This window comes from Manis javanica, chromosome 10, assembly GCF_040802235.1.
Source record: "Manis javanica isolate MJ-LG chromosome 10, MJ_LKY, whole genome shotgun sequence".
Classification (NCBI taxonomy): Eukaryota; Metazoa; Chordata; class Mammalia; order Pholidota; family Manidae; genus Manis; species Manis javanica.
Genome location: NC_133165.1, coordinates 92328429 through 92472607, shown reverse-complemented (window position 1 = coordinate 92472607; position 144179 = coordinate 92328429).

Below are 144179 nucleotides of genomic sequence, written 5' to 3'. Positions count from 1 at the left end.
CCAGTATTAACTAGACATTTAAAAATTACCTATTGAATTAACTGAAAGTCAGTACTCTCTGGAAGCATGAGAAAATAAAACAAAACAAAACGCACTTTATTTTTTTAGTTACAAAGTTTAACTGAATTTTAGAAAATCAGTAACTCTAGCTTTTCTTCACTTTTCAGTATTATAAAATCCCTGAACCCAATCAATGATTAAAATATTAACAGTACTACCATTTCATTGTAAGTTAGGTAGCATACTTTTGGCAGAAAATGGCTGTAAAACATAATATATGTTAACATATGTAGAGTGGATGGTGACTGATTTTCAAAACATTATTCATACATGTGTGACTTTAATTAGAAAGCTATAATAGATACATTATGAATTTTCATGAAGGAAAAAAACAGCATCTGGACTTGAAAATCCTACACAAAGAAAAAGCTGGATTCTTCCTCCTTTTCCAGAGTCCATGAAACCTGAATTTCCTTCAGGTAGAATTTCCTTAGAAATAGTACAATAAAACCCTAAACTGTAAAGTTAATAAGCCCTCACTACCAATTTTCACATGGGTAATTCAAAGATTATAAAGAAGGGTCACAATCCCATTTTTCTATTTTCTCATATAACTATAACTTAGAAATATTTCAATAAGTCTTATTTTGTACATGTATGCTTTTAAAGATAAACATTTGTTACAAGTATATTTATCTAAGATATTCATCTTTTTATTTTCTCTTTTAAAGTATTATCAGCTTTAAACCTTCCTAGATTTGAGTTCTTTAACATTGTCAAAAAAAAAAAAAAAAACTACTTCAAGAAAAATTTTTCTCCAAAATTCATTAAACTATTTGGAGAGATCACAATTCTATACTAAACCTTCATATAGAATTTTCTTGCACATGTAAATAAATTTTGCCATCTTGGAGATACATTTGAAAGCAGTAACTGTTTTTATTTGGCTAAAATATCCACTGAGCACCTAGAGCATTTATACTCTATCTTCTATAATGTTATCATTACTTAATGTCTTGTAGTTGTTTCTTTTATTTATCATCTCTCTAAGAATGTTGAAATCTCCTGGAAGACAATAAAGTACTGAAATAATTTATTCTTATTCCTGTCTATTATTAAACATAAAATGGACATTAAAATGTATTTGACTGATTTAACAATTGGAAATTAATTTGACTACTACCTATTCAATGCAAATAACTACACATCCAAATATAAAATATGAAACATTTTTTAATCCAAGTAAATAAATAATTGCTCAAAGAAGTCTAAAGCTTAATGTTTTCCCCTTTTGGTAAATATTAAATTATTTGATCTTGCTTCTTTCTGAAATTACTGAATACTTGTGACTTTGATCATTCATGATCATATGTACATACACATACATGTATCCAACTATTTCTTGCACTGTGTTAGATAATTTAGCAAATTTTTTTATTCCTTAAAACATCTTTTAAAAGCATCACTGTCTTCACATTGCAGATGAGAAAGCTGAGACTTAGGTATAACTAATTGTCTTAATTAATTAAAACCAAAATTGATATTTAAATGCAAATCTTTTGAATACAAATTCAATTATCTTTCCAAATTACCTCGGCTGACTCGTTACATACATATTCTCCATTCAAACAAACAGGTGTGACCAGTGTATATTAAGTATGTATGTAACATACTAATGCACATTGTAAAATAAGGTAGTCTCTCAAACAATATGGCTTCTCTCTCACTTACCAACTTTACATCTCCCTGTATGGCCCCGGAAGATGACTGGTTAGCCAGAGACGGGTAAGATTCCTCAAGGGAGGAACAACCTAAGACAGGCACAGTCGCAGGGGGGCCATCAGGTGAGAAATTGGGGATCAACAGTGGTGAAGTTTAGAACCTCACCCCCCCTGTTTTGAGAGAAATTTTCTACATCCGTGGATGTTTTAATGCCCTTGTCTAGCTCGGATTAACACACAGTCTACAGGCACACACCTAATCATCTACAATTGCTCTCTTACAACACTAAACTATGTTTTCTACCTTTATCTTGCATCTACCTACCACTTCAGCATTTTATTAAAAATAAAAATAATAATAATAATAAAGGGAGAAATGTGGGATCCACATATAAATCAAGTATAAAAATCAAACAAATATTCATATTTGACCTGATTGTTTATAGTTCATAATGCGTGATCAAAACCGAAAGTTTCTGTGAATGCCCTTGTACTGTTCACCATGTAAGAACTTATTCACTATGTAAGAATTTGTTCACCATGTAAGAACTTGTTCGTTATGCTTCAGAAGATTGGAGACTGATGAGAATTAGGCTTGAGATGGATTAATGATTGTGCATTGAGCATTGACTCCCCTATACAGAATTTTATTGTTGTTAACAACCATTTGATCAATAAATATGAGAGATACCCTCTCAAAAAAAAATTGCATCAAATGTATACATCAATGGGAAGAATTACTATTTTTCCAATACCAAGTCTTTCCACCAATAAACATTGTATTCTCTCCAGTTAAAAAAAAAATAAAATAAAGATAAGGTAGTCTCTAACCACAGGTAAGCACCTTTAAATGGATATATATAATGCCCACATAAGTGAAGGCTTTCTTGATTTCTTGATCTCCTGATCTTATGTGCAGGCACTGAGTAAAGGCGAGTAGCATTTTGGCCTTTTGAAAAGTGGCTTCTATTAGGGACAGAAAAATGGTGATTGTTTTTAGGACAGTAAGTAATTCATCATCTACGTCTTTGCATTCACTTTTAACAGTTTCCCTCTTACGAAATACAAATTAGTAATACACGTAATGTTTAGCAATACAAAAAATTATCTCGCAGTCTAAGTTCAACTCTCTACTATTTAAGTATTCGCTATCTGTTGAATGTTAAGCATGTGATAGTTATTCAAATATTTACTGAGTCAAGACTGTGATGATTTCCTCTGAAACCAAGACTGCTCAGTCGGCTGATGGGTTCATCCAAACACTGTGAAATTATATTGCTGATTTCAAATGAGTTTTCTTTCAGGCTGTTCAAGTACATGTTTCCTTTGGCTCTTTGGAATCTCCCGATTTTTATCCTATCTTCAGGAATTAGAAATACCAAGCTGAATGCTCAGTTTAATATATTCATTCTGTCAGTAGTCTCCACAATAATGTCAAAGCTTAAAGATTCATAAGCCCTTCCATAGAAAATAGGATTTATGACAGGAAACTGTAGAATTTTTGTTAATTATTACAAAGTACAATGGAAAATTCCCTCTGCTGGGTCTGCTGTTTTTATGATTATAAAGCCCACCAATTGCAGGCATGTATCTATTTCATTAGACTCAGAATCTTTGATTCATCATCTTCAATTCGGAGAAAGCAAGCCCTGATCAGAGTCTGGTTTACATCCCTGGAATAAAACAATGGGTCTCATCTGCAATCTTCGGTTTTTGTTACAACTGTTTCACGATCAATTTCAATTTTAACTTCCCTGTTTTCCCTTCTCTCTCAGTACAAAGCTGTTTTGATTACAAGATGGGTGGAGGTGATGAAGGTGAGGGAGGTGGTGGAGGTGGTGGTGGTGGAGGAGGAGATGGTGTATATGCACATAAACGAGGTAGGGTCGCTGAGGGGATGGGAGGCAGCATACAGGGACTGTATTTGTTAATCTGTTTATAAACCTAACAGAGTTTTAGCTGAAATTTCGCCAGTGTTAATTGTACATGCAGAATTCACACTGGGAAAATCTCCTTGGGAAAAAAAGACGAAGTGCACAGCCGGCCTATTATGTAAGATGTTTATTTTCATCCAATTCAACCCACCATAGGCAGAACAGAAAATAGGCCAGTGCTTCTGACCAGTGACATCACCCCATTGTCAGGAGAAGCAGGAGAGGCTGATCACCATATTGTTAGCAAAGAGGATAATTTTTCTTCCATGATTGTTTCTCTTATAGAAACCTTTATTTCTGGTGATAGTGATGTCGTCTCCCTTGGATGTTTATATCTTCAGATTCTGTAATAACAGTGAAGCTGCCTGATTTCAGTTCTTGTACAATGCACATTACACTTTTTTCAGTTATTTTTCTCCAGGTCTGGAAACTTTAAAGGATTGGGTAATTTTAGCAGGACATTGACTGTTCCAAGAAAATAATTGGGGGAGGAGGGCTAATCATCTTGATATGTGAGTTCATGCAGTGTTTATATACATTGGGTAATTCGCTTTGCAGGATACTCCTCTTTTTAGACTGCTTTGCTTACATATTTAAGAAGATGGGCAATGTATTTATTTCATAAATGCTAAAACATAAATGCATAGTTTTAAAAGTGTTTTAAGCAGCTAATCATCTCTTCTATGTACAGATATTGTAATTCATAAAGAGTGAAGCGGATGAAATACGTGTGCACAGTTTTTTTCTATTCAAAATTAAAAGAAAACTAAAAGCGTGAATCTTTTTCTTGTAGAGGTTGATGCAGCTATCCTTAGAAAATCTATCACCGTACAACCAAGCGCCCTGCCTTTGCTTACAACAGCTTTGGCAAAATGTCCTCTCTCTGTTAAGGGTCAGCCTTCAGTATCTCTCCACTTGATCGACTTCTTCAGTCTGTTTGCCTCTTCTTGTTTCATTCTCCCTCTAGAGGAAACTAGTGGGTATTACAATTCGAACTTTAAATTAATTTAATAACCAGCTGGTCTAATTGAAATACAATCAGGAGAACAATGCTTTGACTTCATTTATACTCAATTTAACTCAGTCCTAGAAGCCGCTGTTAAGTAGTTATGGCATGATTTTGTCTTCAAAATGTCCCTAACGTACTCTTGCAGAAATGCCAGTCATTAGAAGGCAGTCTGGAAAGGCAGAAGTCTGTGATGTCTGTGCAGTGCAGTTTGGGGCTCTGTTTGTGGTGGGTCACGGAAGGAGAAGGAGGAGCAGGTAGCTCTCTATGTTTTCACCTATGAAGTTAAAGCACAAAGTTTAAAAAAGCAAGATACAGTAGAGTATCATCATTATATTATATTTGCATTTTAAAAGCCTGGAAAATTATTTATGAGTCCATCTGCAGGAAGGTGGGACTTTGCAGAACTTTGAGAAACTTTTCCTTTCTCTGTAATGTTTGCATGGTAATCTTTCAATAGGTAGTACACATGGTACAATTTCATAAGGAGAAAAGTGTTCTTCCCACTTCTGAACTCCAGTTATTTCAGTTTTCCTTCTTCAATCACTATATATAGTTTATTTAATCATCCTTTTGAGATTTTTCTACATATGAGATATAAGTAAGCATATACATGCACATGTATATGTATATAATTGATTCCTGTTATACACTGTAGTTGTATTCAACAGCGTGTCTGAGAACAATGAATTATCCACTACTTTATTCTTACTTCTAAGGGAAATAAAGTTAGGTTCCTACAAGCCTCTAGTCACACTGTCATCAATTGATGGATATATAACTTTGTTCTATGTGTGTTTTTGTTTAAAGACATCTCATTTACGGTTCATTAACACCAATCTCACCACCAATAGTAGTATAGATCATGCCTGACAAAGCTTATCTAACACACATATTGTCTCTGTAAGGCACGTCACAGCTTTCTTAGGAACACTAACTTGATAGCACTTCAGTTCTGTGCTTGGGCCATTTGAAGAGTGAAGTCACCAAAAAAAGCAGAAAAATTAGAAAAAATAGGCGCTAAATAGACTGTAGAAAGGACACTTGTTTACAGTATGGGATCAGAATCAAGAAGGCAGAGTGCCACCTTGTCTGACCAAGGAAGTTCTGCGAGTATTGATTTTGGGGTTACAAATAAATTTTAGCAAGGAGGCAAATCTGTGAATAATGAGGATTGACTATGTTATGTGTGTGTGTTGTGTGTGTGTGTGTGTGTATATATATATATATATATACACACCGTTTATTGCACACTAGCAACACATTATGTACACTATTCTGAACATTGCTTTATAGTGTTACTAGTGTTTTTTATAGTGTAAACACTAAAGTTAGACTCTCTGTGATCAAATGCTGACATTATCCTTTCCTAGCTATGTGACCTTGAGCAAGTTACCTAATATTTCTGTGACACTCATCTCATATACAATATGGAAATTAAAAGAGTACCTTCTTAAAGGGGATTGTTGTGAGGATCAAATAGTATTCAACAAACACTTAGGATACTACATCTATTTTCCTTTTTTTTTCTTTTTTTCTTTTGGTATCATTAATGTACAATTACATGAACAACATTATGGTTACCAGACTCCCTCCATTATTAAGTCCCCACCACATACCCCATTACAGTCACTGTCCATCAGCGTGGTAGATGGTATAGAATCACTACTTGTCTTCTCTGTGTTATACTGCCTTCCCCGTGGCCCCCCCCCACATTATGTGTGCTAATCATAATGCCCCTTTTCCTCCCTTATCCCTCCCTTCCCACCCAACCTCCCCAGTCCCTTTCCCTTTGGTAACTATTTTCTATATTATTATTTAAGAGTATATTTGGGCGATTATTCTTTATTGGCCCATATAGTGTGTCTCATTCTTTTAAAAAACAAAATAGCATTACATTGTATACTACATCATCATTTTTAACCTCCTACCCACAGCCATATATTTATATAATTTCCTACCTTTTGCTTCAACAAGACTCTTGGAGCCCATACATTTCCGTTTGCACATGTGGAAATCTATCACTAGGCAAGAGAGTTGTGCATTTTTAATTTTGCATACATTTCTCTCTGGGATTTGTTATAATAATCATGTATAATCAGAAAAAAAACTATTTCCTTTCAATAAAGAGAGGGAAAAGAATGACTCTTAGTTCTTACCTTTTGCTCACAGGCAGAAATTGTTTTTTCCCCTACACTGAATAAATGATCCCTTCACTGTTTACCATGTCAATGTAAATGATTAGAATGACATTTTATGTCAACCAGTGTTTCAGGTTTACAAAGCACCAAAGAGTCTGAAAACATTTGCATATTTCATAGGAGTTTTCTCTAAGCCCACCACTGCAGAATATTGTATCAGCCCAATAAGATTTTACTCTTTCAGTGAAGTAGGAGTAAAACAGTCTTTTCCCTACTTGATGCTCCTCTTTACATTAATTAGCCTCCAATAAATCACTTCATTATCACATTATTTAGGAAATTAAATAGGAAGAACAGAATAATTGATACACATTGTGCTTTATAGGCCCTAGTACTGGCAGTAGAGAAAAGAATCTTATTTATAAGGACTTTTTTTGTAAAGGAGAAAATATTAAGAGTTGCCACAAAAATAATTCTAACAATCTTCTGGCTTCTTCAATGTTTCCATCTTACTGCTGCCTGCCTACCTCCCAAATCATTGTAGGAAAGACATGATTCCATTTTTGCTTCCTTTTACAACTTCTTTAGAGCAGATTATATTTCACTTCTTTAATTTTATCATTTTTTTTTAATTCAGGAACATTCATTCATCTCTTTACAAGCAATCACAAAGATATGTGGAATTTTGATTATGGGCTGTGGAGACAATAACCACACAGAACTAAATGGAGATACATTTTCAACAAAGGGAACATGTCATTGGAAGCTCTCTATGGGACTGGGAAAAGGTCCTAGAAAATAGTCTGAGTCACTCTTATTAGGAGAGTCAGAGAAGAGAGCAGCTGTGCAAAATTAGTACCAGTATCTTCCTGCCATCCATTTTAAACTTTTCAAAAGATTTTTTTTTCCTAGTCAATTCTTCCTAAGAAGGGCAACCTAATCAGACATAATCTTTGCTTGTAGAGGTTGCCATGGCGACTAGCCAGGACAGACTATCTTCTTTCAGCATCATAAACACATTTTGTATGGTGCTAAGTAAGCCTTGTATACCATCAGTTTTTCTTTGAGCAATAAAACAAATAGGGAGCATTGACAGTGTTCACAGCAATCAGAAATGATATTTCCCCATATTGATTTTTGTCCTTTCTTTTTGCCCTCTCTTATCTGTGCCATATCTCTTTGAAGTATACATCAAGGCTCAAGACTTATTATTGGGAGCAAAAATATAGTGAATCTTTTTTTAAAAAAATAATAATAATATGGACCAGGACAGTGAAAGATTTACTTACCATTTATGTTCTGTTAAAATGAAAGACAGTTTCACTAGCCAAGGCCGACAGACCACAGAGACTAGTATAGATGATCAGAAGGCCCTAGAGTGGCCAAATGAATATAAGAGCAGTTCCTACTTGGTTGAAGGAGTGGAGAGAGATAACAATACATACTAATTTTTTTAGTTTTTTTGAAAGTAGACTTTATATTTTAGAGTAGTTTGAGGTTCACAGCAAAATTGAATAGCAAGTACAGAGATTTTCTATATACCTTCTTCCCCCCCACACAGAGACTCCTCTACTATCAACATCCCCCACCAGAGTGGGACCTCTGTTACCGTTAATGAACATGCATTGACACGTCATTGTCACCCAAAGTCCATAGTTTACATTATGGCTGACCCTTGGTGGTGTACATTTTCTGGGTTTGGACAAATGTATAATGACATAAGTCCATCATTACAGTATCATACAGAGTCGTTTCACTGCCCTAAAAATGCTCTGCAGTCTTCTTACTCATCCTTCGTCACTGCCTCCTAGCCCCTAGCAACCGCTGATCTTTCTGCTGTCTCCATAGTTTTGCCTTTTCCAGAATGTCAGATTGTTGGAATCATACAGTATGCAGCCTTCCCAGGTTGGCTTCTTTCACTTAGTAATATGCTTCTAACGTTTTAGTATTTTTTCTAAGAAAAGGAAATCCTGTTTTCCTCTTCCACAATATTGACCATTTCATTTTCCTAATTCTTCCTGATTCTTCAAGGCTTATGAACAGCGTTCAGCTAATAAGAAAATGCATAAAGTGGTTTAGAATTTGAAATCGTCTCTTGAGTGGGAAAAAAAAAGCTAAAAGAAAAATAAAACAAGACAGAAAGAAACAAACACCACCCACCACCATCACCACCACGCCCCGCACGCACCAGCGTAATTCAGGTAGGCAAAAGATGACTGACCTGGGATGTATAAGCTTTAGAAAAGTAGATAATGGCACACAGGGGGGCTCTCACAGTGAGCAAGAATGTATGTGAAGGTCTCAAAAAAAAAAACAAACAAGAAAAAACTACCCTTCAATTCTGGACCTTCCAAGGCACAAAACGCTCTTGTCCAGGGGCTGAAGAAGCAGTGAGTAATCTGCACCCCTACCCCCCAAAGTCGCGCAGAGAGTGAAGGAAATGCCCAGAGAGGCAATGACATTCTGTTTGCTGGTAGGCTGTGAGTCAGTGCTGTATCTGAAGTTTTCTCCAATCCCTTGATTCAAATTAATCGCCTCTGGGCGCTCCTAAAGCTCTTTGTTTATGACTCATGTAGGCAGATTCATCATTTTAGATTTTGCATTACTGTTACTTATGTTCTAGTTTCCTTCTTCACTACACTGCAAATTCCCCTAGGACAAGAATCTTGTTCTTCTTCAACTTTGTGTTACGCAAAGTACCTTACAAACAGTAAATGGCTCAGTAAACATTGATTCAAGTTTGAGTCTATAGGTGTATAATACGATTTTTTTTCCTCCCCTAACCAAGGATATTTATGGATGACAAGGTCCAACTTTGTTGCCTAACAGAAAGGATGGCTACGATATATAAAAAACATGACAGGGAAACATTTTGATATATTATCTTTTTTTTCCCCTATAACTCCCCACAAATCTTTCTGAGTTTTTGTTTACAAAGTGTCTAAACACTTGAATGAAGGAATTCGAAAGGATAGACAGATCATTGCAAAATAAACTAGCAGACAAAAAATCACCCCTCACCAAATATACTTAGAAAAAAACCTCTTATAAAAAGACCAAAGGTTGGAATGGGGGAGAAATAGCAAGCTAAATAGAGAAGTCTATGTGTCCCAAAAGCAGAGGAAAACTCTACCACAGAGCTCCTGGGAAGGCCACAAGACCCAAGAAAGAAATAGCTGTGGGGCACATAAGGCAGATGGCCCCAAACGCAGTCTGGTTAAAAAAAAAGAAATACCATGCCAGAATCATAGCCCAGAATAGCAGAGAATCCCTGCATCTGAAGGGAACCAGACAGATGGAGATAATGGATGTCCCAGGGAAAATCAGAATGCACAAATGGGGGAAAAGCAGCTTGCTCTCAAATAACTTAAAATTTTATTTGGGTGAATAAAGATGTAATAGCTAGAAAATTAGGCAAGAGTTCTAATGAGGAAAAACTTCTATCAGCTGTTAAAATATTTTAGGGAGTGACAAGAATTAAAACAATGTGGTATTACTGAGAGGGAACCCAGTCAATTGACTAGAGGGTCAGCACAGAAGCAGAGTCAGGTAGGTGGAGAATTTTGTGTATGACAAAAGTAGCTTTTATATTAGTTGGGGAAACACCTGGTAACTGATATTGGGGTTGGGAATACAATGGTGTGTGTCCTGAGCTTGCTGTGTGTTCCCAGGCAATCTTCAAATGGATCAAATATTTAAATGTTAAATATGAATAAGTCATAAATACACATTTTAAAAGAGCAGCTTGCTTTCCCCCACATTCCTCACTCTTTCAACTGCCTTGCCTGTGTAATATCATGGAACTATTGCTATAGTAGAGCCCAGGGAAGAAATCCTGTTTATGAAGTTAATGTTCCTGTCAGTGGTGTCATGAGGGTCTGCCTTACAGATGCAAGAAATTAAGTTGCATAATAGAAAATAAACCAAACTGTGTTACTTAGACAATTGTATTTATGGACTGAGATTCATACTTGGTTCAGAAACTTGTGGGCAGGAAAGAGCTCCTGCTCTTGAATCTCAATACCTCTAAACAAGGAATGAGAAGGTAGTTAAGTCAATAGTTCACTTTGAATGAAAGGAGAGACATAATTCAACAAGTATTCCTAATGTCCTCATTTCTCAACCTGAAGCTCTAAAGTCAATAACATTTAGCTCTAAATTATTAACTTAGATTATCAGTCTCAAAGTATGTGACCGTTTGGAATTAGGGGAAATTTTATAAGATAAATGAAAATGAATGTAAATACTACAATTTGCATATTCTGTTTTCTCATGAGAGTCAGTATTTCATAGGAAACAGTTTCCAGTTCAGTGAAAGGGTTAAGCTGTTTGACATAAAAGCCTGAAGCTCAGAAAGGCAACCGTGACATTGTTTCGTCAGGCAGTTGCTGTGTTACCCCCTTCAACAGTTGCATTTGAGTTTGAGTTTTTGGTACCACCTCCTGAAGGCTCAAGAGACTGACAAAATGAATATAACAATTATAAATCCTATTCATTCTTTTTGAGCTATCTACACATTAATTAATTGGTAGAGGACCCTTCTATCTCCCATTTCACTATTTCATAGGGAAAGAGTGTGGCCAACAATCACATTTTTTTCCCCTTAATAACAGAGAATTGTCTTTTGCCTCCTAGAGCCTCCTCCTGTGTTCTCTCTGGCCTCCTTAATTCCAGTATAAATGCTTTACCATGGCAAATGAGGCTCTTGCTTATCCCCTTTCCTGCTTTATTTCCAAACCCATTTCTTTTTTGCTATGTGCAGTCTTTGTGTTGAGTAACTTCCATTCCCTAACCATGCCATGTGATTCCCATCTTGTCATATGCATCTTGCTGTGTACACACTTCACTACAAAGAAGCCAAGTTAGGTAGGTGGAGAATTTTTACTTAGCAGTCATGATGGACATGACTTACCAGTCATGCTCGTCACCTCCCTTAGAAAGGCTAAAGTATCTCCTGTATGTATCCCTTACTCTCTCTTCTCTCACTCCTTGGGTAGAATTGTATACTCTGTGTTCCCTCATGTACCACACACATCAGTCATTCATTTGTTTATCAAACACTTATTCCTTGTCAACTGTGTGCCAGCCACTGTGCTAGGTACTGTCGTCCTGAGGGGGGAGATTCATGCTTTCAGTGACCATGCATGCTTGTAACTGTAGGTGACACATGAATTTAATTCCTTATTGTCTTTCTCATTCTAGTACATTAAGGATCATTGAGACTAATACTGTGTTTTATGTATTCATTTTTGTTCACCCCAGTACCATACTTGGGAGCTGGAACCTAGTAGGCATTAAATAAATAGGCTCAATTCAAAATGATAAGGCAGAATCTCTTGAGAATTTCTTTTTAAAAAAATTATACTTTTTTAATTTAAGAAGCTAATGTATACTTGTAAAATTTAAGCTATACAGAGATGAAAATCTCAATGATTTCTTTGCCACCCTTAATGTGACCAAGTTCAGTAAGCTCTCCTCTATCCCTCATATAAAGCGATACAAACATACATAGGGATTTTATTTGCAAATTTCATTAAAATGCAACATTTATTTTTAGATACCTATCTATAGTTTTCTTATAATGTCTTTGGGAAAGTTTTTAACTACAAATTCAACTTCTTTAATGGGCATAGGGTTACCCAGGTTTTCTATTTTTTCTTGAATGAATTTTGGTAGTTTGTATCTCTTAAAAACTTGGACCATTTTACTTCAGTGTTGAATTTACTGGCATAAAATTGTTCACATTTTCAAATAGCCCCATATCCTATGTAAAATTTGATTATTATATTCTTCAAAAAATTCAAAATAGATTTGCCGTATGATATAGCAATTCCGCCTCTAGGTATTGAATTGAAAATAGGGTTTTGAAGAGATATTTGTATACCCATGCTCACAGCCTTGTTCATAATAGTTAAACATGGAAGCAACCCAAGTGTCCATCAGCAGATGAATAGATTAGCAAAAGGTGGTATATCCATACATTGAAATATTACTCAGCCTTGAAAAGGAAGGAAAGTCTGCAATAAGCTACAACACAGCTGAACCTTGAGGACATTATGTTAAGTGAAATAAGTCAGCCTCAAAAAAGACAAATGCTATATGATTCCACTCACATGAGGTACTTGGAATGGTCAAAATCATACAGACAGAAAGTTGAATGGGTTGTTACCCAGGGACAAAGGGAGGAGAGAATGGAGAGTCATTGTTTAATACGTATGGCATTTCAATTTTACCAAATGTAAAATGTTACAGAGATGGATGGTGGTAATGGTTGCACAACAATACGAGTGTGTTTAATGCTCCTAACAATGGTTAATATGGTAAATTTCATATTATGTGCATTTTACCACCATAAAACCATTAAAAAAATTTTGATTGTCAATACCTGGGAGCCAGGAACTGTTTCTAAAGCTTTGTATCCACAAACCTAGAAAAATGTCTAAAACCATATAGTATCTTGAAAAGCATCACTGGAAGCAATAATCAACAACCCTCAAGATACCAATAGACATTTTCTTTATCAAAAGCCAAATTAAAGTCCTAAATCAGAAAAGGTGGGGGTGGAGAGACAGCAGTAGAAATGAGCTAAAAAGAAGATGCTCATGGCAATGGTGATTCATACTCTTCCAGGTGACAGGTTTAAAATCTGCATTTACTCTTCCTGATCTGAGAGATCATATATATTAACCAGGGAAAAAATCTATTCCTAGTAAGACTATCAGTGAGACCAGAAGAACTTCTTTCAAGCCAACACATATATGCTGCAGCAAAGACTGAAATACCAGCAAGTCTCTGGGGCCTGGAGACATTAAATAGCATCCGAGTTATGACAGAGGAGCATTCTTAGCAGGTGGCTTAGGAGGGCAACCATGGAGAATCCGCCCACTGTGTTTATGCACAAATATCAGAGTTGGATAGGCTTCTTTGAGGAGGAATACAGAAAAAAAAATGAAAACAAATCTGCAACATAGAGAAGATCGAAAATGTAACAGTAGTGCAAAGGAGGAACTATATAAGTTTGTGCACATGTATACATACACATATAAATATGTGTATATAAATGTCTATGCAAATAGAGATATCTACTATGAGGAAAAGAGCCCATTTAAAAACTGATAGTTAATTATTGAGAGCTATTATTCAACAGAGTTATAAATATTTAATGTATATTACATCTTATAATCCACATAAGATATGAAGTTATTCCCATTTCACAGATAAAGAAATTGAGACAGGAAGTTAGTAACATACTGACAGCCATGTGGCTTTGTACATGGCGAAGCTGGAGTTCAAACCCAGGTAGTCTGCTCCAGAGTCGGAGCTCTTAGCAGAATTGAAAACATTTGCCATATGTTCTCAATAAAATTTTAAGATGATGAATTATGATAGCATAGCTAAAAAATGAGATAATGTAAAAGGAGTCAGTTGAAAAATAGTTGAAAAATTTGCAGACTCTAATAAAAAAATTAAAGATTTATGATGTGAGGAGATGCAATGAGAACTTTTTGAAGTTAAAAATCAGCATTAGAAACAATAAACAATAGAACTAAGTTCTGAGAAGCATCAAATCGCTGATACAAAGGACAAACAAAACGAAAGGAAAAAAGTTCTCTCTGAGTCTGGAAAGAAAAGAAAAGATGAAAACTCTAAGAGCAAATGTGTTCACTGTGAAGACTGGACAAGGGAGAGTGTGGATAGCAACACACGGATACGTATCAACCAGAGCTTGCAACGGGCCCAGTTTAATTTCAATTCTCAGGTATAAAATTTGGGGGATTCTCTGAGTGTTTGCAAAGAGTTTGTTTGTAAATACTGATTTTGCAGCAAAGGAATTTAAATTTATGGACAGTTTAAAATGGTAATCTAAACATGCATACATTTTATGTCTTCATATTTGCAGGAATCATTTTTATATAGTTTGTATAATAAGAAATTTCTAAAAATGAACTATGAGGCCAGTGACTGTTCTAATAACTTTAGATGTATTTTCTCACTACATTTACACTAACACCTCCACTTACGATGAGGGAACTGACAGGAGGGAGGATAAATACTGTGTCAGATATTACAGTTAGTATATGGTAGAGTGAGATTCAGGAAGATGAGTGAGACCCTAAAGTCTGCCTTCTAAACTTCTAAATCAAAATCAGTATCTTTATTGACCCTGTTTGACTAACAATACCAACACTTCATACAGCCAAAGAGTCTTGGGGCTTTCATAGCACTTTTATTTTATCTCATTTAATACTCATTTTATTTTTGGAGGAACTATTGTTATTGCTATTTTACAAATAAATAGGCTGAAGCTCAGAGAAGTTTAAAGAACTTTTCCAAGGTTTGGTATCTAGTGAAAGTAGAGGAATCAAGCCTAGGTCTTCTGATATCCTAAATATCACCCTATCCTTTATGCTTCCAGTGTCTTTTGTCATAATTCACCTAGAGCTTCCTTGGCAGCCTGAACAAGATCAGCAGACCTTGTTAGAAACAACATTCAAATTGATGCCAAGAGAGTATTGGGTTGATGACGCATTGATGGGTACAATTTCCCTGCCACAATTTCAGTCATTATATACCACGAAACACTTCTAGAAATTCAATCTTGGTACCATGATTAGGAAATTCAACTTTGGGAACTTTAAGAGTAGTCCTTTCTGCAAACCCCTTTCATTTAAACCACCCGGGGAGAATTCAGTTGGCATCGTGATTCAGACAGACACCAATGCATAAGTCATCCCTGTCCACTTATGGACTTAAGAATTGATGTCGACTATATCCAATAGTACTGGGAGATACACTGCTTTTTAATGTGATGTCACTAGTCAGAGGAGTTATTTGTAAGCCTCAAGGCTGGGAAGGAAAGAAAGAAGGAAGGAAGAGAGGGAGGGAAATGGTCAAAGGAGGAGAACCAACTTCCTCCTCTGGTGTGACCGCTGGGGAACTGGAGGTCACACATTTCTCCATGCCCTTCTTCTGGAGAGGAAAGCATACACAAAAGCAAGATTTTAAAAAGAAGCCGTAGGCTTCTTTTAGTCCATCCCTATAGGAAATCCTCTTTTATTCCAAAAGAATTCTTGTATTTTTCAGCTCATGGGGTTTATTTTTTGGTTCTATTTGAGAATTGAAATGATAAGCTGTTTTTCAGTAAACTGTTTTATACCCATAATAACCACTCTGAGGTCTGTGTTGGTCAGCCAACATTTGCACACCTTCAGTTTACTGAGGATTCCTTGTGTACTTCATTCCTCAGTTTGCTTAAGAAAGCCTGCTTTGTGTCGGCTGTGGAACATAAAGAGTTGTATGTTATTAATTCCACAGCTTATTTTGAAACTTGCCCCTGAGACTGTCTCTTCAATTGCCCTTCAGTCTGAGACACAAAGCTTTTAGACTCTGATATTTCTCCATCAAACTGGTTTATATTCTAATTATTTTTCTACTTAACTTCCAGAACAATATCATCTAGTTGAGTTTTTATTAGACTTGCATGGCCAAGTATTCTGGCCCAGAGCAATTAAATGAAGCAAATGGAACATGTATTGATGGCAATATGTTATTGAGTGAAGGGGAGCATTTTCAAAGTAAAGATTTTTTTTCTACAAGTAACACACTGCCATCTGTTCCCATTTCACACAAATCAGTACTGAGGGAGCAACATGAAAGAGAAAACGGGGTCAACATTTACATTTCAAGTCAGGTTAGATTTTGCTTTGTTAGTTTCTTTGGACTGGAAATTTAAAGGTTAAAAGATTATTGCAAGTGTGGGGTAATCAAGCCAGGTAATGGATCTTTCTAAGTAGACCCATGAAACTGGGAGACCCAAGTGGAGGCAAAAATAAAATTATAGGGAAAGAGTAATATTTTGTGTGGTCTAAGTCTGCCATTAAATTTGGGAGACCAAAAGGATAAGAAAACACACTTGAACTTGTCATTGTTAAATCTCTGTATTTAGCCCTTGTTTTCTTACTGTTCATGTTTTAAACATGTGCCTCTAGGTTATCTAGTGGCCTATGAGGGTATCAACATAGTTGGTGGCCTGGAATATCTAGTAGTAGAAGGATAAAACCCAAATCATATCTAATATGTCAAATACACTACTACATTTCCATGTGATATGAATGATTGAAGTTTTTCAAAATCATAGACTGAATTGTGGAGTTTGTGGTCAAGGGAGACAGACTGAATTAGGAAATTTCATTCATCTTACAGACTATCTTGGAAGACTGAGCCAAGACAAGTTCTTCCTACTGACTCAGTGTATATGTGTGTGTTTTGGGATTGGCATTAAGGTGAATCTCTTACTGCTCAGTCATAGTTGGGCCTAATGGAGACCTAAGCGTTATCAAAAATCTCCTTCATTCTATAAACTTTATTTTTACATATTAAAAATGACTTGGTATTGGTTACCTACTTTTTGCTTTATTTTGTTTTTAGAACCTTCTTTATAACCCAATATGCTTAAATATTTTCCTTAGTATAACACTCACTTGATGATATTTGTGGTGGATTTTGGTAAATAGGCGATGTATAATTAATTCATAGCATTCACAGCCCTGCTAAATTCTTCAGTGTCTTCTCATTGCCCTTCAGATTAAATACAAATTCTTTATATTGATGTAAAAGATCTACCTGGTCAGTCTCTTAAGACTTTCCCCATTTTAGGACTTTCTTCCAATTGACTACCTGCAATCATATATTCTTCAGCTGTTGAGGGTGGTTAAAGTATCAATTAGGTCAGTTTTTAAATAGATTATATTTTTACCAGTATTCTTGTCTTCTTTTTCTAAAAATTACTTATGGAGGATTATTAAAATCTCTAACTATGACTGTGGATTTTTCTACTCTTCTGTTGCTTCTGTCAATTTTTACTCCATATATTTTGAAGCTCTTTTATTAGGTACCTACACACTTAGCATTTTTGTGACTTTTTGACTAATTTACCCTTTTATCATTATGAAATATCTCTTTTTATCTCTGGTAGTATTCCTTGTCATTTTTTTTGTCTCTTATGATTTAGGTATACTACTAGTTCTCTTATGCTTGTGGTTAAATCGTTTTAATGTTAATTTACCTGTATGCTATATTTAAAATGTGTTTTGGGTAAGCAGCATATGTTGACAAGTAGATTACATCAGACCCCTTCTACCATAAAAATCCCATTCCTATTCCTGTGCCAAATTACCAAAATTCTAGGGCCTTGAAATAGCATACATTTGTTTTCTCACAGTTTGGAGATCAGAAGTTGGAAATGGATTTTACTCAAGAAAAATCACATAAGATGACATTGGGCTATGTTCTAAAGACTCTAAAGGAGAATCCATTTTCTTGTCTTTTCTTGCTTCTAGAGACTGCCTACATTTCCTTGCCTCCTGGTTGCTTCACCTTCAAAACGAGCAATCACTCTGATACCTGTTTCCATCACCACATCACCTTATCTGATTCTCACACTTTTGCTTTCCTCTTTCATCTTTCAAGGATCCTCGTACTACATGGTGCCCATCTTGATAATCCAGGATAATCTCTCTATTTTAAGATCATTGACTTAATCACATTAATAAACTCTTTTGCTATGTAGGTTAGTATTCATCAATGTATTAGGATTCTCCAGAGAAACAAACCAGTAGGATATAATAATAACAAAAATTTTTACATACACAATTACATAGATATATAGATATTAAAAATGAGAAACTAGCTCACAGTTTTATGGAGATTGAGAAGTCTCACAATCACCATCTCCAAGCTAGAGACCCAGGAAAGCCAGTGGTATAATTTAGTCCAAGTCTGAAGGCTAAGAATGAGGGGAGCTCATGATGTAATCCCAGTCTGAGAGCAGGAGAAGATGAGGTAACATGTCCTAGCTCAAGCAATGAGGCAGGAATAAAATGGGTGAATTCTTTCATTGCTCTTTGTTTTATTCAAGCCTTCAACAGGCTAGATGATGCCTATCAACACTGGAAAGGACAATCAACTTTACTGAGTCCACCAATTCAAATCCTAATTTTATGCAGAAACACCCTACAGACACCCACAAATGTTTAGTCTGGACAACCCAAAGATAGGCAAGTTGATAAATAAAATTAACCACCACATGCTCACCTTTTGTCAACTGGGCACCCATACACACCTTAAACAGTACTTAATTTCTAAGTAAAGACAATAACAAGGTCATAATTCCACTAACATGATACAAGCATGCTGCATAAAACTGATATCAAACCTCTTCTCCAGACAGGAGATAAAATTTTTGAATGAGGTTTCTCCTTGATATTGTAGCTCTTAAAAACTATGATATAAAGTCAATACATCTTATGCTGCATATTAAGAAAATAAGAAAGAAAAAAATTACATGCATACATGTATATGTACACATGCAAACATTCATAGCAATATAGGATGAAATATGCATGACAATTACAGCCCTCATTTCTATAACTGGTCCTGTGCTCATATTTATAACGACCTCTTTTTGCTACCCATTCTGTTTTCCCTTTACCCTCAGTAAGTAATTCGGCTAATCACACTTCTTTACCGAGTAAAGTGACCCAGACTTTCATTCCTGAATTGTCTGAGCTGTTATTAGTCCTGTCTGGATTGGGTTATTACAGTTTTCCATTGATCTTAATCAAACAGTAATACAAGGAGATACTCTAAAGGATCTACTGTATTCCAGACATATTCTTCCTTACTTCCGTTGTGAGGAGTAGCCCAATTTCCACTTATCAGTCAGGGTCAATTACCTCAATAACACTGTAGCGTCCTTCTTTGCCTATTGATTCAGAGACATGAGGAGCCCGAAGTGGTGAGGGGGCAGTTTTAATTTCTGGGTGAATTGAATCATTTCTGTGTTTTCTGGTGGAAGCATTCTCCATCTAGAACTCTGACCTCCACCCTAGTAGAGCATATTTTTTTGAGGAACAAAATTTTTGCTAGTGAGTCATTATGGGAGGTAGTAATTAATGGTGCCACTTCCAAATCCACCCTTTGGATTGGTGGCTCCTGGACCTGTGACTCCTGGCTATCAGAGGAACATATATTGAACACTGACTCCGAGCATATACACCCCTGCAAGGCATTGCCATTTAGCTGCAACTGACTCTGCAGAAGACCATTCTACTGATCTAACAAGCCTGCTGCTTCAGGATGCTGGAGAATATAGTAAAGACAGTGAATTCCAGGAGCATGGGATCATTGCTATTCTTCTTTTTCTGTGAAGTGAGTTCTTTGATCAGAAGCAATGCTGAGTAGAATATCATGATGGTGGATCAAGCATTCTGTAAGTCTGGGCAGAAGCATTGCATGCAGGGATCCAGAGTATCTTTTCCAGTAGGAACAAAATGCTCTCATTTCCATGATGGAAGTGGTCCAGTTTAATCAAAACTGCACTAGGTAGCTGGCTGATCATCCCAGGCAGTGGTACCATAGTGGTGGCTCAGTATTGGTCTCTGTTGCTGACAGATTGGGAATTCAATGATGGCCATAGCCAGATCAGCCTTGATGAGTAAATGTCTATGGTGCTGAACCCATGCATAAGCTCCATCCATGATAAAGTGGTCACTTTGTTCATGAGTCCATTAGGCAATGACAGTAGTAACTAGGGAAAGAAGCTGGCTGGTATCCACAGAGTGGATCATCCTGTCTACTTGGTCATTAAAATAATCCTCTGCTAAGGTCACCCTTTGGTGAGCATTCACATGGGACACAAATATCTTCATGTTCTTTGAGGTCTATCTATATACTTCCAAAAATTTCTTTGTCACCAATTTTCCAATCATATTCCTTCCAAGTTCTTAATCATTCAGCCAATCCATTGGCCACAACTCAAGAATCATTATGTAATTGCATGAATGGCCATTTCTCCCTCTGAACAAAGTGAGTAACCAGATGTACTGTCCAAAGCTCTGCCCACTGGGAGGATTTCCTTTCACTGCTGTTCCCCAGGGAGGTCCAGGAGAAGGGCTGTAGGTTGCAGCTGTTCATTTTTGGATGGTACCTGCATATTTTGCTGAACCATCTTGAAACTGAGCCTGAGACTTCTCTTCTTCTATCACCCAATTATAGGGAACACCTTAGGCCATTGGTGTATGCTGGGAGATAGAAGGTAGTGTATCAGGAGTGGGAACCATAGGCATTGGGCTACATCTTCATATAACTCACTTGTACCTTCAAGGCCTTTTCAGAGCCAATATCATATATACCACTTCCATTTGATGATGGAGTGTTGCTGTGCATACTCAACTTTACGGCTTGGTGGGTCAGCTAATACCCAGATCATGAAGGGCATCTTGGGTTGTGTGCTAACTTGGTGGCATTCAGTTTCTACTAAGGCACAACAGCAGGCCAAGAGCTGTTTCTCAAAAAGAAAGTAGCTCTCTACAGATGATGCTAGAGCCTTGCTCTAAAATCCAAAAGGCCTGTGCTGTCATTCACCTCTAGGGAACTTTCAAAAGCCCCAAACAGCATCCCTATCTGCTGCTGGCACTTCAAGCACCATTGTCTCTGATGGATCATGTGGTCCAAGCAGCAAAGCAGCATGCAGAGCAATATGGACCTGTTGCAGAGCTTTCTCTTATCTGGGCTCCACTCAAAATTCATAGCTTCTTGGGTTAATGGTAAATGTGCCAAAGTAGCACACATAAATGGGAAATATGTTGCCTCCAAAATCCAAAGAGGCCCACTAGGCATTGTGCCCCTTTCTTGGTTGTAGGGGGAGCCAGATCAAGCTTATCCTTCACCTTAGAAGGGATATCTCAATGCTCCATATCATGGACCCTAGTAATTTTACTGAGATGGAAACCTCATTAATTTTAGTCAGATTTATTTCCCCTGACACACCAATATCCTACCAATAAATCTAGAACAGTTGCTACTTTTTTGCTCACTAGGTCCAGTCAGCGTAATATTATCAATGTAATAGACCAGTGTGGTATCTTGTGGAAGGGAAAGGTAATAAAGATCCTGGAAAACTAAATTCTCACATTGGGCTGGACAGTTGATGCCCCTGAGTTAGGTCAGTGAAGGTGTTATTATTGGCCTTGTTAGCTGAAATCAAACTGATCCTGGTGGACTTTATGAACAGGGTATATATCTCTTCCAGAACAACCTTACAGACCCTCTCAAAAATAATGTTTAACCCAGGGACCCCATGGCCAATCAAGTTGACACATAAAATTAACCATCACAATAAGTGCTGAAGATGAGGACATGGACACCTTTGTGGGTTGGTTAGCTTCCACAATGGGGTTGATATATAATCCATATATAACTTTGTTTCACTTGCTTGCAACACATCACATAGCGCCACCAGCCAAGGGCACAGAGTATCTCTTCCATTGATATGGGATTCTTCATTGTTTCAGATCAAGGTATCCACCCTATAGCCAAACTGTGGCAGTGGATATGTAAACATGGCATACATTCACCTTCTGCATATTGCACTATCCAGCAATAGGAGCTTCTGACCTGATAGAATAATGAAATATTCTCTGAAAGAGCAGCTGAAACTTCAATTTATGGATGACGTAGTGCAAAGATGAGGCTCTATCCTTCATGGAGCAGTATACAACTTAACCAACAACTAACTACTCTATAGTGTTTTTCACCAATAGATAGAATATATGGATTTGGAAAGTAAGGGGGTACCAGCATTTGCTGTCACTATCTGTAAATTTAAACTCTGTGGGTCTAGAATTTCTGGTTTCTAAAGAAAAGTAGATTTCAACCAAGTGACACAGTAAGAGTCACAGTAAATCAACACTTTTCATTATTACCTAATTACTTTGAGATCTTTGTGCTGTAGACCAGGAAGCAAAGAAAGAATTTGCTGTATTGGCATGGGTAATTGACCATGATCATCATGGGGAAATCAAAGTACTATTTCATAAAGTTAAGAATCTATAACACTTCGGTGTTCCACTGGTGGGCTCATGGTATTCCCTGGACCAGTTATAATGCTAAATGTAAAAACACATCAACCATGGTGCTTTGGGGGCACAGTAGATTAGATAGAAGTTCAGGTATCTTAGGGTTGAGAAACTAAGTAAACCCAACAGGCAAGGTATCCAGACAAACAAAAGTGCTAGTTGAAAAGAGTAATCTAAAATGGGTGATGGATGAGTGACATAATGAGTAGTTATGGCCTAAGGGCCAACAGTAGCATTTCCGTTTGGAGTTTGTGTCAGTAAGTCCCCTCTTGAAAGCTTCCCCAGAAACTCATCAACGAATAGCTCAAAGAAGCTGTGCCTAGATAGAGTGAACTTAATGTGAGAAGAAAATGAATCTGAGTGGTAGAAATAGTGAACTTTAACTGATACTTTTGATGCCCCACCCTGACCGCACCTCCGCCCCCAACCTTAACAGCCAGTGCACCCATTTCCTACTGTTGTGTTGACTGATGACAACCCACAGCTGACCCCTTTGTTAGAGATTTGTCTTAAGCCAAATGGGAGTTGCCTTGTCCAGAAGGCACTGCTGCCCAGCCCAACATCCTTGAAGGCAGAGCTTGGCCCGTGACTGACTGGCATGGGATACAAAAGTTCTCTCAATTCTGCAGTGCAATCTTTTTCTAAAACTTGCCCCTGTGATCAGGCTGAAACTAATCTCTGACATTACATCCTTGCTGTCTTTGCCCCCTGCTCTGTCCTGTTTCCAACACCTCCTTTCTTCTGAAAGAGGCCCCCAATAAATTACTTGAATAAAAATCCATATATAAACTTGTTTCTAGAGAATCTGAACTAAGATATTCACAGCCAGATTATCCATTCAATAAGATGCATGCATTTATATTTAACATACATTTATGCTACATAAGATAGGTTTATATACCTTGTATTCTTCTTACCAATCCTTGCAGGCAAGGTATTCTTCCTTATCTTTTTAGTCTTTTTATAGCCCATTACATAGTATTATGACCAGAGGAGGCCTTCAGCCCTCCTGGATGTACAGGCAGGAACAAGTTAATCATGTGATGACGTTTTCTCTGCAAAGTACCCCCTTTGTAACGATTCTGAGGTGTATTCTCCATAAGCGAATTGATGTATTTTTTAGTGGAAAGTTGGCTAATAAAAGACAAGCTTTAAGATATAATACTAAACCCTCACGGTCTCATTTCATTATTGAATAGCATCATTTTTATTGTTTTTCCCCAAATGAGATCATTTTTCTCCTTGGCTTTTGCAGTAACTAGATTTGTTCAAAGATCTGACACTAATGTCATCAGTTTGGGCTACTGCATGAGTTCCACTAACTGAGTTTTAAAATATAGCCAATAGCATGCCATGGAGGAAGGTTTCATCTCATCATGCTATAAATTACTTGTTTTTCTGAGATTGGAAATATGACAGGCAGATGTGCTTTATCAGTGTTTTCATTTATACATGTATCTTTCCCAGTTCAAAGTTTGCAGGCGAGTAATGAGATAATGTGAGTAGGTATCGAGTATATTCAGTGTTCTGAAAACTAGGTCATTGTTGAGATTAACTGATGGATTAAAGGAATTTAGAAAGGTGGTAAATTTTTGGTTTGCGTATTTCTGCAGAGCCTTGACTCTTGTCAAATCCCCCTCCTACCTCTTACAGAGTGGCAAGCCAGAGCACTACATCTAGCAATTTAGTAGTTGCAAATTACTCTTGCCTGTTTTTTTTTCTGACCTTGAACAAATTATCAGTATTTCCACACTAGATTTATTTTCCATAGTCCATCAACTGCATTGCTTTGGGGGCACTGAAAATGAGCCAGGAGAGTGCTAATGTGACAGATGAGGACTGAAATAATTAAATAGTGCTCAGCATAAGGCTACTATACATCTCTTTGACCAAGCAGCTTTTGAAAATGTCTTAAATGCCAATTAAATAAAGACTGCTTAATGGTGAGCATTGTTCAATGCCACACTTCCTTTTAGCAATTTTGGCCTCATCAGTGGCACTTTCAAAAAGAAAAATTAATAGCCTCCTGCTGGATGGGTGAACGTAATTGATTCTATTTGGTTCCTTAGTTCACCAGCCAGCACTTCATTATATGAACAGTATATATTATATACAGAAAAAGATTTGAGAAATTATCCATTTTAAGAATTTGAAGTATACAAAAAGTTAAGGTAAATATTCCCCTACTCTCTTATTCACCCATCCATTCATTTATTTAGTAACCAGCTCATATTTAGAGAGAAGAGGACCCAGTATATAAATGATCACAATAGAGTGAAGATGTGTCGTAAGAGATGTACGTCCATGACGTACTTATGGAAGTACAAAGACACCTAACCCAAGAAAATTATGCCAACAGCTCTATCTTGGTGAATGAATTAGAGTTACCCAAGTGAGGGCAAAATGAGAATAGCCTGGGTAGGGTGAGATATGGTGAGAGGGATTGAGGAGATGGATTTCAAGAAGAGAGAACAACACATGTGAAATCAGTGGGGCAGCACTAGATGAAAACTTTTAGAAGGAAATTTAAAAAAAAGTCTGGATATATTCATCCAAACTAATCTTTGTGGGATGGGTGTAGGTTTGATTTTTTTCTGGTACCTTATTACTTAGGGAAATAATCCAGCAATACACCACGTAGAAGGCAGCTAGCATGGCATGGGTGTGAAGTGGGCTTAAGAGTTTGGCAGGGCCACATCATGAATCTACTCTGATTTGTATGCCAAGGATTCTCACCATGATGGATGACGATGGGAAGTCACTGAAAATATAAGAAATATAGGCAAAAAAGAGACATAAGGCACTGATGAGATAAAGTCCTGGTCTGCTACTTATGCAATGTTTATTGAGTTCAAAGTCATAGTTATGAGAGATATGGTCAGGTGGGGACACTCTAAGTCATTATTTTCATGATCCTATATCTACAGGCAGAGGTTTCTATTTTGAGGATTTTGAACATTATGCTTTTTTCTTTCTCTAATGAAGTAGATTTTTTATTTAATACAAAGGATGTCCAAAAGTCAGTATCCTATTGATGGCCAATAAAAACAAATAAATCAAGAAATATTCAGAGTCTACAATGTGCCTGGTACTGTGCTTTCTTCTAGGTAAATGTCAGTGAATAGATCATGCGAGACACTTATTATAAAGGACTTAATGAAAATAAGATAAAATTAAAGCCTGAACCCATGTGGTTTGATTATTCAAGGACAATTTCATTAAGTTTTAAAAACTTCTACCCAAACAATTATAACTTTGATAATATTCAAAAGTACTCTCTGTACTTAAAATTTTAAATTTTGGAATACCTATAGCAGCTTGAAAACAGACAAACTAGACATATTGCTTATTTGAGTCTTTTGATTTTGAACAATATTAATCACTACAACAACCACTTGATTCAAAAAAAGAAAAATCACATAATTGACCCATCAAGTAGTATTTTCCATAAACTGTGCCTGAAGGAGGAGAGTAAAATAGCTTAGTGACATTACAGATGTTGAACCATCAATACTTAATCACAAGGACAGATGAAATCAATCCCATGGTCCTATTAAATCTATGAACTTTACCATTTACAATTAGAAACTCCATATAACAGCTGTATATATAGTTCTATGTATTATTCAAAAAATTACCAAAGGTATACAGTCTTGTAAAAGATCAATAGTGTCAGAGTGTATAAAATGAACAGTGAAATTCCTCATCTTCCTCACTCTCCTTTCTAAATCTCAGGTCAGAGATGACCACTGTTTACTGCTTAGTGGGTTCTCACTGTTTTTTCCTCTACATTTTCAAGTAAGTACAGTTGCATTAATTCAAGCAAATGAAATCATGAAATGCATTCTTTTCTGTTTCTTGTTTTTATTCATTCAACATGCATTTGAAAAACTTGTCATGTCAGTACTTATAAGTGTGCCTTTTTCCTTATAATGGTTACCAAGTATTAAGTCTTTATGATTATGAAACATTTACTTGTATAGATAACAGGATATCTTTTTAAAATATTTGCTCTTTCGCTAAATTCTTACAATTTTTTACATGTTACAAACAGGGCTCCATGGATCTTCCTTATATGCATTATACCTGAGTGCACAAGTGTAAATATTTCACAAGGATGAAACTGGTGGGATAAAACCCATACATCCTTTTAATGTTTTAAATGTTAAGCTAAAAAAAAATGTCTACCAATAATGTATATGTTGTTATTCATTTCCCTACATTATTGCCAAGACTGAATTGTATATATCTTTAAAATTTTATCTAATCTTATGGACTAGATATGTTATTTCTAGAAACAATTATGCGTATGTTATTTTCTTAACTTTGTAGTTAATATTTCTATGTTAGTTATTGAAATTAAGTGAGTAAAGGCAGGACAAGTTGCAACTGAAAATATTTTGCTAAAACTTCTGCCTCTAATGTTAGAGATGATTTGAGACAACAAGTTCCACTATTACATAGAGATCTAGGCCTTTTCCCAAATTGCAACACAGAGAATCTTAAAAATAATTATATACTTACGACATATTTCAATGTTGAAAATATAATTTGAAACTTTATCCTTTGTATTGCATAAAAATCATCATAACTGTAAACTCATGCACAACTGTTTGACTAATCAAGTCTTACAAAAAGTTTACTGATTCAGAGAGTAAAAGGAGAAGAAATGTGGGCTTGCTTCCTTTGGAAAGAATTGTTATTGTAAACTTCCACATATGCTATTGAGTGACATAAAAGTCATATTTTATTCTTCAAGTGGGTTCTATTTATTTTATTGAACTTAATAGTATATACATATATTTATTTATTTGGAAACAAAAATCAGTGTATAAAGGAAAATTGCTTAAGCTCTGAAATTTTACCTCTTTGTTAAATCTGTCATATTCTGTATGACTGCAAGCTAAAATCCACAGAGAGGTAGAGATACAAAGTCATGTAGGTGTGTCTATCATAAAAGAGAATAATTTGTAGCCTATGGGAGTTAACCTAAATCTTCACTGGAATAAAGTAGGAAAATAATAATGGTCATGGTCACCATCATCAATCCGTGGCTGAAGCAGGAGGCCAAACTCTAACTGATACTTCAAGCCAGTAAAATTGGGATTCTAAATGTCTAAACCACATATGCTACAAAACAAACCTAGGTTTATAAGTTTTATAAATTAATTTTAACATTTATGATTATTTTTTCCTATTTTTAAGTTTTCCCATTTGTTTTCATTACTGGGTTTTACATGAGCAACTAGTTTGGCAAAACTACATATGAACTATAAGAATTTGATAGACAAATATACATATGAAAATTCATATACAAGGTTTTTTATGAAAGATACAAGTATTATTAGTGAAAGCAGACTATTTATTTTATAACAGAGAAGATGGTTTATACTAATAATTGTTTCCTAACTGAGCAAGTCAACTACTTACATTTAATGGTTGTAGTATTCAGCGATTTGGTGCTCTCCAAATAGCTGTAGTCAAAGTATTCACTCGCTACAGGAATGGGGATCACATACCATTCATTCACATATTTATATGATATCCATTTGACAAATGTACTGACTCCTTTTAATATAGTGAAAGTTATCCTAAACAGTTTACTCTAACATCAAGCTATTCAAAATTTCCAAATCTCCTGAAGATGGCTGGTAATTATAGATTTGCTTAGTTTATGTCACCGTATTCCTATTATGTTAATATGTGTGCACAAGTTAGTTAGTATTTTAAAACCTATACATGCTTAAGGTACTCTACAAGAAGATATGTCAAAGAAATAATCAATCCTCCCATGTTTTCTTCCATATGCTACCTCTATAGCTTTTCTTCTTCCTTCTTAATTACAACCTTTAAATAGAATTTGTGCCTCATATTGAATTTACCGAGCATCATAATTCCTCCAGGTGGTCAAGATACCTCGAGACAAGTGCTGGGCATAGAAGCCACAGGGCATAAATCTGCAAAGAAGTAAAAAGCTAACCTTTTCAAACAATATGGCTTCTCTCTCACTTACCAACTTTACATCTCCCTGTATGGCCCCGGAAGATGACTGGTTAGCCAGAGACGGGTAAGATTCCTCAAGGGAGGAACAACCTAAGACAGGCACAGTCGCAGGGGGGCCATCAGGTGAGAAATTGGGGATCAACAGTGGTGAGGCTTAGAACCTCACCTCCCCTGTTTTGAGAGAAATCTTCTGCATCCGTGGATGTTTTAATGCCCTTGTCTAGCTTGGATTAACACATAGTCTACAGGCACACACCTCATCATCTACAATTGCTCTTACAACACTAAACTATGTTTTCTACCTTTATCTTGCATCTACCTACCACTTCAGCATTTTATTAAAAATAAAAATAATAATAATAATAAAGGGAGAAATGTGGGATCCACATATAAATCAAGTATAAAAATCAAACGAATATTCATATTTGACCTGATTGTTTATAATTCATAATGCATGATCAAAACCGAAAGTTTTTGTGATGACTGCCCTTGTACTGTTCACCATGTAAGAACTTATTCACTATGTAAGAATTCGTTCACCATGTAAGAACTTGTTCGTTATGCTTCAGAAGATTGGAGACTGACGAGAATTAGGCTTGAGATGGATTAATGATTGTGCACTGAGCATTGACCCCCCTATACAGAATTTTATTGTTGTTAACAACCATTTCATCAATAAATATGAGAGATGCCCTCTCAAAAAAAAAAAAATTTCCAAATCTCAAGTTTCCTTCAACTACCTTCCTAGGTTTAACAGTTGTTCTCTTTTGTAGCCCTTTCACCATGACATTGCTTTAATAAACAGTTTACCTGGTAAGAGACAGCCTCATTATCTGCATCCTTGTTAATCTCTAAGGGGACCCTGAGTGCAATCTGGTTCTCTTATAGGTCTTTCCACAATTCACACAGACAGTCCCCACCTCTTTTCAACGCCTCCTTCAAGTTCACCGTCTCTTTGCACAGTACCCAGCTGCCACAGAGGCTTACTGTGTCCTTTTGCTTGTAAAGCACTCTAATCCTATTTTAAGGACCAATTCTCATATGTTGATTACTCTAGAAAGAGAGTTTTCTATTCTGGGATCTAACACTAGGGAGTCAGTAGCTGTAAAACAAACACAAAACGTTTTTGAAGAAGAAAAAATGTGGTACAAGTAGAGAATGAGTGATAATTGAGAAACCTACAATGTTTTCACTGAAACAAAATGGTGATTGTCATATTGAGATAGATGGGTTGATATTTAATGTTTTTTCTGCTTTAGGCTTGTATGTTTTCTATTTAATTGGTTAGCCTTAAGGACGTAAAGAGTCCTGAATTCAAGTAAGTTCTGCTCTGCCACTTAATTACTTTGGACAAATCGTCCAATGTTTCTGATCTCAGTCCTTTGCCTGTTAACATCAGAATGACACTACTTTTGTGGAAAACTTTGAGCAGTCTCTTGGACATAATAATAGCCAATCAGCAATGGCTGTTGTTACAGTAACTGGACTAAGAACAAAGTACCAACAACCAAGAACAATGTACCAAAATTCATACATATGAATTTTCATATGTATATTTGTCTATCAAATTCTTATTTGTTTTCTAAGAGTTTTCTAGGAGTTCAGTTTTCTGCTCTAGGACAGCAGTTTTCTAGGAGTTCAAGGAGGAAAGAACCCACTTTCTGATGCAAAAGAGAATATGTTTTTAAATTCAGGAGAATACTTACAAAAATTTTTGCTACTTTGTCAGTGGCTAAAACTTTGTAAGATAAAAAATCTTGCATTAACAACTCTTTTCAGACATACCCCAAGACATTTAAGAGGTATAATGAATATTCTTTTAGTTTCATTTCTGTAATGGTACCTGTCTTAGTAATGTCTACGTTATTTTAGTTAAATTAAGAATTCCAGTTTGATATCAGATTCTCATGTCATAGTAATTCAAATGAAATTGGAAATTAGAGGGAGAGTTCAAAACACTCACATAGAAAATCTGATTTGAAAGTACTGAAACACCTCCTCACTAAATTGCCAAAATGAAAAAAAAATTTTAATGTAGTTGACAGGATAATTTTCATTAAGTAAAATTAAAAGTAACAGAGGCATTTCTAATTTGTCTATAAATTATTTTCTTACTCTTTCAAATGAGTCTTATGGTGTTAGAGCAGTATGTTCTCGCACCTTTATTAACATGGTCGCACTTATCACGTATTGCTTTCTTTTCTAAATATGTCATTTTGAATGGCCTGCTACTTTTAGCTATTTATTCTTTTCCATTATCTTTAGCATTGAGTTAAGATGGTATCATTTCATATGCAAGCTCCAGCACCATTTCAGGCTCTTTGACCCTTCTTCAAATAGCTAACTCCCTGGAGTACAGAGGTGGTGACAGAGAAGGCAGCAAATGACAGGGTGCTGAAAATTCAACTGCATTCATTACCTACCTAGATGTCAAGGTCTTTATTTCTATATGAGACTGATGCCGCCAGTATGATTTAAATAGATTGAAACTTTTTACGAGGAAAAAATAAAAAGAAATTGATTCTCAAGAGCTATTGTGGAAACACATCTATGACTATTTTTATGACTGGTTTTCCTCCTGTTACATTAGAAACTAAAACTGAAATTTCACTTTAGTATTAAATTGTCATGTAAATATCCATATTATCCAATAATGCTTTTAATCACTTCAAATAGTCACTTTGGCATTACCTAAAATAGACTAGTTAAAAGAGGTAATTTTCAGTAGGCTTTGTCAAACTTATGCATTACCCCATGTGGTAGACAGAACTCATTTCTTTCTTTCTTTTATTTTTTTCTTGACATTAAACAAATTTTCCAAGTTAATTTTATTCTATTATTACCTTTTTTTAGGCAAGACAATTTAAAAACTGATAATTTTTTAAAATTGAGGTACATACAAAAAATGCACAAATCTTACTGTACAGCTTGATGAATTTTGTTATGTGTATCCACTCATGTAACCATATCCAGGTCAAAATAGCGAACATTCTCACTAATTTCTTTTCCCCTTCATCTATTTCACTCATCACCCCACTCTTTCTCCCTATGACAACCACCAAACTCTTCTCTGTGTCTATAAATCAATTTCTGTTTCATTTGTTTTGGTTTTTAGAATTTTATGAATAATTGGAATCATATGGTATTTGTCTTTCTCAGTCTGACATACTTCACTGAGCTTAATACCCTCTAGGTCCATTCACGTTGTTGCAAATGGCAAGATTTCATTCTTTTTATGGCAAAGTAACATTCCATTGTATATATATATATATATATATATATATATATATATATATACACATCTTCTTTATCCATTCATCTATCAGTAGACATTTAGGTTGCATCCATATTTTGGCTATTATAAATAAGGCTGTGATAAACGTAAGAGTCCATATATTTTTTCAGATTAGCAATTTCATTTTCTTCAGATAAATTTCCAGAGGTGGAATTACTGAGTCATATGGTATTTCAATTTTTAGTTTTTTAGAAACTCCCATACTGCTTTGCATAATGGCTGCACTAATCTGCAGACCCACCAGCAGTATATGAGGATTCCCTTTTCTCCACATCTTCACCAGCACTTATTTCTTTTCTTGTTGGTATTAGCCATTCTCATTGGTATGAAGTAATATCTCATTGTGGTTTTAATTTTTATTTCCCTGTTGATTAGTGATCTTGAGCATCTTCTCAATTGTCTGCTGGCCATCTGTATTTCTTTTTTGGAAAAATGTCTGTTCAGGTCCTTTGCCCATTATTTAATCAGATTATTGTTTTTTGGTGTTGAATTCTATATATTTGAGACATTAGCCCCTTATTGGATATACCATTGCAATTATATTCTCCCATGTAGTAGGTTGCCTGTTCATTTTGTTGATGGTCTCTTTTGCTGCACAGAATCATTTTGGTTTCATGTAGTTGTACATATTTATTTTTTGCTTCTATTTCTCTTGCTTAGGGAAACATATCCAGAAATAATTTGCTAATGCCAATATTCAAGACTGTACTGCTTATGTTTTCTTCTGGGAGTTTTATGGTTTCAGGCCTTATATTTAGGTCTTTAATCCATTTTGTGATTATTTTTGTGTATGGTGTAAGACAGTGATCTAGTTTCATTCTTCTGCAAGCAACTGCCTAGTTTTCCTAACATGCCATAGGCAGAATTCTAAGATGACTCCCAGTGACCTTGGATCTTGAGTGTGGATTATTGAGTGTGGAACCTGGATCATTAGCAGATATCATTCCCATAATTATGTTACATTACCTGGCAAATGAGATTGTGCAGATGTAATTAAGGTCCCAAATCAGCTGATCACAAGACAGGGAGCTTTTCCAGGTGGACTTTTTTGATCACATTAGCTTTCTAAATCTGGGTCTCAAGGACAGAGATGGACGAAACCAGAGATTTGAAACACAAGAAGGGGTTCAGCGTACAGTTGCTGAGATGAAGGTAGAAGGGACTCTATAGTGGAGAATGAATGTGGGAGGCCTTATCAGCTGTAAGCAGCCTCTGAATGACAGCCAGCAAGGAAATAGGCCCATCAGTCTTACAAATGTAAGTATCTGAATTTTGCCAACAAGAATAAATTTGGAGGCAGTTTTCTCATTGCTTCTAGACAAGAAATCTGCCCGACAACATCATGAATTTAGCTTTGTGATATCCTGAGTTTAGCTTTGTGATATCCTGAAAAGAGAATCATCTATGGCCTGTCACACTTCTGACCTAGAGAACTATGAGCTAATAAACAGGTATTGTTTTAAGCTGCTACATTTCAGTGCTTTGCTACACAACAATAGAAAACCAATACACCCTCTTTCCCCACCAAAAAGCTTGAGCTAATGTGTACTGAATATTTGAAATTAACCACTGTTTTGGATGTTAAAAATAGTCTTTTTTTCTCAGGTATGATAAATTTTGAGAAATGTTTTTTAATACCAGCTTTAAATGTTTTAACCTTTAGCTAATGTGGGAAACTTTTCTGAATATTCATGCACTATTATTCTAATTTATATATTCAAGGCAGGTTTGAAATGTTCTTTGATGGGGATGAAGGTAGAAAAAATATGGGCTATTAAAATTTCTCTCTGTTAAAAAAAATCCAGATTGGAAAAGTAATAAACTCCATAGCTTGCTGGGACACATCATATTAATGCTAAATTTATTCACACGAGACCCAAAGCAAACAGGAATGTAATTAAAAGCAATTTAGCCGAGGAGAAACCACAGGAAAGATTGTCCAGATTGGAAAAGGAATTTCATGAAGGATGATGCTTTTGAAGATTTTATCTATCCTTTTCTGTACAGGGGAGTTTCCAGAGAGAGGCTGTAGGGGGAAACACTGCTTAATTTACAATAGAATTTCTCATATGTATTTGATGTAAGAAAAAAATGGTAGTCTAGGGAATCAGAGTGCTTTTGGGGTTTCAGATGAAGTGAAATGAAAGATTGGTTCCCCTTTACCACTAAATAGCTAGGACAAGCCCAGGCGACCTGACGAGAGATGGTATGAGACATCGGCTCAAGTTTGGTTTGTCTTCTCCCATTTCAGCAGCATATGCTTGTTTTGTAGAAAAAGGGGCAGTTTATTCTTTCAGTTCAGTTTTAATGTAATCTATCCAGAGCTATGTGGAAAAATATAAAATTTGTAACTTCTTTTATCTAAGAAGTTCTAAGTTAAAATATAAAATAATTGACTAAATGTGGTCAAGGTTTGTGTTCTGCAGATTTTAGCGTTGGAGGAGAATTGCAGCATCTTGCAGGGCAGCAGAAAGAGCTAAAAGGGTCAACTTAATATATAATACAAAGAAGTCACTCAATGTACACTACTCATCTTTGTGTATCAGAAACTTGTTTAAGGAGACTCAACAGAAAAGCTCTTGTTAGATAATAAATAATTCTAAAGTTTAGATCTGTTGCTCTGAATGCCAATACTGCATTTATTTAGAAACTTATAAAGCTACATTTTATTAAGAAATTTATTACTTAATCTACTCATAAAGAGCAAAAGTCATTGGGATTTAAATTAATGCATATAATGACTGAGTAGTCTTTAGTAATAACAAAAGCTATATTATACATATTCTGGGTATCAACTAGGATTTTCACAGAGAGAATTCAGCCTATAAATTCTAAAAAGTGCTAACATATTGCAATGTCTCTCCCCTAAGAGAGTTATACGTGTAGGAGGAGTCAGTTCTCCCCTTATTCTACCACTTTCCATAACTTTCAAATCTACAACTCAAAATATCCATTCATTATTTCAATGACTAAATATTTATTAAAATGCCACCTTCATGTAGAATGAATAGGATAGACAAAGGCTCTATTTTTCATGGGATTCATATTTTCACTGGAAGGAAATACCAGCATGACTTGAAAGACAAATTACAAATTTAAACCCAGAAAAAGACACGCATTCAAAACACCTTCAGTGTTTACTAAATTTTATTGGTAAAAATTTCAGTAATGAATGTGGGAATGAATTTCTAGGTTCTGAATCAAAGATCTGGATGAGTTTATTGATAGTTGAAGAATTTATCAGAGATTCTGAATTAAGTGCCATGGTTGTGATTGATAAAAACTGTGATTCATTGGTGACCCATGTTAAATGATGTTCAAATTACAGAAATCCCTCTGCTATAATATACCAAATAAAACATAAGGACTCTGAAAGATAGGGAGGCTGGATAGATTTATTATGCTTGAATCATCATGCACCTACCTCTTGTGTTCTGTTAGGGGGTCCAGATTACTCCTATTGCTTGACCTTGAGATATACACTGGTAAGGGAGGCATCACCGTGCAGGTGGGAGGTGCAGGAGTCTGCAGTTAAAATATGGTCCCTAATTCTACTGGAGGTAGGAGAATTTGAGATGGCCAAGACCATGTTACAGTATTTAACAGTCATGCCCACTTAAAGAGAGGTTTGACTTGAGTCACTATTTTTAAAAATCATGTCCCATCCTCAAATCCAAGACCTGAATCTCAGATTAAAACATGAGTGGGTATCCTTTATGAAGAACCTTAAAATGACATCGCGGTATGTCTGTGGAAATAGCCTTATCCAAAGGAATATGCAAATATTTATTTGGGAAAATGCATACTTGTAAAAGAGATCCACACAGACTTTGAGGGATTATCGGACACTGACTCTGGACTAAAACATTAAATTGAAATCCATTATAAACACTGGGATCCACTGGTCAGAGGAGATTCCTAAGGGTGTTAATTTATGATTTCTAAAAATGATTTATGTTTTCAGTTTAGGTAAGTTGACTTGAGGATAAGACTATAGTTTTAGGTAAGGGATAGAAAACATCGACTTGCACATCTTCCTCTTTTAAAGGTAGAAAATGAATCTCAGGGAAATTAAATGACTGCTTTTAAGTATAAATCAAGGATAAGAATCCAGGTCTTTTAAATTCTTACAGGCTGCGTCACCAGCCCAGGTGTCTGGGTCCACTGGGCAGGGGGATGGGAGTGGGATGAACTGGAGGTTGCCTGGCTTCCAGGAAAGAAGTGGGAAGGGTTGTGTTTCTTTCATTCTTCATTTTTCTTTTAAATTTTAATTTTACTCAAGTGAAAAATAAACACAATTCCCTACCTTTTTTGTGGTGGCAGAAGTTGGGCAGGGGGAGTCTGGGAGGAAAGATTGTGAAAAGATAATGGCTGAAAATTTCCCAAAGTTGATGAAAGCTATAAAACCTGAGTTACTAGAGGCACAAGAAACCTGAGGAAAACACCAAAGCATATAATAATCAGATTGTATATAAGAGTAATAAATAGAAAACCTTAAAAGAAGACAGAGGAACAAGACATGTCAAGGAACAAGGTAAGGAAGAGAGCAGAGTTTTCTTGGAAATAAGCAAAGCAGGAGATGGTGGAGCCATGGAATACACAGTATTTCAAGGTACTGAAAGATTGAAACTGTTAAACTAGAGTTCATAACCCATTAAAAAATCCTTTCAAACACAAAGTCACAAAGTGAAATGAAGACTCTTGCACATATGCAAATGCAGAAAGAATCCAATACTAGAAGGTCTTAACTAAAAGAAAACATTAAAAGGAAGGCCTTCATATGAAATCACTATTTTGAGAAGATATTGTATCCCCATATTCACTGCATTATTAGTCATAATAACCTAAGTGCCCATTGATAGATAAATGGATAAAGAAAATGTGGCATATATTTTCAATGGAATACTTACTTTTCAGTCATTAAAAACAAGAGGAAATCCTACCATTTGTAGTAACACGGATGACCCTTGAGGACATTAAGCTAAGTGAAATAATTCAGACAGCAAAAGACAAATTCTGTATTATCTCATTTCATGTAGAATTAAATAAAGTCAAACTCAGAAAAACAAAGAGTAGATTGGTGGTTGCCAGGGGCTTAAATGTGGAGGAAATGGGGAGATACTGATCAAAGAATACAAACTCCCAGTTATCAAATGAATAAATTCTGGAGTTCTCATGTACAGTGTGGTGACTCAAATGTATCCAGCATCAGGATGCAATTACAAAAAAACAAAAAACTACATCCTCTGCTTTGTCTTCTTAGCTTCTTAGTAGCTGCTTTCTGTTTTTTTTTTTTTTCTTTTCTTCTCAGTGTCTCACTCTGCTCATTTGCAACGAAGGAGCTGGCTATTGCCTTGAGGAAAAATTGCCAGAAGAACACTGAACTTATCTCAATGCATTTTACTTCTCTAAGATTTTGGCTTTTCAAGTCCCTGCAACTTTAGTTATCACTGATGCTTTCAATCTGTTCTTTTATGCATTATCTAACATACCTAGTCATTCTCTGTAGAAATGTTAGTTTAAGCACATTCTACCATGTCATTGGTAGATGTAGCATACAGATTTATGTATTTCATATTTTTATATCTAATATTTTCCTACTTGCCTCTCCAGATATAGTGTATAGGGGATGTTAGTGTCAGTGTTTTTATTAGCAGTTCCATTTAGTCTGGTATGGTCCTGTCCAATAGAAATATCATGTGAACCTCATATGATATTTTGAAATTTCAAGTACAATAAAAATCAAAAAGTGACAGGCAGATCACAATAAATAATATACTTAATTAAAATGAAATAGAATTAAAATGTGCTATTTCAATGTACATGACTTTAAAATCCATTGTATATTTTCTATTTATAACTCATCTCAATTCCCACTAGCCCCTTTTAAGTGCTTATGAGCTAGCCTTATGTGACTAATGGCACCATACTGGAAAGCACAAATCTACAGGTTGCAGAATATTCAGGGAAGATATGACAGAGGTGAGGACGAACACATATTATGTGGTGATAATGACTTGAAGACTTAGACTGGCTCTCTTAGAAAACAAATGGGTTTCTATTTAGGTAAACAAATAATAGTTTCATCATGTTAGAAAAATTTGGACACATGTTTCTTTAATTATTCAGCATCAAATATTCTTCATATTTTAGAGAACTAATCCAAAAATTATGACTCAATGGAAGGTAAGATTCAGCTTCCCTCAACTGAATCCCAAAGGATGAAAAGCCCATTTTCTGAATCTTGAAAGACAAAGTTCACACATATAACTCAAGCATGGTTAATCATATATCTTTCAAGGCCTCAGTACATTAAATACCAGGGGACTTTAGGGAAGCTTTAAACTCTTCTCAGTAGTGGCCTTGAGTGAGGCAGAAGGGTGTCCTGGCAGTGACCTTGTGCTTTCAGTGTCATCCTCACAGGACGATTTCTGGGTTATGAATGTCACTATGTTTCTCTTTGCTAGACTTTCTTTGTTCCTGCAGGTGTTCAGGCCATTGGATGAATTCCTGACTTCTAAGACTTTTGTGGACCCATGGTTTTACTTTTTAGCAAAACATAGTTGCTAAGTGTGTAAATTTTGGAGTCAGTGGCCTGAGTTTGAATCCTGACTTTCCTGTTCAGTAGTTGCCAGGACTGAGACACATTATTTTACATTTTTTCTCTCAGTTTATTCATCTATCATGTAGTGATAATAATTGTACCAACACATGGATTATTGTGAAAGCTCAATGAGACAATCCAAACATAGTGAGCATACTTATTATATGTACTTATTTTGGCTGAATATATTAGCTCCTGATACTCATCTTTGATTATTTTTTTTTAAGTATGAGAGGTCCACTGTATACTAGATATACATAAAACAATACTTCTCTCTTTTCCATCTAAAATTGCCCTAGTAAAATATAATAATTATTTCATATTCCTAGTGTTTTGAGCAGGGGTTACATGCAGCCTGACATGGCTCCTGCCTAAATTATATTTGTAGTCTCAGTCTTCCTCTTGAATTTTACTCCAACTACACATGCTTTAAATGTATTTGAAATGACTTACCACTGAGCAATGTGCTGTGGTTCTAAGTAGTGCCAGGAACATAGCCCGCTACCCCAGTTTAAGAAGTGCAGACAAAATGACATGACTTAATACTGGCAATAAGCCTGTGGTGTGGGTGTTACTGTTTCCATTTTTAAGATGAGGAAATTGATTCAGAGAATTTGGGTAATTTGTCTACATTTACACAGCTGTGTGCACAGTTGTACAATTTATTTTGATTGTGAGTTCCTTCTTCCTTGATAAGAGCTCCAGTGCAGTATTTGTAAATTCTTAATCACTTGACCAACAGTCATAAAAGAGTTCTGCCATTATCTGGGGCATCCTTGATATTTTTAGAAAGGTAAGCCAAGCCTCAAGTAATCCATGTCTCACAAGTTTATTTCATTTCACTGACATCACCACTTTCTTAATCTCTCTTTCATTTCCTCCATTTTTTTTCCTTTCCTTTCCTAAGTCTATGATCATAAATATTTTATAGCTGTACAGCCCATTATGTAAATAGCTTCCACCTAAAAATTCTGGAAATTGACTTTAGGTGAAATTTCAAGGAGAGAATTGTGATTAATCATTTGTGAGAATGACTTCTCACTTATCATACTTGCTGAGCCAGCTAAGACAAATAAGATGGGTTTTGATATAAGGCACTTACTTTTCCAAATGCTACACTTAGACTTTTCCAGGGAGCTGATTGACCCTATTCACTGATACTGATAACTGCGTGAGGGTGGAAACTAACTCTTCCAGGAAGTCACATCAAAGGCTGTCTGTCCAAATTTCTACATCTGCTATTTTAATATACATTATTTTTTTTTCTTTTCAAACATTTTAAAAATTAGCAGAACATTGAATCAGTTATGAAACTTTGCTGGCCAGGGCTCCTTTCTATGGCACTTTGACTTCTATCCATGAACATGTGTGGATTCTCTTCTCCCCTCTCTAAATCATCCAAGAAGCTTCTCATGTCACCTCTACATAGATGGTGGTCCTTTCCATTAAATTTTAGAAAATAAGTCATTTCAAACACAAAAAATGAATTTATTTGTCTTCCTCATTAATGAAAAGCATCTCTGTGTAGTAGAAATACAGTAGTCAGCCAGTTTTCTTCACTTGCAGTTTGCCTTCGCATAATGATCTCATCAAGAAAAAAACACTGCCAGCCTGATTATATGTAGTAAAGCTTCAGTTATTTAAAAAAGAAACTCATATCTTTGAGGTAGTGCTGATAACTTTCATCTGCTTTTTCCATGGTGTTATTTATTACATATTAAATCCAAGACTAGATGATTAACAATGATGAATAAAGTTTTGCCGATTGAGAATCAAGCTTGCCCAGACAATTCATTTACCTATTATTTACAACTCTTCATGTTTAAGAATTAAAAAATAAGCAATCAAGTTCTTTTTCTTAGCCTAGTTTGGAAATCTCTCCATATATGTTCTGGTTCTGAGAGAAATACACAGGTTAAATAAGTGACCAGGTCAACTATTGACTATTATCAGCTGGAAGTCTGATGTGGTGGTTTTGTTTACCTGTGAGGTCCACAGGCTTTGAATTACAAAACTCAGGCAAGAAGAGAAAAAGTTCATTTGAATATCCAGACACTTGAGGTCTCTAGTGCCAATTTCAGAATAGATGATCACCAGAAGAAAACATCTGGATAACTGAGTAACTGTTTTCCTCTTCTAATAGCCAAATCTCTCCCTGAAATCCAGACAGCTGTAATCAATTGCATTTAAATGTACATCTAAACTTGGGCACCTTGAGATTCAAAAGTGAATTAGTCATTGTATCCTGGACACATGTTTGTCCTTTATTGTTCCTATAATCCCTAGCTCATGAAAGAATACCACTATTCGTGTAGTTGCTAATGCATGAAATTAGTTTTTCTATTTCTATTATGCCTCATATCTAATTTAAGCGACAAGTTCTATGGTATCTACATTATAAAAAATTCACTAATCCTTCCACTTTTCTGTGTCTCTATTCTATGCCCTAGTGTGGGTCCCTCACCTAGATCCTGAGGCAGATTCTTGGCAGAGTTCCTAGCCTCCAAGTTTTTCTTCAACTCATTCTCCATACCTCCAGAGTGATTATTTAAAGATGTAAATCCCTTCTCAGAACCTATTAAGAGGCCCCCATTGCCCTCTGGGTAAGGAGGAGGCTTCATAATAAGGCTCCTTGTGGTTTACCATCCAAGTCCCTCTGCAATTGCTATTTCTCTGGTTGCATGGACTTCCCTTTGTCCCCTGCATAGCTGATGTCCTCTGCTTCCTTGACCCTGGTGTCTTGTGCATTTCCTTCTCCCTGCATCTCTCCTTTGCTTGGCTCTTACTTACCCTTTAGCTCTCACACAGGTCATTGCTTTCCCTGATACCTGTGTTGGGAATCACATAACTTTCCTTCCAGTTTCACTAGCAACATATAGTTCCCCTATTACAGCACTTGTCACACTGTTTACTAATTTCCTGATCATCCCTGTGTGTTCCCAACTAAATTGAACATTTCCAGAGGACATAAACCATGTCTTTGTGTTCACTGCTGTCCTTCCTCATCTTACCCAGTGCCAGGAACATGGAAGTCTGTAATAAATACTTGTACAATGATTAAGAATGAGTAAACAGCATGATTTCTGATAAATAGGTATATTTCAAAAAAAGAGCAATATAAAAATGTGAAAGCATAAGAAAACCAAACTAGAAAAACTTTTAAAACAAAAAAAATTTATTAATATATAGAAATGGAGAGAGGCAGTAAAGAAAATTGTTCCTAATTTTTCCCCCGGTTTTTCATCTGAGGCTCTATAAGTTCAGGACAAATCATCATTGGATGTTTCACATCTTCAGTTCAGACCACTGTAAACCCATCTGATAATTCCCTGCCTTTTCTGATATTAACGTAAATACATCTCCCTTGCTAGATGCCTGTGGGGAGGGGATATACCTCATTAGCAGGTTTGCGCTCTGGATTTCTTTGGTGGGTCAGCAGTGGAATTTGCAACTATACATCCCTACTTCTGTCTAAGGCCAGAACTGGGCTCCTCTTCTGAACTTGGCTTGATGTCTGTTCCCACATAACCACCGTTCTTGAGCATAAATCATTGTCTCAGAACTAATAACACCTGAATGTATGAAGCATTACTATATGACAGGAATAACTTCCTTTATGTTTCACAACACCCTGAGAAACAAATATTGCTATTATATACGTGAGGACAATAAACCTCAGAGAAGTGAAGGAACTTGTTCAATATCAAGCAATTGTTTGAATTCAAACTACTGTCTCTAATAATGATATATTTAACCTTTGGGTACACACCTCTAGGGAGTTTCCATTACAATGAAAATATATATTCTCTTCAAAGAGCACATCATTATGAAGAATTATATAGCATAAGTGTGGCAGAAATTGGGTTACAGATTGCAATATGAGCAATATCTTAATGAAAATGAAGTTATTAACTTATCTAGAGTAAAGGGAAAGGGAGCATCATGCTTCCCATGGAAGTGAGGTCTTGAGCAGTGAGTTGGAAGGTGGGCAAGTAGATTTTGGTTTAAAATGTATTACTTGAAGGGATTTAAGTAATGATAACTCTTGAATTTATGATCTGTGAAACAAATCACTTCCAAACTTTCAGAGGCTTAAAAACATGATGACTTACTATATCTCATAATTATGTGGGTTCATGGGGTGGTTCTTCGACACCTTGTCTGGGCTTACTTGTGTGACATCACCTCAACCCCTTAGAAGTCTTAACAAGTGGACTTAGAAATAAACCCTTGATTGATCTTTGATCCCAAGCCTAATTTCCCCTTGAGAATTTCTTGTTGGCTGGCAATACTTAGAATGAAAGTTTTATTTTAGCCCATTTTTAAGTCCTGGCCTTTCTATATTTCTTCTACATTTGCTTGCGAACAGAATGGTTCTGTCTTCAGTCGATCTCTATCTTCCCATATCTTATCCATACAATTAGAAGAATTCAGTTGGTACTTCCAACATTCTGTGTGGATGACAATAGATAGCCAGATCCACAAGTTTGTGCAGTATATTTTGTGACTTTCATATTATTGCAGGCAAATCTTTTGGCACTTGTTTTTCACTAACATGAGTCATCCTTTCTTCAACGTGCAATGTGTCTTGGCCATTTTCCCAGTCATTTTTAGTAGATGTCTTGTTGCCCTCCCAGCCTCCACCTGCCACCATGTCCCAAGCCACTGCCACATGTTTTAGGTTTTTAAGATGAAAACACTCCACTTCTAAGAGTCTGAATTAGCCAGGGTTTGGTAGAGGAAGCAGCACCACTTTGAATATTAAGAATTAATTATTCTAAGAATGAGATCTTACATAGTTTCTGGAGGAGCTGGGGAAGTGAGGTCTTGAGCAGTGAGTTGGAAGATCAGCAAAAGATTCTTGAACCAGTTCTCCTGAAGCACTAGCTCAGGAGGACAGGTTGAAGCTACAAAGAGAATCTGAGAAGCCAGGCAAGTCCAGCCACAAGGGAGAAACCATGAAAGGGACATTTGTGGAGAGGTCTGTTGGGAACTGGTGCCTCTGTGTAGCTACCACCTCTCCTGGGCCTCAGTTAAGCATCTGTTGATGGTCCCGGGGACATTGTTGGTCAGGATGTCTAGCAGCCGTGATGAAGAGCTGTATCTAGAGGGATGTAAACAGGAAATCTGCTTCTGACAACTGTCACTTTATCTAATCGTGAAGACCTTCCAAGAGTCATGGCAACTGATTGCCTCCTAAATCTCCCACAGGTCTTTCTTTTTCTCTCTCTCTCTCCTTGCCAAGTAAAACCTGGTATCACACAGAGACAGGAAGTCTGAACTTGACAATAGAAAAATCTAGTATAAGAGGGGAATAAATCCATTTTGCTGAAAAAGTAAGATCTTTTTCTATCCTTACACAGGGCTCAGATACAAACTGTGCTAAGATGCTCAGACAAAGCCACGGTCATAGTCCTGCATCTAAGTACAAATAGGTGACAACAGTTGAACTCTGGAACTTTGAGGTTGTCGGGATTAACGCATATGTGCCCATGACTAGCCGGGCTAGGATTTGCCATGATGAACATCACTTGCAGAGAGATCACACTCATTTATGTGATGGTGTATACCTGCAAGGTCTCTACTTGTCTTATGACTCTTTCAAGTTTTAGACCACTGCCCATCCCCACGATAGAGAAACTAGCTCTCTAAAATACAGAATTCAGTCATAGCTACTATGTTTTCTTTTACTAGTTTGCTCTGTGAAACTAACACAGTATCTTGCACAAAGTAAATTCTAAATAAATTTGAATTTATTTGAACAAGTTTATGAGTGCTTAAAAACTAAGAGGGCAGAGAGCAGAAGATAAACAAGCCACAGCCCAAAGAGTCATAACTGAATAGGCTGATCTGTTGTCAGGTTCAGGAAATGAACATGGAGTCAAAGGTCGGAGGAAAAGTCAAACGCATCAAGTCCTAACTACACACAGTAATGGGCTGTAGAGAAAAAGGCAGAGTGAGAGCATCTAGAATGAAAACCTCAAAAAAGATAAGTAAAGCTGACACTCATTTTTAGTAAGTAAAAGTCAGATGATTCACAGGTAAATTCATATAAAAGCCCCAAACTTCTACCTGTTACTTTATAGCTCTGTGATCTTGGAAAGTGACTCAACTCTTCTTAACTACTTTAAGCCTCAGTTTCTTCATCTGTAAGATATAAATAAAAACAGGAGCTACGTCATGGCATTTCTGTAAGAATTATAATAGCACATGCTTAGTGCAATATAAAGTATTCATTGAATGTTAACTGCTATTATAAGGGGTTATGTCAAATAACATTCATTTTCTTTATATTCTTAAAATGTCACCTGAGTGTAATATTCCAAATATGGTCCAATCATGTTCAATGCAGTAGAATTAAATTTTCTCTAATCTGATGCTTCAATCTAATAGAAGTGCTTATTACATAAATGTCTCAAGGTATGTAGTGGATAACGCTGTATGTGGTAATTATTCCCTGACATATACTATCTATACATGTTCCAAGTCAATTCTTTATCTCAGTTCCCCCCTTCTATAAACTTGTTTATTTAAAATCTGTTTGTGACCATGATTAGAAAGATTTGATGGAACAGGTTAAAGTCAATGACTACACATATTAAGAAGACCTTGGCTCACATTTCTTTTTTTCTCTTCCTTTGATTTAGGAGTGATTTTGGATTTATCCCCTTTTATTAATAATTGACTCTGTGCAAAGATCAGAGTAATAGCATTTTGGCTTTTGTAACACTCATGCCAGATACCTTCCTCATGCTGTCAAACATGTGATGATTATTTATCTTAGGCTGAGTTTATAAGTAGCTTTGAATTGCTCTGACTTGTGTAAAAGTGGTCCCAGAAAGGAGATATGTGAAATAGGTCTTTATGAGATAGACTATTTTATAGGTACTTATGAAATAGATAGCTACAAGTGTGCCCAGTACATGTTGTTTGGAGACTATTTTCCCCACTGCTTATCTATCCATCTGTATAACTTGGGCTCAGTTTTAACAGCTTTTCTGCTTTACATTTTTGCATGTTCTTGTATTTTTCTCCTCATCCTTCTCCTCCTGATTTTCTCTTTATTGTGGTGGCCAAAGGAGCCAACTAGAAATTGCCCAGCCTAATACCTGATTGCCCTAAACCACAAATCTTAGTGTTTTTGATTATCAGTTCAGGTTGTAGCATTTCCCAAAATTTACTTAAAATTGTAACAATCCCTCTTTCTAGATGCTAAATCTGAGGTTCTCAACAAGACTGTAATAGCTGACATCCTCACAGTCACTTCTGATGATGAATTCTTCTTTCCACTAAACTCTTGTTCTCATGGTTCTCATGAATGTCTCATATCCTATATTTGTTTATGATTCTGCCCTATACCGACCTAAAGATGGAATATCCATCTCTGGTTTCCCCAAAATACCATCACCACAAGACATTTGTAGATGCAGCAGATTTTACAAGACTTGGGGCAATCAATGAGTGTTGCCTAGCAGCAGAAATTCCCAAACTATTTAATACTGAATAGTAGATAGCTCTGTTCTTTAGAGTCTCTGTGGCTACCAACAACCCACCAGGAATTTCTCAGTAATCACAGAGTTCAAGGATCTCTAACTTCCTGCCATGTTGTTTTGTTTTCTGGGGCAAGGTCTGGGTTCTGCTCTCCCCTATTTCCTTTTTTTTTTTAATTCCTATTAAATTTTTAGACAGATAGATTTATATTTTTTCCAGGATCCTTCCAAAACATGCCCTCAGGGTTCACACATGTAAAGCAGAATATCAAGGTGTTTTCCTAAACAAAGGTAGTTCTCTCCTAAGGGGAATTCTGAACCAGCCGTTAACATTATAGTCTTATTTATCTTGCCACCTTTACTTAAAAAACAAATCAATGAATACCTGTTGGGAATTAACTTCTCTAGGGAAAGGCATAGGAGACATGGCAGCAATATCATAATACAGTTTTCTTAAAGGGTTTTATTACACTGATATATATAATTCAACTGCTCCAGTGTGCAGCCCTCCATCAGAGAAAACTGGATTGACTGTGGTGGTAGCACATCTATTTCTACTAATCTTATATTCATACTGTATTCACAAACACTTCTGCTTTCTCAAAACTTGGATGACTATCCTTAAATCAAGCCTTCATATCTCCTCTTTCTTTTTCTTTTCTCCTTCGGGTAAGCGCTTTCCTTATTATCCTGGGTGTATTCATTTGCTGCTACAAACAAGTCAGTTGATCCTTCAGATGACTGACTAATAAATAGGAAAGGCCCTAATGATTCCAGGGAGCCTGGTAGTGTTCCTGGCCTGTTGTAGAGATCAAGTCATGCTTCTGGCTGATCGTAAATGTGTCTTAGTGCAGTGGTCAAAAACTCTGATTTTTCTTTATCGATTTGATGTGCCTGTGCATGTCATGTCAACTGTGTCATTGTCCCCAAAGTTAAAATGTGAACCATTTTGAAACACTGTGGCCACAGGCTAGTAAACATATCTTGATGGAAAACCCACTGCAGGCAAAGCATTATGTCAGGGGCTATGAAAAGAAAGAGATGCCTAAGAGCAAGTAAATTACTGTAGCCTTGGAAAGACTTGGATGCAAAGGAAAGCAAGAGCGAAAGTAAAGCTTTATGGGAGTTGTGCTTACTCGTGTGTGCACATATATTTGTATCGCGTGTATGCAAATAAATGTACCCATGCATTTCTGTAAACATACATATGATAGCTAATCAGACTTCTGACTCTCCAGCCTAATCTCTTACCACATCCAGGTAGTAATACTAAACTGTGTGCGGCTCTATTTTTTGCCTCTGTGACAGGCACATACCATTAACTCCAAAGCCCTTCACGATGGATGACGTTCTGAGTATCTCTTATCCTTTAATACTCCTCCTGGACTCAAGTCCTCTAAAAAGTCATGTTGGGGAAATACACCAACACAATCATGTTAATTTTTGAGTTTTATTTTTGTCCCTCTTTTCTGAGTGAGTTAGTTGCAACCAGAGGTGTTGGATTAGATTTTAAAAATGATCTGCAGTTTACTCATCTGGTTAGTGAAGACCTACCCATTTTCCTCCTCACAGCCACCTGTGTTTGTTTTTATAGTAAGCATTTGTCAAAATGTCTCTTGCATAATGATTCCCCAGAGTCTTTTTTACTGATTACAATTCCTCCCCAAACTCATCTATTGGAGATGCTCCCCTGCAATTACTAAGCTGGCTCCAAGAAGGAAATGGGGAGGCAAGGGTGCACACTTTTGTGAAAGCAGACCAGTAGAGAGTGGGATGCAGGCTTGAGATAGTGCGTTTTTTATCTTTTGTGTGACATGTCAATGACTGGGTAATTTCACAAGTTTTTCTTTTCTTTCGGCCATGTAACAAAAGGAGAATCACTCTGTGTGAACTCAATTTAGCTATTGCTGGAAGTTTGAGCTACGAGATGGGCAACATATCCTGGTTTCTTCACATTGCATGATACTCTGTATTTTTGCTTCATTTTAGATTCTTAAATCCAGTCTTAAAAAAAATCACTTCTGACATATCGGTTGCTTCCAATGAAGACCATACCATAAATGAACATCGTAAACTATATTTGGAGGATGTGACTACACTGAGGCACACAAAGAACTTACTTTCAGTTCTGTTCTAATGGGCATTAGTTTTGGTATTTACGCAAAGTTATATGACCACAGGTATTGTACAAACAAATGCTGAGAAGCTTCCTGAACTATGCAAGTTACTAAAGCTGAGTAAGGGCTCAAAGCACATTCCCCACAATGTCTTCTGTACACACACACATAAACACTCACACACACAGCCACCCACACAAGAGTAGAGTTCAAATAAAATTCTGTTATTGGAAACATTATGTCTATCTGCCTTATTCAAATGGTATCTGCAACCCAGTTTCTCAAATTACTGTGCATACTACAGAACTAATTTTAAAATGAATCTCCCACTGACTTCCAGGGTCTTTCATCTAGGATGGCTATGAAAGCTGAAAAAGTGTGCCTGGTGCCCTAGAATGCTGAAGAATGATGTCTGTATCAGCCAAGCTCAGCGGTGCTGAGAGCCCCAGTTCCTGCCCCCGTGCTGACCATTAATCCCTGTGAAATCTATCAAAGCATTTTAACTGATAAGCTAAGAGATAACGGGCCTCAGGAAAAATACTCTTCTTTGGACTGACTTCATATCAGAATTCCATGGTTATATTAGAAATGAGATTGCTTAGTATACAGCTCCTTTTGTGCTATATAGAATGGTTTATCCTTTTTTTTTAATCTCACATAGAATTTGTACAAGGAATCCAATTCAACTCTAGCATTATAAGAAACAACACAGGAAGTTGCTCTAAACTCAGCATCACAGCATCCTGGTGCATAATAAACTCCAAACAACTTCCAGGAAATTGAAGCTCTTTTAAATTGCTAAATAAGATAAAGAAATAATACTGGGAAGAAAACACACACACACACACACACACACACACACAGACGAAGGTATAATTACCACACAGCTGCTCCAGAAATGTGGAGGTACCCTGCTTTCTTCTTTCTTGACGACATGTAATCTGATTATGCTCTTTGCTTGAAACATCTCTGGTCCTTCAATCTCCAAAAATAAATTCTCACTGAAGTATGACATTTCCACATCTGCTGGCTAATTACTTTAAGAATGGGGTTTATCTTGTATAATTTTATCCTAAGGCACCCACTCATACAGATAAGATCACAGTTGGAGGTATTGACAGCATGATTTTCTGCAGGAGAGTAATCTATCAGGATTCCTACCTCCTCCGTGTTAAGGCATCAGTAGGGAAGGCTGTATTCATTTGCTCAGATCTTTCCTAATCATGCTTCTCATTTCTTCCTACTTGTTTATTTTCCATATTCCAATCTGCTTCTCCATTCATCTCTCCCCTTCCTCTTCTGAATGCTGTCATCTTTTCCTACTTTTTGCCCAGATACAGTTTTTCTTCATATTTTCCTCACACCTCTAAGAAAATTTACTCAAAGACAATCAGTTGCATCTGATTCTAAACTCAAGTCTTTTAGTTTACGGTGCCTTTTCTCTTCCCAACCTAGATATAAAATATTAATCAGTATTTCCTTGGACATCAAAATACATAAAGTATTTTCACATCAGAAGTGATAATCTTTACAAACCTTTAAGGACTTGTCATTGGTTATTAGCATTTTATAGTTTAAAAAGACATTGTATGAAGAGACATTCCCAGATATAAATAACAAAGAACGAATGGAAGATTTGAATCTGTGCATGTTTGGGTGACATTTATTTGAATCCACTGCATCGTAGTACCCTTCAACCAAAAGTTTCTTAAACCACTTGCCCCACAGAAATATTAACAAGCATAATAATTCTAGTGCTATCATAACAATAGGAAAGCATTAGTAAATAGTAAATACAGGAGTCAGAAACTTGTTTTTGAGTGTCACTGTCTATCAAATCATAGAGGCAATTAAGACCTTACCGTGACAGATTGAAGTATTATTCATAGCTGTTGTTTATTAAAATCAATTAGATAGTCTGTCCTTCTTGCCAAAAGCAGATAATTCAGATGATACAATACTTCTTTTAGGATGACTTGCTGTATCGGCAGGAAGTCTTACCACATTAGATTTTAAACACAGACACTTTCCTTGAGATAACTGTGTGATGCACTGGTTTCCAAAGGGTTTTGCATAATTTTAATTTGCCTTTTTATTGCTATTAATGGACCATCTGTACCTGCAGTTTTCTACGAAATTTAAAAAGGACGTACTGAGTAAGTCTTGCAATTTAAAATACAAGGAACATATAATTAAATAAGCCATGGTAAGTAGAATGAAAAAGTATATTGATAAGTTCTAAAACTCAGTAAAAATAGGGAATTTAATGTCTGAAGTAGAGGTCCAAAAATTTGAACTGGCAAAAACTAATTTGGCTTGGATGGCTAATTGTTAGCATACCTTCTTTCTAATTTATGCTCAATTTGTGAAGCATGAAGAAGCAAAAAGAATCAAAAGGTTTGATGCCAAATCAAATACTTTTCCCTCTAATTGGATTAAAGTTAGAAATCAGAAGTAACTCAAATTATATGTACTAACCTAAATTATCAACTGATTATTAGTTCACTGTGGAGATTTGATGACATTTTAGAATATTGTAATAATTTAAATCTTAAGTGGAGAACTGTGGTTTTTCTCATTATATCATAATTTTATTTTTTTCACTGAAATATAAATGTTAAGTGATATTATATTGGTGTACCAAATAGTGATTTGACAATTATATGCATTACAAAATGCTTACAGTTGGTGTAGTTACCATCTGCCAACCTTAAAAGTTATTACAATATTATTGGCTATATTCCCTATGCTTTTCATACCTGTGACTTATTAGTTTTATATTTGGAAATAGTACTTCTTTATCCCATTCACACATTTCACTCGACCTCTATCCGCTTCCCCTATTACAACCACCAGTTTATTATGTGTTTATCATTCTATTCCTACTTTGTCCTACTTTGTTTATACATTTGTTTCATTATTTTAGATTCCATATATGTGAAATCATATGGTATTTGTCTTTTTCCACCTGACTTATTTCACTTAGCATAATACCCTCTAGATCGATCCATGCTGTTGCATATGGCAGGATTTTTTTTTATGGCTGAGTAATACTCCATTGTGTATTTGTACCACATCTTCTTTATCCATTCCTCTATTGATGGACACTTAGGTTGCTTCCATATCTTGGTTATTGTTAATAATGTGGCAATAAACATAGGGGTGCATATTTCAAATTAACGATTTTGTTTCCTTGGATAAATACCCAGTACTGTAATTACTGAGCCATATGGTATTCCTATTTTTAATTTTTTGTGGAGCCTCCATACTGTTTTCCAAAGTGGCTGCCCAATTTTACCTTCCTACCAAGAGGTTTCTCTTTTCTCCACACCTTTGCCAACACTTGTTATTTCTTGTCTTGTTGAAACTAGCCATTCTGACTGGTGTGAGGTGATATCTCATTGTGGTTTTGATTTGCATTTCCCTGATGATTAGTGATGCAGAGCATCTTTGCATGTGTTTGCTGTTGGCCATCTATCTGCTCAGGACCTCTGCCCATTTTTAATTGGGTTATTTGGGTTTTTTTGAAATTCAGTTGTATGAGCTATTTATATATTTTGGATATTAACCCCTTATCATTTGCAAATATATCCTTGCATACAGTAGGTTGTCTTTTTATTTTCTTGATGGTTTCCTTTGCCTTGTAGAAGCTTTTTAGTTTGATGTAGTTCCACTTGTTTATTTTTGCTTCTATTTCCCTTGCTTGGAGAGACATATCCAGAAAAAAAATTGCTAATGCTGATGTCAAACAGTTTACTGCCTATGCTTTCTTTAAGGAGTTTTATGGTTTCAGATCTTATTTTTACATCTTTAATTCATTTTGAGGTTATTTTTGTGTGTGGTGTAAGATAGTGATCCAGTTTCATTCTTTGCATGTATGACCTTCCTTTCTTACAGTTGACTGCTGAATATTTTGCCATGCCATAACACAGGTCATTAGCTTTCCAGCCTACAATATGTCTGTCCTTGTAGTCTACAACTCAACCACTAATACAAATGCCACTTATTTTTTTATGGCAGCTTACCTCTCAAATGACCCCAAGTTCTTTATTAGCTAAGGCATAGACTAAAGATTTAAAAGAAACCTCAAAATACAGGGCCTTGAATTAGATAGAAATATATTTCTTTCTTATGATAAGTGTGTAGGTCCCCAAGATCTCTGACTGATTAGTTAGCTATATCATCTTCAACATGTGGCTTCTATCTTTGAGTCTAAGATTTGCTACAGCTGCTGTTCTTGGCCAAGAATAAGAGAAACAAAGATGTACTAGCACAGCAGCTTTATCTTTAAGGAAATAATCTAGAAGTTGCACATATTTTTGCAGAGCCCTACTGGTTCAAACACAGTCACTGACTGCAAGAGAGAATGGGAAATATGGTCTCTAGCCAAATGGCCATGTGTCTGGTCACCAAATTAAATTTAGAAAAACTTCCAAAAAAAGGAGAATAGATATCCGGGAGCATGGCTTCTCCTCCACACTTTTTCTCTTTTTTTGAGGAAAATAAAACATGGTGAAAGTTCTCTTAAGACCTAAATATGTGGGCTTATATACCAATATCCTGATCAAATAGAGTAACTTCATTGATAATATCCATTAATACAACTTTTCTAATGTGGAAAAGGCTTCTCATCTTAATGGAGAAGTACTGCATATTTCCATCAATTATTTAAGGTGAATATTAATATTGATTCTTCATCAACCCATGTTATTTTTAGCTTTATAGCTTAGCCTTTTATTAACCCAAGTATTTGTAAATATTAAGCCCTTAGGCCTCTTTTTTCCTGTCCAATTATCTCCGACACAGGAATTTCTGAAAACATAAGTAATTCTAAAAAGAGACATACTGTTTGATCACTAGATGAGACTTTTTGAGCAATTATTAAAGTAGCTAATGGTTCTATTCCCCTTACTCCTTCTTTATAAACTTTACCTAACCAAGATATGTAAATATTTCATTTAGAATGTTTCCCATGTATCTATTTTCAGTTTTAGGCTTAGTCAAAAGCTCTGAGCCGTTTGGGCTTAAAATTCTATCTCTATGCATCAGACCTCCTTGCAGACTTGCTTATCTGTCTTAAACAATTTTTATTAACCAGCAAAATAATGACACTCATAGACCAACTCTGCCACTTTTTCTCCTACTCTTTTGTACCATTCATTACCATGCTTTTAAAGCTGCATTCTGCAGAGACCTGGGATTCTATAAAGATGCCACTGCAGGACAGAGACAAGGGATTGGATTCCTCAGACTTGGATCTCTCCCTATCCACTTCAGAGATAAAAGCTTGGCAATTAAGTTTGTTATACCTTGGAGCTCTGCTCAAGATTTTCTTTGAGAAAAAGTTCTGCTGCTTAAAATACATTTAAAAATCAGAAATCCCTGAAGTTCTGTGCCATTATTTCCAACTTCCTACAATTATCTCCATCTCATGGAAAAATTAAAGCAAAATAAGAGCCAAACGGAGCTTCCTGTGCTAAGAGCCCCAGTCATTCTCCTCTAGTCCTCTCCAAACAAAAATACAAAGCTAATTTTCCATTTTACTCTTGGAGAGTGAAATATAAAAACAAGTGAGTAATATCCCATATCCCTCTTTCTGAAAGCTTTATGTGTGGAGCTAGATAAGCCATTGTTGCTTGATCAAATAGGTGAATAGGGCAGTGGAGATGGGGTAGTATTTGTCTTGGCATGTTAATCACTGATTAATGTCTAAATGTAATAGAAAAGTCTCACTAATTACAATGGAATGGTCTCAGCCACTAAGTAATTTCCTAAGTCCTCTACTGAGATGGCCTCCTTGGTTTATATCCTATCTAGAATTTCTTTAAACATTGTAAAAAAAAAAGTTATATTTGCCATTTCATCAAGAACAACTTTGTACTTTACCAATGTTGGAATATCAATTTAATGTGCTCCACTGAGGTGCATCTTGTAGAAATGTTACCATTTTGACCTCTATGATTTCAGTACATCATTCTAATGAGAAGAGACTAAAAAGCAGATTGGTGCCTTTTTGAGTTTTTTCTTGAACTCAAATCCTGGAAAGAAGCCATCAGTATTGTACTTGCTTTTGGTCTAATGCATGCCTCTCTAATCAACTCGCAGTGTGGAATTTTCTTTATAGCTCACACCTATTGAGCAAGGTGGGAGGTATTAAGCAAATACCAAAAGCTTGCTCTTTTGAAGTTCTATAGCATGTAGTTTTTTAAAAAACAGACTCAATTTAACATTTTCCTTAGCATTTATTGTGCAGGTGGAGGTCAGAGTATTGTATAGGGAGAGGGGACAGAGTACTAGACAGAGTCAGGACCCTGGCATCTCAGTCTCAACTTGTCACTGATGGGTCTCTATTTACTCACCTCCAAAGCATTGGGTTGGACCAGCAAAATCCACTGGAACTTCTTAGTTCAAATCCTTTCCACAAATATTTCTGTGGGGAAAGGTTATCATAATTGCTCAGAAGTTTGCAGTCAGTTCTCAAATGATCATATTTTAAACCTAATTCTTTAAAAAATGTGTAGTAAAGTACAAGACGGAAAGTAGAGAATCTTAAAGTAACTCATCTTTGATATACATTGAGCATTTTGTGTTTAATTACATATGTATTTCCTCCAGGAATTAGGTTTTCTCAGCAAATTAAAGTAGAGTAAATTAGTTGAAAGCTATGCTTATATATACATAAGGATGGGAAAATGAGGGAAAATAATGTCAGATTTTTTTTTAAAGAAAATGCACTGAGCATTTTAAATTTCAATTATGTTCATCTTTCAATAGCAAAAAAATCACCACTTACATTTACATAAATGCTCAGAATTCTATCAAAAGAAAGCATCTTTTCTAGAGATTTTTTTCTAAGCTATAGCCCCTGAAAAGAAGTTAATGGAATTCAGAGTTGGTTGAGATGGGTCATGTATTGCTTTGTTTTCTTCTATTAAAAGAGTATTAAAAGAGAACTAGACAGTTAATTTTACTTAATCATGAGGCTGTATGTGCCAAATTATATTTTAAAAGTTATGTATCATGATTTTATATGTATATGGGTCATTTTCTATGTCAGAATGGGCATTGCTGATTAAATAACCCTATGTTTGATTTTTGATCTTCAGAGAAGTGTTATTTAGCATTGTTCAACCATAGTTTTGCCAAGTTGCTCACATTAAAGAGAGATTTTCAAACTCAGCCAAATTCAGTTCTCTGTAATGCTCTGAAGCTTTTATTTTCTGGGACAGAGTTTTAAAAAGGCTTAAGGCATTTATTTTCATTTTAATTCCCAAGGCATTTAAAATAGTATTCTGGAATAGTTGGAGAAGGTTGTCAAGTATAATAGTCAATTTCTTTGGAAACAGCCCAGTGCTGCTATTCAGCATTGATTAAAATAGTGGATTAAGACCTAGTGACTCTTTAAGGTGCTGTATATTCATTTATTTGGTACAAATAAAAAAACACAAGACTGATTTTTCAACAACAAAAATATCAGCAAGCAGGGATTTTGTTGTGATTTTTCTAAAATGTTAAATATGGCTTTGAATTGCTACCTAGAATTACTCCTACTATGTACAGAAAAATAGGCAAATTTCAAAGCTTATCTTAAACATCTTCCCCTTTGCTGTCTATCTTGTGTTTCATTTCTCTTATTTGAAAGTAATGGTTTATAATGTATCTGTATTTCAATCATAAATTTGTGGACATAAGTAAAAATATAAAGATCTGTTTATAGTTTTCTACTAACTAATTTATGGAAGTAAAATGCAAGTGGGTTTGAGTAATTACTAACTTAAGTCTAAATGTATTTTACTTTTGTGTGTGTGTGTAAAACAAAAGGAAATGCAGGAACCAAGCTTTCCTCTATTCATTTGAGCATGAGTTAGTTTAGAATCCTTTCCACTACACACGTAAGTTAAACAACACATTCTATTTCTCTGTCTAGAGTATGCAGACTGTTTTAGGAAAGCATAGGTTGGCTTCATTTTATTCTATTGGTTAGTTCTTTTCAGTTGAGTTTCTCTTATAAGCTATACACCAAGACTACTCTAATATTTCTTATACCAAGTGCAAATACAGCTTAAATGCTATGAAACACTCTGATAAGGCAGTACTCCAGAATGTGTAGTATAAAGAGTATAGACTTATAACTACTATTTATTCATCATGCTTATACAGGCAAATCATATAGCCTCAAAGAACTTCAGCTTCCTCATCATAAAGTGGGCTATTGTGCAGGTTTAAAGAGATAATGCATGTGAGATAGTTATCTCAAACTAGAAACTTAGGAAGAGCTCTCTTAGGACCACTCTGCCCAGTCCATTAGCTGTACTTCCACCGTTATGAGATACATAAGAAAGAAAATCCTCATCACACTTTTTATAGCATTATATCCTATAGAAGCTATAGAGAGGCATGTAAGAAGTGCTCAAGCACTATCTGGCTCGCATAAAGCAATGCCACTGAGATGGATGTGAGCAGCTTTTCCACAGGGGGATGTGTATTCATAGTGGGTGTCTCCTAGGAATCACCCTAGTGAGGTGCTGAGGTCTCTGCTCTAACCTCTAAGGTACCACCTCCCAATAACTTACCTAATCCTAATGATGATTTATTTTTGTTAAAAATATAATACATAGTTGTGAAAATTTTGGAATAAAATATACAAGCATAAAACAGAAAAGAAACTTCATTAGAGATGACCACTATTAATATATTGACATTTTCTTCTATTTTCTCAATAAGCATATATACATACATAATTGATATTCTGCTGAAGGTAAATTTATAATCTGCTCTTCATCATGCCATCAAATGTGTGTGAAAATATAATTTTCAATTGCCATACAATTATCTGTTGTATGAACCCAGCATAATTTTTAGTCATTGCTCTATTGTACAATATAAAATCCTTTCTGACTTTTTCTATGTAAAATAATATCATGATCAACAGCATTGTGCATCTTTGATCATTTTTATCCTAAGAGGTTTCTAGAAATTCAGTTATGGGGTAAAAAAAGTTAATATTTTAAGATTATTGGCAAATATTGTTGTGTGACAAAGAAATAAAAGGCATCCAGATTGGTAAGGAAGAAGTTAAACTGTCCCTGTTTGCAGATGACATGATATTGTACATAAAAACCCCTAAAGAACCCACTCCAAACTACTAGATCTAATATCTGAATTCAGCAAAGTTGCAGGATACAAAATTAATACACAGAAATCTGTTGCATTTCTATACACTAACGATGAACTAGCAGAAAGAGAAATCAGGAAAACAATTCCATTCACAGTTGGATAAAAAAGAATAAAATACCTAGGAATAAACCTAACCAAAGAAGTCAAAGACCTATCTATACTCTGAAAACTACAAGACACTCATGAGAGAAATTAAAGAAGATACCAATAATTGGAAACACATCCTGTGCTCATGGATAGGAAAAATTAATATTGTCAAAATGGCCATCCTGCCTAAAGCAATCTACAGCTTCAGTGCAATCCCTATCAAAATACCAACAGCATTCTTCAACGAACTGGAACAAATAGTTCTAAAATTCATATGGAACCACAAAAGACAGCAAATAGCCAAAACACTTCTGAGAAGGAAGAATAAAGCCAGGGTGGATTATGCTCCCCCACTTCAAGCTCTACTACAAAGCCACAGTAATCAATACAATTTGGTACTGGCACAAGAATAGATCCATAGACCAATGGAACAGACTAGAAAGCCCAGATATAAAGCCAAGCATATATGGTCAATTAATATACGATAAAGGAGCCATGGACATACAATGGGGAAATGACAGACTCTTCAACAGCTGGTGTTGGCAAAACTGGACAGCTACATGCAAGAGAATAAAACTGGATTACTGTCTAACCCCATATACAAAAGTAAACTCAAAATGGATCAAAGACCTGAATGTAAGTCATGAAACCATAAAACTCTTAGAAGAAAACATAGGCAAAAATCTCTTGAATATAAACATGAGCAACTTTTTCCTGAATGCATCTCCCCAGGCAAGGGAAATAAAAGCCAAAATGAACAAATGGGATTACATCAAGCTAAAAAGCTTCTGTACAGCAAAGGACACCATCAGCAGAACAAAAAGGCATGCTACAGTATGGGAGAATATATTTGTAAATGACATATCCGACAAGGGGTTAACATCTAAAATATATAAAGAACTCACACACCTCAACACCCAAAAAGCAAATAACCCTATTAAAAAATGGGTGGAGGATATGAACTGACACTTCTCCAAAGAAGAAATTCAGATGGCCAAAAGGCACATGAAAAGATGCTCCACATTGCTAATTATCAGGGAAATACAAATTAAAACCACAATGAGATATCACCTCACACCAGTTAGGATGGCCAATATAGAAAAGACTAAGAACAACAAATGCTGGTGAGGATGTGGAGAAAGAGGAACCCTCCTACACTGCTGGTGGGAATGGAATGTAAACTAGTTCAACCTTTATGGAAAGTAATATGGAGGTTCCTAAAATAACTAAAAATAGAAAGACCATTTGACCTGGGAATTCCACTCCAAGGAATTCACCTGAAGAAAACAACTTCTCAGATTCAAAAAGACATATGCACCCCTATGTTTATTGCAGTAGTATTTACAATAGCCAAGATATGGAAGCAACCTAAGTGTCCATTTGAAATGAATGGATAAAGAAGAGGTGGTACATATACACAATGGAATACTATTCAGCCATAAGAAAGAAACAAATCCTACCATTTGCAACAACATGGATGGAGCTAGAGGGTATTATGCTCAGTGAAATAAGTCAGGCAGAGAAAGACAAATACCAAATGATTTCCCTCATTTGTGGAGTATAACATTGAAGCAAATCTGAAGGAACAAAATAGCAGCAGACTCACAGACTCCAAGAAGGGACTAGTGGTTACCAAAGGGGAGTGGTGGGGCAGGGCGGGTGGGGAGGTAGGGAGAAGGGGATTGTGGGGTATCATGATTGGTACATATGGTGTGTGTGGGGTCATGGGGTAGAAAGTGTAACTCAGAGAAGACACATAGGGACTTTGTGGCATCTTGCTACACTGATGGACAGTGACTGCAATGGGGTATGGGGGGGATTCAGTAATAGGGCTAAATGTAGTAACCACATTGTTTTTCTTGTGAAAACTTCGTAGGAGTGTATATCAATGATACCTTAATAAAAAAATATTGTTGTGTGTCTGGATATACATATATGATGTGTGTGTGTGTGTGTGTGTGTGTGTGTGTGTGTGAAATGCCTTACATTCTCATTGACAGTAGTTAAAATATTCACCTTACTGGTTTCCTTACCCAGGCTGACTATTATCATTTTATATACACACACACACTTCAGGCTGATTTTTAAGGCTTATTTGATCAAATTAGTACAACACATTTGTTTTCCTTCCTGATATTTAGTCTCACCAACACAACTGATCTTCCTACCAATAAATGAACAAAGCCTTTTAACCATCCATCATCATGATATATATCCTAGATTTTATATGTGATATTTATTTAAAGCTCTGCTTTAACATATCAGTGGGTGCCTGAAGCTATCAGTATGGTGAGTTGTATTCCTATATGAGTTCTAATGTAAATTTTGTAAGTACTAGAATTTTCTTGCAAAATTAAGCAAAATAGAAACTGGCTATGTCAATTAGTATAATGAGAATTAAATTAAAGTTTCAGAATATTGACAGGGAAAATACTTCCATTAATCGCTAATTGGAGTCCCTTAATAATAACAATTTTAAGGGACAAGACTAATATATTCTTACTCACAGGCTAATTATTTTAAGTACCTTTATGTAACATCAGAAAAGTATTTCTTAAGACTTAATTTTTTTCTAGTTTTATTGAAAAATAATTGACATGCATCACAGTATAAATTTAAGGCACACAGCAAGATGGTTTGATTTACATATATTGTGAAATGATTACCAGAATAGGTTCAGCTAATATGCACCTTCTCATAGAGATACAATAAAAAGAAAAGAAAGAAGAAAAGAAAATAAGGAAAAAAATTCACCTTGTGATGAAAACTCATAGGATTTACTCTCTTAATAACTTTCTTATGTATTATACAGCAGTGTTAGTTATAGTCATCATGTTATATATTACATCACTAATATTTACTTATAACCATAAATTTTTGCCTTTGACCACCTTCCTCCAATTTCCCTCCCCTTACCTTGCCCCTGGTAACCACAAATATTAACTCCTTTTCTATGAGGTTCTTTTTTTTAATTTCACATATACTGTAATGTTTCTCTGACTTATTTCATCTCATATAATGCCTTCAAGGTCCATCCATGTTATTACAAAAGGTGGGTTGTTTTCATTTTTGCTGGCTAAATAATATTCCATTGTATATATAACACCACTTCTTTATCTATTCATTGATGGATACTGAGATTGTTCCTGTGTCTTGGCTATTATAAAAAATGCTGCTATAAACAGGGGTGCAGATATCTTCTCAAGTTAATGTTTTCATTTCCTTTGGATGTTTTCCCAAAGGTGAAATGCTGGATCATATGGTAGTTCTGTTTTTAGTTTTTAAGGATCCTCTGGATACCTAATTTAATCTAAGAATATTTGCTAACATAGAGTGGGAATGAGGCAAATTCACTGGACTTTTGAATTGTGGTTTGGCCACACATTGCCTTTGTGACCATGATCAAGTTACTTAATTTTTATGGTCATGCAAGTTCTCATTTTTTAACTGAATGAAAGTGTATCTGCTTCTCAGAACTATTTGAATAGTAATATTTTTTAAATCATGTATACATTTCCTGGGTATAATAAATATTCAAAATAGCAATTTTGTACCTAAGACAATTTTTGAGATAGTGTGAGCAACACTTTTCATGATAAAACATTGAAGAAGACTTCTTTTTTTTTCAATATTGATATATTATTATTAACTAAAGCCCCCAGTTCACATTAGGGTTCACTCTTTATGTTGTACAGTTCCATGGGTTTTGACAATTAAGTAATGACATGTATCCTCCATGACAGCATCATACAGAGTAGTTTCACTGCCTTAAAACTGCCCTGTGCCCACCTATTCATTCCTGTCCCTTCCCCCATGAACCTCTGGTAACCACTAATCGTTAAACTATCTCTACAGGTTTGCCTATTCCAGAAGGTTACAATCATACAGGATTTTTTTTAAATAATAAAATTCTGTATAGGGGAGTCAATGCTCAATGCACAATCATTAATCCTTCTCAAGCCTAATTCTCGTCAGTCTCCAATCTTCTGAAGCATAACGAACAAGTTCTTACATGGTGAACAAATTCTTACATAGTGAACAAGTTCTTACATGGTGAACAGTACAAAGGCAGTCATCACAGAAACTTTCGGTTTTGATCACGCATTATGAACTATAAACAATCAGGTCAAATATGAATACTCGTTGTATTTTTATACTTGATTTATATGTGGATCCCACATTTCTCCCTTTATTATTATTATTATTTTTATTTTTAATAAAATGCTGAAGTGGTAGGTAGATGCAAGATAAAAGTAGAAAACATAGTTTAGTGTTGTAAGAGAGCAATTGTAGATGATCAGGTGTGTGCCTGTAGACTATGTGTTAATCCAAGCTAGACAAGGGCATTAAAACATCCATGGATGCAGAAGATTTCTCTCAAAACAGGAGGGGTGACGTTCTAAGCCTCACCACAGTTGATCCCCAATTTCTCACCTGATGGCCCCCCCTGCGACTGTACCTGTCTTAGGTTGTTCCTCCCTTGAGGAATCTTACCTGTCTCTGGCTAACCAGTCATCTTCCGGGGCCATGCAGGGAGATGTAAAGTTGGTAAGTGAGAGAGAAGCCATATTGTTTGAAAAGGTTAGCTTTCTACTTCTTTGCAGATTTATGCCCTGTGGCTTCTATGCCCAGCATTTGTCTTGAGGTATCTTTACCACTTGGAGGAGTTATGATACTCGGTGAATTCGATATGAGGCACGAGTTCTATTTAAGGGTTGTAATTAGGAAGGAAGAAGAAAAGCCATAGAGGTAGCAGATGGAAGAAAACATGGGAGGATTGATTATTTCTTTGAAGTATCTTCTTGTAGAGTAACATAAGCATGTATAGGTTTTATCTACTAATTAAATTGTGCACACACATTAACATAATAGGAATACAGTTACGTAACCAAAGCAGATCTAGAATTACCAGCCATCTCCAGTGAAGCCAAGAAAACCAGTTAGGCATCCCAGGCATTTGTGAAAATTTGTCTATGATATGATGGATAGTGTCCAAGTGTACTTGAACAGTCTGAGAGAAATCAGACAAATTAAAACAACCCATTCCTGGGAACTGTTCACATCCCATATGTTCTTTTAACAGTAGATAGTCTGTAGTCATAAGATTTTGGAGCTCTACAACTTGCACTTCTCCTAATTCTTGGTTGAGTTCCAACAGTATAGATCCAGTCAAATTTGTTGCTTTAATGAAAGCACAGGCCAGCTTAGATATCTCCTTCTTCATTCCAATGGCAAGTCCAGGAACCGGTGGGATGGATGCAGCTACAACTGCAGCATTGCCTGGATCTTTGTTGAGGTTTTCTGATGATCATCTTCTGGTATGACTCTTCAAGAGAGTGCTGATGTTGGAAGTTCTTCTTCATATTGTATCTTAGTTCATTTTCTGGGTAGCCAAATTAGGCTTTGATCCTCTGTATAAACACAAACAGACCCTTTGCCCTCACTTTGATATGCCCTTTATACCATTGTGTAGAACTCATTGGAAGTCACCACACAGGAACTGCTTTTTCTTTTTTGTTATCATTAATCTACACTTACATGATGAATATTATGTTTATTAGGCTCTCCACTATACCAGGTCCCCCCTATAAACCCCTTTACAGTCACTGTCAATCAGCATAGCAAAATGTTGTAGAACCACTACTTGTCTTCTCTGTGTTGTACAGCCCTCCGCTTTCTCCCAGTCCCCCATGCATGCTAATCTTAATAACCCCCTTTTTCTTCATCCCCTTATCCCTCCCTACCCACCCATCCTCCCCAGTACCTTTCCCTTTCATACCTGTTAGTCCATTCTTGAGTTCTGTGATTCTGCTGCTGTTTTGTTCCTTCAGTTTTACCTTTGTTCTTATACTCCACAGATGAGTGAAATCATTTGGTATTTCTCTTTCTCTGCTTGGCTTATTTCGTTGAGCATAATACCCTCCAGCTCCATCCATGTTGCTGCAAATGGTAGGATTTGCCCTTTTCTTATGGCTGAGTAGTATTCCATTGTGTATATGTACCACATCTTCTTTATCCATTCATCTATCCATGGGCATTTAGGTTGCTTCCAATTCTTAGCTATTGTAAATACTGCTGCGATAAACATAGGGGTGCATCTGTCTTTCTCAAACTTGATTGCTGCATTCTTAGGGTAAACTCCTAGGAGTGGAATTCCTGGGTCAAATGATAAGTCTGTTTAGTCCATACTGCTTTCCACAATGGTTGAACTAATTTACATTCCCACCAGCAGTGTAGGAGGGTTCCCCTTTCTCCACAGCCTCGCCAACATTTGTTGTTGTTTGTCTTTTGGATGGCAGCCATCCTCACCAGTGTGAGGTGATACCTCATTGTAGTTTAAATTTGCATGTCTCTGATAATTAACGATGTGGAGCATCTTTTCATGTGTCTGTTGGCCATCTGTATTTCTTTTTTAGAGAACTGTCTGTTCAGTTCCTCTGCCCATTTTTTAATTGGGTTATTTGTTTTTTGTTTGTTGAGGCGTGTGAGCTCTTTATATATTCTGCACGTCAAGCCTTTATCGGATCTGTCATTTTCACATATATTCTCCCATATTGTAGGATTCCTTTTTGTTCTATTGATGGTGTTTTTTGCTGTACAGAAGCTTTTCAGCTTAATATAGTCCCACTTGTTCATTTTTGCTGTTGTTTTCCTTGCCCGGGGAGATATGTTCAAGAAGAGGTCACTCATGTTTATGTCTAAAAGGTTTTTGCCTATTTTTTTTCTAAGAGTTTTATGGTTTCATAACTTGCATTCAGTTCTTTGATCCATTTTGAATTTACTTTTGTATATGGGGTTAGACAATGGTCCAGTTTCACTCTCCTACATGTAGTGGTCCAGTTTTGCCAGCACTATCTGTTGAAGAGACTGTCATTTCACCATTGTATGTCCATGGCTCCTTTATCAAATATTAATTGACCATATATGTTTGGGTTCATGTCTGAAGTCTCTAATCTGTTCCACTGGTCTGTGGCTCTGTTCTTGTGCCAGTACCAAGTAGTCTTGGTTACTATGGCTTTGTAGTAGAGCTTGAAGTTGGGGAGTGAAATCCATATGAATTTGTGAATTATTTGTTCCAGTTTATTGAAGAATATTGCTGGGAATTTGATAGGGATTGCATTAAATCTGTATATTGCTTTGGGCAGGATGGCCATTTGATTATATTAATTCTTCCTAGCCACGAGCATGGGATGAGTTTCCATTTGTTAGTGTCCCCTTTAATTTCTCTTAAGAGTGACTTGTAGTTTTCAGGGTATAGGTCTTTCACTTCTTTGGTCAGGTTTATTCCTAGGTATTTTATTCTTTTTGATGCAATTGTGAATGGAATTGTTTTCCTGATTTCTCTTTCTATTGGTTCATTGTTAGTATATAGGAGAGCTACAGATTTCTGTGTGTTAATTTTGTATCCTACAGCCTTGCTGTATTCCGATATCAGTTCTAGTAGTTTTGGAGTGGAGTCGTTAGGGTTTTTTATGTACAATATCATATCATCTGCAAATAGTGACAGTTTAATTTCTTCTTTACCAATCTGGATTCCTTGTATTTCTTTGTTTTGTATGATTGCCGTGGCTAGGACCTCCAGTACTATGTTAAATAACAGTGGGGAGAGTGGACATCCCTGTCTGGTTCCCAAGCTCAGAGCAAAAGCTTTCAGCTTCTCACTGTTCTATAATGTTGGCTGTGGGTTTATCATAAATGGCCTTTATTATGTTGAGGTATTTGCCCTCTATTCCCATTTTGCTGAGAGTTTTTATCATGAATGGATGTTGAATTTTGTCAAATGCTTTTTCAGCACCTATGGAGATGATCATGTGGTTTTTGTCTTTCTTTTTGTTGATGTGGTGGATGATGTTGATGGATTTTCGAATGTTGTACCATCCTTGCATCCCTGGGATGAATCCCACTTGGTCGTGGTGTATGATCCTTTTGATATGCTGTTGAATTCTGTTTCCTAATATTTTATTGAGTGTTTTTGCATCTATATTCATCAGGGATATTGGTCTGTAAGTTTCTTTTTTGGTGGAGTCTTTGCCTAGTTTTGGTATTAGGGTGATGTTGGCTTCATAGAATGAGTTTGGGAGTATTCCTTCCTCTTCTATTTTTTGGAAAACTTTAAGGAGAATGGGTATTATGTCTTCTTTGTGTGTCTGATAAAGTTCCGAGGTAAATCTGTCCAGCCCCGGGGTTTTGTTCTTGGGTAGTTTTTGATTACCGTTTCAATTTCTTTGCTCGTAATTGGTTTGTTTAACTTTTGTGTTTCTTCCTTGGTCAGTCTTGGGAGGTTGTATTTTTGTAGGAAGTTGTCCATTTCTTCTAGGTTTTCCAGCTTGTGAGCATATAGGTTTTCATAGTAGTCTTTAATAATTCTTTGTATTTCTGTGGAGTCTGTCATGATTTTTCCGTTCTCATTTCTGATTCTGTTGATTTGTGTTGATTCTCCTTTTCTCTTAATAAGTTTGGCTAGAGGCTTATCTATTTTGTTTATTTTCTCAAAAAACCAGCTCTTGGTTTCGCTGATTTTTGCTATTGTTTTATTCTTCTCAATTTTGTTTGTTTCTTCTCTGATCTTTATTATGTCCCTCCTTCTGCTGACTTTAGGCCTCATTTGTTCTCCTTTTTCCAGTTTTGATAATTGTGATGTTAGACTATTCATTTGGGATTGTTCTTCCTTCTTCAGGTGTGCCTGGATCGCTATATACTTTCCTCTTAAGACTGCTTTCACTGCGTCCCACAGAAGTTGGGGCTTTTTGTTGTTGTTGTCATTTGTTTCTATATATTCCTTGATCTCTATTTTGATTTGTTCATTGATCCATTGATTATTTAGTAGCATGTTGTTAAGCCTCCATGTGTTTGTGAGCCTTTTTTTTTTCTTTGTAGAATTTATTTCTCATTTTATACCTTTCTGGTCTGAAAAGTTGGTTGGTAGAATTTCAATATTTTGGAATTTACTGAGGCTCTTTTTGTGAGCTAGTATGTGGTCTATTCTGGAGAATATTCCATGTGCACTTGAGAAGAATGTATATAGTGTTGCTTTTGGATGTAGAGTTCTATAGGTGTCTATTAGGTCCATCTGTTCTAGTGTGTCATTCAGTGCCTCTGTGTCCTTACTTATTTTCTGCCTGGTGGATCTATCCTTTGGGGTGAGTGGTGTGTTGAAGTCTCCTAAAATGAATGCATTGCAGTCTATTTCCCTCTTTAGTTCTGTTAGTATTTGTTTCACATATGCTGGTGCTCCTGTATTGGGTGCATATATATTTAGAATGGTTATATCCTCTTGTTGGACTGAGCCCTTTATCATTATGTAGTGGCCTTCTTTATCTCTTGTTACTTTCTTTGTTTTGAAGTCTATTTTGTCTGATATTAGTACTGCAACCCCTGCTTTCTTCTCACTGTTGTTTACCTGAAATATGTTTTTCCATCCCTTGACTTTCAGTCTGTGCATGTCTTTGGGTTTGAGGTGAGTTTCTTGTAAGCAGCATATAGATGGGTCTTGCTGTTTTATCCATTCTATTACTCTGTGTCTTTTGATTGGTGCATTGAGTCCATTTACATTTAGGGTGACTATTGAGAGATATGTACTTATTGCCATTGCAGGCTTTAAATTCGTGGTTACCAAAGGTTCAAGGTTCGCCTCTTTAGTATCTTACTGCCTAAGTTAGGTCGCTTATTTAGCTGTTATATACACTGTCTGGATATTCCTTTCTTCTCTCCCTTCTTATTCTTCCTCCTCCATTCTTCATATGTTGGGTGTTTTGTTCTGTGCTCTTTCTAGGAGTGCTCCCATCTAGAGCAGTCCCTGTAAGATGACCTGTAGAGGTCGTTTGTGGGAAGCAAATTCCCTCAGCTTTTGCTTGTCTGGGAATTGTTTAATCCCGCCATCATATTTAAATGATAGTCGTGTTGGATACAGTATCCTTGGTTCAAGGCCCTTGTGTTTCATTGCATTAAATATATCATGCCATTCTCTTCTGGCCTGTAGGGTTTCTGTCGAGAAGTCTGATGTTAGCCTGATGGGTTTTCCTTTATAGGTGACCTTTTCCTCTCTAGCTGCCTTTAAAACTCTTTCCTTGTCCTTGATCTTTGCCATTTTAATTATTACATGTCTTGGTGTTGTCCTCCTTGGCTCCTTTCTGTTGGGGATTCTGTGTATTTCCGTGGTCTGTTCGATTATTTCCTCCCCGAGTTTGGGGAAGTTTTCAGCAATTATTTCTTCAAAGACACTTTCTATCCCTTTTCCTCTCTCTTTTTCTTCTGGTACCCCTATAATATGGATATTGTTCCTTTTTGATTGGTCACATAGTTCTCTTAGTATTGTTTCGTTCCTAGAGATCGTTTTATCTCTCTCTATGTCAGCTTCTATACGTTCCTGTTCTCTGGTTTCTATTCCTTCAATGGCCTCTTGCATCTTATCTATTCTGCTTATAAATCTTTCCAGGGTTTGTTTCACTTCTGTAATCTCCTTCCTGGTATCTGTTATCTCCCTCCGGACTTCATCCCTTAGCTCTTGTATATTTCTCTGCATCTCTGTCAGCATGTTTATGATTTTTATTTTGAATTCTTTTTCAGGAAGGCTGGTTAGGTATGTCTCCTTCTCAGGTGTGATCTTGATCTGCCTGTAGTTTTGCCTTTTCATGGTGATAGAGATAGTTTGCACAGCTGGTACAAGTGACAGCTGGAAGAGCTTCCCTTCTTGTTGGTTTGTGGCCTTCCTCTCCTGGGAGAATGGCGACCTCTAGTGGCTTGTGCTGGGCAGCTGTGCACAGACAGGGCTTCTGCTTCCTGCCCGCTTGCCATTGAGTTTATCTCTGCTGTTGCTTTGGGCGTGGCCTGGCTCGGGCTGCTGCTCCAAAATGGTGGAGCCCCATTAGAGGGGGAGTGGCCGGGAAGCTATTTATCTCCGTAAGGGGCCTCTGTGCTCCCTGCTGCCCAGGGGGTTAGAGTGCCCAGAGAACCCGAGATTCCCTGCCTCTGGACTAAGTGTCCTGCCCTGCCCCTTTAAGACTTCCAAAAAGTACTCTGCAAACGAAAGCAACAACAGCAACAAAAACAGAAACAAAAAAACAAAAAAACAAAAAAAAAATTAAATAAATATTTTTTAAAAAAAGAAAAGAGCACAATTTTCTTTGTCCTCAGGTGCCAGTCTCAGGCACCTGCTCGCCGGTCTTGCTTCCCTGTTTCCCTAGTATTGGGTCCCTGTCCCTTTAAGACTTCCAAAAAGCACTCGCAAAAAAAAAACAAAAAAAAAAACAATGGCTGCTCCCGTTTCTTTGTTCTCCGGCGTCGGCCTCAGGCACCTGCTCACCAGTCCTGCCGCCCTGTTTCCCTAGTATCCAGGACCCCATGCATGCACTGTGTCTGCGCTCTGGTCGGAATCCTGGGGCTGGGTGTTCAGCAGTCCTGGGCTCCTTCTCCCTCCCTGCTGACTCCTCTCCTCCCGCAGGGAGCTGGGGGGAGGGGTGCTCGGGTCCCGCCGGGCCGGGGCTTGTATCTTACCCCCTTTGTGAGGCGCTGGGTTCTCTCAGCTGTGGATGTGGTCTGGATGTTGTCCTGTGTCCTCTGGTCTCTATTTTAGGAAGATTTGTCTTTGTTATATTTTCATAGATTTATGTGGTTTGGGTGGGAGATTTCTGCTGCTCTACTCATGCCGCCGTCTTGGCTCCTCTTGGGTTGATAGTTTTTTAAGGCTTCCTGAAGAAGACTTCTTTAAGGAAAATTATGTTTCAGAAATATTTGGTCTCTAGAAATTCTAATTCTCAAACCATTCTTAAAGACAGAAGTTCTGCTTTTTTCCAGAAACCTTATTTTTGCCTATTTCATGATCAAAACCCCTAATTTATGTCCTTGTAAGTCAATTCCTTGATCTCTGAAGACTTCAGTACTTCTCCAGTTTCCATTTAGAATCAGGAAGTAAAATATGAGACATACCAAAAAACATTTAAAGAGTAGTGAAGACATCACAAAGATAACTCCTTTCTGGTGAATTGTAGACTCTTAATCACTTCTGGTTTCAAAGAGCCTGTTGAAACACACATGTTTTAGATTCTATTTAGAGTCTTAACCTTTCTCAAATTTTATCCGCAGACACAAAATGGTAAATTGTTCCCTTTGCTGAGATCATGGAGGAAAGATATTTAAGAAATAGAAAACATTTCATATAAAGTTCATGAGGAATGTTATGATTCCCCCATCAGATGACTATGACCATTTGTTCTCTCTTACTGTTCTCTTGTAACACAAACACAATCTTGCTGTTTTCACTGTTATTTTGGAGTTCTGTTTTAACATTAAGCCCCCAAACTTTCTTTACTGAAACTTTGGTCCCTTGGAAATCCATGTTAAGAATATCCTTTGTGACTACCAATTAAAATAGGAAATAGAACCGACTGCCTAGAAGCAGCTTAAATTGCAGCTGGAGGGAATTAGATGAGACAAAGAAAATGTCTATAACTGTAGGTTTGGTTAGTCTTTGTAATAGGTTTTAAAGGCTGTGTCATGTTTTAAAGAAGTATTCCAGCCAATCTCAGGAAAATAGCATAGATGTTCCTCATTTCTATCAGGAAATAATAAATATTAATGAATGAATGCCCCCAATTTTCTTTTTCTCTTATTCAAAGCCCAGTTTAATTTGCAGTTGATTCGCTTGAATAATATTACACATTGTCATTGCATCACTGCTGGGAGCAGTAACATGTCTAGAACTGTCACAATATGGTCTCCACAGATCTTGCTCTTTCTACCTTTTGAAGTCACAATTGATCTTGTATTGCCAATCCTGCAGTCCCACAGACACTCTTCTATGGTAGCTCTAACTTGAGGATTTTATTTTTATCAAATTATAGATCTAACATTCAATATACTATATGATACCATTTTGTATACTACAAAGTACTAAATAATTAAACAATTCAGCATATTGGCTATCTATAAATAAAGATATTTTCAGATTCAAAAAAATCATTTCAGATTCAGTGAATGAAGGAGGGAGATCAATAATCAGACAGGTGAATCATGAGGTCAGATCCAGAAAAGAAATGAAGAAATGTGGTTTTTTTTAAAAATAAAATTGGTGAAGGCAAGTAAATCAGAAATAAACTGTAAAGAATTCAGAGTTATAGGTGCATTTCTCTGGTGCTAAAAAAGCCAGATATTTTTTTTTTAAAGGTATATAGCAATATAGTGGAACATGGTTTTCAATTCTCAACATGTCCTCATATAAGAATTACAGAAGTGTGATTTAAAGTTTGCTAGTTTTTCTCCCCTAAGTTGTGAAACCGCTTTTGTAGATGACAAGCCATACAAATTATCACTAGGTACTACCAAGTATAGGCTAATCACATGAAATTGCCATTATTTGAATCTTTTTGCTTTAAAAAATAGCTATTTACTGCGGATCTACCTAATCAAGGGCTGTCAGAGGCATTGTGTTAGTTTCCTAGTGCTGCTGTTACAGAGAAGTCCTGGACCAGTAGTGGACATAATACGAAGGGACATGTGTGTGATCATATTAATGCAAATAACTTAAAATATATGAAAAGGGAAGCAGTCTCATTAGATATTGTCAGAAATATTTTCTAATTACTTAGAACATTCCAGAATAACCTGAGAAGGTTTAATTGTTATGGTCCTTGGTTTTTGGAATACTTGGATTATCAAAAATGATAAATTGGGAACTGCTAAAGGATCATCTGCTGGGCAGTTGTTGTTCAACATGTGCTCTGAATGGTGAGAGGTCTAATGACAAAAGTATTTATCTCAGCAGTGGCTTTCCCGCTAGGGTAGAGACGAGGTGAATGATATGTATATACCCTCTGGGTGCTTTTCTATACAAAGCACCAGGAGAAGACTTCAGAGTATATATATACAAATATACTTTAATTATTGTGGGTTCACTGAAGATAGTATATTTATGTCTCAAATTGAGGGAACACTGATGTAGTCTTAACCTATTTTATACGTTTTCTCTCATACTAAAACATTTAAAAAATATGCTACCTCTAAGTGATTTATGCAGGTCCATATAGAGCGCCAGACTGCGTCAGGAGGCAGGAATTTTATTCTGACTCTGTCACCAGTTAGCTATGTGATAATGGCTAAGCCAGTTAAATTCTCTGTGTTTGTTTCCTCATTCATAAAATTAGTAGACATTAGCCATTATAATTATCAAGATCCCTTCCAGCTCTACAATTCTTCTTCCTTCATTTCACAGCCTTGTGCATGTGCTCAGTATTACCTGTCAACCTAAATAACAGAGAAAAATGACCTTTTCCCAATTTTTGTCTGAAGCATTATCTGGACCAATGGTTTAGAAGCAGTGCTCTATAAAGTCCTAGGGATTCTCTTTGGATCTCAGGATTTGCAGAAGTTGGTGAAGTGAAGTTCTGAGCAGGAGCTTTTCCAGACTTCTTACAGACAGGTTCCGTTTCTTTCTGCTTAACATATTGCGCTCTTGGTAAAATATTATTTGAATAAAAGTATTTTTCAGTTTTAAAAATATGAAAACTACTGATCAAAGCTATTTGGCAGGAGTAGAACGACCTTAGTAATGGAATAATTCTATACTCAATGTCCTTCTTACAGGACTGAATCATAAACTTTGGATTTTATGACCAGATTAAAGATAGGTAAGTTTGGCATGTTCAAGGAGATTTGATAATATTAACTCGTTTTTTTTTATGGGTCACACTAATTTCCTTAAGCAACTTACTATAGAAATAATCAAATTGGTTTGAACATAATAAAATTAGATTGCTTTATGTGTGTTAAAAAAAAATAGGTTCCTAAAATGTTGAAATCCTGAATTCTGTATCCAAGTTATTGTTGAGGGGTATATATATTATGTAATATATATATTAGTCTTTCACATGTAATATATATTATAAATATATATAAATATAATATATTTAAGAGATTAACCTTTATCTCAGTAGTCTCTGTTTGAGGTTCTGCTCTCTTTCATTGAACTTTGATGAAGTCATGGTTACTCATCAGCCAGTCCTACTTTTAACCTTGTTGCATGGGATTCCCTGCTGAAAAAGAATATTTAAATGAAAAATCAAACTTAGTTCCACAATTCTGACCTCTGGTATGAACTGTGTTGGAGTGTTTAGCAGAGACGTCTCTGAACATCTCCTGTCCTTTGCCTTGCCTCTGTGTGGAACAAACAGTAGCCTACCTGCCATTCTATTACAACTGTATAAAAGATGGGACAGAAAGGGAAAGACCCAGGCAAGCCTAGCATAAGGAGGCAGGCTCTGCTCCAGCCTGCTTATTACATGGACAGGCTAAGCAATATGGAGAAGGGGAAGACTAGATCTGACTCTGAAGCCCAAACTTGGTCCAAACCCAAGTGAGGGCAGAAAATGCCACAGAAGTAGGTCCAGAGCAGGCTCAGGGGATGTGCATGACTCTGATCAAAGAGCTAGACAACTTCTCTTCTCTTAGTAGAAAGTAAGAGGAGCTGGACTTCTAGAAAAAAAGGTAGAATCTCTTCCTAAGTTCTGCTTAGTTCCACAGAATTTCTTTGTGCTGTTTAAAATATATCTCCCATATGTTCACATAGCTTATCCACCCAGTCATTCAGATGTTCAGCAATGAACAAGGACATGGACTTTGGTTTGGATTTGAATCTTGGCCTGTGATTCATTAGCTTGGTTAAATTACTTAACTACTCTAAGCTTCATTTCTCTCACTTACAAATGGGGATAAGGCATGCAATTCAAATGCTTGTTAAGCAATTTAAATCATGTTACAAGATTTAAAATATTCAGTTCAGTTCTTGGTGCATAGAAAATGCTCAGGGTATGATAGCCATTACTGTAATGTATAAAAAAAAGATCTTACCTGAGAATCCAGATGTCAATATAGTATTTATCCATTCTCCAAAAGCTAAGTTATCCAAAATGTGTTCTATGTAATACAAATCCTGGGAAAAAAAAAAAGGCATGAAGTTGAATGAATATGGGAAAGTACTGAGTTAAATTTTCCCTTTCTAGAGATTGACCTTAGATTATTAGAGTCTCTGAGAAATCTTGAGGTGAGGGCTTAACCCAGAATTTTCCAAACATATTTGAACACAAAACTCGCTATAAAAATAACTTCTATTACTTTTCTTGCAAAACTTGTGCTGTGCAGGTAGTGTTTTAGGAAATATGGTCTATAATAAAAAGGAGTGATATGGGAATTATATTCTTGCCACACTCTCTAATGCTATTTCATTTGAACTTTACTGCACTCTAGAAGGTGGGCTAGGAAGGTATCATTAGGGCCCTGTCAGTGAGGAAGCAGGCTGCTGTTTTGCAACTGGAAAAACCAACAGAGCCAGTAAGTGGTAGAACCAAGATTTATAACCAGTTATTCTTACATTCAGGCCAGAATTTTCCCTCCTAAGTCCCTTTCTCCCTAAAAATATTAATCAAATATCTGATGTCCACTGTGAATATTTTCTATGTAAAATATTTCAAGTTCAGACTTTCACAATAACTTTTTACTTTTCCTCAGAGGGAATTTAACGTATTGTTCTCCTCTGTGCCTCTTCTGTCACATACGCTGTGTCTGTGCTCGGCTAGACAGAGTGAACACGCAGGCAAGCAGGCACTGGAAGGGGGCTTGCCTTAACCCCAAGCACTTCTAAATATGATGAGCTCAGCCTCTCAAAATCCAGAGGACATATGTGTCTTTTACATAAAACTTAAAGAAATAAATAAATTTTGCAATTTTTGCAACATAACAGTGCACAGGTAGAAAGGCAATAGCGATGATTATCATGATATTTCCTTCAAGTTTGTAGAAACTGAACTCAGAGTTGGTGGGTGAGGAATCACAGGGGAGCTTTTCCTGTAATAAACACCCCCAGTGATGCCTAAAACAAGTAATGCTGGTCAAAGTCAGAATCCACTGAGAACCATTTCTTAGCCCAAGGTTGCTGGGATTTAGTCTGAAGCTTCAGCAGCTGTGGTTTTGACAGAGGTCCTTAAAGGTCTCCTTCCATACTATTTGCTCTGATAGCTGTGTGACTTTGATTTCTTTGAGCCTCACTGGAAATTGGGGATGTTAATACCACTTTACAGGAAGCTTAGGTGAAATACTGATAAATATACCTAGCCCAGGACTCAACAAATGCTAGGCACTGTTAAGTATTCTTTTTTAAAAAGTGGAATCCAGGGAGGTCATTTCTGTATTCCCCATTTAATGCATAAAGGTAAGAAAAGCTCAGGGAAGTAAAAAAAAAAAAAAAGTACTTAAATGTCCTTGAATGCTGCTAATAAGAAGTGGGTATAGGGATTCAGTTAGATCATGAGATTCTAAGTAAATCCCATCTCACCATGCTGCCTTCACTTATTCATTTTCAAACCATAGAAATAGGGCTTATTTGAAGTATGTCTCAACTTTTCTTCATATACGACCTTTTAAAAAACACTATAGTTCTACAAAGACTTTCTTCCTTATGAAATCTTAATAATTATTTACATTTAAACTGTGCTGGGGCTGTATTATTAACAATCCTTTCTCTAAAGGAGATCCTATACCAATATGGCTGGTGCGGCTTGAAAACTATAGCCCATCTCTATATACTGGTCATTTTACTTTACTCTGACTACAGCAGCTCTGCAGTATAATAAAACTCAGGGGCAGATCCTGGAAAGGAAGCCAGGTATTGATTAGTTCTTATGTGCTGACTACTACGAGAATTCCTGAATTTCACACAAATGAAAGTACAAATTGTTTTTGGAAATTATTGCAAGAGTTTTATACAGATGATTTATTAAAATGCTTATTTATTTACCAACTCTCTCTCTCTCTCTCTCTCACACACACACACACACACACAGCTGAAACAGTTGTCAATGTGATTTTAAAGTTTAGTGGAAAGTTCTCAAGTTAATACAAGTCAGATATTATTAAAAAATGTATAGCTCCCTGTTACGATTATATTTTGGCTCAACAACCAGGACATTTCACCTTTGTTTGCTTATGGATGCCTACTGTGAACACTTTTCCTAACTTTGTCTTTCTCTTTTTCCCAATGGTACATTTAAGAGGAACAATTTCTTTAACAGTTACAGGCAATATTAATTATAAGGCACTATCTAAGATTTGGCATATCTCTGGGCTATGTAGAGGACATTCCTAGGATTTACCAGTCCTACAAAATACAGTTAATAGAGAATGAAATACTATAAGCACAGTTCTAAATAATATAAATAAATAGTGTTGTATAGCACAATTCTACTAAGAAAGCATTTTAAAATATGTGATTTCATTTGAGTAGTTAACAACTCTGGAAGATACAGTGTCATTATTTTCATTTTATAGTCCAGAAAATTGAGGTCAGAGGCAAAGTTCTTTGCCAAAGGACATCCAGCGGTTGGCCTATGTTGAAATCTCTGTCTTCTGTTCTGTATCTCATTCTCCTCCATCTCCACCCTCTTCAAATACAAATTAGAGCTGGTAATACTGAATTTGTAGAGGAGCATATGATGTATTTCATTACATGTGTAAATACATTTTTGGAAAATTGGAGATGATTCCCCCCAGTTAATACCAGAAGCTATGGTAGCAGAATATCCCAGGAATAGAGCCCATGATCTCGCTCATGCCTCTCCCCTTTGACACCACTCCCTTGTGTTTACAATCATCTCCCCAATTTATGGATGTTCTGAGCTTCAGGTACTGATTTCTTTGTTCCACAACTGAGATTATATTTTTTGTATAATCTATTTTTGTATAATCTGTTTTGTACTGGCTCTTTGTTTCCATGTAAATGTTGGTGATGAGCAACTATTCTACTTGTCACTGAAGATTTCATTCTCTGTGAGTTTGGGATTCCTTCTTAATTCTCTTTGACATACTGAGCAGATTAACCAGGTCATTTTTTTCTTAGAGCATTACTTGATGTGGGCTCTCTCTCTTTCCATTTTGAAGTGTTGATCTGGAGACAGACACCCGGTGTGCATGTATTTATGACATCAGGAAAAGACGGAATCCTTCCTCTCCCATTATTGCAAACTCCAACAACTGATTGCTAAGGTTTCTCTTGTAAAGGCTGTACGTTCACATCTCATTGAAAAAGTTAGAATGAATTCATTGAAACATTTGCTCATTTGCATTAATGACTCATGTATATTCAGAACATCATCATAAAATGAGGAACGTATGTTAGAAGGTTTTCTGGTTACCTGAAGTATATTCCTTTATACACCAAAAGCTGAAAGTATTTGGAACCCAGATGTCCTCAAGCCAGTGAGACTACAGATATACCTGCATTTTACAGACTGCTTCACCCCCCTGTTTATGTACTACCTCCACGTCTGTAGTTTTGCCAATTATTTCTAGGCATCTCCAGAGGAATTCAACTCATTATTCACATTGGTCCCAGTGGAGGCTGGTGTCTATCAGAAAATCCAGTTCTTTCCTGCCCCCTGGGGCTGCTTATTTACTGGGAGCTGGACCCCTGCTCCTATTCCACCGAGTTCCAGCATCTTTGCCAGATGGCAACACCATTATGCCATTGCCCTTACAGCACAAAATGGGCTTTGCCTTCTTCTCTTCTCTCCCCTTTACCCCCAGCCCCTGCTGGATGCCCCCAATCCACTAGGCTCCCCTGCTGCTTTTCCAGAGGCTCAGTGATAGCTGTTCATGTATTCATTGTGCCAAAGCCACAGGGTATCCTATGATGGAGTGGGGAACCCTAAAATAATGGGATTTGACTTGAGACTTGCTTTATGGTTTAGTTGAAGTAGTTCTCTCAGGATTTGCTGTTTGTTTTGTTTTTGTGGCTTAGGTCCTGGTCATTGATTTAATCGCTCTCATCACTGAACTGCACAAAGTGCCTCTTAAAGTCATTCATTTCTATATTTACTCCTTTACCTTCATTATTCACTTCTGTTCCCCTTTCTTCATGATCAGAATTCTGTGTGTTGAATGCATATCCTTTTGATCTTTAACTGTGCTTTTAAAATGTGTATTGTTATTTTGAATGAACGCCATGTCACACCATCTATTACAACTCTTTATCTCTTTCTCTTGTCACTATGCGTTCAAGCTGGCTTTCATGTCACTTCTGCACTACGTGACTTGCTTGAGCAATGGAACATTTACAGAAGTGACAGAAGAGGTGGTACCTGAGTTACCAAGTATGGCTTTTTAGTGGGTCAATTTGTTGTACATGGTTACATTTTTCTGTGTTACAAATTTTCTTACATGAAACCCCTTCCAGTGAGTTAACATCCCTCAATCATTAGCAAATATCCTTTAACCTCTATGATTAGACATGCACCTGGCTCAAAACGAAATCCCTCTTAGAGATGGCTTCAATATGCCCACATTTTTCTGCCTTTTCAGTTAGAGTTTATTGAGTATTTTCTTGATGGCCAAGTCCATCATAGAGAACATCAAGTGCTACAAAACATTGTATTGAAAAGATGTGCTCAGGGCCTCCTGACAGTGCAGGGCAGTGTGACCTTATGCTTGATGAGCCCAGAAAGTGATGACGCCAGAGATGTTGCATCTCCTTTTCTACAATTTTCTGTTCTCTTTCATCCTGTTACTTTGCAGATATTCTTTTGCCTATTGTCAGGGTGCTTTCGTTCCTTCAGGTACGCTTTCCATCCCTAGACTGTAAGCTCCAAGACTGCAGGACCATTAGCTGTTTTTATCACTGCTGCACAATCACTACATGCCTTTCTCATAGCATGCACTTAATTAATCCTTTTGTGTTTGTTGTTTTGAGTTTGATAGGATTTGCAAAACACTAGAAGGGAGATTATTATCACTGGGCCTGAAACAATTGTAAATGTTTCTTGAGGGAGAAACTGAGGAATCACCTATGGATAAGGGTAGAAGCTTTCATGTCAAAATTAGTTAATTTTGGCTCAAAGGATCTTCTCTGCTACTTTGCTTTTTAAGTTACTGATTCTCAAATCTGTTTCAGTTAGTTGAGGTTACACAAAAAATATTCTTTGAAATAAATGCTATTATTCTATCATAAGACTTTTTTTTAATGTTTAGTAACTTAGGGGTTCAACACCTATGAGGTATTTGGAAGATAAACATCTGTCATGGAGGACTTCAGAATATATATTTTTTCTGTACCTGTGTTATTTCATATATAATGTCAGATGTCTAGATTAGATCATGTGTTAGTCTTTTCTCCCGCAGATGTGCTATTAATTCTGTAATATATGCCAAAAATTTTTTTGAAATCCTCCCAAATTAAATATTCATAAATATTTTTAAATATCCAAATGCCAATTTTTACTTTTAGAAAAAAAGGATCTTTAAGTGTTGGTATCTATGGTCTGATTTTGGGGGAAAAAAAGGAGGCTTTCTTTTAGAAAACTGTGCATAGTTTATCATGGAATACATTTTAATCTGCAAGCAAAATAATTTTTTGATAATACTTTTTTTACCCATTTGGGAATCACTACTAATTCCATATTCTTAGAATTATGAGTCATCATTTCAACAGTTGTCTTTTTCAAAGTATCATCAGTGCATTTCTATCTAAGATGTTTTTGTAACAAGTTCAACTAAGGCAACAATAGACTAGCCAAGAAGTGCCATATAATGACAATAATTTTGTTTTGCTTTTAAAAGTGCATTTTCCTAGTTTAATCTCATGTGGGGCGGCCCTCGGTGGAGGACTGAGATAGGATGGTGTTAGTTCGGAGCAGCTCAGTTCTTAGGTCAGTGGTAGAGCAGCTAAGAACTTTCTGAGCACAAGGAATGGGGAAGAATTGGTCTTGAGGAGCCACTGGTAGCTGAGAAACATCTGCAGGGTAGCTTTTAAGGTGTAAAGGGGACTTTACAAGCTCACAGTAGTGGCCTATTTTGACCGGTAAGGGGAAAACAAGGATTCACTGTGGGTTTAGGAATTTAACCTAGGCCAGAGAACTAGTTAGAGATTAGCTAAGACTAGAACTCGTTTTTTGCCTTCCTCTCAAGAGTTTTGTTCCCTGTAGCACAGTGCCTCTAGGTCATATCCTTCTGTACACGGAGTGATTATACCTTGGCTTCCCCTTCAGACTCTTTGCAAAACAGTCCTTTCTGACCTATATCCATTTAAAATACGTCATATTCAGAGAGAAAGAAGCCTCATTCAGACAGAATTCTTTAAGGGGTCACTGTTTAACTCCACCAGCACTAATACTGACTCTAGAAATTTCCATAGTTCCATACAGTCTATTACATTTAATAATAACCAGAGGTGTTTCTTTAATTAGGGCTTTATACAGGCAGCAGAAGCATCTATAAAGAAAAAATGAGCTCATACACCATAAGGAATATATGTAATAGTCTAAAATGCATGCCTTGTTTTCTGTCCATCCTCTCAACAGTAAGTAGAGGAGGGTAACATATGGCCAGAGTGGCTATGGATATCTTCATTTAAGTTGCAAGAATGTTCTGGTGAATGAATCTTGCTTTGTCCCAGCTTGCATCCTTCTTTGAATGTCTACTTGTTGATTCAGGGTATCTCTTACAAAGCCTAATTCTTATTTATGCCTAGTCTGAACATGGCAACTTTAAGTGCAAAAGTTGTATGTTTTGATTTCTGCTGGAAGCCTCACTTCCTTCAAATACATTCTGCAGAATGTTGCAAATACTCTGAGGCTTTGGCTTTGTTTCTCTGAGAATTCTGATCAGTTTCCTTTGCTGGCTGCATATTTTAAGGCTTATTATTTCTGATGGGAATGCTGCTTTAAATCTAATTTGCCTGGATGAATTCCCACCAAAAATGAATCCCCCATTGTGTAAAATACAGCCACTGTTATATTTGTCTCATATCCATCTAGCAGCAGAAGCTCAGAAGTAGCTCCAGGAAACGGATAGTTTAATCATTCCTTGTCCAATATCATGTCAGTTACACTAATATAATCGTTTCTCTATCAGATGGCTTTGTGACATAATCCAAGTTCTTTTAGCAGCTACTTTGAAGTCAGTGTCTACACAGCATCATATATTTGATTAAAGAGTGGGAAAATCATTATAAAACAGAAGATAATCCACTTTATGTTTTGGAATTATTTGTGAGTTTATATGCCATCCCAAGTATTTGAGATTAGATATAGAATATACGTGGTAATGTTTAACTTTGGATAATTGGATTTAGTGAGTTCAATATGGCCCAAAGGAGCCAATTCAACAATTATTTTTCAAGTGTATACTATGTGCAAGGAATCCTGGTTGTTACAGTGATCAAAGCCTGATTCTTTCCTCTAGAGAATCTGACACAGAAAGGGAAGAAAAGTTATGTATGTAAAAATTGAAATAAGGGACCTCACTATGGCCCGAGCTCTGCTTACTGCTGTGTTTAGACTTCTTTGGGCAGTTGGACTAAATCAACAGAACTTATTTTGCCCGATTTGACTTGAGAGTTTGGGGACAAGCAGCAGGAAGGAGCTGATGCAGGCTCTCACACTCCATTAGGTGGAAAGGGAGGAAGGGAGGAGGATGCTTGGACTCTATTTCGAAGACTGGTCTCCAGGAAGACTGGTCCCATGGCTTATAAAAAAAATCTAGTAAGTGACCACTTCCTTTTATTAAGAGCCTACTATGGTCAACTGCTTCCATGCGTTTTCCACCAAAACCTCTCAAAACAGGGAAGTTTCTTTGGTGTTTGTTCTCATACAATTGTTCTCATATTGGGAAAAATGAGATAATTTGCCTGACACATGAACACCCTAGATTTTAAAGAGAAAGAGACCACTCAACCAAAACACAGGATAATTTTAAGGAAAATGTCCCTGTTTTATACTGTCCAAACAGAATCAGAAATGTACGTTTCTTGTGACAGTATCTTTAGTACTTAATATTGAGATGATACTCACTTCAGCTCTGTGGAGACAAGAGCTATGAGCAGGAAAAGAAAAAACTGTATTTTATGAAGGATTCTATGAGGTGTATGGTCACAATTCACATAACTTCATGCCTAGTTGGACAAGTGTGACATTGGGGAACAGGACATTATTCTGTTTCTATTTGGACCTTGGAGGATTTGGAGAAATTCAGTGCTGTCTTGACATGTGAATGATCTACAGCTTTGGGATAGTCAACAACAGGTGCCAAACAGAATATGGTCAATGATGTGTGAAAGCAAAGATGACAATTTCTGAGTCCAAATGAGAACTTTCTGTAACTCCTGGGGTAGAACTAGAGGAGACTTAATAGAGATTACAGCACTCTTGTTAGTTAGCAGTGGTGAGTGATATGATCATTGCCATTGTTACTAGTATAGTCACTTTTATATGCATGGGTCAATAAAGCCCCCCCAAGACCTACTTTTTATAATTGGAAGATGAGAAGTAAATTCCATGAGAGAAAGGGTCCAGCCAGTCTTGTTTATAATGACCTACACAAAAGATACAGGGATGTTTTGGGAAATGTCAAATATTTCCATTTTAGTGGTGTGCTGGCTGCATGAAAACTAGAAATGGGGATAATATTAGAATGACCAGATGGAGACAATATGAAAAATGGTGAATGTCATAGTAAGGAGTTGAGTTTTATTCTGTGGTAACTGATAGCTCTTGAAGGTATTGAACCGCAAGGTGACAGCAGAGGGCTAGGTTTCTTCAGTCTACCACTTCTGGGAGCACATGCTTAATTTTATTCTACATTGAAACTTAAATAAGTGTACAAAAGAAGGAACTTAGCATTTCAATTATGACATATATACTACATTGAAAGAGACTAATTCTTCTTTCAAGTCATATGTATGAGCCCTGGGAAGAATTAATGTAAATGACCTTACTTCGTCTTAGTGAACAGAATGGAGCTTTATAGAGTCAACTTTTTCCCTCTGAAGTCCAAAGAGCTTCAGATTCCCACATCTTTCTAGGTTGTGTCTAGAATTTGCTAAATGCTAGGAAGTCATAGCCAGTAAGATTGGGCTGTTTAACTACTTCCAGGATGATTATAGTCAATCAATATCTGTAGATAACAATTAAATAATCTCCACAGCATTTAGGAGGGTGGAGCCAAGATGGCGGCATGAGTAGGACAGTGGGAATCTCCTCCCAAAAACATATATATTTTTGAAAATACAACAAATACAACTAATCCTAAAAGAGAGCCCAGAAGACACAGGACAATAGCCAGACTACATCCACACCTGCAAGAACCCAGTGCCTGGTGAAAGGGGTAAGATACAAGCCACAGCCCGGCAGGACCCAAGTGCTCCACACCCCAGCTCCTGGTGGGAGGAGAGGAGTCGGAGCGGGGAGGGAGAGGGAGCACAGGACTACTAAACACCCAGCCCCAGCCATCCGCACAAGAGTGCAGACACAGTGCATGCGTGGGGTCCTGGATACTAGGGAAACAGGACAGCAAGACCTTTGAGTGGGTCCCGAAGCTGGCACCCTTGTAACAAAGAAAAGCGAGTGCTTTTTGAAAGTCTTAAAGGGACAGGGACACCACAGCTGGACAGAAGATTCCTGGGTCACAGTCCAGCAGCTGGAAATTCCAGGGAACCCCGGGTGGGTGCACTAACCCCCTGGGCAACAGCTCTGAGACCCCTCACAGAGGTAAATAGCCAAACAGCCTCCCATCCATTACCCCTCCGGGGCCCCGCCATAGCAGAGCAGCGGCCTGAGGCTGGCCACGCCCACAGCAAGGGAGCTTCCCCCATACCGGCCTGGCAAGATACAGAGACCCAGTCTACACGCAATTGCCCAACACAAGCCACTAGGGGTCGCAGTTGTCCCAGTAAAGAAAGGCCAGGAGCTAGTGGAAAGCCTTGGCCCTCCCAGCTGACAGAAAGTCAATAGCTCACCGTTGCACCTATCAACATGAAAAGGCAAAAAAATTTGATCCAGACAAGACTAAACCAGACAGCTTTGACATCTGCTACATCTTCCCCTGAGAAGGAACCTGGGGAGATAGATTTAACCAGTTTTCCTGAAAAAGAATTCAAAACAAAAGTCATAACCATGCTGATGGACTTGCAGAGAAATATGCAAGAACTAAGGAGGGAGAGTATAGAAATAAAACAAGCTCTGGAAGGACTTCAAAACAGAATGGATGAGATGCAAGAGACCATTAAAGGACTAGAAAACAGAGAACAGAAACACAGAGAAGCTGATGCAGAGAGAGATAAAAGGATCTCCAGGAATGAAAGAATTTTAAGAGAACTGAGTGACCAATTCAAACGGAACAATATATGCATTATAGGGGTACCAGAAGAAGAAGAGAGAGAAAAAGGGATAGGAAGTGTTTTTGAAGAAATAATTGCTCAGAACTTCCCCAAACTAGGGGAGGAAATGGCCTCACAGACCACAGAGGTACACAGAACTCCCATGACAAGGGATCCAGGGAGGGCAACACCAAGACACATAATAATTAAGATGGCAAAGATCAAAGACAAGGACAAAGTATTAAAGGCAGCCAAAGAGAAAAAAAGTCACTTACAAAGGAAAACCCACCAGGCTATCATCAGACTTCTCCACAGAAACCCTACAGGCCAGAAGAGAATGACATGATATACTTAATGCAATGAAACAGAAGGGCCTCGAACCAAGATTAGTGTATCCAGCACGATTATCATTTAAATATGAAGGAGGGATTAAACAATTCCCAGACAAGCAAAAGTTGAAGTTGAGGAAATTTGCCTCCCACAAACCACCTCTATGGGGCATCTTACAGGGACTGCTCTAGATGGGAGCACTCCTAAAAAGAGCACAGAACAAAACACCCAACATATGAAGAAGGAGGAGGAGGAATAAGAAGGGAGAGAAATAAAGAATCATCAGACCGTGTTTATAATAGCTCAATAAGCGAGTTAAGTTAGACAGTAAGATAGTAAAGAAGCTAACCCTGAGCCTTTGGTGACCACAAACTTAAAGCCTGCAATGGCAATAAGTTCAAACCTTTCAATAATCACCCTAAATGTAAATGGACTGAATGCACCAATCAAAAGACACAGAGTAATAGAATGGATAAAAAAGCAAGACCCATCCATATGCTGCTTACAAGAGACTCACCTCAAACCCAAAGACATGCACAGACTTAAAGTCAAGGGATGGAAAAAGATATTTCATGCAAATAACAGTGAAAAAAAGGCAGGTGTTGCCATACCAGTGTCAGACAAAATAGACTTCAAAATAAAGAAAGTAACAAGAGATAAAGAAGGACATTACATAATGATAAAGGGCTCAGTCCAACAAGAGGACATAACCATTATAAATATATATGCACCCAATACAGGAGCACCAATATATATGAAACAAATACTAACAGAATTAAAGGAGGAAATAGAATGCAATGCATTCATTCTGGGAGACTTCAACACACCACTCACTCCAAAGGACAGATCCACCAGACAGAAAATAAGTAAGGACACAGAGGCACTGAACAACACACTAGAACAGATGAACTCTACATCCAAAAGCAACAGGATACACATTCTTCTCAAGTGCACATGGAACATTCTCCAGAATAGACCACATACTAGCTCACAAAAAGAGCCTCAGTAAATTCCAAAAGATTGAAATACTATCAACCAATTTTTCAGACCACAAAGGAATAAAACTAGAAATAAACTGTACAAAGAAAGCAAAAAGGCACACAAACACATGGAGGCTTAACAACACACTCCTAAATAATCAATGGATCAATGACCAAATCAAAATGGAGATCCAGCAATACATGGAAACAAACGACAACAACAACACAAAGCCCCAACTACTGTGGGATACAGCAAAAGCAGTCTTAAGAGGAAAGTATACAGCAATCCAGGCATATTTAAAGAAGGAAGAACAATCCCAAATGAATGGTCTAATGTCACAATTATTGAAATTGGAAAAAGAAGAACAAATGAGGCCTAAGGTCAGCAGAAGGAGGGACATAATGAAGATCAGAGAAGAAATAAATAAAATTGAGAAGAATCAAACAATCGAAAAAATCAATGAAACCAAGAGCTGGTTCTTTGAGAAAATAAACAAAAGAGATAAGCCTCTAGCCAGACTTATTAAGAGGAAAAGAGAGTCACCACAAATCAACAGAATCAGAAACGAGAAAGGAAAAATCACGACGGACCCTACAGAAATACAAAGAATTATTAGAGAGTACTATGAAAACCTATATGCTAACAAGCTGGGAAACCTAGGAGAAATGGACAACTTCCTAGAAAAATACAACCTTCCAAGACTGACCCAGAAAGAAACAGAAAATTTGAACAGACCAATTACTAGCAACGAAATTGAATAGGTAATCAAAAAACTACCAAAGAACAAAACCCCTGGGCCAGATGGATTTACCTCGGAATTTTATCAGAAATAGAGAAGACATAATACCCACTCTCCTTAAAGTTTTCCAAAAAATAGAAGAGGAGGGAATACTCCCAAACTCATTCTATGAAGCCAACATCACCCTAATACCAAAACCAGGCAAAGACACCACCAAAAAAGAAAACTACAGACCAATATCCCTGATGAATGTAGATGCAAAAATACTCAACAAAATATTAGCAAACTGAATTCAAAAATACATCAAAAGGATAGTACACCATGACTAAGTGGGATTCATCCCAGGGATGCAAGGATGGTACAACATTAGAAAATCCATCAACATCATCCACCACATCAACAAAAAGAAAGACAAAAACCACATGATCATCTCCATAGATGCTGAAAAAGCATTCGATAAAATTCAACATCCATTCATGATAAAAACTCTCAACAAAATGGGAATAGAGGGCAAGTACTTCAACATAATAAAGGCCATTTATGATAAACCCACAGCCAACATCATACTGAACAGCGAGAAGCTGAAAGCTTTTCCTCTGCGATCGGGAACAAGACAGGCATGTCCACTATCCCCACTGTTATTCAACATAGTACTGGAGGACCGAGCCACAGCAATAAGACAAAACAAAGAAATACAAGGAATCCAGATTGGTAAAGAAGAAGTTAAACTGTCACTATTTGCAGATGACATGATATTGTACATAAAAAAACCCTAAAGACTCCACTCCAAAACTACTAGAACTGACATCGGAATACAGCAAAGTTGCAGGATACAAAATTAACACACAGAAATCTGTCGCTTTCCTATACACTAACAATGAGCCAATAGAAAGAGAAATCAGGAAAACAATTCCGTTCACAATAGCATCAAAAAGAATAAAATACCTAGGAATAAACTTAACCAAGGAAGTGAAAGACCTATACCCTGAAAACTATAAGACACTCTTAAGAGAAATTAAAGAGGTCACTAACAAATGGAAACTCATCCCATGCTCCTGGCTAGGAAGAATTAATATTGTCAAAATAGCCATCCTGCCCAAAGCAATATACAGATTCGATGCAATCCCTGTCAAATTACCAACAGCATTCTTCAATGCACTGGAACAAATAGTTCAAAAATTCATATGGAAACACCAAAGACCCTGAATAGCTAAAGCAATCCTGACTAGGAAGAATAAAGTGGGGGGGATCTTACTCCCCAACTTCAAGCTCTACTACAAAGCCACAGTAATTAAGACAATTTGGTACTGGCACAAGAACAGAGCCACAGACCAATGGAACAGAATAGAGACTCCAAACATTAACCCAAACGTACATGGTCAACTAATATTCGATAAAGGGGCCATGGACATACAATGGGGAAATGACAGTCTCTTCAACAGATGGTGCTGGCAAAACTGGACAGCTACTTGTAAGAGAATGAAACTGGATCACTGTCTAACCCCATACACAAAAGTAAATTTGAAATGGATCAAAGACTTGAATGTAAGTCATGAAACCATAAAACTCAGAAAAAAACATAGGCAAAAATCTCTTAGACATAAACATGAGTGACCTCTTCTTGAACATATCTCCCTGGGCAAGGGAAACAAACGCAAAAATGAACAAATGGGACTATATCAAGGTGAAAAGCTTCTGTACAGCAAAGGACACCATCAATAGAACAAAAAGGTATCCTACAGTATGGGAGAATATATTTGAAAATGACAGATCCAATAAAGGGTTGACATCCAAAATATATAAAAAGCTCACACACCTCAACAAACAAAAAGCAAATAATGCAATTAAAAGATGGGCAGAGGAGCTGAATAGACAGTTGTCTAAAGGAGAAATTCAGATGGCCAACAGACACATGAAAAGATGCTCCACATCGCTTGTCATCAGAGAAATGCAAATTAAAACCACAATGAGATATCACCTCACACCAGTAAGGATTGCCACCATCCAAAAGACAAACAACAACAAATGTTGGCGAGGTTGCGAAGAAAGGGGAACCCTCCTACACTGCTGGTGGGAATGTAAATTAGTTCAACCATTGTGGAAAGCAGTATGGAGGTTCATCAAAATGCTCAAAATAGAAATACCATTTGACCCAGGAATTCTACTTCTAGGAATTTACCCTAAGAATGCAGCACTCCAGTTTGAAAAAGACAGATGCACCCCTATGTTTATCGCTGCACTATTTACAATAGCCAAGATATGGAGGCAACCTAAATGTCCATCAGTAGATGAATGGATAAAGAAGATGTGGTACATATACACAATGGAATATTACTCAGCCATAAGAAAAAAACAAATCCTACCATTTGCAACAACATGGATGGAGCTAGAGGGTATTATGCTCAGTGAAATAAGCCAGGCGGAGAAAGACAAGTACCAAATGATTTCACTCATATGTGGAGTATAAGAACAAAAGAAAACTGAAGGAACAAAACAGCAGCAGAAGCACAGAACCCAAGAATGGACTAATAGTTACCAATGGGAAAGGGACTGGGGAGGATGGGTGGGAAGAGAGGGATAAGGGCAGGAAGAAGAGAAAGGGGGCATTACGATTAGCATGTATAGTGTTGGGGGGGCACGGGGAGGGCTGTGCAACACAGAGAAGACAAGTAGTGATTTTACAGCATCTTACTATGTTGAAGGACAGTGACTGTGAACTTGGTGACAAGTAGTGATTTTACAGCATCTTACTATTTTGATGGACAGTGACTGTGAACGGGGATGTGGGGTGGACTTGGTGAAGGGGGAAGCCTAGTAAACATAATGTCCTTCATGTAATTGTAGATTAATGATACCAAAAAAAAAAAATCTCCACAGCCTCTATTCTAGAAGTGAATTGTTTCAAACATTTTCAAAAATAAAATAATAAATACAACCATCATCCAAGTTTTTGTTTTGCACCAGTTGACTTTGTTGACAAATAATCTATATTAAACACACTGGCAGAAAAGCAAAAATGTATTTCATTATCTAAGTTTTCCTCTCTACCAGCTTATTTTGTTTTATGTTTTATTTAAAATATGAATGTGTATTAATGAAGTTATATTGATATGAAAGTGCATAAAGTTTGTGTGAAAACAATCAACTAAAATGTGATAATGAGGGCAAATTGATCACTAAGTTATATTGGCTATGGCACTGTGTCATGAGAAGAAAATTGTCTTTACAGTTCTGCCTTCCAATCTAAATTTGAACACTTATGAGCTCGGGGCCCCTGGCAGTCATTTAATTTATCTGGGCTTCAGAATATCACCTATAAAATTGACATAAAAATGCCTATTAACCAGATTTTCGTGGTGAATAAATAAAATATGGAAAAATTATTTGCATATTGCCTGGCTCATAGTGACTCTAGACAAATTTAGTTGTCATTTTATTCCATTTTTAGTCTACACCACATAGCTGTTTGGAGATATTTTAAAAATGAATGGAGTTTCTTTTATCTTACCCACATTTTTAACAACACAGTTAACATTGTGTTGTTTATTTTTTGTTGCCATCAAAATGCATTTGAAGAGGCTCACATTATTAGAAACAGAGGAAATGCAATTACTAAAAATTTTTTAGGTAGCATGCAAAATACATCTCACCAGAAAGATAAGAATATGAATGATATGAAAATAATTGAAGTTTTTCACCATAGCTTTCAAAGCCATAAACCATATGCCATATATAGAAACACCTACCTTTCCATGTTTATTTCATGCTTCACAGTATCATTCAAACTTTGCTCCAATCAAAGACTGTTTAATAATCCCTATAAAGCTCATTTGTTTTTCTTGTCCTCCCCAAACCTTCACTAAAAGCCAAGCAAAAATGCTAACCACTTTCATCCAGACTGTAGTGTCCCAGATCTAGGGGTTTCCTTTTCCTCCTTGGTCTCCTCTTAATTCAGTCTTGGGAACCACCGATTGTATCCTACCCATCCTTGCTTGTTAACGTGCCATAGCTTCTGACAGGAGCTCTTCTCCTCCTGACAGGCATGCTGGACAGGAACCTTAGCAAAAGCGTGGATTGGACCATTGATTGTGTCTCCCCTATAGCACTCAGCATAGTATCTTCCTTTTTTATGTTGCTCATTATCCATTAGTTAAATTTTACTATACTGAAGTACAATGCTAAATTATTCTCTGAGCTTCCTGACAACCAAAGGACAAAAAGAAGAATTAATTAATTTAGCTGTCCACTAAACAAAGCCTGGTAAAATCACATTTGGAAAGATTATATATTTCATTATGATTTCTAGGATGGATTAGATCATTATGTAATTTATTTACATGATAATTGGGTAAGTGAAAACATAGCTCTCTAGAGGTTTAAAAAAGTCTTTGATAAAATTGGATAGCCATAAGCAAAAACATGAATCTAGACACAGACCTTACACCCTTCACAAAAATCATTTTAAAGTGAATCACAAACTTAAATGTAAAATACAAAACTACAAAATTCCTGTAAGATAGAATAGGAGAAAACTAGGTGACCATGTGTATGGTGATGACATTTTAGATTCAAGAGCAAGGCACAATCTGTGAGAGAAATAACCAATAAACTGGACTTCATTAAAACTGAAAACCTCTGCTCTGCAAAAGACAACATTAAGAGAATGAGAAGACAAAACAGAAACTGAGAGAAAATATTTATGACACATTTGATTAAAGGCTGTTGTCCAAAATATATAAAGAACTCTTAAAACTCAACAAAAGAAAACAGACTACTCCTTTTAAAAATGGGCCAAAGACCTTAACAGACCTCATCAAAGAAAATACACAGATGGCAAATAAATATATAAAAATATATTCCACATTATATGTCATCAGAAGAATTTACATGAAGACAGTGAGATACCCCTACACACCTATTGGAATGGCCAAAATCCAGGACACTGACAACACCAAATGCTGACAAGGATGTGGGACAATAGGAACTCTCACTCATTGCTGTTGGGAATGCAAAGTGGTACAGCCACATTGGAAGACAATTGGGCAGTTTCTTAGAAAAGTAAGTGCTTCTTGGTATTTACCCAAAGAAGTTAAAAACATGCTCACACAAAACCTGCATGTGGATGTTTATGGCAGCTTTATTCATAATTACCAAAACTTGAAAGCAACCAATATGTCCTCCAGTAGCTGAATGGATAAATAAAACAGTGGTACATCCAGACACTGGAATGTTAGTCAGCACTAAAAAACAAAAAGATCTATCAAGCCACAAAAGGGCATGGAGGCATCTTAAATGCATATTGCTAAGTGGAAGGAGCGAGTCTGAAAAGGCTACATGTTGTATGGTTCTAATTATATGAGTGGGAAAGGTAAAACTGTCCAGACAGTGAGATCAGTGGGGGTCGGCAATGTGGAGGGATGGATAAGCAGAGCACAGAGGACTTTGAGGGCAGTGAAAATCCTGTGTGATAGCAGGATATCACAATGATGGGTATATGTCATCATACACTTATCCAAATCCATAGAACTTAGAGCACCAAGAGTAAACTGTAATGTGGTCTTTGGGTGACTATGCTGTGTTAATAAAGGTTCGTACATTGTAACTGATGTCCCACTCCCGTGGGGAATGTTGATAATGAGGGAGGCTGTGCATGTGTGGGGTCAGGGAATATATGGGAAATTTCTCTATCTTCCCCTCAATTTTGTTACCAACCTAAAACAGCTCTAAGAATTGTCTTAGAAATACATATATATATATATATATATATATATATATATATATGTTTTGGGAAAGCTACCACCACCAACAAAGAACCTTTGTTAAGGTGAATTTTTCTTTTATTATATATATTCTGATTCCAGTTTTAACCTTGGGAAGATGAATGATATTATTCAGCAATGTTGTGCCCTGATTCTGTTTCTTAACATAGGTCAGAGCTTGGAGAATATGTACAAGTAGCTAGTTAGCTTGTCTCTTTAAATCACCCTGTGTTCAAGGAAATTTTGACAAGACCTGGTTATTTGCAGTCAATTTGTGGTGTAACTCCTTGACAAGTGCCCAAAGCACAGATATCTGTGTTGCTGATTAAAGAGCACTACAGGCATCTTACATACCAGATGTGCAGATGGCAGAGTTTATAAAATCTTCTGGAATGTTTGAAGCCTGTTTTGCATTCTCACCCAGATGGAGAGCCATATAATTTCCAGAGATGGTAGGATGTAGGAGGGAAGGTATATGTCTGTGTGTGGGCATGCTGCAAGGATTTGGGGAGGAAGCAGGAAAGGAGGAGTATCCTGGGACCTTCAGATCTACTTAAATATCTGTAAAAAATACTTATTAGCTATTTCAGAATTCTATGCTTCGAAGTATAGAAGAGAAAATCATGTTTCAAAACACTGCTTTTATTATATGACTTGCAAGAATACCAACTAGCAAAAAAAAAGGACACAAACTAGCAATTATTTACTTTGAGCAGAAAAATACCACAGAGTGACCCTAAAGTAAAAAGAATAGCTTTTTTTGGAAAAAATAAACTCCTTTATTAGTAATAGTGAAATGCACTTACTTGTGCTCAATAATTTCGCAAGAATGAAAGACATGCAATTCACAGATGCTCTTTTCCTTTGTATTTTTCCAGTAATAAATATTAGACCAAATGCTTTCAAATTAGTGGAATTCCTGAACACACAAATTTTCCTTTGCTGCCTCCTTCCTTTCTTCTTTCCTTAATAACTCATACGCTGGGCATGATGCACGGCAGGCAGTCCATTCGTGAGCAAAATCAGGCATGGCTCCCTCTTCTCATTGGACCTTATCATTCATTTCTTTTATAGTACTTAATCCATTTGCATTGTCGTTAACAGGTTTCCTCTAGCCCACTAGCTCAGAGAAGGATAATACAGCAGAAATGGCTATCCTTTTAATGGCAACAAAATCAACAGGTTTGGCTGTGCCCTGCCACCATCATCTCTCCCACTTGCACCAATTACTTCTAGATGTCCACAGAGTATTCACAGGGCTCATTGGTGCTCGTTGTTACTCCAGTTTCCAAGCCTTCCCACGTCCTATGGCTATTAGGCTAACCCCCAACTGCTGAGGGACTTAGCAGCCTGAAAATACAACTCCTCTGGGAGGAGGATTTCTTTTATTTTTGTATTTAAACATAGCTTTCCTGACCAAAGTCACCACCTAGAGCTTAAACACAGCCAGAATTCTGATGCTGTGTCCCAACAGTTAACCACTTCTGTCCATCCTCCCCACAAAATGTCCCAGTGTACAGAAAGGGTCGTCTCTTCTTTCCCCCTCTAACTCATGCAGGCCTGAACTATGTATAATACAGTTGTGTCTATTTCTTGTTCTGAAACCACAAAGCCTTCCTATGAATGTGTGATCTATTCCCTTACCTCGAACATTTCTAAGACTTAATTTCTGCTACTCTGTATGCAAAGTTACCTGTTCTTTCCATTTGCAGAGTCAAATTTTATACATTTTCCCTGCTTAAAGCATCTTATTTTTGCTTAGTAACTAAAATCTCACACAATCTTAAGAAAAAAGCTAGTGGAAGTAGGAATAAAAGCTAGTGTCCCTCAATCAGGGACTTTATAACTGAGGTGGAAGTACTCAATGCCTGAATTCATAACAACATGATATTTTCAGGGTAAAACTTGGTTTGTTTGGAAAAATACCTTTAAAAGTGCTTTGAGAGAACCTTTTTGTTTTCAGTAACTGAGGAAAATCCTACAAAAAAATGAACAAAATAAACTGCTTGAATGTTCAGAAGAGCTAAATGATTATTGAAGATACAGTTTAAGATCAGGGGGAAGATAGAGATATATATACAGGTAATACTGATGCTAAGAGAGTCTGTCCTGTCTGGATATTTCCTGATTCTGAAAGAGTTGCTAAAAGTCTGGGCAGCTGAGTGGCATTACTGAGTGCTTCATGAAAACTGGGGTACTGAGTCCAAGAGGGAGGGGAGAGTGCCAGTAAGCAGTATGTACTCTGCAGAGGTTGACTAGGAAGCCATCCGGATCTCACCGGGATGGAAACTCAGCTTTGAATTACTTCAGTCTCTGAAATTAGATGAAACAGTTGTAGATTTCTCATATCATATGTCTGGTAGACAGAAAAGCCTCTCATCTCTGGAGAAAGAAAACATCATTCTTGGCTTCTAGTAATTTTTCATGTGTAATGTCCGTGTCTCAAAGCAAATTGACCAGGCAGAAAAGGGATTGGACAGCATGTGTGAGAATAAGCAGAAGAGGGAGTTCAGACTATTGCAGCTGTCAGATGCATATTTTAAATAAAAAATTCCTTTCTATGTTAAAGGAGAATTTAAGAAGAGAATTGGAAGCTACAGACAAGATGTTTTAAACTGAAATTATAGAAAGTTTAAAATAATAATTAAAATGCAGAACTCTAGAAATGGGTTTAATGTTAGGCCTAAATGAAAAGGGAGTGAGCTAGAAGAGAAGCTAAAAGGAAATATCCAGGATGAATCTCAGAAAGAAAGAAAAAAAAAGGCAAATGTAAATTCTAGAAGGCAAAACAGCCACACATATGCAGCCACCTAATTTATAACCAAAGTGACAATTCAGTGCCCAGGAAAGTTTGGTCTTTGCAATAAAGGGTACTAACCCCTCCTTTACTCAGTTCCAGATGGTGTCTGAAAATAAATAGCCAAGGTAAAATAATAAACCTTTTAAAAGAAAACAAGGAATATCTTATAACCTTGATAGTCATAAATTTGTTAAATAATAACTCTAATTATGAAGAAAATGATAAATTGGGCTACATTAAAATTAAAAATCTGTTTGTCTAAAGAAATTATCTTAAAAAGAAATAAAGGAAAGCCACAAAGTGGGAGAAGATATTTTCAAAACTTACAGTTAACAAATAACTCATATTCTGAATGTACAAGGAATTTTTACAAATCAGCTTGAAGATAATCAAATAGAATAGAAAATTGTTATAATGCTTGAGTAGATACTTCACAATAAAGTAAAATAAATGAATTTAATAAGCAAATGAAAAATTGCTTAATTTTATTCTTTCAGGAAATGCAAATTTAAACTACAATGAAATACCACTTTATAACCAGAATGGCTAAGATGAAAAATACATACAATACTGAGTTTTAGCAAAGATGAGGATCAATTGGAAATTTCTTGCACTGTAGGAATGCAAATTAGCATAGGCGCTTCAGAAAACAGTTTGGGATAAAGGTACATATGTGCATAGTCTATAATCCAGCACTATACTCCTAGAAATATCTAACAGAAATACATATATATCTACCAAAAGACATGTATAATAGCATTAATTCTAACAGCCAAAAATTTAAAAACCAGGAAAAAATATCAATGTTCAAAACAGCACTATTCTTAGTGACTAAAAATGAGAGACACTCCAAATGTCCATAAATAGTAATTTGGATAACTAAAATGTGATATATTCATTTAACAAAATAAATGAATTTTGAGATTGAATAAGCTATAATTACACACAACCATATGGATAAATCTTACAAACTGACCTGGGGAAAAGATGCCAGGAACAAAAGAATGCATATTGTATTATTCCATTTATGTGAACTTTAATTACAGGAAAAATTTACTTTGCTTTTACAAGTCATTATAGGGTAGTGCCTGCAATGGGGCTTGATCGGAGCTTCCGAGGTACTGGTCACATTCTGTTTCTTGGTCTGCTTGCATGTGATGAGTGTGTTGGGTTTGTAAATATCCACAGAGCTGTGCACTTACAAATTTTTTGCTTTTCTTTAGGTATGATGTCATTCAATATTTACCCAATAAAAGGTACTATTTAAAATAGCATCAAAGAATATCAAATAAGTAATTATAACTTTAACAAAAAAACATACAAGTTTTCTTCACTGAACACTACAAAATACATTGATAGAAATTAAAGAGCCCATAAATAAGTGGAGGGGCATATCATGTTCATGGTGTGGATGATTCAGTATTGTAAAGATATCTGTTTTATTAAAGTTGATATTAAAATTCAGTGTAAATGCAAGCAAAATCCCAACAAGTTGCTGTGTGAAACGTGACAAACACATTCTAAAATTCGTGAAGAAAAGTATATGGCCAATGCACTCTTACCTAACAAGGATGAAGGAGTTTCTGTAATAGTTTAAAGATAAACTGAAGCATATTAAAATTTTTAAGTGTTTATATTGAGCAAATACAGATTTGAATCAGACAGCATCCAATCTAGCTGTTAGAAAAGAGCTCCAAGGAGCTGTACCAAATGAAAAACTTTTATGGGCAGAAAGAAGCAGGAAGGAGAAAGATAGCAAAATGAAAAATATCCGAGTTTTTGTACAAATACTTTTGAAGAGAAGATAGTCAAACAGATGAAAAGGAGCTCAATTGCTTTAGTAGTCAAAGAAATGCCAGTTAGAGCAACAATGAAATATGGCTACAGCCTTACCAGAAAGACTGCCAATTCCAAATGTTGATAAAAGTAGAGCCACTTAGTGGGAGTATAAACTGGAGTGATTGGCTCTTCTGTGCTGCATCTTGCAGAAGGCAGATATGATACTATTTCCAATACCAATTTGTTTTTGAGTCTAATGGCTAAGCCACAATCTTTCAATAGTTTTTTTTTAATTGACATCTTTCTTAATGGACAAGTTGTTAGCATGGAATATTTATTCTGTGACCATAATTGTGATTTCATCTAAATTCTGTACAAGCCTTATCCAACTAATATCTCAAGGTGTGTTTGATTTCTTTATTGTTGTTCATTTGCTTTTTTCTGACCCCCATTATACTTCACAAAACTAGAGCAGAGTAAATAATTTCCAGATTGCTCAATAATGATTTTAGTCTGACAATTTGTTATTAGATGAAATTCATATTCCCAAAATATAATTTGGTAGAGGAGAGAATTTTTGATAACCTTGTCTCCACAATCTCACTAGTCAAGAACACTCAACAATCAGAACACTGGATGTCCATTTCCTTTCCCTCCTCAGGATGGCTACAAGTGAAAAAAAATGGATTATTCTATAATCAATTACATTGATTTTTAATTAGAGTTATAAATGTGATTTTCCCAGACCTATCCAGTAAAGAGCCATTTAGCATTGTTACTGTATATCTACTAGTTCAGCTCAGTAAACATTTATTAACTGGCTATTCTTGAGTTTTAAAAGTAACAAAAATGGCACTTTCAACCTTTTAGAAAACCACATAGAAGTATAAGGAGAATGAGAGAAAGGCAAAAGAAATTTCTAAATAAAATTGGGATAAATTGATTTAATCATTAACTATACAAAATTAGGATTAGTGAGAATTTATTAAATTTACTAAAATAATTACTCCATTAAAATGGTTTTTGAGTGCCTTATATGCTCCAAGGGCTGTCGAGTGTTGGGACATACAGCAGTATACAAACAAAATAGAAAAGTATGTGAAAGGGATGCTAAATTTAGTGGCTATCATGAAGAAAGTTGAAGACTTTGAAGAAGTAATGTCCATGGCTGGCAGATTTCAGAAAAATGTGGCTCCTTCACCAAATTAAATAGCCTAAACCTAGACTGAGAGGGAAATCTGACAGCTCATTATTTGGACCCCAGTTGGCCTGAAAACTTAAGAGCAAGTAAAGATTGAACTAAATGCAGAATCATGAACAGACAAATTATACCTGAAGGAAACAGCCATTCAGACAGCTAGGATAGAAGAGAAGAACAATGCATAAGAATCCTTGTAGTGCCAGCCTCAATTGGCTCAGAGAATCAAAAGCTAAAAATTTATACATATAATCCTGAATCATATGGAGAATTATTGACAGTCATGGACATGATGCTGGCTCTTCCATTACATCAACTACATGAAAACAATTGGTTTTGGAAAGACATACCTATTTGAAAAATGAGTCATAGTCATTAAGAAACAATTTGGAATCTAAGGTATGGTTTGCCACCATGATCAAAGTTGTTTTTAATTTTCTGTTTAGAAAATTAAATGTTTCTGGCAATTGATATTTCTAGCAGTAACTTCCACAGTCAAGTATCAGTGGTGTCAAGGGAATCAGCAGTAGTATCTCTGCTGAGAGATGTCAGCAATGGTGTCTTCTCAGGAGCAGTTCTACGTATGATTTTTGAACCTATTTCTAACAGTATTGTCTCCATCCCTATTCCTCTGTCCTCTGAATTCTGTGAGTCATCCAATACATTTTATTTTTTATTTTCATTTCTTTATATTTTGATTGAAGCATAGGTAATACACAATATTACATTGGTTTCAAGTCTACAATATAGTAATTCAACAGTTACCTACATTATTAAATGCTCACCCCAACTAGTGTAGTTACTGTCAACATATAAAGATGTTACAAAACTATTGACTATATTTTCTATGCTGTATCTTCATCCTCATGACTAATTTATATTATGGCTATGATTTTGTGCCTCTTTACACCTTCACCTATTTCACCCACCTAACTCAACCCTTCCCCAGTGGTAACTACAAATCACTTCTCAGTGTCTGTAAGCCTATTGTTGTTTTGTTCATTTTGTTTTGTTTTATTTTCAAATTTCACAAATAAATGAGATCATATGATATTTGTCTTTCTCTACCTGGCTTATTTTACTTAGCATAATACCCTCTGGATCCATCCATGTTGTTGCAAATGACAAGATTTCTGTCATTTTTATGGCTGAATAATATTCCACTGTATATGTGTACCATATATCTTTATGCACTCTTTTATTGATGGACTATTCAGTTGTTTCCATATCTTGGCTATTGTAAATAATGCAGCAATAAACATAGATTGCATGTATCGTTCTGAAGCAGAGATTTCATTTTCTTCAGGTAAATTCCTAGGAGTAGAATTACTAGGTCTTATGATATTTCAATTTTTAGTTTTTTTGAGAAATCTTCATGCTGCTTTCCATAGTGGCTACCCAGTTTACAGTCCCACCAACAGTGTAGGAAGGTTCCCTTTTCTCCATATCCTCAAGACATGTTGTTTCTTGTATTTTGGATAGTGGCCATTCTGACCAGTGTGAGGTGATATCTCATTGTGGTTTTGATTTGCATTTCCCTGATGATTAGTGATGCTGAGCTTCTTCTCACCTGTTGGCAACCTGTATGTCTTCTTTGGAAAAAATGTCTATTTAGGGCCTCGCCCATTCTTTAATTAGGTTATTCAGGTTTTTTTGGTGTTGAGTCATATGAGTTATTTATTATATATTTTAGATGTTAAACCCTTATCAGGTATATCATTTATAAATATATTCTCCCATACTGTAGGTTGCCTTTTTGTTTTGTGGTTTCTTTTGCTATACAGAAACTTTTTAGTTTGATGTAGCCCCACTCATTCATTTTTTAGTTTGTTTCCCTTGCCCTAAGGAGACTGTCTAAGAAAAAATTTGTCATGCTTACATTCAAGATAATTTTGCCTATGTTTTCTTTTAAGAGTTTTATGGTTTCATGCTCTTACATTCAGGTGTTTGATGCATTTCAAACTTACTTTGGTGAATGGATTTAGACAGTAATCCAGTTTCATTCTCTTGCATATAGTGGTCCACTCTTCTCAACACCATTTATTGAAGAGACTATCTTTCCCCATTGTCTATTCTTGCCTCTTTTGTCACTGTATTAATTGACCATGTATGCGTGAGTTTATTTCTGGGCTTGGTATTCTGTTCATTGATGTCTCTGTTCTTGTGCCAGTAGAGTGTTTTGATCACTCTGGCTTTGTAATACAACTTGAAGTCAGAAAGCAGACCAGATGCTTCTCAAGTGAAATCTACCAAACATTTTTGAAAGAACTAATACGCATCCTTTAAAAAATGCTCTAAAAAATAGAAGAGGAGGGAATGCTTTGGCATTACTTTAATACCAAAACCAAAGATAGTACAAAAAAAGAAAATGACAGACCAATATCCCTGATGAACACAGATGCAAAAAATACTCAATAAAATGTTAGCAAACTGGATTCAAAAATACATCAAAAGGGTCATTCATCATGACCTAATAGGATGCATGGATGACATGATGTACATAAATCAATCAATATGCTATACCATATTAGCAAAAAGATAAAACTATGTGATCATCTCAATAGATGCTGAAAAAGCATGTGACAAAATTCAACACCCATTCATGATAAAAACTCTCAAAATGAGTGTGAGGAGAACATGTCTCAGTAAAATAAAGGTCATATACAACAAACCCAGAGCCAACAGCACACTCAATGGCAAAAAGCTAAAATCCTTTCCTGTAAAGTCAGGAACAAAACAAGGATGCCCACTCTTACCTCTTTTATTTAACATAGTACTGGAAGTCCTAGCCATGACAATCAGACAAGAAAAAGAAATAAAATCATCCAAATTAGTAAGGAAGAAGTAAAACCGTAATAATTTTCAGATAATATGATACTGTATATATAAAACTGCAAAGACTCTATCGAAGAACAATTAGAACTGATAAAGGGATTCAGCAAAGTAACAAGATACAAAATCAATATAAAGAAGTCTGTTTCATTCCCATTATACTAACAATAAACTAGCAGAAAGAGAACTCAAGAAAACAATTCCATTTAAAATTGCATCAAAAAGAATAAAATACCTAGGAATAAACCTAACCAAGGAGGTGAAAGATCTGTACTCTGAAAACTATAAGACACTGATGAGAGAAACTGAAAAAGACATAAATAATGTAAATCTATACACTGTATTTCAATACATTTTTTTCTCATAAAGTAGGTATGAATAGACTTTGGTTGGGATTTTAGGGTAGGTATTGTGTGACTGGAAGAAAATATGTACACACTTACACTGCTCAGTCATACTTGAAATTTGTCACCTTAATTGCACACCTGGTAGTGTGAGCAGTTATTATTTATAGTGGATAAATCATAATTCATTTAATTAATCCCATATTGTGAGACCTACAAGTTGTTTCCAATTTTTCACTGATGGAAATTTGCTTTATAGATTATCCATGTAGCTAAAGCTTTTGCTACATACATAATTATTTCCTTGGGTTAATTTATTTCCTAGAAGCAGAGTTTTTATTTCAATTATGAAGGAGTAAAGTGGTTTAGACTAACTTTTTTACTGTGGCAATTATTAAATCTGAACAAGAGATAAAATACAACTGTTTGAAGGCCCTGGAATGTGGAAAAAGTAGTTGGGAACAGGAAGGACTACACCACTATAAGAAGGAAAGAACATAAGGTGAGTTCCACATTTAGCTGGCTTTTCTCCTGAGAGTATTTGGAAATTTTGTGCTCTGTGGGGACTATGAGCTCAAGCAGGAATAATCTTACAGGACTGAGGAGACAGAAGTCAGAGTTTGAGACTGACAGAGAGAGTATAAATTGAGTGGCAGTATCCAAAGAGGGGAGGTTTCGGAAGAGTCCCCAAATTTCCTACTGATTCCATTAAAAATATCAATCAACTCCTAATTACTCATTCAAAAAAAAAAACAATGGAGAGCAGCAGCTGGGAAGAAAAAAAATTGGAGCAGATTTCAATATTTCCCTATTGCTAAGGAAAGATTGAAGCTCAAGTTCCACCAAATCAGAAATACTTACTAAATACCCAGGACTTCTCACTGAGTTCTCAGGAAGGCCATGGCAGAATAATGACAAAAGTGAATCATAACAATCTTAATACAACAACAACTGAAATAAACTCATGAAAGGATTAAGGTGATCTGTCACACATGCACACATACACATCTTCTTTGGAGGATTATGTTTCCATACACTATACATTACTTTTTAATCTACCATATCCAGTATCAAATTAAAATTAAATACAAGTTAAAATACAGAACCAATTGAAAAAAAAAACCAAGAGAAGAACAAACAATTGAAATAGACTCATGGGTGAATCAGATATCAGAGTTATTGGACATTTTAAATAACGCAATTGATATAATTCAAGAAAATAGAGGAAAGACTAGGAAACTGCAGTAGATTTCTAGAGTCCATGAATACATGCACACAAAACCCGTCAAATGGAATTCTACACCTAAAAATGTTTAATGAAATATAATGACTGGGATGAAGAAATTACTGGAGTAGTTCACTAGCAGATTAGAAATAGTAAAAAAATAAAACACTAAAAGCAAAAAGAGTAAGTAGATCAGATCATAGAGCAGGAAAGAATATCCAGAGCAATTAACAAGAAGAAAATACACACAGGAAAAAGACATAAGGGAGATGTAAGATAGAGGAAATATGTCTAACATTTGTTTTATCAAAGAGACAATAACTGAAAAAATAGTGGCTGAGCATTTCCTAGACATAAATAGATATCAAGCTCTAGATTCAAAGTATACAAAAACCACTTGGTGCATATAGAAAGAAAACTACACTTAGGGACATCATAGTCAAATTACTAACAACCAAAGATAGAGTGAAATCTTCAAAGACAGTCAGAAGGAGAAAAAAGAAGTTCAAGAAGGGCAATTACAGGATCAAACAGTTAATGAGAGTTTTTAAGATTTTGATGTGACTCTCAATATACTCCACAGAAATTATGCACCTTTTTCCACACCCTTGAGAATACTGTCACATGTCTTGGTATGACCTTTGGCATTAAAAGTAATAAATCTTTAAACCTCTTTAATCTTTAATCTGTTGTATTTTCTGAATGATGAATGAAGCTGTTGGAAGGTTTGGAGAGATTCAGCCTTTCTGCAGCTTTTCATGGACTTTGGCCTTTTTTTATTACTTAAAGCAGAATTTATAATATAGGCATTACTAAGATAGTCTTTCCATGCATATAGGCCAAATTATGCCTACAAATTATGCACATAACATTGATTTTATAGCTTTCCGTAGTCATTTTTTTCAATCTCAACAAAATTGCATGGGCTTTTAGTGTTTGCATTGCTTATATATATATTTTTAATTCGAGTTATACTGGCTCATAGAATGATTTATGCATTACAGTTAGTTTTCTAAATAATTTTGACTTTATTGCAGCTCTTAGTATCATAACATGCCTTCAGGTGTCCTTGAAAGAAGTGCTTTCATCTCTGTGGATTCAAATGCCTTCCTTTGGCTTCCATGGGTAGCAATTACGGTGTCCTGTATCATCTGTCCTTTTTATATGGTGATCCCTATGAAGCTGAGATGCAAAGATTCTACCCCAGTGATTTAGGTCTGGCCTCATTCCAAGTCTTAATTGATGGAGACTTTGTCCTGTGTTTAGTATTCAGCACAGAATGAAGCATTTCTAAATGAAATGGTTCCAGGGAGTGAAAATGACCTAGTTGTTTCAGCCTCACAGCAAAGTGGAATTACCTTCTAGACCTGGCCTGAGGCTCAGTGCCATGCTGACCACTTTCTCTTACCAATAATCTCCTAAAATACAAACTAGGCTCATTTTGAAAAGACAAAATTCTATTAAATATATACAATAAAGTAAAAAGATAGGGTACCAAATTTTATGTGTACACATTAAAATTGTAAACAGAAAAGTTAATAAAAACATGTGAAGAAAGCCTAGAAGGAGCTCCACCAAAAAAATAATAATGGCAGAATGAGTCCTGAAATAATAGGCAATTATTTTTTCTTTTTACCATTTTACATATTTTCTAGATTGCAGTTTTATTACCTTTATAATTAAACAATAAATTTTCTTTAAAAATTGTGTTAAGATAACTCTCTGATAAAGATTTTGACAATGTACTTTTATAACCTCTCCTCTTTAGCAATAGACCTGGGATTGTAATGCTGAAATGTCATAATTAAGATCATAACATGTTAATAACCCAGCTGGAATACTTAACATCATGGCTTGCTTATTTTGTACTACACTTCTTTTTATCACCTGCACAATTCAAACCTTTTAATTACATTTTGCATGACTGTCAGGAAAAGTAATTGCAACAAGTTTTCATATATGTATTTTTCTTAAGCTTGACTTATTGTAAAGCAATCCGAATATAGTGGGAACACTGCATTGAACGAAGCAGGAAGACAAAGCAGTAATTGTGATTTCCTTCTCAGTCTCTGGGAATGGATTTTCTAGTCATCTTTTTAATCTTGTAGATGCCTTAATTGCCAAAAGCCAAAAGAAAGATTAATGTATGAAAAGTGTTTGAAGATTTTATATACTCTCTAGCAAATCTTCTCGACTACAAAGGGAAAATGTATGAAAATTAAAAGCTAATATGAAATAGGTTTTTGCACATGTCTGATTTGACAACAAAATAGGCTTAGGAATAGAATAAAAGATTTTTGTAAGAATTGAATCTTTGTTCTTCCCGATATTGTTCTTTGCTATTAACTCTATGTAGTTTGAATGACTACAGAAAATAGTCATAGCACTTCAAGTTAGCATAGCTTTTATCTTTACCTGTGTTACTAGAAAAATACCCAATCAACTTTGAGCTAAAATAAACGTATTTTAGAAATAAATTTCACAAAAACATTGGGTTCTTAAAAGTGCTGAGATCAGAAGCTGTGGAACTAACTGCCACTGAGACTGACAACTCTGCAATTACAACACGGCTAACTTGTTTGTATGGCTTCCTGTGGTAAGGCTGAAGAATATTCGTTTGGCCTTTTGGCAAATTTTTAGCAATTTTAAAGTTTAGTTTGAGGTCCATGACTTTCATTTCACATAAAACTTTTTCTTGCCTGGGATGAGCACGGCAAGGGGACATCCTGTTTTGGGCTGTTATTTGCTCAGTAAACAAGGCTGACCAAGTGATGTCAAACTGAGAGTCAAAGCAATTTCATGTGACTCCAACATCACCCTAAGACTCAGGAGGGACTATGATTGAACTTTTTTACAATCATGGGCTGGGTTTTTACAATCATGGGCTACTTCTTAGAATCATAGACAAATAGAGTCGGAAAGAAATTCTAATTCAGTGGTTTTGAGTTGAACTCTTTTTTCAAAAATCAATCTTGTGTAGAAGCCCAAAACATAAAATAATAGGGCCAGAACTCCTCCACTGACTGAGTAAAAGGCTGCCGGGCAGCACCTATAACTCGCTTGTCCTGACCCTTGTTTTTCTGTGGGAGCTGTTGAGCAACTCAACAGAGCCCAAACGGTCTTCAGGACAGATTGCAGACCACAGATCTAAGTCCAATTTCTCTCATATGACAGAAAAGGCAACCAAAGCCTAAAAGAAATGGCGCTACTTGTCCAAGTTTACAGAACACAAAGCCTTGCACACATTAGGTCTCTGAATATAAATTACCATAGTGGATGTTATAGAAATCAGTGAAAGAAGCAGACCTACAAATCTAGAGCCTTTCTTCCATCAAAATTACTGCTGTTTTTCATATAATATCTTCTTCATTTGTCTGAAAGTATTCAAAGGGAAGAGTAATGAAAGAATTGTGGTTATGGAAATCTGCCCTCCAAAGCCTGTGGAAATTGAGGAACTTACCAAAAATTTGTGAAAGATTTCATCATGTTATCCTGAGGGAACTACAAAGTATTAAGTCCAATACCACTGATGCACAGATCTGGTGGGGCTCTGGCTCCTGGGACCATGAGTGATTCATTATATGCAGACAGATACCCCACAGGGAAATCATTTCCCAAGAACAGGAGCTCCTGCCCTCTCTGGATTGGGTTGAAGGTATGCTGGATCCTTGGTGTAGAGGATCTGTGATGTAGATCGTAGCTGAAATTTATACTGTTAACAAAAATCATAAGGCATAGGAAGGTGTAGGTCTCCTAAATATTTTGACTGCTTAAAATTCGCAGTGTGTTGTGGCATACATTCTCACCTATTAGTTAAGGTATTCGACTTAGCCAGAGCACTAATTTCTTGTATTGTTACACATTTCCCCTCTCTGCACTCAGATGCCCCATCCAGTAGAAATACAAAGTAAGTGTTCACAATATCAAAAAATTATTCTTACTACAACAACCATTTGAGATCTGTCAAGAATACAATGAGGCTTTTGCTGGTCTCAGAAATTTCACCTGAAGTCTCAAAATGGATATAATGAAGGTAGGACAAGTTTTGTTACTTATTTAAAGAGAAAAAATAGATTCATTCCCAAATGGCCAAACTGGTCCATTCATCATCATTCCCAATAGCCATTGAAAGAGAAGGTTAAATATTTGTTGGAGAATAAAGTCAATGAAGGGATTTAATAGGTATATATAAAACTATCACATTCCCTCTACCCTCTAGTCAAGTAAGTGTGCCTCTCAATAACCACCCAGAGATTGAAATATCTATCAAAAGGGAAGATTGACATTTCACCAACACATCCCAAACTCATGTCAAATGCTTGTTAACAAAAATACATAGTCATAGAATGTGCTGGTTATAGAACAGACACCTCCAGTTTGGCATGTGTTCCCTGGAGTTTGTGGAGGCAGAAAATGGTATTGTTTCTTTCCTAAAGAGTTCCAAAAGCAGGAAGTAGCCTAGAGCAGGCCACATTTGCGGAGCTAGAATAAAGGATGGAGTGAATTGGTCTCACTCCTGGAAAACATCAGGGCCAGGTGGTATGTGTTTTCACATGAACCACCTGAATACCCAGAAAAGTAGCCAGGTTTGAATGTTTTGAAAGGACAAAGGTGTCTAACAAGAGGAAAAATGGACCATTTTGCTTTATTTCCAGGAGTGGAGAACACATTGTAAGAAGTTAATCAAGGAGTCCATCACCTTTGCCATTTTACTTTGCGCCCCTCCCCTGCTTGTCACCACAGAATAGTTGCAGAAGCTGAGTGAGGAAGGCATAAAAGGAAGTCATATTTGAAGTCAGCATCGAGAGGAAAGAATAAGGTGATCACTTTATTTATCCTGTTGAAGATAGATCATTTACTAAAACAGTTTTACTTTTCTAAACCTGTTTTATAGTACAGAAGCTGAAACTCAGGAATTGATGAGTGCCCCAGAGGCACAGAGGTAGGAAGGGACAGAGCTAGAGTCTTATGACTCTAAAATGAATTCCTGGAGAGAAGCCATCTTCCCTTTATGGAGGAAGGGAAGTGAGCAGAACACATATACTTCATGCTTTCTTTATCTGTGGCATTTTCAACTTGCATCCTAAACTGAAAAATTGTTAATGAGCATTCTGGCAGTATCTGGATGATGGTGCATACGTTGCTTCACCTTCCTAAGCCCCCCTTTTTTCACCTATGAAATGTAGAGATTAAATCAATTTAGCTCTAAATTCCCTTTTAGATTTTATACAGATATAATCATAGCTGAATGAGAAGAGCAGAAAGGGGAAGGACATGCAAGAGTGAGTAAGAGTCTGTATCAGTTGCATTAAATATTTTATACCTTAGATTTGTATTTTTCAGGAGAGACAGATAATTAAATTAGAACTTCAAAAAATGGCTTTATTTCCACATTCTCACTATCTTCTTACCCTTTACTTCTTTTAGAGACATTATTAGATGATTTCATAATAAAAAAGAAAACATCTTTTTAAGAGATGGAAATGTTTGATTTTGATCTTCTCTGAAATGCTTTTGTTCGTGGAGAGTAAAGAAAATTCTGCAACCTCTGCAAACCTCCCCAGAACTGGATTCCCAGGAGTAATGGTAGTATGGAGATACCTGTTTTGTTTTGTTTGTTTTTTTAAGCACATGATGGGAATGTGACTGGGAAATTGTAACTTCAGATGGATTCGTTGCTGCAGCTTTCAATCCTGTCACAGTAGGTGTCATGAAGATGGATAAAGTTGGTGCCATCTTCTGTTTTCATTATCATTCAAGGGGCTGGGATCAGAAAGGATTCATTTTGTGCCACTGTCATTTCTCATTACTATCTTTGTCATAAGACTGAATTATAACAGCCTTCTGATGCCAGCTATGGCTTTGCTCTCATTACAGACTCTCATTGTTGAGATGAAGATGGTAATAAGAGTGGAATGTCGTGTAAAAACAGAGCTCACTTTCGTGACAGTGGAAATTGGTGATGAAAATGGAAAATGGCAGGAAAAAAAAAACTAATCCTTTTTTTGTGGCAAAAAATTGTCCTGCAAACAACAGCACGCACCAAATGTTTCCTCGCTGTGGCGATAACAAAGCGATGAAAAGGCGAACAATGAGCAGCTTTTGGAGCAAATGGATTCTGAGGCATCCATCTCACTTGGTGCTTTGGAAACAACTCTCTCAATTCTGAATAATGTAAAGTTCATTTAGATCCAAAAGTAATGTGATAGGCAATTAGGAGCTTCTCTGTTCTCCCTTCAGTGATATGAAAATCTCTATTACACACTTCCAGAAAAGCACTACCAAATTTATGGAAACCATTAGAAGATCTATATAGGATACCTTTCACACACACACACACACACGCAAGCATATAAATGTCTCTATGTATCTGTGTTCATATACATACAATTCTAGAAAAGTACTTAATTGACTCTATTAGTAATATTGAAAGAAAGGACTTTCACTTTCTATTTTATACACTCCTTTATTGATGATCTTTTTAAACAAATCTTTTTTGAACAAATGTCTGTTGCAGAAAAGCAAGAGTTAAGGTTGAGGTGGGTTCTCGTTGGCTTGGTTGCAGAGGTGGTCAGTTTCTTGTACCAGATGCAATGTACATCTTTTCCTATTGAGGCTTGTAACTGATGATTCCTTCCTATCGACTGATTCTTCTGTTGGGGTCTGTAATGAGAAATTCTCCATATAATTGATGTGGAATGGAAAGGCTTACCCTTCTAGCCTCCCAACTCCATTTTACTGAAGTTTCTCTTTATTAATTTTCACACCATCAAAATAAATGGCTCTATATAGCACTGAATTACTTTTTTTTATTAAGGTATCACTGATATACAATTTTATGAAGGTTTCACATGAGCAACATTGTGGTTACTGCATTCAACCATGTTATCAAGTCCCCTGCCCAAACCCCATTGCAGTTTAGTGTCCGTCAGTGTAGTAAGATGCTATAGTGTCACTACTTGTCTTCTCTAGCACTAAATTACTTTTACTACTAGAGTCTCTTGTCATCTCTAGGCATATATTCTCTAATATAAAATTGAAGTGTGGGGGGAAGTACCACTTCCATCCACATTTTAAAATAAATGCTCTCAGTCTCCTCCTTTACAGATTCTTTTTCCTATCATATTCCAGTTGTGATTTTTTTCATGTTTTTCTTTTCTACCCAGAGGTCCTATTTTTCAGAAAGGGGATTAGAGCATGCTAATGGTGGAAAGAACTTGGTGTGGAGTGGTCTTTTTATTAGATTTCATTTAAAGCATTCTATCAAATGTTTTATCATTTGCCAACATACATAGCAGATATTCAGTATTCATCCACTTTTCAACACATATCATTTTAGGGAGGGAAAATAGACATTTTTATGCACATTGAGTACAGAACCATTTGTAAGATGGTTATTGAGTATGGATATGTTTATTATGTGCATGCTGGTGTCTGGCATACATTTAGAGTTGCTAAATGTTGACATAGTTGCTTGTGTTATACGGGTAAATCAGGGAATGTAGGCATGAGAGACCATTTTTTATTATTATGAAAAGAAGGCAGTTAGTTTGTAAAACAGCACCTGAATTTACTGAGTTCCTTCTACATTGGAGTGGATCATGGCAAAGGCATATTTTAAATCTCAAAATCTTGTATTTTAAGGGACTGGAATGGGGAGAACAAAATGGTAATTATTAGAAAAGAGGGTAAAAAAACTATTTGAAACATGTAGAATTTTCACATAAGGGATATGCTGCAATAAATTTACATAGCTTATAGGAAACAACAGATTATCCTAAAGATTTTCTAAAGAGAGTTCTGTGTAACTATGCTAAGATTGAAAATGTAGAACTATTCAAATCATATAAGGAAAGCTCATTTAAGAGCAGAGATTACTAACCATGTTAGAAAACCAATGAGGCATATCTGTGCGGAGATATGTTCTCATGCAAAACTACCTTGGAGTGGAATGATTGGTTCAGATGTTGAGTATATATTTAGCTTTGTATAAGAACCTCTGTGACTAGAGGTTCTAATTCAGTATATTTGCAGTAGGCCCAAGAATCTGTAATTTTTAAAACTTATTTTTTAAAAAATATTCTGGCATATACTTGCATTGAAACCACTTTTTTTATAGTAATTTCTAAAATATAAACTAGATAGATATTCATCTTTCCTATGGCTGTCATGATCAACTTGTCTCCTCTGATTTATCAAGGATATTCTTGATTCAGTCCATCCATCTGTTAAGCATTTATGTAAGCACCTGTAATGTGCCCCTGTTACATTTGGAGGGAGCTGGAAATTCAGTGGTGACAAGGCACGCAGGGGCTTGCACCCATGGGACCCACAGAATGATAACAAACAAAGAGGTTAATAAAGGGTATATAAACACTTGTTAGGTATTCCTCTCAAGGCTCAGCACGGAAGGAGCAGATAAAAAGCTCCTCTCTCCCAGTCTCTCCCTGGAAGGGAAGTACTTTTTCCCAGTTGCTGCTTGAGGGACTGACTTTTAATTGTCCTGCATCTAAGTGCCAACTGTGATCCTCCTCCTTGGAACTGGGAGTCACTAAGTGCAAAGATGGTGGCTTGGACAATCACAAAAGTTGTAGATACACCAGGATCTTGGACCAGGCTGAGAAACTATGCAAGGGACACATACAAGTCAATAGCAAAAAAGAAAAACCATAATGAGATATCACCCCCCATCTGTTAGATTGTCTACCATCAAAAAGACAAGTAATAACAAATGTTATTGAGGATGTGAAGAAAAGGGAATTCTTACACACTGTTGGTGGGAATGTAAACTGTTACTGCCTCTATGGAAAATACTATGGAGGTTCCTCAGGAAATTAAAAACTGAGCTACCATACTATCCAGCAATCCCACTTCTGGTTACATAGCTGAAGGAAATGCAATCACTAACTCAGAGATACCTCTATTCTCATGTTCACTGCAGCATTATTCACAATAGCCCAGGTATGGAGGCAATCGAAGTGTCTGTAAATGGGTGGATGGATTAAGAAGATATATAGTATATATACCAAGTAGAGTATTATTCAACCTTAAAAAAGAAGAAAATCATCCCATTTGCAACAACACAGATACTTAGAGGGCATTATGCTAAGACAGAGAAGCCAGACAAAGACAAATACTGCATGGTATCACTTATAGGTGGAATCTAAAAAAAAAAAAGATTTCAAGTTCATAGAAACAGTGAATAGAATGGTGGTTGCCAGAGGCAGGAGGTGAGGTGAAGTGAGGGAAGTAAGGGAGAGGCTGGTAAAAAGGTTCAAAGTTTCAGTTATAAGATGAGTATGGTCTGGGGCTCTCATTTAGGAAGAGTTGTCTTTGTTGTATTTTCAAAAATATATGTGGTTTTGGGAGGAGATTTCCGCTGCTCTACTCATGCCACCATCTTGGCTCCTACCTGGGGCTCTAATTTATAACAAGTTGACTATAATGATAATGCTGTAATTGTATAATTGAAACTTGCTAAGAGTAAAATTTAACTCTTCTCACTAAAAAAAAAAGGAAAGAATACGTGAGATGATAGATATGTTAATTTGATGGAAGAAATCTTTGGGTAATGCATATATATATTCATATAATCACATCGTACACTTTAAATATCTTATAATTCTGTTTGCCAATTATACCTGAATACAGCCGAGGAGAAAAAGAACTTGTTTTGGAATCCTAAATATATGTTGGTATCCTAATTATTTAATCTTTAAACACCAATATTTACAACAAAAAGACAACTTTCCTCTTTAAAATCATCTCTTTCTGTTTAAGCTCAAAAGAATGACGATATTATTTAAGTTGCATGTATATATATTCACTTCAACAATCTTTAGTCCTTTTAACAATAACTAATCAGTTATTATCAAATCAGTGCTAGAACAAATCGGTCTTTTTATTCATGACAAAATTATTTTAAAACAATGGATTGTTTTTGAGGTTGGTTGTGTTTGATTTAGTTGGTTGGATGTGGTTAATTATTTTTGTGTTTCCTCTGTATAGCCATGACCTTAGATTTATTATTTAAATTGAAAACAGAAAAAATAAAGGGGCTGAGGGAAATAATTTAGTATGCTGATCTTAAAACTTGGTTCATTGTATTTTGGGGTGAGTGGATGCCTCAAAGTCAGAAGCTGTGTTGAAGTTAGATTGAAGCAGAAAAGAAACCATTTTATGTCAGCTGTCATTCCTAATTCCATACTTCCAACTATACCAGCTCTAAGGGATGGGAAGTGCATGGTTACATACATGTGTGTTCAGCCATCCTTTAGCAGAAGACCTTAAATAAAATTGGCTATGTTACTTTCTTCAACTAACATTACATAATGACCTTTTCTATTTTATTCAATAGGCTTCATATTTATTTAAAGTCTAAATCAAAACAGCTCTAAATCTTAATCATTTACACGTTGTTAGATCTTAGGGTAATGTATGTGTTTTGACTATTATACGTAATTCTGTACTAAACATCTTTATGGGCATAATTTTTCTTATATGTTAAATAATTTCTTTGGATGCTAGAATGGGGTTGTATGAGTGAAATGCAAGAACATATTTAAAGTTTTTGACATGTATTGCCAAATAATTTCCAAAACAAGTTTCATAGCTGAAATACATAAACCCAATAGCAAAATCATGTTGATTTTCCTTTCCTATGTTTAATTGAGAAATAATTTATATGCAGAAAAAATACATCTTTTTGCTGTAGAGGTTTTTGAATTTGCCAAATGTATACTGTTTATAACCACAACCATAATCAATTTATATAATATAATATATATAATTTTTATAATATTTAATGTGTATATTTTCATCACCGTAGAAAGTTATCTTGTGGACCTATGTAGTGAGATAGGCTCCATCTGCCTCAGCCCATACAAACCACTGGTTTGTTTTTTGTTGCTCTAATTCTTTTTCCTGAACGTCATGTAAATGGAACACAGGGCAAGTAACCTTTTTTGACTGGCTGCTTTTACTCAGTTTAACTCTAAGAACATCATGTATCATTAATGTGTCCCTTTTCTGCTTAGTAGTGTTCTATACCATGGATGAACCGCCGTTTGTGTGTCGATTCACCATTTGATAGAATTTGGATTTTTTGCAGTTTTTGCTGATTATGAATATAACTGTTAAGAACATTCAAGTACAGATATCTGTGTGGAGATATGTTCTCATGCAAAACTGCCTTGGAATGGAATGGTTGGTTCAGATGTTGAGTATATACTTAGCTTTGTATCACACTGCCAAACTGTTTTCTGAAGTGGCTGTGTATTTTCCATTCCTACTAGCAATCTATGGGAGTTGCAGGTGCTGTGCATCCTCACCAATATATACACACATTTTTTTTGTAATTTTAGCCTAGTAGGTATGTAGTGATATCTCATTGCAATTTAAATTTGATTTTTCCTAGAGACTTAGGATGCCAAACATCTTTTCATGTTTGACACCTATAGTTTTTTTTGTGTGTATTAAGTTTCACCTCAAACCTTTGTCTGCTCTTTTGGATTATGTAAATTATTATTGTGTTTTAAGAGGTCTTGTGAGAACAGAAAGGTTTAATTTTGAAGTGTGAATTACCGATTTTTATTTCGCTGTTTGTGCCTTTGTGTGCTATATAAGAATATGTGCCTTCCCCAAGATCACAAAGCTTTCCTCCTCTATTTTCTTCTGAAAGTTTTATATTTCTAAATTTCATATTTAGGTCTGTGACTCATTTTTAGTTAATATTTTATTTGTATATAATGTGTGGGAAGAGAAGGGATAAGACTGCTCTCTCTTTGTTTTTTCATCCCTAGCACAATTTGTTGAAAAGAGTATACTTTCTTTCTAGAATTGCCATGGCACATCAAATTTGTCAAAAATCAATTCACCAGAGACTTGTGAGTCTATTTTGCATTCTCTATTTTGTTATGTTAATCAATATGTCTATTCTACCACTAAAAACCACACAGTCTTGGTTACTGAACTTTATAGTAAGTCTTGAAATCAGGCCTTGTTTGTCCTCCAAATTCGTTTTGTTTCAAAATTGATTGGGCCATTTAGAGCCATTGCCATTCCACAGAAATTAATTTTGTGAAATCATTTTCCCAGTGTCTAAAAAAATGTGTCCTTGGATTGTGATTATTATTTCTTTGAATGTATATATCAGTCCAGGAAGAATTGATAACAATATTGAGTTTTCCAATCCATGAACACAGTATATCTCTCAATTTATTTAGGTCATTTTAAATTTCTCTCATCTGTGCTTTTATTTTCAGCATACAATTATTGCATATATGAGATTGGTTAGATTTATCTTTAGGTGTTTCATGTATCCATTTTTATGCTATTATAAATCATGAAGATTTAAAACCTCTTATCAATACCTAGTTGTTCAGTACTCATATATAAAAATAAAATTTCTTTTTGTAAGTTGACCATGTATCCTGTGACTTTGTTTACAATTTCTAGGTGGTATATTGTAAATTCTTTGTGATTTCATTCGTGGATGTCCATGATTCTCTGTAGTTATGTTTCTTCCTTTCAAATATTTATTCCTTTTAATTTACTTTTCTTGTCTTATCACATTGGTTAGGACCTCCCATACAGTGTTGCATAGAAGTGGTGCTGTTAGGTATCCTATAATTAATTTTGCTTTTACGGGGAAAGCACTATTCTTTTACTATTAAGTCTGCTATCATTTATAGGTTTTTGTAGATGCCCTTTATCAAGTTAAGAAAGTTCACTTTTATTGTTCTACTGCTAAGAAAACATTTTATTTTGAACAGAGGTTGATTTTTTTCCAAGTTCTTTTATTGTAAATATTGAGAAATATATTTTTCTACTAATTGTTTTGATATATTGAGTTACAAAAATTGATTAAATCAACCTTGTATTTCAGAGATAAATATCACTCATTTCTGTTGTATAATTCTTTTTATATGTTCCTAAATTTGATTTGCTAATAATTATCTTAAATAATTTTGCCACTTCATTCACATGAGGATATTGAATCATGCCAAGTTTATCTTTTTAAATTTACTTTTGTATCGGTTTATTTTAAGTTTTATTTTTCTTCTAATATTTTTGTCTGGTTTTGGTACCTACAGGCTTCATAAAAGGAATTGGAAAGTCTTCTTTCATCTTCCATTTTCTAAAAGAGTTTGTGTAAACTTGGCATAATTCTGTTTCATAGAATGTACACATGCTGCTACCTGGACCTGGAGTTTAGGGGAAGATTTTAAGATATAAATTCAAAGTGCTTAATAGATATCAAGCTATTTCGATTGTCTCCTTTGTGAGTGAGCTTCAGTAGTTTGCATATTTCCAGAAACTTGTCCATTTCATCTAAGTTTTAAAATTTGTTGGCATGATGTTGTTCATAATATTCTGTTATTATCCTTTTTAAGATCTATAGCTCTGTTCTCTTTTATTGTTGATTCTGGTAATTTTTACCTAGTTTCTTATTATCTTCAGCAATCTGACTGAAGCTTTACCAACTTGATTGAAATTCTGAAAGAATCAGTTTTTAGATTTTTTTCACTTCATTAATTTCAGCTCTTATTTTGTTCCTTTTGATTGCATTAGCTATAATTTTCCCTTTTCTTTCTTAGTTTTTAAGATGATGGCTTGGTTCATTGATCTGAGACATTTCTAGTAAATAATTTGTTATAATTGTCTATTTGTGCTGCTTTAGCTATGTCCCTCAAGTTCCATATGCTGTATTTTCATTTTACCCATTGCAAAATATTTTGTAATTCATCCCTTTGAACCATGGGTTATTTAGAATTGTATTGTTTAAATCCAAATACTTGGAGTATTTCCATTTTTTTCTGCTATCAGTATCTATTTTAACTCCATTGCAGCCACATAAATTACTTTGATTTAATTATTTTAATGTGTTGATATTTGTTTTATGACCCATAATATGATCTATCTTGGTGAATATTCTGTGTACTTAAAATGAATATTGTTTGGGGACAGACTGTTCTATAAATTGGGGTCAATTAGGTGAAATTAGGTGATAACATTCATTATATCCTCTGTGTGATTCTTTTTTCTGTCTTATTGTCTTGTTACTGAGAAAGAAATTTTATAATCTCCAACTATAATGGTTAGTTTGTCTTTCTCCTTGTAGGTTTGTCAATTTCTGTTTTATATATTTTAATGATCTGCAAAGTGAACACATGGTTAGGATTGTTGCCTTCTTAATCAATTGATTACTTTACCAGCACAATGCCATAGTTTCACAGATTCTGACAGAAGACATAAGACCCCTGGGTCAGAGATAAAACCTTTTATTACTCAAAAGAAAAAACATACAGTGTTTTATATCCACAGTGTACACACAGTGGGTTTGTATCCAGTTGAGAAGCCCTGAAAGTAGGAAACCCCAATCCTATACAGAGGGCTACTAGGAAACCTGTCCAACATTTTCTCAAGAAGACATTATCTTTATTTTCGTGGACAGCAAGCAAATCTGCCCTATGCCTTGAAGATGGAGAGAAACACTGTCTTTCAAGACTGTTGACTATACAAACATCCTTAAAAGGACTACCCATTGCTGTCACAAGCATAAGGATGTTAGAGACTCAGAGAATTGTTTCCTAACAATGTCCCTCTTTATGTCTGAAGATATTCTTCATTTGATATTCTATTTTGTGTATTTATACAGCCACTTGTTCTTCATTTCTATCACTATTTACTCATCATATATTTTTCCATTGTTTCACTTTTAACCTACCAATATCTTTATATTTAAGGTGGGCTTTTTGTGGAAACTATTCAGCCTTAATTTTTCTCCAATCTGATATCTGCTGCTTTTTAACTATTAAAAGGATTAATTTAAATCTACTAACTTGATATTTTCTATTTGTATCATCTGGTTCTGTAACATTTTCCCCTTTATTGTTATTTTTCTATAGTTTACAGTACAGTCTACCTTCAAATTATATTATTCCACTTCACTTCATTTTACAGCTATATACTACATATATTTCCATTTCCCTACTTCCATCCATTTTGCTATTACATAGGGGTTAAATTTTACTTTCACAAATGTTAAAAACCCCATAATGCATTCTTATTATTTCTTTACTTAGATACTTTTTAATCAATTCAAAATAAGAAACAAATCTTTTACATTTAAGTTTATATGATTTCTGAGATGAATTATTTATATAAATTCAAATTGTTACATGGCATTCTAATTCTAATTCTATTTTGTTGAAGTTCATGCTTTGACATTTCTCAGTGAAAGTACATTGGCAGTGACTTTTTGTTTGTTTGAAGAAGTCTTTGTCCTTATTATTATCTTTATTTCTGCTTAAGTTGAATTTACTCTTCCCTCTCTAGTTTACTAAAGTGGAAGCTTTAGTTACCACTTTTAGATCTTTCTGTACTTCTCTAACATATGATTTAATGATGTAAATTTCCATGAAATACTACTTTGGCTACATCCCACAAATTCTGATAATTTTATATTTTCATTTTCATTTGATTTCCAAATGGTTCTTAAGACTTCTTTACCCATATGTCACTTAGAAGGGTATTGATTCATTTTTGAGGGGAGATGGACATTTCTTCTGGCTTTTTACATCTTAAATGAAAGCAGAACTTTGGTTTAGCTATAATTTATCTTTTTATTTTTTTTCCTCCTAGACTGGTTGAACCTGATCCATTTATTTATTCACTATTCTATTTGATCGACTCTAAGACACATATCTTATTTTTCTCATATTAACACTGAAATTACAGCTGATACCCTTTTCCAATCAGGTTCATCAGGCAATTTTATTTATGGTTGCATGAACAGAGATGTAATTACCATTGCATAAGTATGGCCAAGCATTAACAGTACTAGCGGTAAAACTTTCAGAATGGGTGTCAGTGATTTTGAAATAAATAAAACAAAGCCCAAAACCCAGGTATAATACGTTACTGGAACATTTTTTTAAACACATAATTCATAATGTTCTGGGAGCAGCAGGTCTGAAAAAACAGAAGCATGGAGCAGCATTCCTGAAATGAAGTCAGAAGCAGAGTGATACTATGTAATCTCAAAATGGCTTAAAAACTAAGCACCAGTAGTTTAATTTCCTATATAAACTCTCTTCAGGGGTGATACACCACCACCAGTGTTCTTTTGTACAGAGGATGATATCGTGTGGAAAACATGGACATCAATGACTTTGACTCAAAAAGTCAAATTAAGGAGACTCAGGTTCTGGGAAGACATTTTAGGAATACCTTAATCAATATTATTTGCTGGTATTTTCTTTTTATGTAGACACAAGACACGTATCTTATAAATCATATAAACTTAAGTGTAAGAGATTTGTTTCTTATTTTGAATTGATTAAAAAGTATCTAAGTAAAGAAATAATAAGAATGCATTATGGGGTTTTTAACATTTGTGAAAGTAAAATTTAACCCCTAAGTAATAGCAAAATGGATGAAAGTAAGGAAATGGAAATATATGTAGTATATAGCTGTAAAATGAAATGAAGTGGAATAATATAATTTGAAGGTATACTGTACTGTAAACCATAGAAAAATGACAATAAACATATGTTAGATTTATGTTTAAATCTAAAAAAGATCTTTTAAAAAGTCTAAGTCACTTAATTGTCTTAATTTTTTTCTTTTTTAGCTATACAGAAAATTGAGTGCTTCTTATAAGCAATGTTATGAAATTCACTAAAATATGATCATTGACAAATGCCCTGTTCATATAGAACTGTTTTCAATGGTTAGTTTTTTAAATCATTTTTATTCATCTTTTGTGGATTCCTTTTTTCTTCTATACAAACATCTTTTTCTTTTACAATTAAAAAAAAATGTGTCAATTTCCTCATCCGCCATGTAAATATTTATTTAAATCCTTAAATACTTTATTTAACCTGTGATCATCTATATATGTTGCCTATGTAACAAAATAAAATTTCAGCATTAACTTCAACAAACAACCAAAATCAGAGACCATCAAAGCAAGAAAGAAGAAAGGAAGAAAGGAACAAAGGCAGGCTGGCATTTCCTCTTTAGAGCAGATTTCATTGTTTAGAAGTTGCCATAGAAATGAGATACATCAACTATTCAAAGCTTTGTTTTCTATCCCAGTATAAAAATTTTAAAAATGAAGTATTATTGCTTTAGCACATAGGGTAACTTCATAGGTAAATTTCTGACATAACTATAATTGCACTGTGCTCCCAAACTATGGTAAAGAAGACTTTAATGGTAAGAGTAAAACCTTTTGACACTATTTATTTTCTTTTAGAATTTTTTTCAATTTCCTTTTTTTTTTTTTTTTTTTTTTTTTTTTTTTTTTTTTTTTTTACAGCTTATGTTTTTATTAATATTTGTGGAAAGGACATTATAGGCCTTATTTTCAAATATTCCTTTCCTTCTTTCTCTCTTCCCTTTTTGTTTCCTTTTTTTTTTTTTGAGAGGGCATCTCTCATATTTATTGATCAAATGGTTGTTAACAACAATAAAATTCAGTATAGGGGGGTCAATGCTCAATGTACAATCATTAATCCATCTCAAGCCTAATTCTCGTCAGTCTCCAATCTTCTGAAGCATAACGAACAAGTTCTTACATGGTGAACGAATTCTTACAGAGTGAATAAATTCTTACATGGTGAACAGTACAAGGGCAGTCATCACAGAAACTTTCGGTTTTGATCATGCAATATGACCTATAAACCATCAGGTCAAATATGAATATTCATTTGATTTTTGTACTTGATTTATATGTTGATCCCACATTTCTCCTATTATTATTATTATTTTTATTTTTAATAAAATGCTGAAGTGGTAGGTAGATGCAAGATAAAGGTAGAAAACATAGTTTAGTGCTGTAAGAAGGCAAATGTAGATGATCAGATGATCAGGTGTGTGCCTATGGACTAAGTATTAATCCAGGCTAGACAAGGGCAGCAAGACATCCACGGATGCAGAAGATTTCTCTCAAAGCAGGGGGGGTGAGGTTCTGAGCCTCACCTCTGTTGATCCACAAATTCTCACCTGATGGCCCCCCTGCGACTGTGCCTGTCTTAGGTTGTTCCTCCCTTGAGGAATCTTACCCGTCTCTGGCTAACCAGTCCTCTTCCGGGGCCATACAGGGAAATGTAAAGTTGGTAAGTGAGAGAGAAGCCATATTGTTTGCAAAGGTTAGCTTTTTACTTCTTTGCAGATTTATGCCCTGTGGCTTCTATGCCCAGCACTTGTCTCGAGGTATCTTTACCACCTGGAGGAATTATGATACTCGGTAAATTCGATATGAGGCACGAATTCTATTTAAAGTTTGTAATTAGGAAGGAAGAAGAAAAGCTATAGATGTAGCATATGAAGGAAACTTGGGAGGATTGATTATTTCTTTGACATATCTTCTTGTATAGTACCTTAAGTATGTATAGGTTTTAAACTACTAACTAATTTGCACACACATATTGACATAATAGGAATACGGTGACATAAACAAAGCAAATCTATAATTACCAGCCATCTCCAGTGAAGCCAAGAAAACCATTTAGGCACCCTAGGCATTTGTGAAAATTTATCTATGATATGATGGATATTTTCCAACTGTACTTGAACCATCAGACAAATTAAAGCAGCCCATTTCTGGGATCTGTTCACATCCCATATGTTCTTTTAACCATAGATAGTCTATAGTCATGAGATTTTGGGGTGCTACAACTTGCACCCCTCCCAACTCCTGGTTGAGTTCCAACAGTACAGATCCAGTCAAATTCGTTGTCTCACTGTATGCACATGCCAGCCTAGACATCTCCCTCCTCCTTCTCATGGCAAGTCCAGGAGATGGTGGGCTGGATGCAGCCACAACCGCAGCATCGTCCGGATCCCTGTGGAGGCTTTTTGATGATCATCCCCCGGCACGAGTCCTCCAGAGAGTGCTGATGCCGGAAGCTCCTCCTCATATCGTATCTTAGTTCATTTTCTGGGTATCCAAGCTAGGCCTTGATCTTCTGCGTAGAAACAAACAGACCCTTTGCCCACACTTTGACATGCCCTCTATACCACTGTGCAGAACTCATTGGAGGTCAGCACACAGTAACTGCTTTTTTTTTTTTTTTTTAATTAAGAGAAAGGAATATTATCAGAAAAGAGTACCTCCATAGCTGATCATCTGACACCCTTTAAGTGATCAACATTAAGGATATTTAAAGCATGCGTTGATCTTTGATTTACCAATAGTTTTATCCTGTTAAGGAGTAATCCCCCTTTTCTTTCTTTCTTTCTTTTTTTTTTTTTTTTTTTTAAATTTTTAATCTACACTTACCTGAAGAATACTATGTTTACTATGCTCTCCCCTATATCAGGTCCCCCCTAACAACCACATTACGGTTACTGTCCATCAGCTTAGCAAAATGTGGTAGAGTCACTACTTGTCCTCTCTGTGTTGTGCAGGCCAGCCTCCCCTTTCTCCCTCCCCTCCATCCATGCTAATCTTAATACCCCCCTTCTTCTTCCCCCCCCTTATCCCTCCCTGCCCACCCATCCTCCCCAGTTCCTTTCCCTTTGGTACCTGTTAGTCCATTTTTGGGTTCTGTAATTCTGCTGCTGTTTTGTTCCTTCAGTTTTTCCTTTGTTCCTATACTCCTCAGATGAGTGAAATCATTTGGTATTTCTCTTTCTCCGCTTGGCTTATTTCACTGAGCATAATACTCTCCAGCTCCATCCATGTTGCTACAAATGGTTGGATTTTTCCACTTCTTATGGCTGAGTAGTATTCCATTGTGTATATGTACCACATCTTCTTTATCCATTCATCTACAGATGGACATTTAGGTTGCTTCCAATTCTTGGCTATTGTAAATAGTGCTGCGATAAACATAGGGGTGCATCTGTCTTTCTCAAACTTGATTGCTGCGTTCTTAGGGTAAATTCCTAGGAGTGGAATTCCTGGGTCAAATGGTAGGTCTGTTTTGAGCATTTTGATGCACCTCCATACTGCTTTCCACAATGGTTGAACTAATTTACATTCCCACCAGCAGTGTAGGAGGGTTCCCCTTTCTCCACAGCCTCGCCAACATTTGTTGTTGTTTGTCTTTTGGATGGCAGCTATCCTTACTGGTGTGAGGTGATACCTCATTGTAGTTTTAATTTGCATTTCTCTGATAATTAGCGATGTGGAGCATCTTTTCATGTGTCTCTTGGCCATCTGTATTTCTTTTTTGGAGAACTGTCTGTTCAGTTCCTCTGCCCATTTTTTAATTGGGTTATTTGTTTTTTGTTTGTTGAGGCGTGTGAGCTCTTTATATATTCTGGACGTCAAGCCTTTATCAGATCTGTCATTTTCAAATATATTCTCCCATACTGTAGGGTTCCTTTTTGTTCTATTGATGGTGTCTTTCGCTGTACAGAAGCTTTTCAGCTTAATGTAGTCCCACTTGCTCATTTTTGCTGTTGTTTTCCTTGCCCGGGGAGATATGTTCAAGAAGAGATCACTCATGTTTATGTCTAAGAGGTTTTTGCCTATGTTTTTTTCCAAGAGTTTAATGGTTTCGTGACTTACATTCAGGTCTTTGATCCATTTTGAGTTTACCTTTGTATATGGGGTTAGACAATGGTCCAGTTTCATTCTCCTACATGTAGCTGTCCAGTTTTGCCAGCACCATCTGTTGAAGAGACTGTCATTTTGCCATTGTATGTCCATGGCTCCTTTATCAAATATTAATTGACCATATATGTTTGGGTTAATTTCTGGGGTCTCTAATCTGTTCCACTGGTCTGTGGCTCTGTTCTTGTGCCAGTACCAAATTGTCTTGATTACTATGGCTTTGTAGTAGAGCTTGAAGTTGGGGAGTGAGATCCCCCCTACTTTATTCTTCTTTTTCAGGATTGCTTTGGCTATTCGGGGTCTTTGGTGTTTCCATATGAATTTTTGAATTATTTGTTCCAATTCATTGAAGAATGTTGCTGGTAATTTGAGAGGGATTGCATCAAATTTGTATATTGCTTTCGGCAGGATGGCCATTTTGACGATATTAATTCTTCCTAGCCATGAGCATGGGATGAGTTTCCATTTATTAGTGTCCCCTTTAATTTCTCTTAAGAGTGACTTGTAGTTTTCAGAGTATAAGTCTTTCACTTCCTTGGTTAGGTTTATTCCTAGGTATTTTATTCTTTTTGATGCAATGGTGAATGGAATTGTTTTCCTGATTTCTCTTTCTATTGATTCGTTGTTAGTGTATAGGAAAGCTACAGATTTCTGTGTGTTGATTTTGTATCCTGCAACTTTGCTGTATTCCGATATCAGTTCTAGTAGTTTTGGAGTGGAGTCTTTAGGGTTTTTTATGTACAGTATCATATCATCTGCAAATAGTGACAGTTTAACTTCTTCTTTACCAATCTGGATTCCTTGTATTTCTTTGTTTTGTCTGATTGCCGTGGCTAGGACCTCCAGTACTATGTTAAATAACAGTGGGGAGAGTGGGCATCCCTGTCTGGTTCCCGATCTCAGTGGAAATGCTTTCAGCTTCTCGCTGTTCAGTATAATGCTGGCTGTGGGTTTATCATATATGGCCTTTATTATGTTGAGGTACTTGCCCTCTATTCCCATTTTGCTGAGAGTTTTTATCATGAATGGATGTTGAATTTTGTCAAATGCTTTTTCAGCATCTATGGAGATGATCATGTGGTTTTTGTCTTTCTTTTTGTTGATGTGGTGGATGATGTTGATGGATTTTCGAATGTTGTACCATCCTTGCATCCCTGGGATGAACCCCACTTGGTCATGGTGTATGATCCTTTTGATATACTGTTGAATTCTGTTTGCTAATATTTTATTGAGTATTTTTGCATCTACGTTCATCAGGGATATTGGTCTGTAATTTTCTTTTTTGGTGGGGTCTTTGCCTGGTTTTGGTATTAGGGTGATGTTGGCTTCATAGAATGAGTTTGGGAGTATTCCCTCTTCTTCTATTTTGTGGAACACTTTAAGGAGAATGGGTATTATGTCTTCTCTGTGTGTCTGATAAAATTCCGAGGTAAATCCGTCCGGCCCCGGGGTTTTGTTCTTGGGTAGTTTTTTGATTACTGTTTCAATTTCTTTGCTTGTAATTGGTTTGTTTAACTTTTGTGTTTCTTCCTTGGTCAGTCTTGGGAGGTTGTATTTTTCTAGGAAGTTGTCCATTTCTTCTAGGTTTTCCAGCTTGTTGGCATATAGGTTTTCATAGTAGTCTTTAATAATTCTTTGTATTTCTGTGGAGTCTGTCGTGATTTTTCCATTCTCGTTTCTGATTATGTTGATTTGTGTTGACTCTCTTTTTCTCTTAATAAGTTGGGCTAGAGGCTTATCTATTTTGTTTATTTTCTCAAAGAACCAGCTCTTGGTTTCGTTGATTTTTGCTATTGTTTTATTCTTCTCAATTTTGTTTATTTCTTCTCTGATCTTTATTATGTCCCTCCTTCTGCTGACTTTAGGCCTCATTTGTTCTTCTTTTTCCAGTTTTAATAATTGTGATGTTAGACTATTCATTTGGGATTGTTCTTCCTTCTTCAAGTGTGCCTGGATTGCTATATACTTTCCTCTTAAGACTGCTTTCGCTGCATCCCACAGAAGTTGGGGCTTAGTGTTGTTGTTGTCATTTGTTTCTATATATTCCTTGATCTCTATTTTGATTTGTTCATTGATCCATTGATTATTTAGTAGCATGTTGTTAAGCCTCCATGTGTTTGTGAGCCTTTTTGTTTTCTTTGTAGAATTTATTTCTACTTTCATACCTTTGTGGTCTGAAAAATTGGTTGGTAGAATTTCAATATTGTGGAATTTACTGAGGCTCTTTTTGTGAGCTAGTATGTGGTCTATTCTAGAGAATGTTCCATGTGCACTTGAGAAGAATGTATATCCTGTTGCTTTTGGATGTAAAGTTCTATAGATGTCTATTAGGTCCATCTGTTCTAGTGTGTTGTTCAGTGCCTGTGTGTCTTTACTTATTTTCTGCCCGGTGGATCTATCCTTTGGGGTGAGTGGTGTGTTGAAGTCTCCTACAATGAATGCATTGCAGTCTATTTCCCTCTTTAGTTCTGTTAGTATTTGCTTCACATATGCTGGTGCTCCTGTATTGGGTGCATATATATTTAGAATGGTTATATCCTCTTGTTGGACTAAGCCCTTTATCATTATGTAGTGGCCTTCTTTATCTCTTGTTACTTTCTTTGTTTTGAAGTCTATTTTGTCTGATATTAGTACTGCAACCCCTGCTTTCTTCTCACTGTTGTTTGCCTGAAATATGTTTTTCCATCCCTTGACTTTTAGTCTATGCTTATCTTTGGGTTTAAGGTGAGTTTCTTGTAAGCAGCATATAGATGGGTCTTGCTTTTTTATCCATTCTATTACTCTATGTCTTTTGATTGGTGCATTAAGTCCATTTACATTTAGGGTGACTATTGAAAGATATGTACTTATTGCCATTGCAGGCTTTAGATTCGTGGTTACCAAAGGTTCAAGGTTAGCTTCTTTAGTATCTTACTGCCTAACTTAGCTCGCTTATTGAGCTGTTATATACACTGTCTGGAGAGTCTTTTCTTCTCTCCCTTCTTATTCCTCCTCCTCCCTTCTTCATATGTTGTGTGTTTTGTTCTGTGCTCTTTTTAGGGGTGCTCCCATCTAGAGCAGTCCCTGTAGGATGCCCTGTAGAGGTGGTTTGTGGGAAGCAAATTCCCTCAGCTTTTGCTTGTCTGGGAATTGTTTGATCCCACCATCATATTTAAATGATAGTCGTGCTGGATACAGTATCCTTGGTTCAAGGCCCTTCTGTTTCATTGCATTAAGTATATCATGCCATTCTCTTCTGGCCTGTAGGGTTTCTGTTGAGAAGTCTGATGTTAGCCTGATTGGTTTTCCTTTATAGGTGACCTTTTTCTCTCTAGCTGCCTTTAAAACTCTTTCCTTGTCCTTGATCCTTGCCATTTTAATTATTATGTGTCTTGGTGTTGTCCTCCTTGGATCCTTTCTGTTGGGGGTTCTGTATAATTCCATGGTCTGTTCGATTATTTCCTCCCCCAGTTTGGGGAAGTTTTCAGCAATTATTTCTTCAAAGACCCTTTCTATCCCTTTTCCTCTTTCTTCCTCTTCTGGTATCCCTATAATACGAATGTTTTTCCTTTTGTATTGGTCACATATTTCTCTTAGTGTTGTTTCATTCCTGGAGATCCTTTTATCTCTCTCTATGTCAGCTTCTATACGTTCCTGTTCTCTGGCTTCTATTCCTTCAATGGCCTCTTGCATCTTATCCATTCTGCTTATAAATCCTTCCAGGGATTGTTTCACTTCTGTGATCTCTTTCCTGACATCTGTGATCTCCTTCCGGACTTCATCCCACTGCTCTTGCATTTTTCTCTGCATCTCATCCCACTGCTCTTGCATTTTTCTCTGCATCTCATCCCATTGCTCTTGCATTTTTTTCTGCATCTCTGTCAGCATGTTCATGATTTTTATTTTGAATTCTTTTTCAGGAGGACTAGTTAGGTCTGTCTCCTTCTCAGGTGTTGTCTCTGTGATCTTTGTCTGCCTGTAGTTTTGCCTTTTCATGGTGATAGAGATAGTCTGCAGAGCTGGTACAAGTGACCGCTGGAAGAGCTTCCCTTCTTGTTGGTTTGTAGCCTTTTCCTGGGAGAATAGCGACCTCTAGTGGCTTGTGCTGGGCAGCTGTGCGCAGACAGGGCTTCTGCTTCCTGCCCAGTTGCTTTGGGGTTTATCTCCACTGTTGCTGTGGGCTTGGCCTGGCTGGGGCTGTTCCTCCAAAATGGTGGAGCCCCGTTGGAGGGGGAGCAGCCAGGAGACTATTTATCTCCGTAAGGGGCCTCTGTGCTCCCTGCTGCCCAGGGGGTTAGAGTGCCCAGAGATCCCCAGATTCCCTGCTTCTGGTCTAAGTGACCTGTCCTGCCCCTTTAAGATTTCCAAAAAGCACTCTCCAAACCAAAACAACAACAGCAACAATGAGAGAGGGAACAGAAAGGAAGAAAAAAAAAAAGAAAAAACACGCGATTTTTTTTTTTTTTTCCTCAGGTGCCGGTCCCAGGCACCCGCGCACTGGTCCTGCTGCCCTGTCTCCCTAGCACCAGGGTCCCTGTCCTTTCAAGGCTTCCAAAAAGCACCCACCCACCGGTCCCGCAGGGAAGGAACGCTCAATATTCTTTGTCCTCAGGCACTGGTCCCACGCACCCGCTCACCAGTCCTGCCGCCCTGCCTCCCTAGCACCGGGGTCCCTGTCCCTTCAAGGCTTCCAAAAAGCACTTGGCAAAAAGAGAGAAAAAAAAGGGGAAAAACGCGCGATTTCTTCCGTCCTCAGGTGCTGGTCTCAGGCACCCACCCACCGGTCCCACAGGGAAAAATGCGGGATATTCTTTGTCCTCAGGTGCCGGTCCCAGGCACCCGCTCACCAGTCCCGCCGCCCTGCCTCCCTAGCACCGGGGTCCCTGTCCCTTTTAGGCTTCCAAAAAGCACTCGCAGAAAAGAGAAAAAAAAAAGGGGAAAAACGCGCGATTTCCTCTGTCCTCAAGTGCCGGTCTCAGGCACCCGCCCACCGGTCCCGCAGGGAAAAACGGGGGATATTCTTTGTCCTCAGGCGCCGGTCCCAGCCACCCGCTCACCAGACCCGCCACCGTGCCTCCCTAGCACTGGGGTCCCCGTCCCTTCAAGGCTTCCAAAAAGCGCTTGCCAAAAAGAGAAAAAAAAAAAGGGGAAAAACGCGCAACCTCCTCCGTCCTCAGGCACCGGTCTCAGGCACCCGCCCCCAGGTCTCGCAGGGAGAAACGCGGGATATTCTTTGTCCTCCGGCGCTGTTCCCAGGCACCTCCTCACCGGTCCCGCCACCCTGCCTCCCCAGCAACGGGGGCCCGTCCCTCTAAGGCTTCCAAAAAGCGCTCGCCAAAAAAAAAAAACTGCTCCGGTTTCTCTCCACCCGCCGGGAGCCGGGGGGAGGGGCGCTCGGGTCCCGCCGGGCTGGGGCTTGTATCTTACCCCCTTCACAAAGCGCTGGGTTCTTGCAGGTGTGGATGTGGTCTGGATGTTGTCCTGTGTCCTGTGGTCTCTATTTTAGGAAGATTTTTCTTTGTTATATTTTCATAGCTCTATGTGTTTTTGGGAGGAGATTTCCACTGCTCTACTCACGCCGCCATCTTGGCTCCCGCCCCTTTGTTTCCTCTCCTTTTTTTTTTTTAAAAAAAAGACTTCTCTCTAAACTTGTCACAGGTATTTATTTGATTTTTTATTGCTTCTCTTGTCAAGAGCTTTAGAGATTCTAATAATGGGAACAGTATTGGTATAGTCATGTCTATGGAGTCAGAATTGGGAATTTGTATCCAATTATTACTATCACTTATAAGCTGAGTGACTTTTACCAAACCACCTAACCTCTCTGTTCCTATTTCTTCAACGCTAAGATGGCATTTAAAATAATCAGATATCACTAGCTAACATTTATAGAATACTCCTATTCAGGTAATATATTAAATGCTTTCTGCATATCATTCCATTTAGTTTTCCCAAGAAGCTTGTGGAGAAGGTGCTGTTATTATCTCCTTTCACAGATGAGGTACTGATAAAGTCACTATAGAATTAAACGAAACAATACTTAACAATACTCTTGGTATAGAAAGTAGGCACGCATTCTGGTAATGATGATGATTGGGTCAGCGATGATGTCAGAGATGACAATGCAAATGGTTGTTGCTAACAATGACAAAGTAAAATTTCTGTGCATCAACATTCTGCCATCGTTTTAGATTAATATGCTTTTAACTATTAGAAATACAGCATGAACAGTCTGTTTAGTAAGTAATAAGTGCAACCCTTTTATGGCCAGACCCTGAAGGTATAAAGGCCAAGATACAATGCTGTTTTCAAGGAGTTTCTAGATTAGTAGGAAAGGAAAAAACATGATAAAGAGAAAAATATGAAGGGAACGAATGATGAAGGAGGTAAGGAAACAGGAAAAAGCCGAGAGAAGATGAAAGGAGAAGAGAAAGGAAGGCAGGGTCATCTTGTAGAAAATACAGTTGGCTTCATTTGGATTGCACAGTAGGAGGTATATTCCAGTCTTCGATACGTGCTCTGCGTCAGCGCCCATATTCAGAAATCAGCTGCTGGGAAGACACGTGTAAACACAGCAGAGCAGTTTTCTTAAGGATGTGTGGTGATGCACAGTACTTGTCAAACTGGAACCTGGCTTTATGCAAAGTGATCGCTAGGTCACTGGTCCTAATTCTGTGTTCCATCTGTAAATATATATATATATATATATATATATATATATATATACACACTGTAGCACATGTGTTTACACCTGATGTTATGAAATGATGCTAAATTATGAAATCCAGTGTGAATGAGATGGATTTTTTTTTCATTCATGCTGTGACCAATTTTTTTAAGCATGCGTATCTAAGATTATGGAAAGGGTGGGAAGCGCTATGGAGAGAGAGAAGGGGGAGCGAAAGAGGCAGAAACATCGTAGTAACCAGCTGCTTCAAATCCCTTGGAAAGAGGTTTGACATAAATTCTGTCAAGGAACATAGGTGCATTCAATAGCTTAGATACATTTTGTGCCAATCCAGATAATACGTCAAAATGTTCTGCTTTAAGCGAGAAGACAGAAAAGCTTTGCCTCACCACAAAGGGGCATCTTAATCCCATCGCTCCTTTGTCACCCTCCAAGGAAATAGCATTATGTAAGCATCTGATTTGCATCAAGGAGGCGGCCTTGATTTGGGTGAAAGCTGTTTGCAATTCAATAAGCTCCATGCACAATGTTGCCTTTCATGTGATTCTGTATGGTGTGGTTGATATTAATCATAATGCTTTCTTTCCCCAATGAAGAACACTGAGGCGATGTTGGAAAATCAAACTGTCTCTGTGCCAGCAAAGGGATATATGACGTATGAGAGGGATGAGCCTTTGTATTTTGTAATCTCTGATCTGGATTAAGAAAGTTTTCAAGAGAGCAGTAGGTCAGATAGAGGCAAGGCTGAACTGATGGCTGATGGCTTAGAAATGAAGTTGGGGACAGTTTGAAAGCGAGGGATAGAGAGAGAGAGAGAGAGAGAGAGAGAGAGAGAGAGAGAGAGAGAGAGAGGGAGAGAGAAATAATAATAAGAATAGAAGTTGCTTGTGAGCCTGGATCATGGGGTAGAAAAGCAATTTTGCAACCCTTGAGAAGGCCAAAAGTTCACATGAAATTCATCAAATGCTCATTTCTCTAATTCATTCCTCTCGGCTTCTTGAGTATGCTGGTTATGCTGCATGATCCTGTAAAGGCTGGGGTTTTCTTTCTATTTCCCATTTTGAATAGTTAAATAGCAACCGACTTCTTTATAGTCCTATAAATCTTAGTTCTGTTTCCATTTGAGCCAAGTTGCTGAAAAGTTAATTTAGAGCTGCTTCCTGCCTTAGCTTGCTTACTCTTTGACAGAAAACATTTGAGGGAAGGCATTTCTTAATGTGATGGGTATGGCTGTGGCTCACTAACTTAGACTTTCCAAGTGAGGTGGCCGCAGTGTGGAGGAAATCTTCAAAGGGACATGTCCGGAAATGCGATAGCATGGAGTAGAGATTCTGCTGATACTGGGAGGTTAAGGCAGGAGGAATAGCAAAAATAATGGCTGTCAATGGCACAGACATTGATAACAGGGTCTTGCAGTGATCACCACAGAGCCTGGTATAGGGCAATACACAGAATAATATGCATGTTCATCTATTCGTTCAGAAACATGAACCATTTGCCCTGGTGCCTGTAATAAAAACAAGAACAAAATAAGATTTCTAATTTCAAGTTGCTTCAAGTCAAGCAGGGGTGACACAGGTACAGCAGCTGAAGAGATGTAAATGTCTCTAGCAAGTTATCTTCATATGACATTTCTGTTTCACAGTTTGTTCCAAATGGCGTGTAGTATTTTGGAAAATGAAAATTACTATATAAAGTAGAGTTTCTCGATTTGACATTATTGACATTTTGACCCAAATAATTCATTGAGATGTGGGCTGTTCTCTTGTGTATCACAGCACGATTTGTAGCGTCCTTGGCCTCTGTGCATTAGATGCTAGTAGCAATGCACTCCAACTTACAACAAACAACAATGTCTCCAGACATGAAAAATGTTCTCTGGAAGGGAGAAATTGCCCTCAGTTGAATAACACTGCCAACAGCTCATACAAGTTTTCTTTTTCTTCTTTTTTTCCAATTACTCTTTGGATTTCTGCTTTATCAGCCTTTGTTGTTATATGTTGTTTATGCTGTAAAAGAGGCAAATTGCTGGACGTCCCCTGAAAACCAGTCTCACCTTCCTCCATGATACAATAGAAGCAGTGGTCCCTCCATTGGAGACTACATATCCCAGCCTTCTTTGCAGGCAAATGTGGCCATGTGACAAAGTTTAGTAACTAAGAGAAGCAATTAGTGGCGCTTCAAAGCATTAGCATTAAAATAATGAGCAAAGTCTTTTCTACATTTCCTTTTCTTTTATTGTGAACTGGAACATGGACAGGAGTGATCCAGCTTCAACCATGCAAGAAAGGCAATACCCTACAGCTCAGGAAAATAGGAGGCTGGAATAACTTGATAAGTGACAGATTCCTGAAGTTTTTTGTGGAACAGAACAGCTTCATCAGCCTCAGCCACCCACCTGGAGACTCTTATATATAAAGGATAAACACTATTTTACTTAAGCTGCAGTATTATCTTGGTGTCTCTTTGCTACAAAAACTTAGCCTTTCAGATTCTATCTGTTGGTCTGTCTGTTGGAATCCTAACACACTTAGAATATATGGATGAGTCCGTGCACATATCTATTTTAAATACAGGTACAAAATACCTAATCGATGTGCAAAAATCTGGTTAGGCAAGACATCTAAGGAGAGCAAAATATATAAGCAGGTGCATGTCCACATTAGAATATTTCTTAAAAGCTGTAGGAACCTAGATAATGGAGTAATTAATTCTGCCACTGTGGCTTCTGCACCTTAAATGATGAATAAGAGTTTGTCACAAAGATTAATGAACCAATGAAAGCCTGGTGCTTAGTTTCACAATTCCAAAGGTTCTCATCCAGAAAGAAGTAGTGGTAGCTATACAGAAGGCAGCCAAGACCATCTGAGTCACGTGGACATTTTCTTCTAGTGAGATCACTTTGCTGCACTCCCACCTTACACCAGAACGATCATCAGACTTCTGGAAGTGACAGGTGCTTCCCCACACTCACCTAAACACTGAAGGTTTGGGTGAAAAGTACTCTGTTTCTCTTGCTGTGCATAAAGAGCCTCTGAGAGAAACTTTAACAGAATTTGATGGTGCTATTAATGATTCATCTTTCTGTGTTCTTCCTCTGTTTTCCAATGCTTGCGATTGTGTAGCACATAGATTGCTCTCTCCTCTGAATTAAATGCTGTCTTCTAAAGTATAACATTGCCATCCAGGAAAACAAACTAACCTTTGAAAATATGCTTATGAAAATGGTACAGAATAATTAAATAAATTGTCATAAGTTCAACAAAACTCAAACTGTCTCATGAAAATCAACGTGCATTAAGCAAGCTTATTTGTATTATTTCAGAATTAGCTATGTGAAAAAAACAATTAAGTTGTCCTGGCGTCATTTTTTATTTTTCTAGAAATTTGTATTCTTCCATATGGGAAAAAGTCATATCACATTTTTAAGGTGGATCACAATTGTACTTCTGTATAATGAATTCCAGCATTCTTTATATATTGATAAATCAGTGAAATTTCTTATGTAACCTTACCATACTATCTTTTACCACATTTTTAAAATAAAATTGGTGTCTTTCCAATGAGCTATGCTCTAAACTTCTCCACTGCTTGAACTTACATTAATATTCTAATGAATCCTAGTATCAACTTGCCTATTTATTATTTTATTTTTTACTCTATACTCTAGTCAAATCACTTTGCTGCACTCCCCGCCTTACACCAAAATGAGTCTCTTCAAAAAAAATTGTTTGATCCCCCCTAAAAAACATTTTTTCTGCCCTTTTTTCAAGTATGTTTGATAGTTTCAAAAGACCTTGTCTCTTAATTTAATATTTTCTTAAACACCAACTCAGTGATGTTAATTCTTTCCTTTGAAGAGACTAGGAGCTTCTGTTGCATCCATATTTAACTCTTTTATGGATACTGTAATGAAGCAGTGGCACGCCAGAGAGAAGAACTGTGAAAATGATCACTAAGTTTTCCTTAAAAATTTAGTTGTGAAAAATCTGCCAAAATAGTCAGTAAATCCTTACGCTGTAAGTCCAAAGCTAACTACCTGGGCCTAGCACAGACTTCACAGCTTAAAGGAATAGTCCCTGTCAGACTGCCTTTCTGTCAGACATCAGCCACAGATTTAGGGGTGCCCAGGCCACCTACACTTCTGATCAACTGGCTACCAATGTGGGGGTTTCCACTGTCCCTAAAGATTCACTATTTCATTGGAATAACTCCCAGAACTAGGAAGAGGTTTTATATATGATTACACTTTTATTATAGCAAGTGGATACAAATCTAAACCAGCCAAAGAGAGACACACACAGAATGAAATCTGGAAGGGTCCCAAATGTGAAACTCCCATGTACTCAGGACATGTCATGGATGGATAAGTACCAACCAGGGATGAACACCTGAAAACCGGAGTCTAGACTTTTTACTGGGATTTCATTACATAGACATGATTGATTGGATCATTGATCAGGGATCGAACTCAATCCCGAATTGCCACTCCTTGGAGATTAGAGGTCAGGCTGACATCATGTGGATCCAAAGGTCCAACCCTCTAATCACATGATTAGTCTTACCAATATGGCCAGTTCCCATCCTCAAACTACTTAGGGACTCACCCTGGGTCACCTTATTTGCATAAATTTAGGCATGGCCCCAGGGCCCCACTATGAGAAACAGAGATGCTCCTGTCACCCAGGAAATTCCAAGAGCTTAGAAACTCCCTCCCAGGAACCTGGGACAAAGACCAGACAAATTCTTTATCATACACTAGCCCTCCTTTTAAAAGCAAACTCAATTTTGTACATATATATCACTGTATTATTTACTAAATGAGTTTAATGCTTTTTATCTGCTATTGTTCTTCTCAGGAAAAGGAGCATTAAAAAAGTTTGAAAAAAAGAAAGGGAAGGGAAAGAAAGGACCAAGAATAGAATATACGTGTTGCCAGCGGCCTTGGGCAAAATTGTGAAATAGTTGATGAACATTAAAATACTAAAACTTGAAGGGATTTCAGAGATTCTCTAATCCTATATTATTTTTCGGTACAAACAAATAGGTCAGGAGAGTTAAATGATTTGTCCAAGGTAGAAAAGAAAATTAATTCTCAAGTAGGAAACCAAAATTCAAGTATCTCAACTCTTTTCTCCACACCACTCAAGGATACCTTAGGAGCCCGCCCCAGTTCTTCACCAGGAGCCCCACTCCTAGTTTCCCCAAACTGCCATCTCCCCATCTCTTGGGAGACTTCCTGATACTAAACTCTCTTCTGTTCTCTTCTGCTTCTCCCTCTTCATTCCTTTGCCATTACAGTGGACCAAAAAGTGAACTATATAGTCTCTTCTCTACAAGTTTTGATCTCTGAAACCTGACAAGGGTAGAAATGTGCTAATTAATGCATTTACAGCTCCTAAATACCATGATACCCTAACACAGTTTCTTAAAATTAGCTTTCTAGATTGGCATTAATGAAGGGGATTTGAATGGTGTTAATGAAAGGAATTCAGGAAGGAGGCCCTTGGCACTTTGTTGTCTAAATGTGATTTTATTTGCCACGAAATGCAAAATCCAAGTAAATAAAAAGGAACTCTCGGACAGGGCGGAGACAAGATGGCGGCGTGAGTAGAGCAGCAGAAATCTCCTTCCAAAACCACATATATCTATGAAAATATAACAAAGACAACTCTTCCTAAAATAGAGACCAGAGCACACAGGACAACATCCAGACCACATCCACACCTGAGAGAACCCAGCGCAACGTGAAGGGGGTAAGAGACAAGCCCCGGCCCGGCTGGACCGGAGCACCCCTCACCCCAGCTCCCTGCAGTAGGAGAGGAGAAAGCAGGGAGGGAGGGAGCCCAGGACTGCTGAATACCCAGCCCCAGGATTCCAGACCAGAGTGCAGACAGTGCATGCGTGGGGTCCTGGATACTAGGGAAACAGGGTGGAAGGACCGGTGAGTGGGTGCTGAGGCCAAGCCGGAGAACAAAGAAACGGGAGCGGCCATTGTTTTTTTTTTTTTTTTTGGCGAGTGCTTTTTGGAAGTCTTAAAAGGACAGGGACACAAATACTAGGGAAACAGGGAAGCAAGACTGGTGAGTGGGTGCCTGAGACCAGCACCTGAGGACAAAGAAAATAGTGCTTTTTTCTTTTCTTTTCTTCTCTTTTTTTAAATTATTTATTTAATTTTTTTTGTTGTTGTTGCTGTTGTTGTTTTGGTTTGAAGAGTGCTTCTTGGAAGTCTTAAAGGGGCAGGGCAGGACACTTAGTCCAGAGGCAGGGAAACTCAGGTTCTCTGGGCACTCTAAACCCCGAGCAGCAGGGAGCACAGAGGCCCCTTACAGAGATAAATAGCCTCCCGGCCGCTCCCCCTTCCAACAGGGCTCCACCATTTTGGAGCAGCAGCCCAAGCCAGGCCACACCCAAAGCAACAGCAGAGATAAACTCCACAGCAGCCAGGCAGGAAGCAGAAGCCCTGTCTGCGCACAGCTACCCAGCACAAGCCAATAGAGGTCACCATTCTCCCAGGAGAGGAAGGCCACAAACCAACAATAAGGAAAGCTCTTCCAGTGGTCACTCGTACCAGCTCTGCAAACTATCTCCATCACCATGAAAAGGCAAAAATACAGGCAGACAAAGATCACAGAGTCAACACCTGAGAAGGAGACAGACCTAACCAGTATTCCTGAAAAAGAATTCAAAATAAAAACCATAAACATGCTGACAGAGATGCAGAGAAATATGCAAGAGCAATGGGATGAAGTCTGGAGAGAGATCACAGATGCCAGGAAGGATATCACAGAAGTGAATCAAACCCTGGAAGGATTTATAAGCAGAATGGATAACATGCAAGAGGCCATTGAAGGAATAGAAACCAGAGAACAGGAACATATAGAAGCTGACATAGAGAGAGATAAAAGGATCTCTAGGAATGAAACAATACTAAGAGAACTATGTGACCAATCCAAAAGGAACAATATCCATATTATAGGGGTACCAGAATAAGAAGAGAGAGGAAAAGGGATGGAAAGTGTCTTTGAAGAAATAATTGCTGAAAACTTCCCCAAACTGGGGGAGGAAATAATCGAACAGACCACGGAAGTACACAGAACCCCCAACAGAAAGGATCCAAGGAGGACAACACCAAGACACATAATAATTAAAATGGCAAGGATCAAGGACAAGGAAAGAGTTTTAAAGGCAGCTAGAGAGAAAAAGGTCACCTATAAAGGAAAATCCATCAGGCTAACATCAGACTTCTCGACAGAAACCCTACAGGCCAGAAGAGAATGGCATGATATATTTAATGCAATGAAACAGAAGGGCCTTGAACCAAGGATACTGTATCCAACAAGACTATCATTTAAATATGATGGTGGGATTAAACAATTCCCAGACAAGCAAAAGCTGAAGGAATTTGCTTCCCACAAACCACCTCTACAGGGCATCTTACAGGGACTGCTCTAGATGGGAGCAATGCTAAGAAGAGCACAGAACAAAACACACAACATATGAAGAATGGAGGAGGAGGAATAAGAAGGGAGAGAAGAAAAGAATGTCCAGACAGTGTATGTAACAGCTCAATAAGCAAGCTAAGTTAGGCAGTAAGATACTAAAGAGGCTAATCCTGAACCTTTGGTAAGCACGAATTAAAAGCCTGCAATGGCAATAAGTACATATCTCTCAATAGTCACCCTAAATGTAAATGGACTCAATGCACCAATCAAAAGACACAGAGTAAAAGAATGGATAAAAAAGCAAGACCCATCCATATGCTGCTTACAAGAGACTCACCTCAAACCCAAAGACATGCACAGACTTAAAGTCAAGGGATGGAAAAAGATATTTCATGCAAATAACAGAGAGAAAAAAGCAGGTGTTGCCATACCAGTGTCAGACAAAATAGACTTCAAAATAAAGAAAGTAACAAAAGATAAAGAAGGATATTACATAATGATAAAGGGCTCAGTCCAACAACAGGATATAACCATTCTAAATATATAGGCATCCAACACAGGAGCACCAGCATATGTGAAACAAATACTAACAGAACTAAAGAGGGAAATAGACTGCAATGCATTCATTGTAGGAGACTTCAACACACCACTCACCCCAAAGGATAGATCCACCAGGCAGAAAATAAGTAAGGACACAGAAGCACTGAACAACACACTAGAACAGATGGACCTAATACACATCTATAGAACTCTACATCCAAAAGCAACAGGATATACATTCTTCTCAAGTGCACATGGAACATTCTCCAGAATAGACCACAAACTAGCTCACAAAAAGAGCCTCAGTAAATTCCAATATATTGAAATTCTACCAACCAACTTTTCAGACCACAAAGGTATAAAACTAGAAATAAATTCTACAAAGAAAAAAAAAAGGCTCACAAACACAAGGAGGCTTAACAACATGCTTCTAAATAATCAATAGATCAATGAACAAATCAAAATAGAGATCAAGGAATATATAGAAAGAAATTACAACAAAAACACAAAGCCCCAACTTCTCTGGGACGCAGCGAAAGCAGTCTTAAGAGGAAAGTATATAGCGATCCAGGCACACCTGAAAAAGGAAGAACAATCCCAAATGAATAGTCTAACATCACAATTATTAAAACTGGAAAAAGAAGAACAAAGGAGGCCTAAAGTCAGCAGAAGGAGGGACATAATAAAGATCAGAGAAGAAATAAACAAAATTGAGAAGAATAAAACAATAGCAAAAATCAGCAGAACCAAGAGCTGGTTCTTTCAGAAAATAAACAAAATAGATAAGCCTCTAGCCAAACTTATTAAGAGAAGAGGAGAATCAACACAAATCAACAGAATCAGAAATGAGAACGGAAAAATCATGACAGACTCCACAGAAATACAAAGAATTATTAAAGACTACTATGAAAACCTATATGCCAACAAGCTGGAAAACCTAGAAGAAATGGACAACTTCCTACAAAAATACAACCTCCCAAGACTGACCAAGGAAGAAACACAAAAGTTAAACAAACCAATTACGAGCAAAGAAAATGAAACGGTTATCAAAAAACTACCCAAGAACAAAACACCCGGGCCGGATGGATTTACCTCGGCATTTTATCAGACACACAGAGAAGACATAATACCCTTTTCCTTAAAGTTTTCCAAAAAATAGAAGAGGAGGGAATACTCCCAAACTCATTCTATGAAGCCAACATCACCCTAATACCAAAACTAGGCAAAGACCCCACCAAAAAAGAAACTTACAGACCAATATCCCTGAAGAATATAGATGCAAAAATACTCAATAAAATATTAGGAAACAGAATTCAACAGCATATCAAAAGGATCATACACCATGACCAAGTGGGATTCATCCCAGGGATTCAAGGATGGTACAACATTCGAAAATCCATCAACATCATCCACCACATCAACAAAAAGAAAGACAAAAACCACATGATCATCTCCATAGATGCTGAAAAAGCATTTGACAAAATTCAACATCCATTCATGATAAAAACTCTCAGCAAAATGGGAATAGAGGGCAAGTACCTCAACATAATAAAGGCCATATATGATAAACCCGCAGCCCACATTATACTGAACAGCAAGAAGCTGAAAGCATTTCCTCTGAGATTGGGACCAGACAGGGATGCCCACTCTCCCCACTGTTATTTAACATAGTACTGGAGGTCCTAGCCACGGAAATCAGAAAAAACAAAGAAATACAAGGAATCCAGATTGGTAAAGAAAAAGTTAAACTGTCACTATTTGCAGATGATATGATATTGTACATAAAAAACCCTAAAGACTCCACTCCAAAACTACTAGAACTGACATCGGAATACAGCAAACTTGCAGGATACAAAATTAACACACAGAAATCTGTAGCTTTCCTATACACTAACAATGAACCAATAGAAAGAGAAATCAGGAAAACAATTCCATTCACAATTGCATCAAAAAGAATAAAAAACCTAGGAATAAATCTAACCAAAGAAGTGAAAGACCTATACCCTGAAAACTACAAGACACTCTTAAGAGAAATTAAAGGGGACACTAACAAATGGAAACTCATCCCATGCTCATGGTTAGGAAGAATTAATATCATCCAAATGGCCATCCTGCCCAAAGCAATATACAGATTTGATGCAATCCCTATCAAATTACCAGCAACATTCTTCAATGAACTGGAACAAATAATTCAAAAATTCATATGGAAACACCAAAGACCCCGAGTAGCCAAAGCAATCCTGAGAAAGAAGAAAAAAGTAGGGGGGATCTCACTCCCCAACTTCAAGCACTACTACAAAGCCATAGAAACCAAGACTACTTGGTACTGGAACAAGAACAGAGCCACAGACCAGTGGAACAGACTAGAGACTCCATACATTAACTCAAACATATATGGTCAATTAATATTTGAAAAAGGAGCCAATGACATACAATAGCGAAATGACAGTCTCTTCAACAGATGGTGCTGGCAAAACTGGACCGCTACATGTAGGAGAATGAAACTGGACCATTGTCTAACCCCATACACAAAAGTAAATTCGAAATGGATCAAAGAACTGAATGTAAGTCATGAAACCATAAAACTCTTAGAAAAAAACATAGGCAAAAACCTTTTAGACATACACATAATTGACCTCTTCTTGAACATATCTCCCCGGGCAAGGAAAACAACAGCAAAAATGAACAAGTGGGACTATATTAAGCTGAAAAGCTTCTGTAGAGCAAAAGACACCATCAATAGAACAAAAAGGAACCCTACAGTATGGGAGAATATATTTGAAAATGACAGATCCGATAAAGGCTTGATGTCCAGAATATATAAAGAGCTCACATGCCTCAACAAACAAAAAACAAATAACCCAATTGAAAAATGGGCAGAGGAACTGAACAGACAGTTCTCTAAAAAAGAAATACAGATGGCCAACAGACACATGAAAAGATGCTCCACATCGCTAATTATCAGAGAAATGCAAATTAAAACTACAATGAGGTATCACCTCACACCACTAAGGATGGCTGCCATCCAAAAGACAAAGAACAACAAATGTTGGCGAGGCTGTGGAGAAAGGGGAACCCTCCTACACTGCTGATGGGAATGTAAATTAGTTCAACCATTGTGGGAAGCAGTATGGAGGTACATCAAAATGCTCAAAACAGACCTACCATTTGACCCAGGAATTCCACTCCTAGGAATTTGCCCTAAGAACGCAGCAATCAAGTTTGAGAAAGAAAGATGCACCCGTATGTTTATCACAGCACTATTTACAATAGTCAAGAATTGGAAGCGACCTAAATGTCCATCGATAGATGAATGGATAAAGAAGATGTGGTACATATACACAATGGAATACTACTCAGCCATAAGAAAAGGGCAAATCCTACCATTTGCAGCAACATGGATGGAGCTGGAGGGTATTATGCTCAGCGAAATAAGCCAGGCGGAGAAAGAGAAATACCAAATGATTTCACTCATCTGTGGAGTATAAGAACAAAGGTAAAACTGAAGGAACAAAACAGCAGCAGAATCACAGAACTCAAGAATGGACTAACAGGTACCAAAGGGAAAGGGACTGGGGAGGATGGGTGGGTAGGGAGGGATAAGGGGGGTGAAGAAGACGGGGGGTATTAAGATTAGCATGCATGGGGGGTGGGAGAAAGGGGAGGGCTGTACAACACAGAGAAGACAAGTAGTGATTCTACAACATTTTGCTATGCTGATTGACAGTGACTGTAAAGGGGTTTATAGGGGGGACCGGATATAGGGGAGAGCCTAGTAAACATAATATTCATCATGTAAGTGTAGATTAATGATAACAACAACAACAAAAAATGCAGTTCCTGTGTGGTAACCTCCAATGAGTTCTACACAATGGTATAAAGGGCATATCAAAGTGAGGGCAAAGGGTCTGTTTGTGTTTATACAGAGTTTCGAAGCCTAATTTGGCTACCCAGAAAATGAACTAAGATATGATATGAAGAAGAAATTCCAACATCAGCACTCTCTTGAAGAGTCATACCAGAAGATGATCATCAAAAAACCTCTACAAAGATCCAGGCGATGCTGCAGTTGTAGCTGCATCCATCCCACCAGTTCCTGGACTTGCCATTGGAATGAAGAAGGAGATATCTAAGCTGGCCTGTGCTTTCATTAAAGCAACAAATTTGACTGGATCTGTACTGTTGGAACTCAACCAAGAATTAGGAGAAGTGCAAGTTGTAGCACTTTAAAATCTTATGACTACAGACTAACTACTGTTAAAAGAACCTATGGGATGTGAACAGTTCCCAAGAACGGGTTGTTTTAATTTGTCTGATTTCTCTCAGACTGTTCAAGTACAGTTGGACACTATCCATCATATCATAGACAAATTTTCACAAATGCCTAAGGTGCCTAACTGGTTTTCTTGGCTTCACTGGAGATGGCTGGTAATTACAGATCTGCTTTGGTTATGTAACTGTAAATGCAATTTAATTAGTCGTTAAAAGCTATACATGCTTAAGTTACTCTACAAGAAGATATGTCAAAGAAATAATCAATCCTCCCATGTTTTCTTCCATATGCTACCTCTATAGCTTTTCTTCTTCCTTCCTAATTACAACCCTTAAATAGAATTCATGCCTCATATCGAATTCACTGAGTATCATAACTCCTCCAAGTGGTAAAGAGACCTCAAGACAAATGCTGAGCATAGAGGCCACAGAGCATAAATCTGTAAAGAAGTAAAAAGCTAACCTTTTCAAACAATATGGCTTCTCTCTCACTTACCAACTTTACATCTCCCTGTATGGCCCTGGAAGATGACTGGTTAGCCAGAGACAGGTAAGATTCCTGAAAGGAGGAACAACCTAAGACACACACAGTCACAGGGGGGCCATCAGGTGAGAAATTGGGGATCAACAGAGGTGAGGCTTAGAACCTCCCCCCTGTTCTGAGAGAAATCTTCTGCATCCGTGGATGTTTTATTGCCCTTGTCTAGCTCGGATTAGCACATAGTCTACAGGCACACACCTGATCATCTACAATTGCTCTCTTACAACACTAAACTATGTTTTCTACCTTTATCTTGCATCTATCTACCACTTCAGCATTTTATTAAAAATAAAAATAATAATAATAATAAAGGGAGAAATGTGGGATCCACATATAAATCAAGTATAAAAATCAAACGAATATTCATATTTGACCTGATTGTTTATAGTTCATAATGCGTGATCAGAACCGAAAGTTTCTGTGATGACTGCCCTTGTACTGTTCACCATGTAAGAACTTATTCACTATGTAAGAATTCGTTCACTATGTAAGAACTTGTTCGTTATGCTTCAGAAGATTGGAGACTGACGAGAATTAGGCTTGGGGTGGATTAATGATTGTACATTGAGCATTGACCCCCCTATACAGAATTTTATTGTTGTTAACAACCATTTGATCAATAAATATGAGAGATGCCCTCTCAAAAAAAAGGCAGATGACAGAAAGAAATACAAATGGCCAAACATGAAGAGATGCTTATATCTCTAAAATTAAAAACATGCAAATTAAAACATGAAAAAAAAAAAAAAAGGAACTCGCTCTCAAAAATTGGGTTTTTAATGGGTATGCTGCTTATTGGGAAAGGAGAAAGAGCCAGAATAAGAAAGAAGTGCTTGCTAACTGGTCCTCTTAATAGATGTATCTTCTCCTGTTCTTCTCCCAGAGCAACCTCTCTAAAATGCAAATCTTATCTAAACAGCAGTCAGTGCCTCTGCATAGCCTTCAGTCTCTTTAGCTTTGTATGCAGTGGTTTTTTTGATCTGCTGTCTGCCTGTCTTTCAGTCCAATCTCCAGCTACTCCAGCCAATATCGCTTTGTACCTGCGCAACCATATTATGCTATTCCATGCCTTCCACATGCTGTTCCTTCTGCTCGGAACTCTTGCCAGTTAATGGTCCTCTTCAATGCATACAGGTAACTCCTTGAAAAACCAGCATAGAAATGACCTTTCTTTGAATTTCCCTGATTCTCACACTTGATGAAGGTGTCCCTGTTCTAGTCTCTTCTAGCAGTCTTTAGAAACCCTGAGTTGTCACTTTTCATGCTGTAATCTTTATAATAAGCTATCTGTCTCTCCAAAATGGATTATGAACTCCCAAAAGACATGAACTGTGTGTTGCCTGATTTTGTATCCTCAGAACCTGGCATAAAGCTTGAGCTAAATTAATGTTTGAACCATAAATGGATGCATGCAGTAGTGATATATATCATTATCATCCTCATCCTCATCTACTTTCATCTTTCCTAGAGAATTATGAAAAAGTCTTTAAAATGTAGATGTTTAAAAATAATATCTGCTTTGGGCTTTGAAAAAATCAGTAATTTCAGTAAAATTGTGTGTGTGTGTGTGTGTGTGTGTGTGTGTGTGTGTGTGATGTGCACATAACATATCTCTCACTATCAATTCCTCAGTGTCCACTGAATGTTATTCTGAAATTGTATTTCACATCATGAATGTTTTTTCTAAGAGAATGTGTTATGATCTTTATTTTCAAATATAAACAGTAGCATTTCAGGGCTGTGATGCAAGGTAAATGTTAGATATCCTCATTCTTTTCAGTGGTAAATATTTCAAGAGAACTGAAAGAACAGTACCCCCAGCTGCATGCACAATTACCGTAGCCACTATTACATTTTGACAAAATACACATGAAATTATGGCAGTGTCTTTTACAAATATCACAAGATTTTTTTTTCCAACTTAAAGGCCAACATTTTCTCCAGATTTCTGTTGTCAGGGCACTGTCTTCTTACCATAAATCTATTTCATAATTTACTTATGCAGTTCACAGAATGTGTAAACAAAAGGCCAAGTTCATAACACAGTAAATTCTCCAAAATCAAAGATAAGCATCTATTGACAAAGCTGTGGAACAGCAGGCCTCCTCCCTCACCGTTGTTACTTAGTCTTCACTTCCACAAGGCTAGAGATCTTTGCTTGGATTTTTATTTAAAAGAATATAAATAATGGATGAGTTAGTTGAAGTGAATAAGGTAGTATGTAATACCTAGCTCTTCGGAAAGTGACATTTCAAAGACAAGAGCTTATATTCAGACTGAGAATTCTTCATAGTCTGAAATGTTTGCACATGTGAATTGACAAATGGACAATAATTGATCTTTTAAATGTAGGTTATCAAAATTGACATCTAATAACAGCAGAATGTAATTATTTGTGTCAACTATTCCAGTTTTGCTTACCAGATATTGGCATCAAAAAAAAAAAGATTAAAGATATTTTGGCTGTTTATCTTTAGATCAATCTTTACATCATTTTGGGGGTGTTCATAGTAGGTGCTGCCTTTTGAAAGTTTC